General features: G+C 41.0%; 1 protein-coding gene and 2 long non-coding RNA genes across 4 annotated transcripts; 1 reads left to right on the plus strand and 2 right to left on the minus strand.

The window, feature by feature from the left end:
- Nucleotides 1-14,058: 14,058 nt before the first annotated feature.
- On the minus strand, nt 14,059-35,271 carry LOC129658885 (uncharacterized). 2 transcript variants are annotated; one of them, XR_008717558.1, is made up of 3 exons: nt 35,116-35,271; nt 29,835-29,910; nt 14,059-14,252 (listed from the first exon to the last, which is right to left on the minus strand). It is a non-coding gene; the product is annotated as an uncharacterized LOC129658885 (long non-coding RNA). The 2 variants fall into 2 exon arrangements; XR_008717559.1 differs by lacking the exon at nt 35,116-35,271 and adding an exon at nt 34,373-34,616.
- On the plus strand, nt 34,604-39,668 carry LOC129658892 (uncharacterized). The gene is made up of 3 exons (XR_008717565.1): nt 34,604-34,735; nt 38,585-38,691; nt 39,534-39,668. It is a non-coding gene; the product is annotated as an uncharacterized LOC129658892 (long non-coding RNA).
- On the minus strand, nt 38,367-121,408 carry SLC16A9 (solute carrier family 16 member 9). Its single transcript, XM_055589723.1, has 6 exons — nt 121,018-121,408; nt 84,846-85,078; nt 67,640-67,783; nt 47,892-47,987; nt 41,368-42,285; nt 38,367-40,442 (listed from the first exon to the last, which is right to left on the minus strand). The coding sequence occupies exons 2-6, from the start codon at nt 85,039-85,041 to the stop codon at nt 40,255-40,257; spliced, it is 1,542 nt and encodes a 513-aa protein (XP_055445698.1). The 5' UTR covers nt 85,042-85,078; nt 121,018-121,408; the 3' UTR covers nt 38,367-40,254.
- Nucleotides 121,409-121,896: the final 488 nt, after the last annotated feature.

Genomic DNA, 121,896 nt, shown 5'->3' on the forward strand with positions numbered 1-121,896 from the left:
CCTCCCACACTTTTGGTGGCAATGTAGATTGGTGCAGCCCCTGTGGAAAACAATATGGCGGTTTCTTAAAAAACTAAAAATAGAACTACCATATGATCCAGCAATCCCACTCCTGAGCATGTATCTGGAAAAAACACAATTCAAAAAGATACATGCATCCCAATGTTCATTGCAGCACTATATACAACAGCCAAGACATGGAAGCAACCTAAATGTCCACTGACAGAGGAATGGATAAAGAAGATGTAGCATACACAGACAGACAAACAATGCAGTATTGCTCAGTCATGGAAAAGAATGAAATAATACCATTTGCAGCAACATGGATGGACCTAGAAATTATCATACCAACTAAAGTAAGTCAGCAGAGAAAGACGAATACCATATAATATCACTTTTATGTGGAATTTTTAAAAAATGGTACAAATGAACTTATTTACAAAACAGAAACAGACTCACAGACTTATAAAACAAAGTATGGCTATCACAGGGGAAAGGTTGGGGAGGAATAAATGAGGAGATTGGGATTAACATATATACACTACTATATATAAAATAGATTATCAACAGGGACCTACTGTATAGCACAGGGAACTCTACTCAATACTCTGAAATACCTTCTGGGAAAAAACAAAACCAATATATGCATAAATAAACCACTTTGCCATACACCTGAAACTAACACAACATTGTAAATCAACTATCTATGTGTGCATGCTTAGTTGCTCAGTCATGTCTGACTCTTTGCAACCCCATGGACTGAAGCCCACCAGGCTCCTCTGTCCATGGGATTCTCCAGGCAAGAATACTGGACTGGGTAGCCATTCCCTTCTCCAGGGGATCTTCCTGACCCAGGGATCGAACCCAGTTATCCTGCACTGTGGATTCTTTACCATCTGAGCCACCAGGGAAGCCCCTTGGCGGCAGTGATCGTTCAGTGGTTAAAGCATTAGACTTGAAATCCAATGAAGTCTCCCCATGCAGGTTCGAACCCTGCTTGCTGGGGAAATGGCTGGCTTTGGGCTTCCCTGGTGTATGTGTTCACAAAGAGTGGGACACGACTGAGCAATGAACACTTTCACTTTCAAATCAACTATATTCCCATAAAAAATAATAAAAATTGATTGCTTCAATCTCATCACAGTTTATTCAAAGCAGAGGAAAGATGATACTTCACAGATTTTCTATCCTGTGTAAGGCACATGGAGCCTTATTTCACTGAATCCTCACAGCTTATTTATACAGGAGGAAACCAAAGTTCAAAGATGTTGCTCTGTCTGCTAAAGGTTATGCAAGCGTTTAAAACAGAGAAGATAGTCTTTTAGATTCCAAAGCACGTGCTTGGAATAATAAAGTCCTAATCATTCAGCAGCTTCAATTACTAATCATTATTCAAAATAAATGGATCAAAAAATAAATAAATGGATCAGGGGCAGGCTTTGAAAATATTTAAAAAGAAAGATGGCATAATATTCTTCAGTAGAATGGGAAAACTAAAAAATGTATAATTGGGGAATGGTTTACTAAGAACTGTAACTAATAAATAAGAACAGGTAAGAGCCAAAGTGAAATGAATATTTTGATTAGCTAATGATGATTCTTTTCAAATTGTGGTGTGGGGGTAGAAGGGAGAAGATGTTGGTAATAACTTTTTTATTTTTCAATTTTCTGTTGCTCACTTTGTTTTAGGTTATTAAATAAGTTGTTTTAAATCTGCTCTAGGGGCAAAGATTTAATACTAGCAAACCACAAAAAGAAATGCATTCATTCCGCTTCTGCTTTACTTCCATCTACTCCACCTAAAGCACTGTTGTCACGCTGGGAAAGGTGAAACTAACATTGTTAAAAGGAAATTGAAATCACAGATGGATCAGGTGGTTGTAGATGAGGACCTAGGTGTTCCAAATGAGTTTCAAGCAGACAAAGAACAGCGCAGGGATCCCAGAGAACTGCTGTTGGTAACCTCTGAGGAATCAGAGAAGAAAAAGTATAATTATAATCCCCTTTCTCACAAAATAAAGGAGTGGATTCTACGAGCTCCAGTGTTTGCGTTAAGTTGCTCAGTCGTGTCTGACTCTTTGAGACCACACAGACTGCAGCCCGCCAGGCTCCTCTGTCCATAGAATATTCCAGGCAAGAATACTGGAGTGGGTTACCATTTCCTTCCTTCAATCCCAGGGATTGAACCTGGGTCTCCTGTATTGCAGGTTGATTCTTTACTGTCTGAGCCACAAGGTTTAAGTGGCTTAAATACCCAAAGAGAAACAGAAGGCTTAATGCAGTCTACTAGTGCTGCCATGGCTGCGTGGCTGGCCAGGAGCTGACAGACGAAATCAAACCCGTTCCTTCGGGGTGGGTAGAGAGGAAGGGGAGTGGACGTTCACTCCATGTCTGCACAGAAAGCAAGGATTTGGAGCAAAGATCCATAAAACCGTTGCTGTTGAGCAGTTGAAACTCTCTGGGCATTGAATGATTATAAGCATTCAGCCCCAAGTCCTCATCTATAAGTACACAGTAGATGAAGCACTTGAAAACTTAATTTTTATACACACACACACATTTATATATGTATACATATATACATATATACAAATACACGGCAGCTTTTGCTAAACCTACTTTAAATATTGAGAATAAAGGTCTGACACTCCCAGTACACAAGTCTCCCCCAGCATTCTACATGGGAATATACTTGAAAGTACATCCCAGGGCCATTTGATGTAAAATACTCCTGAAAGGAAAATTTCAGTAAGAACAAATTTTGTATGAACAAAATTAACAGAAAGACATTGCTCTCGGGCTACATTTTGGGTTCACGTTTCCAACAAAAGGTCCCAAGTTCCAATGTGTCATTTGTGGTGGTGGGTACGAGACACTTATGATGTGTGAGATTAATTCTATCATGTTTCTGCTTAACACTGAAGAACTGTCAGCCCCATTTCAAGAGAACATTGGCACATGGAGTCTGACTCATGCTAAAAGAGTTGAAAATTATAACCTTTCAGTGGCACATTTGTCTTCATTTCCCAATTTATTTGCAGCATTTTCAGACTGCAAGGCATTTTTATAGTGTACATATATTACTGCAGTTACATAAAAGTCACATTTCATTCTAAAGCAAAGATGGATGACAGACAGGCTGTCATTCTCCATTCCCCCAGAGAAAACAGACTGTGGCGTATGAGCTTACCGATGTAATTTGAGATCACAGTTGCAGTGACATAAAGAACAGTTCAGGATACTAAACTGGGAATCAAGAGGCACAGTTGTATTCCTAAAATTCACGATGTAACTTCAAACATATTAACTTTTTATTATTCATCTTCCCTTTTGATAAAGTGAGAATGATATTCCACGTCTTCTCTCTCTCCTGGAGATGTTCTAATGCTGGAGGACATGAGGCCAGACACCAGGGAATCGGCAGAGATACTCAAGGTCTCTGCCTATTTCCTTCCTTTAACTTGTTCATCATAATAATAAATTATCTCCAGTGCACTTATGCCTCTTACTCCATGCCTGCATTACAGTATTTTCTCAATGATTTATGTGTTGCTTTATGTATTTTTTTAAACTTTACTGACGTATATTTGATTTACTTTTGTCTCTTTTTTGTTGTTGTTTTCTAATTTACTTGGCTTTTATAATGATTTTTATTAGTGAGCTGGTTTGTGTTTTTTTTTTTTAATTTAGAGGAGAAAAAATAATTCTAAGCCACAAGTATTTACAAACTGGGATTGTAGGGAAAGATAAATCCTGAAGTTAGCTGAAAGATTAATCCACTGAATTCTCTGATACTAGTGGGTAATACTATGTGCAAATTATTCCAAACTGGCAGGAATAAGTTTGTCAACAATGTGGTTGGTGACCCATACCCGGTGGATCCTCCTTGCTAACCATTTCCTTGCCTGTCTGCTCAGATTGCCACCGCCAACACCACAGCTCTTTGCCTGAGGGCTTTCTCTGACCACAGGAACCTTCTCTGCTCCTGCTGGGCCAACCAGGAATACCAGGGTATTGATGCTCCCCCAGGACAGTCTTCAACCAATGACTGACAGGAGCTGATGAACAGACACTCCAACTCAGGCCTCATTTTTAGACCAATCAGCTCTCAGATCCAGAGCCAACCAATTGAAGCCATTAAAGGCATTTGACCTGAAAAACCAGAGCAAGCACACAAGAAGAGTTCCCCTAATCCTATCCCAAAAGGACCTATAGCCATTTACCCACATAACTGTACACCGAGGAGAAGAGAGTGACCAGATCATTCAAAGACTGCTTGGTACTGGGTCTGAGTGAATCACCAAATGACCCCCTAGGAGGGAGGAGGCAGCGAAGAGGAAACTAGGTGACAAATGGAGAACTGGCTCAAGTCTGTCTCTCAGTGGATTGTCGTCTCCATTCCCAAGTGTGTAATTAAGATGATATCCTTATCCTAGATAAAACTCCCACATTAGTTTAGGTCTGTGAGTAAGAATGTGGATGGGCCAATGGTGATGGGAAGGCTTCTACCAGAAGAAACAGTAAAGGTTCCACCAAAATCTCTTTTCCTGAGCAGGTCAAGAAAAGAGTGTCTACATCATTAGAGCTCACTGTCTCTGATAATTATAAGTAGCTGGGGTTGTTGCTACATAATGGTGCATGAAAGAATAGGTCTAGAACCCAGAGAATTCATCAGAGTCCCTCTTGATATGTCCATGCTGCCCAGGAAGTGTAAACAAGCTGTTTTAACTACTGAAGCACTAAGACTCTAACCAGGGGCCCAGACTCTAGGAAATGAAGGTGTGGGTTCCCCAACTCTCTAAGCAACCTCCATGTTCTCAAGTGCTAGCTAAGGGAGATCTAGAGTACACGATGAAGGAAGGAGATGATAAATAGCAGTTATGTCCTTGAAACCAAGGGCAACAGCAGGGACCATAGCTTGTCCACTGACTCCTAGTGACCAGCCTCAAACTTGAAGAAACAGTATGAGATAAAGTTAAAATGAGACACCTGAGAGGCAAAGAACTGACTGTAGCAGAAACCATCAAGGCCTTGCTGCACCCCCTTGACATCATTTCTTTTTTTTAATTTATTTATTAGAATTGGAGGCTAATTACTTTACAATATTGTGGTGGGTTTTGCCATACATTGACGTGAATCAGCCATTTCTTTCACTCAACTGTCAGCACCCCGCCTGAGGGCTTTTTCTACTCTGCAGAGATGTGGGACGTGCCAGGGAATTAACCAACCCACCCTGGAGCACCCATCCTCCAATACCAAGGGGAACTGGCAGACAAATACTCATATCCCTCCTTCCTCCAGTGAGATAACTCTGAGTCTCAGCTTCTCCACCAGCTCACAGGCTTCTCCGAGGAATTAAACTCCTATTGCCTTGGGTGGTATCCTGTTGATAACACATCCTTTTTGGGCTACCCTTCCAGACGGTAAAGTGTCTGTCTACAGTGTGGGAGACCCGGGTTCAATCCCTGGTTTGAGAAGATCCCCTGGAGAAGGAAATGGCAATCCACTCCAGTACTATTGCCTGGAAAATCCCATGGACAGAGGAGCCTGGTAGGCTACAGTCCACGGGGTCGCAAAGAGTCTGACACAACTGAGCAACTTCACTTTCACTTTCACTTCCTTCTTCTTTCATTTGCCTAATCCTCCAAAGTGTTTGCTTTGATCATACTCCAAATAAACTTCAATTCTTATCTCAGATTTGTTTTTGAGGGGTACACACTTGTTAGGGATGTATATTCTGCTAAACAATTGCAAAGGAAGAGGTAGCTACTGGATAACATCCCTTCTGTAAATAAGCAAAGTAGATTCACTCCTCTCTCATGTGTAAATTCATTTGTTCATCTCCTCTTTAAGGGACCAAATACAGGTGGAGCTTTTTCCTTTAGATCTCCATGTTCTCCTCGATAAAGGACTGGTAGCAGCTATGGAACTTTGAAATTTTTCACTTTAGATGGAAATAATCTGAACATGAATGCATGCAGAAAGGAAAGGTTATGTCATAACCAGTAATTCATTTAGCACATTTGCATATCAGATCCTCTGTAATATGCCTTGCATACATTACTACTTCCTTTTCTTCTCACAGCAACTTTATGCAGTAGTGAAGATTGCTATCCCCACTTTCCTGGTGAGAAAAAGCAGGGAGAAACCACACAGCTTGGAAGATTCAAGTTTGGGCATGACTGCCTTTGGGCGTGTAATTCTATGCGTGCACTTTCCCCTATGCTACAGAGACTCCTTACAACAAAATAAAACAGCCTTTGTACATCTCCTAGGTTTGTAGCTTGGAGCACAGACCAACTAGTGCAATCCCCAAAACCAGGACTGCTACAAAGCCTGAGAAAGAATATCAGTTGTGAGAACAAGGAGGAAAATGTCTTAATAAATGTAGTTTGTACTTTCCAGAATCCACTCATTACCTGCACTGCTCAGCTCCTATAAAGCAAATAATCTAAATCTACCCAACATGCGTAAATTGCTGAAAGTATGGAAACACAGGTAACTCACAATAATGCCTTACTCAAAGTTTTCCTTTTAGCTGCAAATACACGTAACCCAAGAAAAAAGACGGGGATAAAAATAAAGTGTGATATCAAAACATATCCATAAGAGGAAAAATTGATTAAAAAATTGAAAAAAAACCTTCATCAAAAGCAAAGAAAAAAAAAAACTTCTGCTCTGTAAAATATCCTATGAAGAAGATGAAAAGATAAGCTATAAGCTGGAAGAAAATATTTGCAAACCACATATTTGACAAAGGACTTGTATCTAGAATACATGAAGAGCACTTAAAACTCAGTTAAAAAAAAAAAACAGAAATAAACATCTAGAAAATTGGCAAAAGACATGAACAGACATTTCACTGAAGAGGATAAACAGATGGCAAATAAGCACACGAAACAATGTTCAGTCCCATTAGCCACTGCTGCTGCTGCTGCTGCTGCTAAGTCGCTTCAGTCGTGTCCGACTCTGTGCGACCCCATAGATGGCAGCCCACCAGGCTCCCCCATCCCTGGGATTCTCCAGGCAAGAACACTGGAGTGGGTTGCCATTTCCTTCTCCAATGCATGAAAGTGAAAAGTGAAAGTGAAGTCGCTCAGTCATGTCCGACTCTTAGTGACCCCATGGACTGCAGCCTACCAGGCTCCTCCGTCCATGGGATTTTCCAGGCAAGAGTACTGGAGTGGGGTGCCATCGCCTTCTCCACCATTAGCCACTAGGGAAATGCAAATTAAAACCCCAATGAGCTATCATTACACACCTCCCAAAATAGCTAAAGTAAAAAATAGTGATAACCCCAAATGCTGACGAGAATGTGGATCACTCATACACTGCTGGTAGGAATGTAAAATAGTAGAGCCTCTCTGGAGAAGAGGAGGGTAATTTTTTACAAAAAGTAGCATGTGCTTACCATTTGATCCAGCAGTTATCCTTGGGCACTTACCATGTTATCCAGCAGTTATTACTAGGCATTTATCGCAGAGTAAAGAAAAGTTATATTCACACAAAAATGTGTACACAAATACCCAAAAAAACTTTACTCATAATATCACCAAAGTGGAAGCAATCCAAATGCTTTTCAATCAGAAAATAAACAAGTGGTGGTATATCCATATGATGGAATAATGAAAGTGAAAGTAAAGTCTCTCAGTCATGTCTGACTCTTCGCAACCCTATGGACTGCAGCCTACCAGGCTTCTCCATCCATGGGATTTTCCAGGCAAGAGTACTGGATTGGGGTGCCATTGCCTTTTCCACCAGATATGTTGAGGTACTTCTAAATGTTCCTGCCATTTCTAGTGCCTTAATACTCAGCAATAAAAAGGAATGACTACTGATACAGGTAAAAACCTGAAAGGATCTCAAGAGACTTATGACAGAACTGAAAAAAAAAAAAATCTCAAAAACTTATATACTGTAGGAGTCTATCTATATAGTATTCTCAAAATAATAAAATTTTAGAGATAAAGAACAGATTAGTGGTAACCTGAGTTATGGAGTAGGGCAGGAAGCAGAGTGGCTGTGGTCGTAAAAGAGTAGCACAAGGGCTCCTTGTGATGGACCTGTTCTCTATGCTGGATGTGGTGGCGGTCCCACCATTACACACATGTGATAAAACTGCATGGAACTGAATACACACACACACACACACGAGTACATGTAAAACTGTTGAAATCTGAATAAGGTCAATAGTGCATATCAATGTTCATTTCCTGGTTATGATATTGTACTATAAATTATGTAAGATGTTACCATGGGGAGAAGCTGAGTGATGGGTATATGGCCTCTCTGTGATATTTCCTATGAGTACATCAGTTCAGTTCAGTTCAGTTGCTCAGCTGTGTCTGACTCTTTGCAACCCCACGGACTGCAGCACGCCAGGCTTCTCTGTCCATCACCAACTCCCAGAGCTTGAACAAACTCATGTCCATCAAGTCGGTGATGCCAACCAACCATCTCATCATCTGTCGCCCCCTTCTCCTCCTGCCTTCAATCTTTCCCAGCATCAAGGTCTTCTCCAAGGAAGTCAGTTCTTTGCGTCAGGTGGCCACAGTATTGGAGCTTCAGCTTCAGCATCAGTCCTTCCAATGAATATTCAGGACTGATTTCCTTTACCAGTGACTGGTTTGATCTCCTTGCAGTCCAAAGGACTCTCAAGAGTCTTCTCCAACACCACAGTTCAAAAGCATCAATTCTTCGGCACTCAGCTTTCTTTATAGTCTAACTCTCACATCGATACATGGCTACGGGAAAAATCACAGCTTTGACTAGATGGACCTTTGTCAGCAAAAGTAAAGTCTCTGCTTTTTAATATGCTGTCTAGGTTGAGCATACTTTTTCTTCCAAGGAGAAAGCATCTTTTAGTTCATGGCTGCAGTCACCATCTGCAGTGATTTTGGAGCCCAAGAAAATAAAGTCTGTCACTGTTTCCCCACCTATTCACCATGAAGTGATGGGACCAGATGCCATGATCTTAGTTTTCTGAATGTTGAGTTTTAAGCCAGCTTTTTCACTTTCCTCTTTCACTTTGATCAAGACGCTCTTTAGTTCCTCTTCCCTTTCCACCATAAGGGTGGTGTCATCTGCATATCTTTACCAATTTGGAGCCAGTCTGTTGTTCCATGTCCAGTTCTAACTGTTGCTTCTTGACCTGCATACAGATTTCTCAGGAGGCAGGTATGGTTGTCTGGTATTCCCATCTCTTGAAGAATTTTCCACAGTTTGTTGTGAGCCACACAAAGGCTCTGGCATAATCAATAAAGTTTTTCTGGAATTCTCTTTTTTTTTCCTGGCATTCTCTCTACAAGTACACATGTATCTACAATTACCTCAAAATAAAAAGTTAAAATTTTTTAATACAGTGGAATTGGATTATGTAATATAGCAAATTTTATGTTTACTCATGTTGCTTAAAATGTAGTTTTACCTTCACAAAATGATGGATGAGAAGCTTATTTACATTTTGATGCCAAAGTTGATCATTTCTTTCTTTTATGTAAATAAAGCAATGAGACCCAGCAGTGAATTAAAACATATTTGGATCTCCAACAAGAACTTACAGTTTTTCATGTCCACATGAAAACTCTCGGTTCAAGAGTCCACAGAGAATAGTGCAAATGACCTTACACGGCAGTTAGGAGCCCTACAGGCTATGTCTGGTTTCACTTCTTTCTAGTCTAGGCTAGATTTCACCTCTAGTAATAAGACAACACAAACATAATTTCCTTCAAAACATCAGTATTTAGAATGCCCCTCCTTACTGAATATCCTTAAAGTTAAATATCTTATTTAACTTTACAGCAGGCAAGAAAAACTTTTCTCATATTTCTCCTACTGAATGCCATGATCCAACCTTTCTTTTTAACAAATAGATGGAGGACCTCAATCACACTTACGAAGCTTTAGACATCTGTTTAAACAGCAAAATGTCCCGATGCCAGAGCCTCTCAGATCTCCTAGCAGATTTCATCCCTCACACACAACGTTGACATCCTAGGAGAGCAGACTTTTCCCAGGAACTCCCTCCCTCTTCGGTCAAAATAAAACTTGAATTCATTCCCATTGACTGTATCATTAGAGGAACATTTGCTTGCTGGATGCGTTGCACTGATTTAACTCTACTTTCAACAAGAGCACAGCATGAATTATAAAGCGGAGGAAGCACATGCTGACATGGTCTCAGTGTTTTTCTTCATCTTGGGTTTTTATCTGGACAAAAAGGCTATGAGCTTTAAAAATGCCAAACCATGACTTTACCTTGCAATGAATGTTGCTGTGTTCACATTCTGAGCCATGGCTGGAGGGCACTAATTTCTTCTCTCTTGAACCCTGAGTCACAACGTTTGGAATCTTGGGGGACAACTTATAACATAGGGACCTCGATTCCCAGTACCTCTTGCTTATACCTTTAAAACGGGTAGGTTTTAAAGGAACTTTGGAAAAGGGGAAGGCTATCCCCAGTCAATACAGGCAATGAAAAGAGAATCTGGTAGAAATCCTTTTAAATTATTCTTTCAAGAGAAGGTTTTGATTAAAATAGTTTTTAGCAAATATTTTAGGGTAAGAAAAGCTTAGAAACTTACAAGGCAAGAGATGATTGATATAATATGATCTTTAAAATAAATTCTAAAGTTCGAAACAGGACAAAGATTTGCATGACCATATAAACAGGCAACATTTAAAATGACTATCACAAAGGGAATCAAACCTGTAAGTCACCATACAGGGTCTCTAAAGATCTAGAATTTTTTTTCCTTTTTTCTTTTTTTTTTTTTTTTTTGATAACGCCTGTAATGGGTCTAAAATTTTGAAGCAGATGGTACAGAAGAAAAAAAGAAAAGAACTTCAGATATCTTTGTCAAACAGTAAGTAGCAAATACTTACCATCATATTAAAAGGTTATTCATCCCTAAAAATAAATTAGCAGACAAATACATACACATGTTTCTATGCCACTCCCAAGTAATAATAAGTCAAGGCGAGTTTCAGATTTTTCCTACCTTGGCACCAGCTTCCTGAGGGCCTCAGTGCTAGGACTTCATGGGGCGAAAAGCAGACATGATGGTGTTACCTGGGGAGATTTGGGTATAGATATACACATCTGATAATTCTTGCCTAATCTCCCTCATCACTGCAGCCACCACTCCCCTTACCATTATGTCAAAATGACAATTTCAAAAATAAAAGCAGAGGAAGAATTGGGTGAAGAAATAAAAGAATTATTTCCTGGATTTCTTTTTCTGGAGCCCCCAGGTTAGAACTGTGCAGAAATGCCCATGGCTAAGCACCAATTAGGCATGCTGTAGGGTCCAGATCTCAAAGTGCTCTCTGTAACATGTTTCTCCCTTGTTACCCCCCAGCCTCTAGAGAAGTCTTCAGACTGTCCCAGCTATATCTTGCAGGTATTGTGAGAAAATAAACAGAAGGATCAGTTGTCCACAGTGGGCTGGAATTCTAAAAAGAAGATGGAGAGCATGGCAACAGCAGTGGGAGTTGGAAGAGATCCCAAGAGGAAAGTCAGGCTTTGGGAAGGGTTGGAGTCTTGTGCTCCTGACAGCCACCTCACAAAGGCATCCTCTTACAGAGCAGTCTTAAGGCTCTGGGTTCGTTTCCCCAGTCACTTGAGTGATAACGACATTCCCCATCTCCATGTCCATACCATTCCCATTCACCACATCAGGCATCACCCCATGCGTTACAGCCACCAAACCCGATTTGTCCAGAAGAGCACACAAAGCTGGATATAGATCAGGCCCTAAGTGTGCCCATCAGGACCAGGCAAACTATGACCCTCTGTCCAAATCTGGCCCATCATCTGTTTTTATCAATAAAGTTTAACTGGAAACCTGCCACGTTCATTTGTATTGTCTATGAGTGATCTCGTGCCACAAAACTGAATAGTTATAACAAACACCACGTGACTCTCAAAGCCTAAATGATATACTATCTGATTCTTCTCACAAGACCCCTGATAGAGGTAGTAAAAATAAGGAAATAGAAACGAATGCATCCTTCACATTGAATTTTTTTAAAACTCCTTTCCTATCCATAACCCTATTTGAATCTTTCAATATACTCTCTGGTTTTCCTACAAGAACTCTGAATGAGAAAGACTACCTTTTAATAAAAAGTAGCCAAATAAGCATAGGGCTCTAGCACAATGTGTGATAATAACTGATTTACTAAAATTTTCACACACTCTACTTGCTAGACAGGGCAAATGCCAATCATGTTGTTAATTCCTGACCTTCTCAGCTCTGGAGAGAAATTAACTGCAGACAATTTAATGAACAATTTCCCCCTGATCTGGGGGTGTGACAATGAGAACAAGGTAAGAGGACAGAGGGCCCTCAGACCTTCTCTGCTGGAGCGCCTATCAGCCCCGACCTTTGAGAAGAGACTCATGGAACAGCTACTTCAGTGGGCAATCACCCATGGAAAGAGCTGCAGCTCTTGTAGATATCAAATATCTTCAATGCAGTTTGAGCTTTTTTATATTTTTCATATTTTCTAAGATAAATATATATTACCTTTGCAATTAGAAAAAACTATTTAAAAATAAATTATACATAAGCACATTGTTTTCATATGCACTCTTTAGATTATGTGTATTTCATCCATAAAGCTAATCTTCTAAAGAAAAAACCATTAAAAAGTCACTGTGCTGCCATACACAGTGTTCTGAGGCCACCAAAGTATTTGTGTCTATTCCAGAACACTTGTTCACCTATAAGGTCTAATACAAGATCTCCCCAAACCTACTTGGTAGAGAATGTTTTTTTTTTTTAAGTTTTTTTTAGTAGTTTCAAATTTACCAAAAAAAAAAGACTGAAACAATAATAATACAGAGAGTTCTCACACACCCACCCCAGACCCAGCTTCCTGTATAAACACTTAACATTAGGGTAGTTAGGTTTGTTATAATTGATAAACCAATACCAAGACATTATTGTTGCTGTTGTTCAGTTGCTAAGTCATCTCCAACTCTTTGTGGCCCCATGGACTGCAGCATTCCAGGCTTCCCTGTCCTTCACTATCTTCCCGAGCGTGTTCAAATTCATGTTCACTGAGTCAGTGATGCCACCCAACCATCTAATCCTCTGTTGCCCTCTTCTCCTCTGCTCTCAATCCTTCCCAGCATCAGGGTCTTTTCCAATAAGTTGGCTCTTCACATCAGATGGCCAAAGCATTGGAGCTTCAACTTTACCATCATCCTTTGAATGAATATTCAAGGTTGATTTCCTTTAGGATATAGTATATTCAGACTTCCTTAGGTTTTTATCTAATGCTCTTTTTCTATTCCAGGATCACATTCAAGATACCAAATTACATTGTATTTCCTTAGGCTCCTCTAGGTTGTAACAATTTTTTTAGAATTTCCTTAGTTTTGATGACCTTGTCAGTTTTGAGGAGTAGTGGTCAGGTTATGTTGTAGGATGTCCCACTATCAGAATTTGTATAATGTTTTTCTCATGATTCAACTAGGGGTTTGGCTGAGGAGGATCTCAGAAGTAAAGTAACATTTTCATTACACTGTATCAAGGGTACAAAGTATCAGCATGACATATACTGATGTTGACTTGATCATCTGGATAAATTAGTAGTATTTGTTAGGTTTCTCCACTGTACAATTACTCTTTTCTTTCCCTCTCCCTTTCCATACTGTTCACTTTGTAAGGAAGTTACCATGCAGAGTCTGCAGTTAAAGAGGGGGATGCTAGACTTCGCCTCATTGAGGGGGGAGTATCTCCATAAATCAGGCTTCCCAGGTACCTGACGGTAAAGAACCCACGGGCCAATACAGGAGATGAGGGTTTGATCCCTGGGTCAGGAAGAGCCCCTGGAGAAGGAAATGGCTATCCACTCCAATATTACTGCCTGGGAAATTCCATGGACAGAGGAGCCTGGAGGGCTACAGTCCATGGGGTCACAAAAAAGTCAGACACTACTTAGCCACTAAACAACATCAACGACAATCTCTATAGATTATTTGGAATCCTTCTGCAGAGACTTGCCTCTTTGTCCTCATATCGTAATTTATTCAATCCTTCACTCAGATCAGTATGAATTTATGGATATTTATTGTAAATAAACAAGGGAATACACTTTAACAAAGCGATAAAATGCAATCTTCCCGAGGAAAATAGGAGTGAGAATTCAGGTCCTGCCTCTGATACTGAAACAATGGATGTTGCTTTTTGGAACAATCTGTTTCCATGACCAGCTTCATCCCTCTGGGGATGGTTCTCTCACTATGAAAAATAGAAAAGATCCAAATATTAATGCTGAGTCCAACCTTTCTCATTCCAGCCACACCTGACTTGTGGCTTCTGCCTGCAGGAGTCATTTAAGAAATACTTGCAAAATGAGCAGTCGACAGAAGAATGAGTCCCTAAATCTCTTAAGAGCACCATCTGAGTATCAGACAAGGCAGCAGAGAACATTTTCTGGCAGATACACTGTGGTTCGGACAGAGGCCCTGATTTTGCAGAGAACTCGTTCTCCTCTATTCTCTCACCTATAACCATCAGATTGTAGACTTTCCCAGCAAATGGAGGAAGGGGCAAAACTCTTGCCCCTGCCATTGAATTTTGCTGTTGAACTAAGAATCTCTTATTTCTCACGTGAAAATTCATATAAGCACATTTGGATTTTCAGTTCATTACCCAAAAGACAAGGATCTTTTGAACCAGAGGAGGGCATTCCCCCAAGAAACAAAGCACTAAGAGGGGGTCAGGACTGTGGGCAGGAGGGGCGCCTGCTTCACTGTACCCCTCACACCCACAAAGAAGAGATGATAAGTAAATATATGACAAACAAATTACTGGAAGAAAGAAACCGAGGCTCAGGCGTCAGGAAGCCTGTGTTCCCATCCTCTAACCAGTTGTCTGTCCTGGAGTAATCATTTCCTTAATCAGGATCTCAGTTTTTCTCAGGCAGGGATATAGAGAAGCAGTTCTTTCCAGCTGTTAAAAGCAAAAGCATTCAACATACCTTGCCCTGGATGTTCTTAAGCTTTAAAATATGTCCCAAGAACCCTACTGAGAAAATGCCTTTGCTGGGTGGAAGTAGCCAGATTGATTACAACTGCGTGACAGTCACAGAAAATATTTAGGGTGGCCACTTCCAGCAGTTTCAGTGATTGCTCCTAAAAGGAAAAGGGCAGTGAGAATAAAGAATACAGCTAGTTTTCATAGCTATTTTTCCAGATCAAGCCAGATTTCAGCAAAATCAAGAATTAAACAGGCAAGGCTTCTTCATCCTCTTATTTTAAAGGACTTATTATTTAAAATTTTTTTTTTTAATTTTGGTTTTGCCTTAAAGAATTTTAAAAATTCTTCTTTTAACAATTTTGTTTAATAATTTTTAAAAACAACTTGTTATTTACAGAAATATGACCTATGCATAGTGGAAAATAATAAAAAGCAAACAAGAAAAACTTAAAAACATCACATTTTTACCATGCAGAGATCACCCCTATTACACCTTAGGGCAAGTCATTTGGGGTCATTTTCTACATATATTTGTTGGCATGTTTTAGCTGACATGAGACTATACACTATTATCTATTTTTTCAATGAACGATCTTTATTATATCAGCTAAAATCCAGATAACATTCAAATTTTCTGAACTGACCCCAAAATTTCCTTTAGCCAGCTTTTTCAAACCAATATCTAATCCAGGATGATTCACTGCATCTTTTCCTTTTTCCCTTTCAGTCTCGTTTAACTTAGCTGACATGAAATAGATGGCCCCAAATATCCTGGGAAATGCCCCCCCTTCTGGATTTGGATCCGTCTTTGTTGCTGTCTTACAGTGTTGTTTAACTGTCCCTGTACAATACAGGCTCAGTCTGAAGGGTTGAATGGATTCAAGGTGCATCAGGAAGCTGGAAATATCTTGGCATGACATGAATGGCACCAAGTCTGATCCTCGATTAGCGTACTGACAGTCCGCCTCACACTGTGCCTTCCTCTGAGCATGTTTGTGCCTTCCTCTGAGCATGTCTCCCCCAAACCCATATGCTGAAACCCTAACCCCCAATGTGATGGTATGAGGAGGTGGGGCCTTCGGGAGGTGACTGGGTCGTGAGGGTGGAACCTCCATGTTGGGATTAATGTCCATATAAAGAGGGAGAGCCATCTCTCCCTCCCTAAAAGGATCCAACAAGACATCCACAAACCAGACAGACCCTGATCTCAGACTTCCAGTCTCCAGAACCACAAAAAATAAATTTTTCTTATTTATAAACCACCCGGTCTGTGGTCCTTAGATACAGCGGCCCAGACTGACTAAGGCAAACACCATGTCACTATGAGCTTCATCACCATCATCAGGCACCCACTTTCAGAGTCATTTTGTACCTCACTTATCTCATCTCGGTCCTAGTTATCAACATCAGTGAATTCTTAGCAGGTCCAAGTAAAGGCCTTTACATGTTCATAAATTCATTTAATGGGAAGAGGAAATTGAGGCACAGAAATCTCACCAGTAAACATTCTGCCCAAGTTACACAGCTAATGAAGAATAGAGTTTGGATTTGAATGGGTGACAACAGTTAAATGTGTCCCCTAAGGCTTTGGTGTTTGGAGCCTGGGGCCTCTGGATACCAACTCTATTTATTGCTCTTTAGTATGAGCATATCTCTGCAAAAAAAAAAAAAATCTGAGGACTTATTTTTGACAGAAATCTGTGGGATGAAGCAGTCAACCATTAAGAGTGGTAAGTTACTCAGGAAGAATCTGCCAGAGACTAATGATGTGACCACAGGCAATCAATTGTCTCTCTCTGAACCAGTAAGGAAATTGCAAACGGTCATACCTTTCTGCCAGAAGTAAATGATACAGGGATAAAGGAGTATGGCTGCCAGATAATAGGGAATAAGTGAGGTTATGGAGGTTAGGCTTCTGCCCCATCTTTCTGTTTTCTAGTACCATTTATTTTCAACCAGTCCTGGCCAAACCCACAAGTCTGAGTAAAATTCATCTGCAGGTCGAGTGAATGCAGTTTCCAGGGTGTATCATCAACGGCCAGGGCCTAACTCCTGACTTGGAGCAACTGAAAACATGAGCTCAACATTTTACAGTAACAGCAGCTGGAGATGCCAAGTTCCCTGGCTAAGCCAAGTCATCTGTGAAATGTGGACACAATTCAATTTAAATAATAGAACAGTAGCAGCCAGGATTTATGTTTCTGTGTGACTCTGCATAGTTCAGATTGGACCCACTACACTGTCTGATTTCTCAGCAGGCAGTTAGCCTGTAGGAGATGTTCCATATCCAATAACAAATCTCATTTCCTCTCAGACTCAAGGAGACAACAAAAGCCAGATGGCCCTTCAAGGCTGTTAATTATGCTCAAGGATCCCAAGATGGATGCGGCCTACTTCAGGACTTTTTCCTCTAAACCACAAGGTGGCGCTGAAACACAGGAAATGCTTCTGAAGCTTTGGGCGTCACCTGCTAGGTGCAGTGGGGAAAAAGGAAAGCAAACAACTCATCTGAGGTGGCTGAACTGAAAAGAAGGACACCAGCTCAGGAGGCCTAGCAAGGAAGGTCTCAGCATGCAGCAAATTCCCAGTTAGACTTCTAAATCCACAGGTGCCCAAGTTTCAGGCTGCAGGTAAATGGCATCTGAAAATGCAAAGCTTAAAGAGCAATTAAGCCATGCTCTGGTTTGTTAATGAAGCCAGCACTAAGCAATGGGGCAGGTAATTAATGTAATTGAGCTCCGAACTGAAAAAGCCACCAAGTCTCTTGTCATAAATTCTACACCTGTTAAGGGATGTGTGCGCATATAGGTGAGCTGAAAGATGGGGAAAAACCCTGGGAAGACCCTGCAGAAAATCATAGACAACTGGGAGGTCACCTCCCCCAAAATCCAGGAAGCGGAGAGAGAGAAAGAAAACAGCTTTCCCCACAGTCTTTCTAGACCTGTGCTGTCATACAGCACCCACGTGTGCCCACTGGGTACTTTCTGAACTGAGAAGGGCTGCAGTTTCCAAATATACACTAGATTTCAAAAAAAAAAAAAAAAAATTGCAAACTATCTCATTAAGCACACTGTGTATTAGTTACATTTTGAAATGATAGCATTTTGGATCCACTGAATGAAATCAAATATTAAAATTAATTTCCCATTTAGTTCCTAAAAAACTGTAAATTACATATGTGCTTCTCATTGTATTTCTACTGCATATTGCTGCTCTATAAGCAAGAGCTTCCCTAGTGGCTCAGATGGTAAAGAATCTGCCTGCAATGCAGGAGACCCAGGTTCAATATCTGGGCTGGGAAAATCCTCTGGAGAAGGAAATGGCAACTCACTCCAGTATTCTTGCCTGGAGAATTCCATGGACAGAGGAGCCTGGCAGGGTACAGTCCATGAGGTTGCAAAGGGTCAGATACCAGCAAGCAATTAACACTAGGAGTGAGGCACTCGTACAACCGTATTGTTTGTAAAATACTGAAATATCAGTGGAATGGTAACCCTGCCCTTGTCCCCCAATTCCTCCTTGAGTTCTCACTGCCTTGGCTGCTCAAGTCCCTCAGTCTTGCAGTGCCTGCCACCCAGCCAGCTCGTGATAAGCCCCTCATTTCCTTGTGTCCATCTCAGCAATCCCAGATCGACCCTGGATCCACAAGAGAGTTGACACTCCTGGGGGTGGTGCTAGCCCCCTGCAGACCAATGCCCCGTGTCCATCTGGCCTCCACCTAGTCATCCTGCCTTGGTCGTTGGTGAGAAATGCAGACTTCACAGTGACTCTGCCTGTCAAATATTTTGCATCTCACCCACACCTATAAAGCTTGCACTTAGCTCCATCGTGATTTTTCTCAATTTGCGCTCTGTTTATATGCTGATTTCCCTAAGTAGAACGTGAGCTCATGGGTGGCAGAGCAAATCTTAACCAGCCTTTTATTCCGTGTTCGCAGTACCGGGAGTAAATGCATAGATGTATGTCACACGTATGTTCTTTGCATATATGTTAGTGAAAGTAAGAAATGGGAAGACTCTTGAGCAGCATCAGGAGGCCACACGGTGGTCCTCAGATCAGTCTCCACATCCAGAAAGGAGGCTGACTTCTCCCTAAGAGATTTCAAGGTCAGTTTCCCCCTTGGGGTTATGCTACTTGGGAAAAACGAGGAGCGGGAAATCTCTGAAGGGTTTGCAAGGTGAAGAAAGAATCTACCAGTTTGTTGTGCTGAAAAATCCTCATGGAATAAGATGACAGAGTCACTTTTAGTCTGTACTTCAAGGTGTCAATCTGATTCTTCAAATCCCTGTTCAGTTTCTCACCTATAGTTGTCTCTCTGAAACCAAGTCCCTCTAAAACTGAGTTTGTGATTAATGTCTCTATCCAAAAGCTTATTCCCATTCTTATCCTCAATCCTGCGCTGAGCACCAATCAAGAGTTAGATGATTGAAACTGTTGGTTTCCGATAACATCATTAATGTACTGAAGTTGCTATTACAGACATCATCATTAACAAACTCAGGTCCCTTCTACAGGGCAAGACGAGCTAACAGGCCCACGAGTGATGGACCACCTAGCCAGAGAATCCTAAACCAGAGACATCCTGACTCCTGAAACCACGATTAAGAAATGTCACAGAAATGTCACAATGATTAATCCCAGCCTCCATATTCTTCTCCCTTAAAAAAAAAAAAAAAAAAAAAACTCCTCACTCCAAGACCAAGTGGAGTAGACCTGAGGCTCATCTCCCACCCCCTCACTCGGCACATGCGATAAACAATGTACTTTCCATCCCCACATCTGCTGTCAGCAGACTGGCTTTGCTGCATGTCAGCCAATGGACCCAAGTCCTGTTTGGTAATATCTCCAAGCTGTCACTGGACTCAAAATTTCCAGGACACAGGACAGTTAAGTTTTCACTTCTCAGACTGTAAATTTGAAATAATCCTTGCAGCAAAAGGTCTTAGAAATGAAGCCATGTTAACCTAGATCTTTGAAAGAAGAACAGAGATTCTGCCCTTGCTCCCCAGTGATGAATCCCTTGTCAGCTTGAAAAGACTGGATTACTGTGCCCCTGGGGGGGATAGAAGCACCTCTCAGAGACTCAGAGGCCCCACACCTGGCAAGCACAGTGAGGCTTTCAATACTATGGAGAGGAAGAACATCGTGCCTTCCAGATAGGACCCCAGCTGTGGCCAGCCTCACAGTTATTACCCTTTATCGAGTGCTCATGAGGCCCCAAGATCCCTGCTAAGGTATTTCCAAACCTTACCTCAATCATCATTCCAAAGACATGAGTACTTTCATTTATCCCTACTTTACTAACTGAGGTGTATCGAAATTCAAAGTCCATGTTCTTAATCACTACAAAATGCTACCCCTCATACATGGGAGGTATGGATTAGCCAAGAAGGGACTACACAAAACTATGCCTGGCAGAAAGGTAATTCTCAGCAGCATCTGTCTACACAAGTGATGTGGAGGGGATGAGACTCTGTGCTGAAGGAGGGGAAGGGTACCACCTTGCAGGTGTGGGGTCAAGTTAACACCTGATGACTCTTCTTTGAATTCATGTGGCTGACTGGGGGGCTGTTTGATGAGCATGATACCTGCCAATCAATTGTGAATGAGAAAGACAGTTATGATCACCAACTTGTGAAAGGTACAGAAGAAGGGAAGAAAAAGAAAGCTTATCAGGGTACATAGAATCCCAGGGACGGAGGAGCCTGGTGGGCTGCCGTCTATGGGGTCGCACAGAGTCAGACACGACTGGAGCGACTTAGCGGCAGCAGCACACACCACTTCAATCTAACCTTCACAGCACAGAGGCCCAGAGAGGCTGACTTTGGAATTGCTCACATAGAAAGAAGCAAAGAAAGGATCCAACTCAGGACACAATATCCCAAGTAACAGGTGGCTGCTCTAGAGACCTTTCTCAAACCGTATGATCCTGCACCCCTTCCCAATAAAGTCTTTCGCTTTGTCAGTATGTGTCTCCTCAGACAACTCATTTCCCAGCGTTAGACAAGAGCCCACTCTTAGGCCCTAGACGGGCCCCCTTTTGGCAACACCACCGCGTTACTATCGTCACCTACACTACCCTAGGCTGTAAACTCCTGGAGGCCAAAGACCTCTCCTCTGTGAACTCACACATGCAATAAATATAAAGCACCTAGTAACCATTATAACCATCCACAAAAGAAGGAAGCAACTCCAATCTCTTAACTCCCTACAAGAAGTTCAATACTTTAAACTTTTTCCAAATACAGTATTAAATACACGTGCACACACATAAAAGATTTTCAAATGGTCAGAAAAGAATGAAGGACAAGTCTCCTTCACATCCTAGTTGCACAGTAGCCCTAACCTTCAGAAATAGTCACTACATCTTATTCTAGATCATTCCAGAAATGTATGCATAAGAAGCATATCTTATGTATATACATGAATTATATGCATATATATTATGAATATATATATTCCTGCATATATGTATATATCTACATATTCCTCCCATTTATACAAATGGAAGATACTGTGCTACTTGGGATTCCCAGGTGTCTCAGCATTTAAGAATCCACCTGCCAATGCAGGAGACATGGGTTCAATCCCTGGGTTGGGAAGATCCCCTGGAGAAGGAAATGGAAATCCACTCCAGTATTCTTGCCTGGGATATCCTATGGACTGAGGAGCCTGGTAGGCTACAGTCCATGGGGTGGCAAAAATTGGACACAACTTGGCAACTACACAACTGTGCTACTTATTCTCCATCTGCCACTCCCAGTCTCAAGCCATTTTACGTCCTAACTGCCCCCAAGAGGTGGCCCCTGCATACTTCATGACCCAGTCTCCATTGCTGGCTGCTTTCCAGTTAAGTCTCCAATGACTGGCACAGAAGGAAGGAAGCTGGAGGATGGGAGAGAGAGAGGTTTGGGTATCGCTTCTTTCCCTGTTCTGGCCCCCTGTCCCTGATGGTAGCTGCACACCTCCACACCTAAAGCTCCAACATGCAACCCACACTCCAGGCTCCAGCATTCAGCCCCTTTAGCTCCAAGGATGTACCTTAATCTAGGTTTCCTGGAAATGGACTGACATGGAGAGGTACATGCGCATAGCTTAATGAGGAGCATCTTAGGAGACATAACTGTAAGGAAGGGAAGAAAGCAGGACTGGCCAGAAGAAGTTAACATGAAATACAGTTCAATGAGATCTCCAATGATGCTACAGGGAGCTCTGGAACTGTGGTGGTCCTTCAGAAATGTCCCAAATTGAGAAAAGGGGGTTGGGCTTTTGTAGGCCTGCATCAGACAGTCATTGGCCACAGCCATTCTTGGGAGAGAAACCTGAAAGAGGCTGTCCCTTGTGATGGCTGAAGGCAACCAAGTGAGCGGACAGCTGCGAGCCAACAGCAGTTGGTATTCCCAGCCCCTGGGAACAGGTGCATCAGCCCTAGAAAGGAGACCTGGGTGGAGAGACTCAGTTTCCATTATAAGGAGGCAGTGGCTTCTCCCACTGGTGCTGGTGTCTAAGTGCCTCTGCCCATACCTCTATACATAGTCCATTCATTACAGTCTCAACAACCAGCTGGGGAAATTTTTGTTTCCCCATGGGATCCTGACCAACACAACTACAATACATGAAACCCCTGCCTCTACTCACACACACAGACTCACACTTTCATTTAATATGCCTTGAAACACATTCCATCTCAGTCTATAATTATCAAATGGCTGCACTGTGATTCACTGCTTCAACAGAATATAACACAATTACCAACTTCTTAGACACTGAGGCTAATTCCAGCTTTGCTCTTGCAAACAATTCTGCAATGAGCTTTTGTACACACCAACAAGAAAAGGATAAATACCTCGTAGGGAAACTACTGGATCAAAGAGTATGTACCTTTTAATTGTGATAGATATTGCCTCCATGAATAGTTTACTTCATTATCTGTTGTCGTGAGTATATGAGAGTGGTCATATCAGTACCACATGTGTTCACTACTTTCAAGGCAGCTGGTTGGATCTGAGATCTCCCAAGTACATCTACCTCTTACCCTTCTCCTTCCTCACCTGCCCCACATGACTTTTTTGAACATATCCTTATTACTGGCCTGCAGGGAGAACCCAGTAAGACAAGCACGGATTTGCCAGCCATTTTTCCCAGCATCTTTTTGTCCTTCCTTCATGTAGACTGACCTAAGGCCACGTGTTGAGTGTGATGAGTGAGGGAATTTCCATCTGTTCTCTCTCCTCTCAGAGTTCAGATCCACTTAGTAATTCCATCCAGTGTCTAGAGCCAGAAAACCGGAAGTTCACCTGGAATAATGAAACCTGGCATGCGTAAAGGCACCATACTGTGTAATTAGTAATCAGTCCAGTGCCCCACATTCTACGCATTCTCACACACTCTATATGGGTTTGCTGCTTGACGATACTAGCAATCTCACAATGATGCCTCTTTAAATAACAACATCTTAAAGGAGGCATGATCCATGGCAGAAAAAATTCAGCTTCATCAATTCCACCACCTCAGCTCCAAATTTCCCCCTTTAATGCCCTCCTATCCAAGCATAACATATAGCTGCATTTCATTTGTTTTGACTGGGGACACTGATATGTAAATTACACTCTCTAAAATTAGTTCTGGAACATTCTTGGAAAATGGAAGAAAAGTTATCTAATTTCAGGAACATAAAATGAAGGGCCTCCTGTCATTTTATCTAATGCTTTATTTAATCTCTTGCTTTTAAAAGGAGCTACGTTTGATTTTAACAGAAGTGGAATCATCCAGCACAATCTAAGAGGCTTGTCAAAGCCCATCAAACGCTGAGACACAACCAGCGGAAAACAGACAATCTAACCTAGAAGAGCCCAAGAGAAGAGAGCAGAGCTTAGACCTGATGACTGTCAGAAACCAAGGCAGGGCAGGGAAGCCTCAGGATGTTCAAGGACCACAGTAAGAGCTACGTGCTGCCCTTCTTTCCCTTCCTCTTACCAGGAGCACATGACACAGGGAAGCAGATCTAGGTTCTGATCACTCCACCCAAGTACAATAGTGCTGATTTGGCCAGTGGAATCTGACTGAACAAAACAGTCAGAAAGGCCAGGTGCTACTCCCAGCTCTGTGCTCTAAAGCAACGCCTCAGTCACTGAAGTAGAGTCCTCGGTTTCCTCCTCTGTAAGATGCTGAGAGCATCATCTGCCTGGGTGACATCACATGGCTTTTATGAGGATCCAATGAGATACTGGATAGGAAAGCAGTCTATAAACCAGGCAGTGCTGTACAATCAAAGGGGGCTACTATTTTCTACCCTCATCCAGGGCACCTGCCATTCAGCAGGCCCAGTCAGAATGATTTGCCCCAGTTTACTTCACATTGTAGAGAGAACTTTCAGAGCAGAGAAGGCCAGCAGCCACTCGTTAGTCAGACAGACACTTCAAGCTGGTTCTCCAGAACTGTGGATGAGTTTGTAATGGTTTGTGTACAGCTCTCTCATGTTAACCCCAGAGGTGATTAACATGCATGATCAAAGTCAGGAATTTGTTTTTGGCCACAAAACAAAGCAAAACTAATTGGCCCTGTCTTGAAGGCTCACAGAGGGACAAAAACAGTAATTTGGGGCTAATTAACACCAGGCCCAAGTCACTTCAGGCTTCCTTGGTGGCTCAGTTGGGAAAGAATCTGCCTGCAATGCAGAAGACCCAAAGTTGGGAAGATTCCCTGAAGAAGGGAATGGCAACCCACTCTAGTGTTCCTGCCTGGAGAATTCCAGGGACAGAGGAGCCTGGTGGGCTATAGTCCATGGGATCACAAAGATTATTCATCATACATAAGAATAAATCTCCTTAAGAGTCATTTATACTCATGATCTTCCATCATCCATTCTCTTTTGAACCTGCTCTAATAAGACCCTTCTATACTGACTGCTTCTCCAAATGAGTTATCAAGACCACCAAAGGGACTGGGAATGTAAACTGGTGCAGCCACTATGGAAAACAGTACGGAGGTTCCTCAAAAAACTAAAAATAGAACTGCCATATGGTCCAGCAATCCCACTCCTGGGCATGTATCTGGACAAAATTACAATTTGAAAAGATACATACACCCCTATGTTTATTGCAGCACTATTTATAATAGCCAGGACATGGAAACGACCTAAACATCCATGAATGGAAAAGGAGATGTGGTACATACATACAATGGAATACTACTTGGTCATAAAAAAATAAGAAATAATGCCATTTGCAGCAACATAGATGGACCCAGAGATTATCATACGAAGTGAAACAAGTCAAAAACAGAAATACAAATACCATATGATATCACTTATATGTGGAATCTAAAATATGACATAAATGAACTTATCCACAAAACAGAAATACACTCACAGACATTCAGAACAGACTTGTGGTTGCCAAGGTAGAGGGAGGGGGAGAGGGTAGGTTGGGAGTTTGGGATTAGCAGATGCAAACTATCATATATAGGATGGGTAAACAACAAAGTCCTACTGAACAGCACAGGGAACTATATTCAATATCCTATGATAAACCATAATGGAAAAATGTGAAAAAGAATATATGCGTATAACTGAATCGCTCTGCTGTGTAGCAGACACTAACACAATGTCGCAAGTCAACTATACCTCAATAAAATAAATTTTTAAAAAAGACGACCAAAGGATCTCCACGCCAGTCAAGCAAACAATGCATCAGCATCATTTAACACAGTTGATCACACCCTCCTCCTTAAATCACATCCTAGTTTAGGGGACATTGTTCTCTCCTCCGTAAAACCTCCTGTTTTACAGAAATTGCTCCTTTTCAGCCTCCTTTGTTGGTTCCATCTTATCTTCCAAATTTTTAAATCATGGTATATCCAGACCCACTCCTTGCTCTATCTACACTCATCCCCTAAAAATCTCCTCGTGACTCATGGCTTTACTCCAAATGCACAAACATGACCCTAAACTTCGTGCCTTTCCATCCAACTGCCTGCTCAGCAGCTCCACATGAGTGCAGAGTAGCTTTCTCAAGCCTGACACGTCCAGAGCAGAATGCTTATTTCACAGCCTACATAATACCTCTGCAAACAGTAACTCCATCCTTTCGGCCTCTCTCTTCCTCTCTATCATACCTCATACCAAATCCATCAACAGATCTTCTTAGCTCTAACTTCAGAGTAAAACCAGAATCTGGTTCCCTCGCAACACCTCTCATCTGTTCCACGTCACTTCTCAACCAAATCACGACAACAGCTTCCTACCTCATCTCTTGGCTTCCCGCCCTTGACTCCCCACAGTCCATTCTCAACACAGGAACCAGGATGATCCTCTGAAAACACGATTCAGATTTATCCCTTCCTTTTCCCTACCTTCCTCTCCCCCTTTCTTTCCTTTCTCCCTCTCTATCCGTCATCACTAGAGTTGTTGCAACCTCATTGAGAGAAAAAGACAATATCCTTTTTTTAAGAGAAAAAAAGTGATTTTTATTAAAATTAAATCTTCGGCTCTTGGAACACACTGCTAAGAGATGAAAAGGCATGTCACAGACTAGAAGACAATATGAGAAGCCAACATCCTTACAATAGTCTATAAGGCCCTAGAACAAAGCCTGTAAGTTCCTTCACTTCTTTGATCTCATCTCCTCTTCAATTCAACTTCCCTGGAGGCTCAGACAGTAAAGCGTCTGTCTACAATGCGGGAGACCTGGGTTCGATCCCTGGGTCAGGAAGATCCCCTGGAGAAGAAAATGGCAGCCCACTCCAGTACTCTTGTCTGGAAAATCCCATGGACGGAGGAGCCTGGTAGGCTCCATGGAGTCACAAAGAGTCGGACATGACTGAGCGACTCCACTTTCTTTCTATACCTCTTCAATTCACCTATTCCACCCAGCAGTCCTAAGAAGAGTCCTGCCTAAGGGCCTCGGCACTTTGTTCCTTCACCCAGGCTGATTTCTCCCTAGATAGCCATACAGCTTGTTCTGCCTCGTGTCTCTACTCAAATGTCACCTCCTAGTGGAATCTTCCCTAACAACTGTATTTAAAACCACTCTCATCCCTTTCACTCTTTTTTCCACTGTATGTGTACAATATGGCATATGGCAGACACATAGTGGCCATTTAGTTTGTTTTATAACAAATAAGAGAATCCCTTGGACAGAGGAGCCTGGCAGGCTACAGTCCATAGGGTCGCAAAGAGTCAGACACGACTGAAGCAATTTAACACACACACATCTAAGCATTTGATTATTCTGAAGCTAGTATAGCAGGAGACTTCTTAGGAGACGATTTCAGATTTTTAAGTTGTATTCCATATTGTCTATCTAGATTTTAGATGGAGAGAGAATATCCTAAATCAGGTTCCTACACCATGGATTTGGTACATGTGAGAAAGTGATTTGAAAGTGCAGTCTCACGAAGTTTTATATGAGATCGTGGACTGAAAATCCTTGACCCCAAATTCTCATAGTGTCAGCACATTTTCCTCAATGTTTCCTCTTAAAAACTGTCATAAGATAGCTGAATAAAAACATAAATTATTTAACAAGTCAGACACTTAACTAGTTGTTCAAGGAAAAAATAATAAGCTTAATCCTAGCTCATTTATACCAACATATATTTTAGGTGGATCAAAGATTCATATATTAGAAGTAAATCTGCAAAACCACACAAGTGATTCCTTCCTTCTTTCTTGCTCATGATCATTTGCCTTAGGCTTTTCTCAAGTCCCAGGGTTCAATCTTCATTAAGTCATTTTGCCAATTTAAATTCCAATGCCAGTGATTACACTGGGAATGCGCATAGGACACAATTCAGACTTAAGACTTGCCACAGGGCTTCTTGAGAATGATTTTCATATTCTCAAAACCTGAAATCTGAGGAGGTACCTCCTTTCCCTATGTCTGTAATTGTTTGCATGTGATACCTGGAACAGTGGTGGCTCCCTGAGGCCAGAAGGTTCAGCCTACGAGGATAGACTATTGCGCTCAGGATTGCAAAACAAAAAGATGTAAAGACTGAGTCCCTGATGACATTGTTAGGCTACAAAATTAATGCTCTGACTTTCCTAGTGCCAGATCTTTATTTTGCTGTGCAAAATAAATATTCTTCATATATGCACAACCTTTAATTTGACATTCTACAGCCTATAGTCAAAAATATTCTGATACATTTTTAAAAACCATCTTGAAGTTGAGAAGGCCTTCCTAAGCATGACACAAAACTCATAAGGCATAAACAGAAATATTCATAATATTCACACCATGACACATAAACTTTATAATTACAAAAATAAGTAAATAAAAATCTAAAACATGCATATAGTTAATATCTAAAACATACAAATTCTTAGTTAAAATCAATTTAGGAATATCCAATAAAAAAATGTATCAAACACAAACATTTAAAAGCTTCAACATAGCAAAGGTGTCATGAACAAAGTAAGGAGACAAACATCAAACTGGGGAAAAATCACTTTCAGCTTACAGTACAAAGTGCAAATAGCCCTCAAATATAAAAAGTTTCAAAAAATAAAGAATAAAAAGGCCAGTAACTCTATAGGAAAACAGAGTTTACAAAGAAATTCAAATGTCTCCTACACATACGAAAAGATGTTCAACTTCACTCACAATAGGAAAAACACCCGTTATTAATAGTACTACGCAAACCTAGTAACTAGTTGTCACTTGTTTACACAGAAGGATTATCTCAAGGGACTAAAACACAGCAATCTGATTTCACATCCCGATTAGGTTACCCTAAGGACAAAAAGAGCTACAAAGCAATCTCAAAGTGTTTTCAGTAATCATTTAATTCACAATGATAGTTTTATCATTATTTTTAAAATAATATATACATGCTAAGATATAATAAATTCTATCATTAGAAAGTCAGAATTTTCACTACTCAGCCATAAAAAGGAATAAAACAATGTCATTTGAGCAACATGGATACAACTAGAGATTATCATACTAAGTGAAGTGAGAAAGATAAATATCATATGATATCACTTATATGTGAAATCTAAAACACAAATGAACCTAGCTATGAAGCAGAAGCAGAAACAGAATCATGGACACAGAGAACAGACTTGTGGTTAGCAAGGGGTAAGGAGTTGGGGGAGAGGTGCATTGGGCGGTTGGGATTAGCAGAGGTAAGCTTTTATCCACAGAATGGATAAACAAGGTCCTCCTGTATAGTACAGAAAACTATATTCAATATCCTATGCTAAACCATAATGGAAAAGAATATTTAAAAAAGAATGTAGATATGTATATAACTGAGTCACTTTGCTGAACAGTGGAAATTAAACATTGGAAATTAACTATAATTCAACAAAAAAATAAAATCAATGAAATCAGGCAAAAATATGTGATCCTCAATTTAAATAAGAGCTATTATTAACTCATGATGCTCTTTCTATTGAAAAATAAATATATTATTTTGTAGAAACAATTTTCAACCCACTATTGATGAACATTCCTACTGCCAAGACTGTGGTCTGAAAACCATCCCACAGGACTCCTTGGAAGAATGACTAATTCCAGATCTGGGGCAGAAAATGTGAAAGATCAGCCTAAAATATTGTGGCATGTCAAAAAGTAAAGAAACTAATAAAGACTACTGAATTTTTATCAGTGGGACTCAGGAGGCAACTTGATAAGAAAATTTGAGCATCAAAAAAGAAAATTCTGCAATTGCTGGACATCTACTACCCCCCAAATTTTAAATCTATGAGTTCATAATGCAGTCTTCCTTCAAGACAGGGCAGGGGAACTCACTGGGGACATTTAGAGGATTCCATAAAGCCAACCTATTTTTCTGCAACTGATAAATAAAGACAAGGAATCAAGTATGTCTTACCTTTCTTGTATCTGCTGCTCCTTGAGGAAGTCGATAATTTGACAAGGGGAATCATCTCTTTACAGAGGGATGTCAGCTAACAAATGAAGGAATGAAAGAACATTCACCACTTTGCAACCTCTAGTGAAATAATGAGCATAAGCAATGACCATAAAAAAGTACAAAAACCATTATATGAAGAAAATATTATGGGGAAATGTACAATGGATAATCATGCTGAACGCACAGCTCAATCTTAACACCAAAAAATTGAGGCAACCAGATATTTAGACGGAAGTACACACCACCAATGAATTTTTCTTCCCTGAAAAATCAACTCTCAATGTGACCAAGCCTCTAGATAGAACTCCCAGTTTCCAGGTATCAAGCTACAAAAGAATATATTAAATGAAACAAGGAGGGTGCAATCAACAAGATCAAGAATATGGGAAACTCTACAGGCCAAATAAATCTGATTTATTTACCAAATAATTGAAGAAAAATCTTAAGGTTCATAGCAACAAAATATATAAATTAAAGAAAAACCTTAAGCGAGACTGAAGATTTATATCAACCTAATATAATGTGATGAAAAAAAGTGAAAGTGTTAGTCACTCAGTTGTGCCCAACTCTTTGTGACCCCATGGACTGTCGCCTGCTAGGCTCCTCTGTCCATGGAATTCTCCAGTCAAGAATACTGGAGGGGGTTGCTATTCCCTTCTCCAGAGGATCTTCCCAACCCAGGGATCAAACCCAGGTCTCCTGCATTGCAGGCAGATTATTTACCATCTTCTTTAAAATTGTGAAATATGCTTTTAGATGATAGCATCTAGAATAGTACTGCCCAGTAAATATATAATATGAGCCATATGTGTAATCTTAAAATTTCTCACAGCCACATTAAAAACATAAAAAGAAACATATGCAATTAGTTTAATAATGTATTTAACCTAATATAGCCAAATATTATCTAATTATCAAATAATCATCAAATATATACTCAATATTTTATATTATTAACTGGTGCCTTAATTTCACACATCTCAAGAGCTGACTAGCTACGTTCGCCAGTGACTACCATATTGGACAACAAAAAAGGTTCTTACTAATCATGACATTCTTGCTACATATTAAATGCATGTTTATTTTCAAGGGGAGGGAGGGATGTCATGAATTTCTAGGTATAAAGAGTGAGGAAGGAGAGTTCTGTTCGGGACCTGTCTCTTTCTGGCCCATGGTGTTTTCTTCTGTGAGGTCAGAGGGGTGGGTCAGATCATTTCTGAATGTACCCTCACCTCCCTACCTTTGTCAATAGATAGGAGCTGGGCCTCTGCCTGAAGCACACGGCTTGATTTCCTTGATTCCTCGGTTTCTGCAACTGTGCTTGGTGATGGTGGCTCCCTCAGTAAAAGTTGTGTATTGCCCAAGTAGACTGTCCTTTGAGCAATGTGAATCAAACATCATGCCTCTAAGCAGACATTTGCACAGTGGCTCTGACCAGCAGCACTTGGCTGTAACCTGACTAAAGGTATTAACACATCAGAGGAGAGAACACTGATTGGTCAGCCATGGTGCTGTTGCCATGGAGGCAAATAGCATCTGTGCCCAACAAGCACTGTCCAGAGGCAGTGCTTAGAGAGGTGAAAGCAGAATCAGGCTGTCCTCTCATGATGCTGTTAAAAACACACCTGTCACTCAATGAGCCACCATGGCCCTGATCCCAGGAACCTCAAACACCTTCTGATTAGTACTTGGCTTCCCCCTGGACTTACCTACCGGGAAAGGGTGACGAGTAAGTGAACTGGAAAGTTCTCATACAAATTAATCAATTGGCATTTTGGCCCCGATATCCATTCTTTTGGGAATCGTAGCGACTCAGAGGTGACTTGACTAAAATGGGACAATGCTAAAGAGCCAGCCCACCTAGAGCTTCCCATAACACCTGAGGCTTCTGCTGCAACTAGCTCCAGGGCTCTGACAAGCTCAAAGAGGTTGGGAACCTTGTCTACCTTGCTCACAGTTACATCCTTAGTCTCTGGGAGAGTATCTGACACATAGTAGGTGCTCGGTTAATGTGGGTTGGGTGAATAAGAAATGAAGAATCTGAATCTGCCACAAGAAAGATGGGCCCTCAATGTACCAAGTTAAAAGGCATGTTTGTGCTGGGACTTCCCTGGTGGTCCAGTGGCTGACTCTGTGCTCCCAACACAGAGGGTCCAGGATCAATCCCTGGTCAAGGAACTAGACCCCACATGCCCCAACTAGGAGCTCACATGCTGCAAATGAAGATCACGTGTGCCAAAACTAAGACCCAGTGCAGCCAAATACATGAATTAGGAAAAAGTAAAAGCATCTTTGTGGCATCTTCATAGTTAAGCAGCAGGCTTTGCCTGCTAATACTTGATCTTTGCCAAAGTCCTAGGAACTTAAATAGGTCAAGATTTGGTTGTGAAGTATCTGCAACAATACTAGGTGCATACAGGCCCCCAAGAAGGATGTCTCCCTTCTCCCTCTGCTCTGACGACCCTGTAAGCAGGGCATTCTCTCACTATACTGGGATCACGAGTATCTTCAGTCAGGTTTCCTGGTGAAAAGCTGACTATGCAATGGAGTTTGTATGCAGGATGTTGACTGGCATGTAGAAAAGCACCTTCCAGAGAACAGGGAAAACAGGATTGGGCAGTAGAAAAAGTTGAGCTGTGATGCAATTGCAACAGAGGACTCAGTTCTTATAGAAAACCCTAGAGAGAGGCTAGCACTTCAGAGTTATCCCAATAGAGTCAACGAAGCCATTCATTAGTCATTGAGGCCAGGGTTACTGGAGTTCAGCTTCCCCTAAGTGAAAATGAAGTCACTCAGTCACGTCTGACTCTTTGTGACCCCATGGACTGTAGCCTATCAGGCTCCTCCATCCACGGGATTTTCCAGGCAAGAGTACTGGAGTGGATTGTCATTTCCTTCTCCAAGGGATCTTCCTGACCCAGTGAACCCGGGTCTCCTGCATTGTAGGCAGACGCTTTACTGTCTGAGCCACCAGGGAAGTCAGCTTCCCCTAAGGAGGGAGGTAATTCCTTCAGCTGAAGGCAGTGCCCAGAGCACGACTCAGCTGTGGGCCCTTAGCAACCAATCCTGGCCCCCAAGGCAATGAGTGCCAAGGTCCTGCAGAAACACTGAAGTGACACAGAAGAACAAACACAGATACCTTTTCTTCCCCTAGACACATATCAGAGAGAGAACTGACCTTAGAGCACAAGCACTGGTTAGAATATTGATACCACGGAATCTACTTTTCTTACAATTTATTTTTAATTGAAGGACAACTGCTTCACAATACTGTGTTGGCATGGGATCTACTTTGTGTTCTAAGAAATAATTGTGAACACAAGGCTACGTCTGTCTTGTTCCTCACCATTATCTCAATGTCTGCAAACTCAGCACGCTATGCTAAGTTGCTTCAGTAGTGTCCAACAGTTGTGCGACCCTATGGACTGTAGCCCGCCAGGTTCCTCTGTCGTTGGGATTCTCCAGGGAAGAATACTGGAGTGGACTGCCAGTCCTTTCTCCAGGGAATGTTCCCAGCTCAGGGATCGATCCACCGTCTCTTACGTCTAACCTGCATTGTCAGGCGGGTTCTTTACCACTAGCGCCACCTGGGAAGCCCTGCATATTCAGCACACAATGAGTGCTAAATAAAAATCTGTCGAATGGATACATAAATTAACAAGTTTTTAAAAGTGGCTTCTGCATTTATACTTAATTGGATATTAGTTGTTCCTATTAAACCATTAACTCCTCAGGGCAAAAAGCTTTCTTAATTATTCCTGTGTTCCTAGCATCTAGGGCAAAACCTCGGAGAAGGCAATGGCACCCCACTCCAGTCCTCTTGCCTGGAAAATCCCATGGACGGAGGAGGCTGGTGGGCTGTAGTCCATGGAGTCGCTACGAGTCGGACATGACTGAGTGACTTCACTTTCATGCATTGGAGAAGGAAATGGCACCCCACTCCAGTGTTCTTGCCTAGAGAATCCCAGGGACCAGGGAGCCTGCCCTCTATGGGGTTGCACAGAGTCAGACACGACTGAAGTGACTTAGCAGCAGCAGGGCAAAACCTAGTAGTAATACACTGTCCCCTACTACTATAAAAACGATGGTCCCACCATCACACACAAAACTGTTTTGAAGAACAATCGCTTGATAATATGCCCAGTGAGACAAGAATTCAATCTACTGTATATTGTGTATCTACTACTTTACCCTATACTTATTTTTATGATACTGAGGTTTCCTTTAAGAGAAAAGTGGGAGCAGGGATTAAAAATAATGTCTTTTTTAGAAATAATTACACACTGGACATTTTGCATCTATTATTTCTAAACGTCCCGACAGTACAGTTCACCAGTAACAAAAGCTGAGCTCAGAAAGCTTAATAAACCAAAGAGTACCCATCTAGAGAGGTGGTAACTGGAGGAGCTCGGAAGTAAAAGCCTGCTGTGCTGGACTCCAGATCCCTCATGCCAAGCTACTTTCTTATTACCACCTATCTCCAATGGCTAGCTTACCAGGACCCGGGGAGTTACCATTGCCATCAGCGTTTCAGCAGATGCCCTGGGAGGATGCGCCTACTCACAGACCAGTCCGAGCTCACTAGGCGCTGTCTCTGCTGTTACCCAGAGCCCACGCCCTTCCTGAAGATCCCCTGAAGGTGGGGTTAGGCAACTCCTCCTAAGGCAAAGTCAATGACCCACAGAGAAAATCTATCAATATCTTGAACTTCCTGAAGAAGCCCAGCTAAAAAGAATCTTCCTCTTGCCTACAAACAACGCTGAGGTCTTCAATCTTCAGGTCTTTCTGGAAAGACTGGGAGGCTCCAGGTCCTGAAACAAGATCTTCCTGAGAAATTTCATGGTGGGCTGCAGGCGGAGGTAATGAAGACGCTCCTCGTCTCTCTCAACCTCTCTTTCACGCACGCACGCACGCACCACACGCAAGCACATATTATATGCACGTGCACATGCGTGCCTGCGTGGGTACACACAAACACACACGCTTTCTCTCACATTTCTTAGGCACATCCCTACCTAGTCACATCAAAGCTGACTGCTCAGGTTCTTTGCTGCTTCTGTTTACCTTTCCTTGGTTCACACCGCTTCCCAGGGCTTTGAGAACAAGGCAAAGGCAGAGCACTTTTCCTCTTACTCCTCTCAGCTGGTGACTGCTAAAATGCCCCTCGGAAGTTACAGTTGTTTTCAGTCTTGGACAGTGAACGTTCCCATTTCATGGAACAAACCTGTACTCTACTTACAGTTCTGTCCAGGGACCTGAGCTCATCCTGGCTCTGTGTGTACCATGGCCCTCTCACTGGCTTCAAATGATTCCTCCACCTGGTTCTTATTCTCGCTTAACCTTTCCCAGGACTCTTCAAAACGGCAGCTTCCCAGCAGCCTTAGTGGCTATTTGCAAATGAGTTGCTGACCCTGTCCCATCCTTCCCTGGAGATTGATCTAACCAGTCCCACCTGGTCCCCTTAGGTGTTAGAGTTATCTGGACTTATCTTAGAAACTGCCTCTGAAAACTGTAGATGTTTGGGAATCCAGATCCAAAATAATAATTCGTCTTATCACATTGGGAATGATTCCCAGGAAGGAAAAAACAGGCATAGCTCTGTGGCTATGTAGTTTTGAGGTGACCTATGGCAATTCAACACCTAAACCGCAGTTCATTATTCGTTTTTGAAAACGTGCTGTTTACCAAAAGTTTTAGACTATCACTTAGAGAAAACTGACATTTTTAAAAGTACGTTTTTTTATTTTTGAAGGGAGACAAAAGTAAATAATTTTATGAAACAAGGAATGTATGTAGCAAAAAGCTACTAATGTGACTGAGACCTGCTAGGAACAGAATCCCAGAGGACCTGGCAAGGAATTACACTCCCTCAAGGGTAAATCTCAAAGGCATACTGGGCAGGCAGTGAGGTAAGGGCCCTGAGCTGAAGCCAATTAGCGCTCAATAAACAAACGGGAGCCTTTTGCTTTCTGCCCAGTTTCAGTCCCGCCTTCCAAGCAGCTTGGGTGATGAGTTCTTAAGGGAAAAAAAAAAAGTTCAAATTCCCAGTTTACAAAGTGGATTCTATGTGATTTGTGCAAGAACAGCGTGTGTTTTGTTCCGTTCTGTGTCAAAGCTTCTGAATGGCAAGTTCAGAAAAATGTGCTGAGTCATGAATCCCTAAGGATGAAAGATTTTGAGAAGAACATGCTTGGGGGAGGGCAAGAACCTGTGACAGTTGTACAAGTTGTAGATAACCGAAGGCTTATTCTCCTAAATGAGACCCTTCAATACAAACATTTATCCCACTCCTATGCCCGGGAATACTCGATACTTGCCCCAGTACTTAGAAGCCACACACTCAAGAGTAAGGACTGTAACAAAAATAATAATAGCTAATATTTATGAACATAGGCCAGTTATACATATAGGGGGATGGGCTTTCAGAGGTTAAATAATTTGCTCACCATCACCCAGCCACAGAAACTGGAGTCACAACCTTAATAAGTATGTACACCATCGTTCCAAATACTATCCATGTATGATTTATAGATCTCGGATCTTTAACTGATTGTGGTTAAACTCCTTACTCAAAGAGGCATCTTACTGACATTCTTCAGACACAATTGACGGTAGCACAAAAGGTCCCAAGATTCTTACTAACAAAAGAGGAATTGTACAGCACTGTTCATGTAAATTGTGTATTTTATGTGTTCAATATAATACTGTGTCCAAGTCAAAGAAAAAAGGAGCCATTCTTTTATTCAAAACAAAGTTCTTCATTTCCCGTAACATCCTGGGTTGAGATAATCCTATGATGATTGCTAGAAGTTGAGGCTATCTCAGGTCACAGGACTTTTCAGCCAGCACAAGAAAACTGCCATCCTGCTCGATCATGACCTCTGGAACTCCTGATTCTTGGGCTTGTTCCTCATGAGGCCTTTAAAAGTTGGTGGCTGAAACTTCTCCTCTGAAGACCTAGTCACCCTAGAGAAAATTAGATCATCAACTGGCTCCTAGGAGGCTCATGAGAGAGAGAGAGAAAGAGAGAGAGAGAGAGAGAGAGAGAGAGAGAGAGGCAGGAAGCAGAAAGGAGAATGAGGAGCTGTTCAAGTCAGGGAAGAGGGCCCCTAACAAACTTTCTTATTTCATACATTTCCCAAAATCAACCCTAGGCACTTGAAATGTCAGGAAATATCTTCCGAGTCACAAAAGAAAGATCATATTCCAATCAATAAAATTTTATTAAATGGTGTTTTTAAATACTTGGGAAATAGGCAAGTCATGAATAATTGTCTTCATAAACATGATTCATCTATTCACTACAGGACTGGCTTTACAGCAATCTTCCCAGCTAGGCCCTATTATCCTAGCCATGTTAGAAATCAAAGGGCTTACTAGAAATATTTCTCATTTTGCTTTTGAAAATGACTTCTGTACATCGTTTGTACCATGACAATTATGTTTTATACCATACAAAGAGGGTCAGAATCCCCATGTCACAGGGCTATTATGAGGGATGAATAACATAATGTGCTTGGAACATACCAAGAATTCCATTAAGAATTAGCAAGATCAATATTAAGAATTCCAAAAGGGAGTCCATTCCCCTTTCCTCAAAAGGATTCTGTAGAAATGACATTTTAGCTTTTTTGGAAACTAATGGTCAAAATAATTTTGTTGTTCAGTTGCTAAGTCATGTCCAACTCTTTGCAACCCCAGGGACTGCAGCACACCAGGCTTCCTTGTCCTATACTACTCCTGGAGTTTGCTCAAACTCACATCCACTGAGTCAGTGATGCCATCCAACCATCTCATCCTCTGTATCCCCTTCTCCTCCTGCCCTCAATCTTCCCCAGCATCAGGATCTTTTCCAATGAGTCAGCTCTTCCCATCAAGTGGCCAAAGTATTGGAGCTTCAGCTTCAGCATCAGTCCTTCCAATGAATATTCAGGGTTGATGTCCTTTAGGATTGACTAGTTTGATCTCCATGCAGTCCCAGGGACTCTCAAGAGTCTTCTCCAGAACCACAGTTCAAAAGCATCAATTCTTTAGCACTCACCCTTCTTTATGGTCCAACTCTCACATCTGTACATGACTACTGGAAAACTCATGCTTTGACTATATGGACCATTTCTGGCAAAGTGACCTCTCTGCTTTTTAATACACTGTCTAGGTTTGTCATGGCTTTTCTTCCAAGGAGCAAGCATCTTTTAATCTCATGGCTGCAGTCACTGTCCACAGTGATTTTGGAGCTCACGAAAATAAAGTCTGCCACTGTTTCAACTTTTCCCCCATCAATTAGCTGTGAAGTGATTTTGAAAATGCTAATGTCTAAATCACCAGATTCTGGATCTGAAGTGAAATCAGAGATTTCGTATTTTTACATTCAAATGTGACTGTAATTCAGTGCTGGGGGTATGGCGGCTAAGAAGAGGAAAAGCAACCACACTGATGAAAAACAAACAAAAAAAATTTTATTGTAACTTAAAATTTATTCCCAAGACAATGGATAATGCACACATTGGATGATATTAGTAGACACGGTAACGATGCATTTGGACAGGTATCAACATTGATGAATGTGGGGATGCCATAAAAATTTAAAAAAATAAAAAAAGGTTATAGGATTTCCTGAACATGATATTGGCAAAAAGAACTTTTATCACAAAAACATTTCAGTTAATTTTTTTTTTGAATGTTGCTTATTTTACTTACTACCCTGACAGTGACTGAAGAATGAGGTACAGAAAACTTTCCAGAAGTCGGAATATGGAGCAGAAGTCCAGGGCGCTTTGGAGCCCCACGACTGGGTTACTGAGTAGGATTCACTCAGGTATGAAGTTCCCCACAACTCCAGGTTTCCTGCCTAGAAAAGCACTATTTACTGACCTCACTGAGGTTTTGTGGGGATTCAAGCTTATAAAGTGCTTCAGGCGCCTTCGAAGAAAGGCAACATAGACGTATAAAATAACCTTACCTATTTCAAAAGAAATGAAAAGACAATTTTGGCACAATGGGCAGAGTGCCTCCTATTTAAAGACCCAAACTTGGCTATTTATTGAAAAAACCCTCACCTCAATGGTTTACTGGTTTTATTTTTTTAAGAGAAAAAAATGTTTCTCTATTGCCAGTCTTATAACAGTCATTCTCAATTCAGGCTGTGCTCTCAGAATCACTTGAAATGTTCATTAAAATATAGATGCTTAGCCCACAGCCTAGACGTACATAATTAAAATCTCTACCAGTGGTACTCAGACAACTACATTTTAAAAAGGATCTATAGAAGACTCTGATGCATAGCAAAGTTTAAAAAAACATTTCTTTAGAAAAAAGTCAATTTATTAAATGTTGATTTTCTTCCTAGAATATTTTTCTTACAATTGAATAAAGTTGGGTGAGGGTATCAATATCTTATTGCCCCTTTCCCTTTCCATAGAGTGCACAGACACAGAGCACAATGCTCACATGCATGCGCACACACACCACCCACACACTTTTTAGTTCTGCCCTTGAATTAAAATTGGATAGCAGTAAAATCTGATAGTTGCAAATAAATGCCTCACTGAGAAGATATGCAAAGACTGGCAGTTCATCCCCACTGTGCCCGAAGCAAATGGATGTTTCCCATTTGCCAGAATGGAATGCTTTAAATATGCATTTCCAATTTGGAAACAGGTAAAGTCAGCACTTCTTGGAAAACATCACTGAGTGGCTGCTGACAAAAGTGAGCGAGGTTCCAGCGACCAACCAGGAAGAAAGGCTATGGTGACCACCCCTTTGTTTGGAGACTGCCTGGATCTCAGCAAACACCTTAGGAACTGGAAGGACGTGTCCTTGGTGGGCACCAAACATGCGGGTGCTTCATCAAGGTAAACAGAATCATGGTAATGGGGGACGGTAATTTAAAAATCATGTTTTTAAAAAATGACCAGTTGGTGCCACGGCAATTCTTAACGCTGTTTTAGGAACCACTTTCATTTCCTGACTGGCTCGAAGTCTTCTATGTACTAGTGAGTCTAACAGAGAGAAGAGAGTGTTTTAGTCCATGGCGGCCTTCACACATAACTCATCACGCTGCTTGCATCAGTTTTAAAATAGCCAGAGTCTCCTCTGGCTGCCCTGCAAAGGAACTAATGGAGTCGGCAGAGAAATGATATTTCTTTACACAGAGAAAGCCTTCTGAGGCTGGCCAAAATGTTCACAATGTCCAGAACTCATGAATAGTAGCAAAACAGAGTAGTCCAACTTTTTGGAAAAAGGGGGGAAAAAAGAAAAAATATAGGAGATCGAGTCTACATATACAGTACATAAAGGATATGTAAAAAAAAATCATTCAGATCGGACACAGTGAAATTTCACTGTGTGAAAACAGTCTTTAGCGCCTTCCAATACTCCTCTAAACGTTAGAGGAATTAGAGGCAACTTTGTATAAAAAGGTTGTCGGAGCTGGCTTGGGGAGTTGCTTTTTGCATGTATCCCAGGAAGGCAAGGCTGCCAGCAGCAGAATAAAACCTCCCAGCAGGACGCAGAGACCACTAAAATAAAATGCAATGTCATAGGTCTGGGTCCAGTCATAAAACCAACCTGAAAAGAGAGTAAGAAAAAAGTGAGTTTGATAGACATAGTATATATAGGAATACTCTAATCTCATCAGTTTATATACAGTTTGTGGGACTGACATATACACACTACTATATATATAGAATAGATAACTAATAAGAACCTACTTAATAGCACAGGGAACTCTAGTCAATACTCTGTAATGACTTACATGGGAAAAGAATCTAAAAAAGAAGTAGATATATTTATATGTATAACCGACTCACTTTGCTGTACAGCAGAAACTAACACAACATTGTAAATCAACTATAACCTAATAAAAAAGTTAATTTAAAAATTTATATACAGTTTGGATTAGGATATAAATTACCCAGCTCTACTCCCAAAGTGGCCTAATGGGAGTTAGAGGAGAATTTCTTAAATAATTGGACAAGACTAAGCAGGCATTTTGGGTTTCTCCCAAATGAAGAATAAATACAAATTCCTGAGCAAGTGTATTGGCTTTTCCAACTATAGCAAAGTGATTCTGAATAAATCATGATCAAGAGGCATTCCAAGCAGATTTATTTTGTATAAATCTGTGCTATTATTACAAAAGCAATTCCTGTATTCAGAGACATTGCAAAGAAGAACAGTAAAATGGGCTTGCTACTGCCAAGTCGCTTCAGTCGTGTCCGACTCTGTGCGACCCCATAGACGGCAGCCCACCAGGCTCCCCCGTCCCTGGGATTCTACAGGCAAGAACACTGGAGTGGGTTGCCATTTCCTTCTCCAATACATGAAAGTGAAAAGTGAAAGTGAAGTTGCTCAGTCGTGTCCGACTCTTAGCGACCCCATGGACTGCAGCCTACCAGGCTCCTCCATCCATGGGATTTTCCAGGCAAGAGTACTGGAGTGGGGTGCCATCGCCTTCTCCAAAAATGGGCTTACTATAAGATAAATATCTTACCAACAATTGGCGGTCCAAGGCTATTTCCAAGTCCAGCAAAAAACATTAATATCCCATAGGCGTGGGCTAATTTTTCAATTCCCACTGTCTTCGTGGTCACATAAGGAAAGATGGACCAATTACCAGTAAGAAACCCTAGGATCCCAGAAAGTAGTGCCAACGTAACATAACTTTTGGCAAATGGAATTGCACACAAGGCCAGGCTCATGATTATTAAGGTAGCTACATAAAGATATAAGGTATTAATCCACTTGAAGTCAGCCAGTATCCCTAAAATGAGTTTACCAACTGCTGTCATAATGCCAATAATAGAAATAAGAGGCATAATAAACTCCTCTTCTTTCACATTTGAACTTCTTGCCACGTCTTCCATAAGTAACGAAGGTGGAAACCCTCCGATGTCAAAGAGAAAGATGGCAATGAAGAGTGCTGAAAATACTTTGTTTTTAAAAAGAGCCACAGTTTCTCCACAATAGTTTTTATATAACTGCCATTTCCTCTTGGCAAGCTGTTTGCAAAAATATGTCCGTTCTGCAACTTTCTTCTTGTACGTTTCAGTCTCTTTTGTGCGTGCCATTGTTGTTGGGTTTTTATGAAGCAGACTCTCTGATTTCCAGTCACCATTGGCTAAGGTGCTCTTGCATGTTTCCTCCCCACTGTAGCTCTTTTCAAGCATGTTTATGTTTTCTTCTGGGTCCTTTTCTTTTTCTTTGTAAATCAAGTACCTATCTGGTACATTTTCCAGAGCTGTTTTCTCAGGTAAAGGGAAATCAGAGGACTGGAGGGGTCTCATCAGACTGCCACAGGCTAATATATTTAAAGCTAAAGCACCCACAATCAGCAGGCATCCATCCAGTCCATAGAACTCAATCAACAGTCTCTGCAAAGCAGCATATATAAAAAGTCCAACACTTGAACCTAAAAAGGAAATGGGAACTGTTTAATCTTAACCTCTTATCATCGGGACTCTCAGAACAAACATTATTAGTACTACAGTTCAATTTCTTTTTCACACTGGCATTCATGAGTGTGCCTTCATATTAAAATCACAACAAGAAAACTGAAGATGATGACGATGATGACCTCAACAATAGTAACACTGATAGATCTATTTTTAAAATTAGCATTTGCAGTTCAGACACTGTGTTAAATACTTTACATGGCACAACAATGTTTCCTTACAGTAATCCTATTGGGTGCATGTGAGTGCTTGTGTTTGCTCAGTCATGTCTGACTCTCTGTGACTATAAACTGTAGCCCGCCAGGCTCGTCTGTCCATGGAAGTTTTCAGACAAGAATACTGGAGTGGGTTGTCATTTCCTTCTCCAGGGGCTCTTCCCACCCAGGGATCAAACCCACATCTCCTGTGTCTCCTGCACTGTCAGTTGGGTTCTTTACCTCTAGCGCCACCTGGGAAGCCCCTCCTATTGGGTATGTGCTATTATTATTCCCAGTGTACACTTGAAGTGACCTCGGGCTAGAAAGGTTGAGAAATTTGCCACAGATCAGAAAGCTACAAGTGGCATAATGGTAGGATTCACATTCAGTCTGACCCCAGGAACCTATGTTCTTAACAAATACCTTATACAACTACATTTTAAGTACTTACATGCTTTATATGTATTCCTTTTGGAAAAGAAAAGTTTTCATATTTTATTTTTTGAGATGAAGAATATATTAATATTTTAGTTGTAGGATATTTATAGTGGTTTGATAACTCCAGTGTGTTAGTCACTCAGTCTTGTCCGACTCTTTGCGAACCCATGGACTGTAGCCTGCCAGGCTCCTCTGTCTGTGGCATTCTTGAGGCAAGAATACTGGAGTGGGTTGCCATTTCCTTCTCCAGGGGAATCTTCCCAACCCAGGGATCGAACCTGTGTCTCCTGCATTGCAGACTAATTCTTTACCATCTGAGACACAAGGAAAGCTCAAATCCATTGCTAATCATCAGAATGAATGATTGATATTAATAAACTATGAGAAAGTAAAGTGAACTTCGATAGGATATTAAAATTACAAAGTATGCCTGCTTGTACATTTGTGCAACACTGTAAATACACCATTTTTTAGTAGATCACACGAACCACACTGGAATGGCAAATTACATCAGCCCAATTAATTTGAAGTATTCTTATGTGGTTCTGATTTCAAGTTGTTAATGAGTATTTTAACATTTAAATATCATTGAGAAATGTCAACTCAAAAAAAAAAATAGGAAAGAAAGTGATCTGTAATTAAAAAAAAATAGTCTAAAAAAGTTAATCATACTTTTTAAATGGTCTATACCAAATTATATCATAATCCCAACAGGATGCCAAGCTTGTTGTAAAAATTACAAATAACCAAATGACTCTTAGAATTATTAAAGAAAAAATGGTACGACAGTTGTCCCTTCCTAACATATTTAAAATTAACTCCTTCATCCCGAAAGAAAAAAACTTTGCTTACAAACATTAATCAATAGTTCACATTAGTGTAATGGCAGTTAATACAGTATCTTTTTGTGGCTACTTAGGAAATATCCCTGTGCTGACTATTAAGTAATAAAAGTAGACAAGTTGAATCCTTCCTTCTCTTTTTAAAAGTGGCACATACTTCAAAGGTTAAAAGCACTTCAGAAAACAAATGGAAAGAACTGAAAAGAGGACTATATTTCATGTACTTCCATAGTGCACTAGCATCCCTTTACTATTAATTCATATTTTCTCTAACACCATTTCTTTGTAGAAGTTCCAACAAAGTGTCATATAATTACTTTAAAATATTCTTGATGTTTTGAAAGTTAAATATTTTGATCTTGAGAAAGTAAACAATTCCCCATTGCTCACCAACTTTATCTATCAACATTATGAAATATTAAGGGAAACATATCAAATCACTTCAATAGGTGGTTTATCAAAAACCTATGATATGCTAAGTGTATGACAGGGCACCAAAATAAAATTCCACTGTGGACACTAGTGTTTTCAGCCCACATCCCATGAGAATGTAGTCATGGATTAGGAAGATACGGCAGGGAATACTCTGGTGGTCCAGTGGTTAGGACTCCACGCTCTCACTGCCAAGGGCCTGGGTTCAATCCTTCGTCGGGGAACTAAGATCTCACAAGCCATGTGGCACAGCCAAAAAACAAAATGCAGAAATTCTTTCAGGGCAATGAAGAGTAATTAGAGCTCTCTTGTGGAACTGTGTAAACTGTAAAACTATAATTTTTAACCTTTAAAAAGAAAATCCCAATTTTAGAATCATCAATGTAAAGGAAAAAGTGAAATAAAGCACTAATTATGCTTCCATGCATGTCTATAGTATGCTGCTGCTGCTGCTAAGTTGCTTCAGTCGTGTCCGACTCTGTGCAACCCCAGAGGCGGCAGCCCACCAGGTTCCCCCGTCCCTGGGATTCTCCAGGCAAGAACACTGGAGTGGGTTGCCTTCTCCAATGCATGAAAGTGAAAAGTGAAAGTGAAGTCGCTCAGTTCATATCCGACTTTTAGTGACCCCATGGACTGCAGCCTACCAGGCTCCTCCGCCCATGGGATTTTCCAGGCAAGAGTACTGGAGTGGGGTGCCATTGCCTTCTCCATAATGTCTATAGTATACATGATCACAAAGAGGCAAAATATGAATTTGATGTTCAGGGAACCTGAAATGGTAAGATATACGCGTACATCTTGATGAACTCTTCTTCAAGACCAGGGGTCAATAGACTTTTTCTATAAAAGGGCTAGAGAGGAAATAATTAACTCACAGTAGGCCATCCAAGCTCTGTCACAAATGCTCAACTCTGTCCTTGAAACATGAAAGCAGCCAGAGAAGAATCGTGAAGGAATGAGTATGACTGTGTTTCAATAAAGCTTTATTTATAGACACTGAAATTTTAATTTTACATAATTTTCATGTGCCATGAAATATTCTTTTGATTTTCTTTCAACCAATCAAAAGTGTAAAAACCATTCTTTATGCATGACCTGTCCAAAAAACACTTAATAGATCAGACTGGGTCCATGGGCATTAGTTTATCAGTCCCTGTTCACCAGGGAGTAAGACTATTCCCAAAACTTCCATTTTATGCCCATGTTTCTTTCTTTCATCTAGGTCACAATATTTAAACTAAATCACATTGATTCAGTTACTTTGATTTGGGGTTCTTTTTCAATTTTTAAAAATTTCTACTGTGAGTTTTATTTTTCTTGTCACCTCTTTCACTGATGGTAGCTACTATAGACTGAACGTTTGTGTCTCTCCAAAATTTGTAAGTTGAAATCTTAACCCCCAACATGATGGAATTAGTAGGGATGGCCTTTGGGAGGTGATTAGGTCAAAGAGTGGAGCTCCCATGAATGGAATGAATGAACTTAATAAGGAGAACCCCAGAGAGCTCCCTCTTCTGTAATATGAGCACAAAGGAAGAAGATGACAGTCTGCAACCTAGGAGAAGGCTCTCACCAGAGCCCAACCCAGCTAACCTTGACACCCTGATCTTAGACTGCCAGTCTCAGAACTCTGAGACATACATTTCTGTTGTTTATAAACCACTCAGTCTAAGATACTTGAGAGCAGCCTGAACAGACTAAGACAGTAGACTCATACTGCTCCCTGATTTCTGCCTCACCTGGCTTCCTATGTGTTGTAACTGAAAACTCCCTAATTCTGCCAAATCTGGATTGTCCACAGTCAGTCCATTTGGGTTCAGTGTGCTAAGGTCCAGGCCCTTATCCTCTTTAGACGGGATGGAAAGCAAGAGCAACTCTCTCAGCATACGATTTCTAACACCTTCATCCCAGATAAATCTGGATGTTAAGGGAAACCTAGGTGATAGTTTTAACAGCTACCACTTTTTTTTTTTAAACAGCTAACACTTTTACAGCCCTTGCCATGTGCCTTATGCATATGTTCCTTTAATATTCCTAATACCCCAGTGGGATGGTGTATGCTCAGGTCACTCAAAGTGGCTGTTCTCTTGCTGTCTGTACATCCCCTGCTTGACCAGTGCCTGCTTCACTTATACCTACTCATATGTCACTGGGTTGTTTCTTCAGTCATGAGCTGGGCAAATACAGGCTGTACTGGGTAGAGTCCAATAGATGGGAACTATTATTATCCTCATTTTATAGTTCAGAAAACTGAGGCTTAACAGTTAATTTCACAGAGCAGTTAGGTAACTTGTCTGTCATCAGGCAGCTACTGAGTGACAGAGGATTCAAAACCAGGTGATTTGGCTTCAGGGTCTGGGTTTGTCACTACATTACAAAACAAAAATACAGTATAGGTGGGACTTCCCTGGTGGTCCAGTGGTTAAGAGTCCAAACTCCCAATGCTGGGGGGCACAGGTTTGATCCCTAGTTAGGGAAGATCCCGCATGCAGCATGGCCAAAAAAAAATACAGTAGAGGTAAGACCTATTGTCCTTGAAGGTGCCATGCCTTTCTCACAGTCCTTCCCACACTTGTGGAAGATGCTGTCAGTTCTTTAAACTGCTATTGAACTGCTCTGGATTCTCTTTTTGTTTTTTCTCTTTCTTCTCTCAGTTCTACCTTAACCATGCCCTCAGACCCTGGTCCTCTATCCTCCTGGGCCATGATTCACATTTCTGACCTGGTAAAGCTTTCTAAAACCACCTCAGGTAAATATCCAGCTTAATTTAATCTGATCTGGAGTCACTCTGCTGCAATGGCCTCAGGAACAAAACATTGGTTTGGATCCTGTTGCCAGATACACTACTGAAGTAATTCAGCTTATCGGAAAGTGTGACCTCTCAGGAACAGCCACCCATTAGCAAGTAGCAATGTAAACGTACAAGTTTCAGTAAGCCTGGACACTTTATCTCCTAAATAAACCCATAAAATATTGACCACAGAAATTTTGATAAGTTCTCTAAATGGCTTAGGAAAAAAAAATACATCTGAAAAATAAAACACCACTCAAAAATATCAGAGACTTGAAGTCCAGAAGGTTTTATACTTACACTCTGCCCCCACCCCAGTGATTGTCTTTATTATTAAAGGAATAATAAGGATAAACAGTCTGTCGTTTGGATATGCACATAGACTAGTTGGATGTATTCACAAATCAGTACTTTAGAAAAACTAAGTTCGACAATAAATGGAGTCTGAGAGGTGTCAGCATTGGTCTTCTTGACAGTGGCCTAAAGGATCTCCATTTTCCTTTCATTTCTCCTGTCTTTCTCAGGGTTCAGGTGCTTTACTTAAGTGCCCTCTGCTTCTTTTAGCAAGGCTCTCACCAGCATGTGATTCTCAAATTATTGGACCCATAAGTTTCCTTTTCCTATGTTATACTGGACATCTAATGCCCCAGCTTTTTTCATATATGTATCTTTAGGGTGTTTTGAAAGCTACACCCATATTTACAGTGGAAAATAATTTCCTTCTAGGATTAGAGTAAAAAAAAAAGTTGTGCTCCTGAGTGGTAGCTGGGGGGTGCTTGGTTAAACCTATCTGTGCTTGGTAACTTTTAACTTTGATTACAAGGCTGAACAGTGGCAGTGCTGTACTTATATTGAAAATGTACCTGTTGAAATCAAGCCAAGGGCAAGGCCACGACGGCTGTCAAAATACTGGCACGTGATGGTCACCGTTGCAGTATATAATAAACCACATCCGAGACCTACACACAAGAAGACATTGCATAAATGAAGGCAGGCTATATTATTTCAATGCAAGAAACAAAGAGGGATAATTAAATAACTCTGAGAGAAACAAGCATTGTACATTAACGCATATATATGGAATCTAGAGAATTGGTACTGGTGAACCCATGTGCAGGGAGGGAAAAGAGATGGAGAGGTAAAGAACAGACCTGTGGACAAGGGGTGGGGAGGGTGGGACGAATGGATAGATTAGTACTGATGTATATACACTACCAATAGATAGCTAACGGGAAGCTGTTAGATAGCACAGGAGCTCAGCTCAGTGCTCTGCAATGATCTAGATGGGTGGGATGGGGGGTGGGAGGGAGGCTTAAGAGGAGGGGATATATAAGTAATTATATATATCTTAAGTGAGGGGGGATGTATACATACAGCTGATTTACACTGTTGTATAGCAAAAACTAACACAACATTGTAAAGCAATTATACTCCAATAAAAAAATGTATTTGTAAAATAAATAAATAACTCTAATAGGACATTCTGTTACTGATTGGCTAAAACTCTTCAAAGTATGTGTTCCTAGATCCCTCTGACGTTAACGGTGCAGCTCCGATGAACACATTTTGGCCAGCCTCGGTTTACACTCCCACCCACCCTTAAGGTCAGGGTCACAAAAAATCCAATTTCTAAAGCACAAAGGAGTAATGTAAATTTAATTTAAGACATTCTGGAGAGAGAGAGAAAATTGTTAAATCACACACCAAATAGCAAAATTTAACCAAAAGTCTCCATTAACTATCTCTGGCTCTCTTCCACATGTTTACCCTCAGCTCTTCCTCCTCTAAGTCCTCTAAACAATTTTATAAAATCCCCTTCATCATTCCAAGCTCTTTTGCTAGACTTCACAGCTTGACACATCCAGTCTACAAAACAAAGGCCTTCTGGGGCTCTCAGATATCCCATCACTGTAAAATGTGTATTTTTAAGTTTTAATCGTTTACAGATGTAAATGGTTTTATATAGGAATAAAATGTCTTTAGTTTAAAATCTCTTTGAAAAAAAGAGGAAGAAAATATAATAATATATTAACAACAGTTACATTTAAGCATTATGGTTGCTTGCTATACTATTCTTTATTTCTCTGTGAATTTGAAATTCTTTTATGGTTAGGAAAAAAATACCTTAAAACCCAATATCCCTTTCTTTAGACCCTAGGGCAACATTTAAGGCTCTTGTCTGTTAGCTTAATCTTTTTCTCCCTATTAAGGATCTAATAACCCCAGTTTTGGTTTCCATAAAGCATTCCTCTGACTTCTAACTTATAACATGTGCCCTCTTTCTGCAATATCATCCGTTCTTGAGGGTCACTCTATAAACAACATAAAAGCCATTGTCTAAAAACTAATTTTAACCATGACTCAATAGGTGGGTTATTAAAGTCAGTTTCATTACTTTCAATTGCCACCTGGACTATGATTAGAAAGAATACATGGGTTTAACAAATATGCTGCATAAACATTTTATGAAATTAGCACTTAAGACAACTCAAGACTTAGATGATCATCCATGACTGTATTAAAAAATACTCTTAAAGAAACAAGGTAGATTAAAATAATTACACTTTAAATATTATTAAATTTTTCAAATACAGCACCCTTTTGTATGATTTAAGGGAAGAGATACTATATCTCATAAACTAAAACATGACTTGGATTGACTTATATACTTATCATTATCACATATAATATATTTCAATAAAATAAGACCTGTTCCTGAACAATCAATTTTGTGAAACCAAAAAAAATGCCACCCTTAATTAAAATTGTAATTCAAAAAGCTTTGGAGAGGGAATGAATTTACTTTTGGGTAATTTGGTTGGCAGGGCTCCATAAAAGGGACATTTCTGTTTGCCAATGCCAGAAAAGTTAAAACAGTAACTTTTAAATGTTTTCCCTTAGACTAAAAAGAAAGAAATTTTAAAAAATTATTTCAAGGTCATGGGTTTCAGATAAGATCACCTCACTTTTTTTTAACATAGCAGAAATTTTAAATGCTTTTTCTCTAAACTTTTCAAAACACAGAAGGTGGCAGGACCCTTTCCCAGATCAGGATCAGGATGACCTTAAACCATCAGTTATTAAGGAGATAGCCCTCAAGGTCTTTCTCGGAGTGCATGAAGTCAGAACAATTTTCATAATGATACTAACATATTTTTGGCTTTTTTCCACTGTGTTCACATTTATGCTATTGTTACAAAAGAGATGGTGAGTAAAACTGGAAGAGCCTTAGTACAAATCAAGGTATTGGTACCCAGCTTCTTATCTTATATGCTTCATCATCACTCATTCACAGTAAAAACAAACAAAATTTTTTTAAATGCTTCATCTCCATTGCAACAATTGAGACAAGAAAAAGCACTTACTCAACTGTTTTAGTAGCCAGCTAAAGTAGCCAAATTTTCCACGTAACCCTGCATGTATTTGAAAGAATGTCTGACAGGAAAACTATGGTTACTCAGACTTATATGTTGGGCAGACATTTCCTTGAAAACAAGCAAGGAAAATAACTGAAAATAATGGTTACCAATGATAAAATTAGAATTTTCCAGTAAAAATTAGAATTTTTGGAAACTTGTATCCAACCCCATGATTTGACAGTTTCCCGAAACATAAATATTTTCTGATGAGCCTGTTAGGTACTTAGAATAGGAAACAGGAGTCCAGAATGGCGGTGGCTAAAAGACAAGGAAGAGAAAAGCCTGCGAAAATAGAACAAAGGAAGTGAGGACCGGAGTGAGGACCTCAGGTAGACCAAACAACACTCCTGGCTAGCCCAATTTACATAGGGCAGGCCCACGGGGAGAAAAAAACATATAAAAAGAGGAGCCAAAGGGCTGGGGGTCTCTCTCCTGTGCGCTGCGGAGCTCTTCTCTTTGCGTCTTTGGGTTGACATGTCCTCACGCCTCAAGGATGGATTTTCCTGCTATTATCTAAATAAAATAGAGCTGTAACACTGATTTGTCTAAGAGCTATAACACGGTCCATTCGAGACCTGAGAGCTATAACACAGTCTGTCCAAGACCCGAGAGCTGTGACATGTCGAGGGCTTTAATGTCCGTCACTCCAAATCTTTGTTGTGACGAGACAGAACCGAGGAACATACACTCACCTGACAAGCCTATTGGTGATACTAACAGAAGTGATTTTTTTAGCTGTTGTTTAATAAAATGTGTGAACATTTAAAAGTTCCTGCCTAACTCAGAGAACCAATATTTTTCACATATCCAATTCACAATGTTACAAAATCAGACTTGAATGCTGACCTAGTCAAAGTTACAGATTTAAATAAATTGATTTACTATTACAAAGCATGAAAAGTATACTGATGTGGTTTCAATTTCCATATTGCAATTAACCCTTGGAAAACTATCATATATCAAGTTTTTGAATAGGATCAAAAAAAAGTATCTACAGTGACATGAGGAGAGTATTATAAACCTCTCCCTTTTCCAATTACACCTTTGTGTGAGATTTTATTCACACACTTCAATCAAAAAAAAAAATATTACAACAGATTTGAGTACTGAACAGATCAGAGAATCCAGATACCTTCCATGAAACCAGATGTTAAAGAGATTTGCAAAAATGTAAAACAATGCCATTCTTCTCATTAAACTTTGTTTTGTTTTGGAAAACAGAATTGGTTTTTGTAATAAGTATGTTATTGATGCCCTTCCCAGGTAAAGAACATGACTTTTCCCAGGTAAAGAATTCCCAGTGGGTAAAAGAATCCACTTGCAATGCAGGAGACACAGGAGATGCGAGTTCAGTCCCTGGGTAGGAAAGATCCCCTGGAAGAGGGCATGGCAACCACTCCAGCATTCTTGCCTGGAGAATTCCATGGACAAGGGAACCTGGCAAGCTATAGTCCATAAGGTCACAAAGAGTCAGACATGACCAAAGCGACTGAACATAGCATAGCACACGTTATTTATGCTAAAATGTACTGGATTTGTTATTATTATCTTTAAATGAATTACTAAACAAATACTTTTAAATTTCTCAACTGCTAATACAGTAACAAAATAAGTCTGAAAGTGAAAGTGAAGTCACTCAGTCATGTCTGACTCTTTGTGACCCCACGGACTGTGGCCTACCAGGCTTCTCAGTCCATGGGATTTTCCAGGCAAGAGTACTGGAGTGGGTTGCCATTTCCTTCTCCAGGGGATCTTCCTGACCCAGGGATTGAACCCGGGTCTCCCCCATTGTAGGCAGATGCTTTTACCGTCTGAGCCAGGGAATTCCCTGGCTCAGGTAAAGAACATGACTTCTCCCAGGTAAAGAATTCCCAGTGGGTAAAGAATCCACTTGCAATGCAGGAGACACAGGAGATGTGGGTTCAGTCCCCAGGTAGGAAAGATGCCCTGGAAGAGGGCAAGGCAACCACTCCAGACAAAGTAAGTCTAAATAAGTATAATCCACATACTTAAAGGTTCCTTGGGTTTGGGTAGACTCCGGCAGTTGGTTATGGACAGGGAGGCCTGGTGTGCTGTGGTTCATGGGGTCTCAGAGTCGGACATGACTGAACGACTGAACTGAACTGAACTGGGGTTTTAAATAAAAGAGTGTAAAGAGTCTGAAGAATAGAAAATTTGGAAACCACTGCCTTAAAGCCTTCCTTGGGGAGTGAGGGATAAATTGGGAAATCAATATTGACATATATACACTACTATACTTAAAATAGACAACTTATAAGGATCTCCTATATAGCACAGGGAACACTACTCAGTATTCTGTAACAGCCTATATGGGAACAGAATCTAAAAAAGAGTGGATATATGTATATGTATAACTGATTCACTTTGCTGTATATCTGAAACTAACACAACATTATAAATCAACTATACTCTAATGAAAAGAATAAATGCATAAAGATAAAGCCTTTCTTGGTCTCAAATCATTTCTGATTAAACTGTGACCAGTGAAAAAATTTTGAGCATCGACCTCCAGTATAGCATAATAATTTTTTAAATGAAATATCTATACTACTAGCAATTCAAAGCATAATCATTAGTAAAATATAATTGCTGTCTTTTACTTATATAGGTGGAACTAAACATAAACATAGGTGGCAAGAATACACAGAAGAACGGTACAAAAAAGATATTCATGACCCAGATAACCACGATGGTGTGATCACTCACTAGAGCCAGACATCCTGGAAGGTGAAGTCAAGTGGGCCTTAGGAAGCATCACTACAAACAAAGCTAGGGGAGGTGATGGAATTCCAGTTGAGCTATTTCAGATCCTAAAAGATGACGCTATTAAAATCCTGCATTCAATATGCCAGCAAATTCGGAAAACTCAGCGGTGGCCACAGAACTGGAAAAGGTCAGTTTTCATTCCAAACCCAAAGAAAGGCAATGCCAAAGAATGTTCAAACTTTGCTCAATTGCACTCATCTTACACGCTAGCAAAATAATGCTCAAAATTCTCCAAGCAAGGTATCAACAGTCCATGAACCATGAACTTCTAGATGTTCAAGCTGGATTTTAAAAAGGCAGAGGAACCAGAGATCAAAATGCCAACATCTGTTGGATCATCAAAAAAGCAAGAAAGTTGTAGAAAAACACCTACTTCTGCTTTGTTGACTATGCCAAAGCCTTTGACTGAATGGATCATAAAAAACTGTGGAAAATTCTTCAAGAGATGGGAATACCAGACCATCTTACCTGCCTCCTGAGAAATCCGTCTGCAGGTCAAGAAACCACAGTTAGAACCAGACATGAAACAACACACTGGTTCCAAACTAGGAAAGGAGTACGTCAAAACTGTATATTGTCACCCTGCTTATTTAACTTCTGTGCAGAGTACATCACGCGAAATGGCAGGCTAGATGAAACACAAGCTGGAATCAAGACTGCCAGGAGAAATATCAATAACTTCAGATATGCAGATTACACCACCCTTATGACAGAAAGCAAAGAACTAAAGAGCCTCTTGATCAAAATGAAAGAGGAAAGTGGAAAAGTACGCTTAAAACTCAACATTCAGAAAACTAAGATCATGTCATCTGGTCCCATCACTTCATGGCAAATAGATGGGGAAACAATGGAAACAGTGAGAGACTTTATTTTGGGGGGCTCCAAAATCACTGCAGATGGTGACTGCAGCCATGAAATTAAAAGATGCTTGCTCCTTGGAAGAAAAGCTATGACCAACCTAGACAGCATATTATAAAGCAGATACATTGCTTTGCCAACAAAGGTCCATCTAGTCAAAGCTATGGTTTTTCCAGTAGTCACAGATGGACGTGAGCGTTGGACCATAAAGCAAGCTGAGCGCCAAAGAATTGGTACTTTTGACCTGTGGTGTTGAAGAAGACTCTTGAGAGTCCCTTGCACTGCAAGGAGATCCAAGTCAATCGTAAAGGAAATCAGTCCTGAATATTCACTGGAAGGACTGATGCTGAAGCTGAAGCTCCAATACTTTGGCCACCTGATGTGAAGAACTGACTCCTTGGAAAAGACCCTGATGCTGAGAAAGACTGAAGGCAGGAGGAGAAGGGGATGAAAGAGGATGAGATGGTTGGATGGCATCACCGACTCAATGGACATGAGTGTGAGCAAGCTCTAGGAGTTGGTGATGGACAGGGAAGCCTGATGTGCTGCAGTCCATGGGGTTGCAAAGAGTCGCACACAACTGAGTGACTGAACTGAACTGAAACATATTTACATGTTCTTACATTTCTTTTCCATACCTTTTGTTTATTTCACATATCTCTGGGTAGACCATAACCTCAGAGGCCTTTCTTCTTTCATCTCCTCCCCCAGACATCAAGTTCTTTATCACACCCACTGCCTAAATTATCAATCTCCCACTCCGTGGATTGCCACTGCCTCAATTCATCTCCTCCAGATCTTTTCTGTTCTGAACAAATGGCCTCCTCATTGCTGTCTCAGCCTCCAGTACTTTGTCCACCAATCTATCTTCTAATTATCATACAGTTCTCATCACATCACTCTCCTGCATTAAGACCCTTCATCATCAGGTCTCTGCTGCAAAGCAAGCTTTTTTTTCAATTTATTTTTTATATTTTTATTTTAGGTTTTTTATTTTAGAATTGGAATATCTCCAGGGGATCTTCTGGACCCAGGGATTGAACCAATGTCTCCTGCACCGCAGGCAGATTCTTTACTGTATAAGCCACCGGGGAAGCCTGTGTTAAGTTTCTGCTGTACAGCAAAGTGAATCAGCTATACATATATATATATATCCCCTCTTTTTTGGATTTCCTTCCCATTTTAGGTCACCACAAAGCAATGAGTAGAGTTTCCCGTGCTATAAAGTAGGTTCCCATTTGTTATCTATTTTATTCATAGTAATGTATATATGTCAATCCCAGTCTCCCAATTCACCCCACACCCCCTTTCCGCCTTGGTATTTCTATGCTTGTTCTTGTCTGTCTCTTTATTTCTATCATTTGAAGCGATGTGGATAGACCGCGATACTGTCACACAGACTAAAGTCAGAAAGGGAAATACAAATACCGCATATTATTGGATCTATATGGAATCTGAAAAAATTGGTATAGACGATCTTATTTATAAAGCAAACAAAGCTTTGACATATTTGCAAGTCCACTCACGATCTGTGTGTTCCTTAAACAAATATCCCGAAAAAGACCCCTATTATCCACTATATCTCATGCCCCTGAGCATTTGAGCTCCTGGAATGTCCTCCCACCATCCTCACTCCTCCAACTTGTGCCCACCTGATCACATCCCACCTGCCCTTGAAGACTTAGCTCAAGCACCAATTCCTGCATGAAGCCTTCTTCCATGCCCCCACCCCCCGACATACTATACCTGCACTGAATGTTGCGTTCATTTTATTACTGCACTTAATTTTACTATGTTACGAGTTACATATTTACAAATCTTGTCCCCCAACTAGACAATGAGCCAAGCCACTACCTGAGGGAAGGCTTTGTCTTTATCATTTGAGCCTTCTGGTTCCAGGTCTGAGCCTGGCACAGTGTTAAAGTTATTCTTCTTCTTTTTCCCATCAACCTCATTTGAATTCCCAATTTTAAGTTACATTGGCTAATTTCAACCATTTCTGTCTATTCTTACTCTGGCTGTCACTCTTTCTTGCATTTTTCTCTTCCTCTCTTTGTCTCATTTTCTCTATTCATATAACAAACATACACAAACTACATACATGCATGCTTGTGTGGGAATATATATATATATATTTTAAAGTATCTTATGTGTGGATGTGAGAGTTGGACTGTGAAGAAGAGTGAGTGCCAAAGAATTGATGCTTTTGAACTGTGGTGTTGGAGAGGACTCTTGAGAGTCCCTTGGACTGCAAGGAGATCCAACCAGTCCATTCTGAAGGAGATCAGCCCTGGGATTTCTTTGGAAGGAATGATGCTAAAGCTGAAACTCCAGTACTTTGGCCACCTCATGTGAAGAGTTGACTCATTGGAAAAGACTCTGATGCTGGGGGGGATTGGGGGCAGGAGGAGAAGGGGATGACAGAGGATGAGGTGGCCGGATGGCATCACTGACTCCTTGGACGTGAGTCTGAGTGAACTCTGGGAGTTGGTGATGGACAGGGAGGCCTGGCATGCTGCGATTCATGGGGTCGCAAAGAGTCGGACACGACTGAGCAACTGAACTGAACTGATGTCTGCTTTCCAACTAAATTGTGCTGATTTTTTTAAGTTAGGCCATAAAATACATCTTAGCTCAAAAAATATTAAAGATTATTTTATTTCACAATAATTCATGTAACAGGATAGAATCATTAGAAATATAGAATTAGAATTATATGGTTTGGAAAAAGGATTTACAACTTGTATGCATTATGGTGTGATGGTCTGAGCAAATCTTACTAAACAGCCGCATTTTCTCATTTTTCTTAAATTAAAAAAAAAATTTTTGTATTTATTTAGTTGTGCTGGGATCTTAGTTGCAGCACTTGGGATCTACATTTTTGACCAGGGATCAAACCTCATCTCCTTGCATTGGGAGCACTGAGTCTTAGCCACTGCACCACCAGGGAAGTCCCCTTCAGTTTTCTTAGTCCTTATCTACAACTAAAAAACACCCAGACCAATTAAACTGATAAGAGATATGTATATCAGAAGACTATATAACTGAATGGAATTTGCATTTATTTTAGGAGGACAAGCAACAAAATATTGGAAATTGTGCACACATTTTAAAAATTGTTTATGAATTATTTTAAACTATTCTTTCATTATACGCATATCTTTGTATATACCTAACTTAACGGACATCTATCGACCCCCTGTACTTACATATGAAAATTTCTCCCTGCAGTATTATTTTTACAAAAAGGAAATGGTTTAGTACTAGTTCATTTTAATACAGCAATCTTTAAAAGTGATGAGGGTCAAGTTACAGAATCCAGATTCTACATGTGAAACAAGGGTCAGGGGTAGCACCTAAGACTTTCTCAGCTTGGCCACTAGAAGTCTGATATCCTGGAAAACCCTTCATCCTGGGCAAACTAGAACAGCTGGTCACCGTGTGTAAGGACTTGTCTCTTGGTCATTTGGGAGAATGCCCCCTCTCCATGTTCTGAAACAAGCATCTGAGCACCTCTTAAAATAGCTGAGCCAGTAGGATTTATCATCTTGATCAAAGGTTAAGGTAGGCAATTGCATATAGAATTCCAGAAATATCTACTTTTAGAAATGAATTTGTGAGAATGGACCTTCAGATGCTAAAAAAGATAAATAAGTTTAGAGCATCCAAATGTAATTACTGGTTATGCTTCTAGCCTAAAACATCTGCATGGAAAAAGTTTAAAAGTTTAAGCAACTGGCTAGCTTTCTGATTGGCAGGGTTTTATACAGGCATGTGGTTTTGACACTGACTTGATTAAAGCACAAACTTTATATGCTTAACATGAGTACTCTGAACATAACATTAGCTGGTCAAAAGCACAGGTTTGGGATCAAGCAGGTATGGATTCAAATCTCAACTCTAACACTTAACTGGCTGTGTGACTTTCAGTTTCCTTATCTTTAAAACAATCTCATAGGATAGTTGCAAAGATTAAGAGACATTTAAAAAATGTAAAATATTTTCATATCTGTGCTTGGACTATAATAAAATATCCTGAAATAGACATTATACTGATATATTTTTTCAGTTTTCACCTGAGTATTATGGAATTACATAGCTATATAGCCTCAGACTAATTAGAAAATCAGACATCCTTATTATAACTGAACATCCATGAGAGACAAAAGGAGATCTTTAATGGCATAACCATTACAAACAAACCAAAAAAGGCTTATAAAAGTCTAACTGCTAAAGTGAATATCCAGAAAATGACCTTTACCTAATTTGACATCACTAGAGGAGAATGAGATTGTCTATGAATGTGGGCTATGCCCTCCTCAAGCTCAATGGACTATGAAGATATGACCAAGAAAATGAAGGAAGAGAAAATTGAATTTTTCCAAAATCGAGAAGGTATTATTAAGAAAACAGTAATCGGGTAGCCAAGTATCAGTATAATATAAAGAAAAGAGACTGTAAGAAATTGATTTTTTCAGCTGTGCTTTTCAGAAAAGCAAAGAAAATTAATTGGGAAGAAGCGTGAGCAATTCATTAATGGAATATTGCGGTCCCTGCTCCCACTCCTCCCCATCTCCCACTACACTTTCTTTTTTCTTTTTTTTTATGCAGGCCATTTTTAAAGTCTGTAATGAATTTCTTACAGTACTGCTTCTGTTTTATGTTTTTTGGCTGCACGGCCTGTGGGATCTTAGCTCCCCGACCACGGATGGAACCTGCATCCCCTGCAGTGGAAGCATAGAGTACCTCCAGGGAAGTCCCTGATTTTCCTGATTTTAGGAAAGTTATTGAGAAAACAGGAGCCTGAATTACTGGGTTTGTTGGCAGTGTGACATAGAGCCACTTGAAAACCAAGCAAGCTGTCATTTTATTCCAGCTACAAACACCAAACAAGATAATCTTCTATTTTCAAAACGGTATTTTTTTAAAATGGTAAAACAGAATTATGCTAACTAATACACATCAGTATTATTTTTGATGTTTTACATTATAAACATGCTGCTGCTGCTGCTGCTATTGCTGCTAAGTCGCTTCAGTCGTGTCCGACTCTGTGCGACCCCAGAGAGGGCAGCCCACCAGGCTTCTCCATCCTGGGGATTCTCCAGGCAAGAACGTTGGAGTGGGCTGCTATTTCCTTCTACATAACATTAATTTCTTCATATTATTTAATCTGTTATACAAATATTTCTGATTCAATAGAGCTTCTTCAGTTGCAAAACTCTACTGCTGTGGTCTTAAACTAAGAGGTCTTAGAAAGGTCTTTCCTTAGAAAGGAATATAAGGAAAACAGAACAAGTATGCATTAAACACCTCTGTGCCTCTCTACGCACCTTATTTCATGAATAGTCACAATATCTCTGAGAAGTCTTGTTAGTCTCATTTCTTAAGAAATACAAACGGAACCGCTCAGAGAGGTTAAATAATTTTCCAAGGTTACAAAACTGATAATGATGGTTATGCTAACCAATACTTATTTCATTTACTCATAGTTCAGTTCAGTTCAGTTCAGTCACTCAGTCGAGTCTGACTTTTTGCGACCCCATGAATCGCAGCACGGCAGGCCTCCCTGTCCGTCACCAACTCCTGGAGTTCACCCAAACTCATGTGCATCGAGTCAGTGATGCCATCCAGCCATCTCATCCTCTGTCGTCCCCTTCTCCTCCTGCCCCCAATCCCTCCCAGCATCAGGGTCTTTTCTAATGAGTCAACTTTTCACGTGAGGTGGCCACAGTATTGGAGTTTCAGCCTCAGCATCAGTCCTTCCAATGAACACCCAGGACTGGTCTCCTTTAGGATGGACTGGTTCAATCTCCTTGCAATCCAAGGGACTCTCAAGAGTCTTCTCCAACACCACAGTTCAAAGGCATCAATTCTTCGATGCTCAGCTTTCTTCACAGTCCAACTTTCACATCCATACATGACAACAGGAAAAACCATAGCCTTGACTAGTCGGACCTTTTTTGGCAAAGTAATGTCTCTGCTTTTCAATATGCTCTCTAGGTTGGTCATAACTTTCCTTCTAAGGAGTAAGCGCTTTTTAATTTCATGGCTGCAATCACCATCTGCCATGATTTTGGAGCCCCCAAAAATAAAGTCTGACACTGTTTCCACTGTTTCCCCATCTATTTCCCATGAAGTGATGGGACCAGATGCCATGATCTTAGTTTTCTGAATGTTGAGCTTTAAGCCAACTTTTTCACTCTCCACTTTCACTTTCATCAAGAGGCTTTTGAGTTCCTCTTCACTTTCTGCCATAAGGGTGGTGTCATCTGCATATCTGAGGTTGTTGATATTTCTCCCGACAATCTTGATTCCAGCTTGTGCTTCTTCCAGCCCAGCGTTTCTCATGACGTACTCTGCATATAAGTTAAATAAGCAGGGTTGACAACATACAGCCTTGACTACTCCTTTTCCTATTTGGAACCAGTCTGTTGTTCCATGTCCAGTTCTAACTGTTGCTTCCTGACCTGCATATAGGTTTCTCAAGAGGCAGGTCAGGTAGTCTGGTATTCCCATCTCTTTCAGAATTTTCCACACTTTCTTGTGATCCACACAGTCAAAGGATTTGGCATAGTCAATAAAGCAGAAATAGATGTTTCTCTGGAACTCTTTTGCTTTTTCCATGATCCAGCAGATGTTGGCAATTTGATCTCTGGTTCCTCTGCCTTTTCTAAAACCAGCTTGAACATCTGGAAGTTCACGGTTCATGTATTGCTGAAGCCTGGCTTGGAGAATTTTGAGCATTACTTTACTAGAGTGTGAGATGAGTGCAATTGTGCAGTAGTTTGAGCATTCTCAAATGAATGAAGCAGGGCAAAGGCTAAGAGAGTTTTGCCAAGAGAATGCACTGGTCATAGAAAACACCCTCTTCTAACAACACAAGAGAGGACTCTACACATGGACATCACCAGAGGGTCAACATCAAAATTAGATTGATTATATTCTTTGCAGCCAAAGATGGAGAAGCTCTATACAGTCAGCAAGAACAAGACGGGGAGCTGACTGTGGCTCAGATCATGAACTCCTTATTGCCAAATTCAGACTTCAATTGAAGAAAGTAGGGAAAACCACTAGACCATTCAGGTATGACCTAAATCAAATCCCTTATGATTATACAGTAGAAGTGAGAAATAGATTTAAGGGACTAGATCTGATAGAAAGAATACCTGATGAACTATGGACTGAGGTTCATGACATTGTACAGGAGACAGGGATCAGGACCATACCCATGGAAAAGAAATGCAAAAAAGCAAAATGGCTGTCAGAGGAGGCCATACAAATAGCTATGAAAAGAAGAGAAGTGAAAAGCAAAGGAGAAAAGGAAAGATATTCCCATTTGAATGCAGAGTTCCAAAGAATAGCAAGGAGAGATAAGAAAGCCTTCCTCAGCAATCAGTGCAAGGAAATAGAGGAAAACAGCAGAATGGGGAAGACTAGAGATCTCTTCAAGAAAATTAGAGATACCAAGGGAACATTTCATGCAAAAATGGGCTTGATAAAGGACAGAAATGGTATGGACCTAACAGAAGCACAAGATATTAAGAAGAGGTGTCAAGAATACACAGAAGAACTGTACAAAAAAGATCTTCACAACCCAGATAATCACGATGGTGTGATCACTGACCTAGAGCCAGACATCCTGGAATGTGAAGTCAAGTGGGCCTTAGAAAGCATCACTACGAACAAAGCTAGTGGAGGTGACGGAATTCCAGTCGAGCTATTTCAAATCCTGAAAGTGCTGCACTCAATATGCCAGCAAATTTGGAAAACTCATTGTTAGAGAAATTTAAAAAATAGTCTTGTTTAGGTTTCAGAGACAAAGCAGAGCAGGCCTCTGACCTTGCTTCTAACCTCCCTGGATACTGTCCTACCTGGGAGTGGCTGTGAGTGACTGCCTGCTGTGAGTGCAAGACTTGCAGCACCATAGATAAGATGGGGGAGAAATCTTGCTTGAACCCCTGGAGGGGGCCTGGCTAACCAAGCCCCAGGCTTACCTGCATTCCAAGTTTTACATAACAAAACAAACAGCATTTACAGGAAACCAGAGCTGCAGTTTGGTCACAGATTAAGGATATCAGTTTGCTACCATCCTGGGATTATAAGCAGGAACCCCAAACTGCAATCTTTGAAGTCTCACCCACGGAGTGGATGTGCTGCCTGGGACCCTTTCCCAATGGGACTCCAGATGTGCAGTGACACGGGACTTCTCAGTGCTGATTAACTCTGGATGTTGGTCAAAATTTAATTTGGTGATGTATCCTCTGCTCTATTTCTCTTTTCTTTTAATCTTAGTATATTGAAAGTAAGCTAGATAATTCTAATAAATATTTGTATTACTTATTTGTATATAACGAGTGGCTTATTTGTTAACAAATCCTTTGAACCTGAGACGAAAGTGAAAACTTTTGGCAAAATACTCATCCATCCACAAAACCTTCTAAGGTAGATACCATTGATATGTTCCATTCAAAAAATGAGAAAACAATATGCAACTTGTCTGTCGTCCATGCAGCTAGCAAGTGAGTAAGATAAGATTAACCCACATGGTCCAACCCCAGAGCCTGCTTTTTAGTGCTTGCTCCTGTGTATGCCATACTACCTTTCTCAAGAGACCATCTAGTTCATTCCAGATGAAGGAAAATGCTTAGAATACTGCACAGAATGGGTGCTCAATATATGTTATCATCAGACTTAATCTTTCTTGTTTTTTTCAAAAGAATTCATAATACACAGTCTCAACTTGTAAGTGTAGACTGTGTTATAATTTCCTGTCACTTCCTTTTCAACTGGATACTCTGCTTTCAATGGGAACAGATGAAAGTGTCATTGTTCATTAAATTCCCATTTCTTTATCCCACGAATATTCTATGAGCCCTATACTCTGAGCTTACTGACAAAATAAAACTACAAAGAAGTCAACCATGATAAGAACTGTTAATAATCTGCCAGCAAAGAGGTCCAATTATTACTACAGTGAGTGACTTTTTAATTATTGAAATTAAAACTTGAAAAAATTTTAATTATTTAAAATGATTGGAAATTACAAAATAATTATTGAAATGAAAATTCAACTGATTTTTTGCTGTTGAAATCCAACTCAACACTCTTATATATCTTATTTTTATTTTGCCTGATTTCACCTAGTCCTTACAAGACCTGTGTGATGCAGGTTTCTTAGTTTGCCTTCACAGATGAGGAGACAGTCACTATTGGAGATCAAGGGCTTTGCACAAACTCACAGAACCTGTATCTCCTGACCCAAAGCTCAGTGCTCTCTCCCTGAGCTTATAATTTTCTCCTAGCCACAGAGATTCAGAATCTGCTGCCAAATCAGAGTCATATACAATCTTCAGACATAGCTTGTTTTGCTCTTTTTTTAATCAGACTTGTGACTGTTTTTATGTTTTGGCCATGCTGCATGTAGGATCTTAGTTCCCTGGACAGGGATTGAACTCTGTCGTTCTGCAATGGAAGCGCAGAGTCTTAATCCCTGGAGTGCCAGAGAAGTCCCCATAGACCTGTTTTCTGCCCCAGGTTCCATTACGTGAAGGAGAGGCCAGGATTCCAGAAGGAAAGACATTGCAAAACACACTAAGACAAATATATAGATAATAACATCTTGGATCATTCCCCGAAGAGAACTACAATCACTTATTTAGATATCATACACTAGAGAAAGTGGGATGCCTTTGAGCAGGGTAGGACACAGGCAATGAACTGGCACTGTTAGCTAGGGGTCTGGGGCACTTACATGGCCTCCCCTTAGAGTGGGATCTCATGGGAGCCAGGGAATATGTGGGATCATGGCCCTGGTCTTGCTCACAGTGAGTCCACTGAGTCCATGGGCACATCATACAGTTATTTACCCAGTTCCTAATATTTAATTGGAGCACTAAGGTGCTTATAGGTTCAACAGCAGTGTGGGCACTTGAGGATGCTCAGTCATGTTCGACTCTGCAAGCCTATGAACTGCAGCCCGCCAAGCTCCTCTGTCATTGGAATTCTCCAGGCAAGAATACTGGAGTAGGTTGCCATTTCCTACTCCGGGGGAACTTCCTGACCCAGAGATTGAAACTGAGTCTCTCGTGTTTCCTGCATTGCCAGGCAGCCCTTTACCACTGGTGCCACGTGAGAAGCCCATGTACATGATATTTGGCATAACCTTCTTTCTACATTGCTCTTTGCCCAGGGGAGTAAAAGTTACCATAGTGGAGAAAGCCACGTGGAAGATCTGCAAGTCAACCACCAGCAGCAGCCAGCAGACTAAATCAAAAAGTGAAAGTGAAGTCACTCAGTCGTGTCTGACTCTTTGTGACCCATGGACTGTAGTTGGCCAGGATCCTCCGTCCATGGGACTTTCCAGGCAAGAATACTGGATTTGGTTGCCATTTTCTTCTCCAGGGGATCTTCCTGACTCAGGAATCAAACCCGGGTCTCCTGCATTACAGGCAGACTCTTTACTGTCTGCGCCACCAAGGAATCCCAGAGTAAATCAAGAAAAGTATCAAATCCTATCTAATGAATAGAAGATCATGGATTCACGGAGGAGAGGGAACAGGATTAGCTACTGAAAGGTTACACCACCATTAGCCAAATCAAAATCAGATGTACTGGTTGATAAAGCCCTTTCCATTGCCACAGAAAATTTGAAATTTAATTATAGGGGTTAGTTAATTTTGTCTCTGTCTTTCTATATACCCTTAGATATGCTTCCAACAATCAAATGCACATAAAATCTTGGACAACCTACACTCACATTTTTTATTTTTAAAAATTCATTTTTATCTATTGTAATACAAATACTATGGTATCACTCACTTTACGTCATTTTTTTTAAGTCAGTGACAACTTTGGATATGTACTCACAAAGGCTATACCTTAACTCTGAAATCATGTGAGACAGTAAAACCCCACGAAATTTTAAATGCTTAGTCCAAAATTTTGGAGACAATGCCCAAATCATACCAATAACATAATGATTTAATTTTCTATGTTAAAAGGGGTTTGTCCTACAAGGAGTAATCAAATGTCCATGCACAAATAGCAATATTTTTATTTTCATGATTTTAGAAAAGAATTCAAGATGACTATTCAATGAATATTTTCAAATTTTACACCAGAGATAATCATATTTGCATGTACAGGTTTAAACTGTAATAAACACTATAGTGACTAGGTAATATAAAATATCTCATATATAACCTGTTCCCAAAGAACTAACAAGTAACCTGCTTATTTAGATTATAATCTGAGTAGAATCTGAGTATGGAGTTAAATTCAAAATAAACTTTAAGAGTTCTAAAAGCATTAAAAACAATTGCAAACACATAACAGAGGTCAGGACCTGATGTCAGACGGAATGGATTTAACCCCAAGTCTCCCAGCTTTGCAGCTTTAGTTAGTAATCTCACTTCATTGAGCTTCACTTTCCCTGTCTGTAAAATGTGTTCATATGAAGACGGAATGAGAGCATATAAAGCACAGAGCTTAGCGTACAGCTGTTGGTGTTGTTGTTTGTCACTAAGTCATGTCTGACTCTCTGTGACCCCGTGGAGCCTGCCAGGTTCCTCTGTTCATGGGATTTCCCAGGCAAGAATACTGGAGTGGGTTGCCATTTCCTTCTCCAGGGCATCTTCCTGACCCAGGGATCTAACCCTGTCTCCTGCTTGGCAGGCAGATTCTTTACCACTGAGTCACCAGGGAAGCATATAAAGCACAGAGCTGAACACACAGTATGAACTCAAATATTAGAGGTTATTATTTCCATCATTTATTATTAGGGAAATATTCCTATGTGAAAAAGAAGAATATTGGTTGTCAACAAAATTAGGTTCTTTCAGGTTTGACTCAAACCAGCCATTTTGCTGGAATTTGTCTCTGAAGTCTTATATACCAAAATCCTTAACTATAGTCCCTGTGTGGGTCATGTCCAGCCCAGCTGTGCTCTTTCCTTTGCTGCCACGTTTAGTGATGAGATCTTCCCCCTGTTCCAGTCTATTCCCTTGCAGCCTGTCCTCCTATTAATTAGCTGTGTCAGCATTGGCAGGCACATCTTCCTCCACCCAAATACGCTGTGTTCTAAGAATTTTGGCACCACTTCTGAACCAATGTCATATAGATGGTACTATGGAACTCCTGTCTAGAAAATAGGCTCTCAACATACATTTATCAAATGTGTTGTAACTTTTCTGACAGTAAAGCAAAAACATGTTAATCAGGAATAACCCATTCTTTACATCAAATGTTTGAGGTTGGTTAGCCTTTTGCTGGAATTTCATTTGGAACATGTCAATCTTCCTATATAACTTATGTGCCTCTGATTATAACTCAAATATAACTCTTAACCATTTCATTACTTAAACAAATATTCAATTACATTTTACTAGATAATAAGAGTGGGCATAATATTTTTACAATCTAAAATATAATATTTAAGGAATTCCCTGGTGGTCCAGTGGTTGGGACTCTGCACTTTCACTGGTAAGAACCCAGGTTCCATCCCTGGTCAGGAGACTAAGAACATGCTGGCTGTGTGGCATGGCCAAAAATAAGAAATAAATGAATAATAAAATATTTCTACGTGACTAATACACATTTCTATTTGTTCAAACTGAATATGAAAAACTAGAACTTCTGCCTACACTGTATTTCAACTGTGATTCCCCTCCAATTTATATAACATTGGTGTATTGTTTTTAAAAAAATCTAATAGCTGAACATTTGGATTTACAGAGACGATACATTTGAAAGTGACTATCTGATTTACAAAATACATGTTTAATATTTAGAAGGAAAAGTAATTAAGTCTTTCAGACATTCAGAAGAAACTTGGAAAGCTGGTGTTTTTAAAAAATTCCCTGCCAACAGCTCCTAGGAATCATGAGTCTGGTGATGTTTAACACAGAATACAACAAGTACAATACATCACAAAAGTATTTCCCCCAAAACTGTCAGTGTTCTCAGGCCCTGAGTCCGGTACCCTTTCCTCTCCTATAACCAAGATCATCATCAACCACTCAGTTTTATCTGCTCATGCCTTATCTTTCACAAAAACAATCATTATTATGAGGTACTTGAAAATCTACTTTTTACTTCTGCTATGACCTTGTGATTGAGGCCCTGGTGACAGGTACTGCGGAACAGCAGGATGTTTAGAACTCAAACAGCTCAACACAGCCCTGTTCAACCAACCGATATGAAAGCGACCACTTCCCACATCAGTGAGAAGTGGCAGGTGTCAGTGACACCTAAGTTTCACTCTTCCCTCTCTCTTTTCCTTTGTTGTGCTAGAGAGACAAGTGCTAAAATTTAAAAAACCCTTCCCATGCCTTGCAAGAAAACATAATGTGCATTGTTAAAACACACTTATCCCTCGAAATACTGTAATTCACTGGGTGGGCATTTCATTAAAGCAACAATTTTTGGCGAAGTGGTGGTTGAAAGTGAATTATCCCTGAGCATTTTCACTCCTTACATTAACGTCATTCATTAAAACGACATTTAACTCTCAAAGCTTAGAAAAGCGTCATTGTGACCAGATTTCTTACCTACAACAATGCCATAGGAAAAAAACAGAAAGTAGATATTGGGGGCAAAACTGCTCAACATCAGGCCTCCTGCCACCAGGAAGCCACTGAAGATTGTCACGGCTCTCGCTCCAAAAGATGAGACACACACGCTGCAGACAGGACCTAAAATCATAAACGAAACCTTCACTTATTTAACAGCAACCTCCTCTCCACAATCCTATTATCCATCCCATGGGAAGTTTAAAATGATTCTTTCCATCATAAAACAACAAAATAACAATACGCCACTGCATATTCACTATGGGTTGGACACTCTGCTACTTCACATAAACAATCTTACTTCACTGCATTCCTGGGAGCTAGGTGTTTTTGTTATCCTCATTTTTTTTTTATAAGGAAATTAAACTTGCAGGACAGTAAGGTCACATAGTTAAGAAATTGGGGTTCTGGAGTCAGACTTGATTAAATTCTCAATGAGGGTAACAGCAGCAGCCACAGAGTAGCAATAAAGAAATAAAAACCCAGACTGTCTGACTCTTTGAGTCCACCAGTTTTATTATTATTTTTTTTGGTAGCATGCCATATGGCATGTGAGATCTTACTTCCCTGACCAGGGATCCAACCTGCGCCCCCTCACTGGGAGCACAGAGTCTTAACCACTGGACCATCAGGGAAGTCCCTTGAGCCCACCATCTTAACCATCACACTCTTCTGAGGATTTTGGTCTCCTAGACAGGCCATACATCTTTTCTATCCAAAGGTCCTATCCAGCACAAGACCAGTCATATAATTGATGACAAAAATAAACTTGATGATTCACTCAATGCAGTCAATAGCAACCCTATAGAGAGACGAAGTGAGGAGTGAGGTTACTCCCCTCCTAGAGAATGTTCTGGCAGGGGTTTGGGGGGTGGGGTGCGGTGGTAATGCTTCGACCTTACTCACCCAGGCATGAGTTTGTCAGTACCATGTCCTACATACCACATGCAACCTGGAATTTGGGGGAGGAAGTGCGCTGTTCACTGACAGGCAAGGGGACCATCACTTGGACCAGTCCTACACAGAGGTGGGCAATTGCTCACGTACTAAGATTTAAGTGATAGTGAAATCTGTTCTCACTAGTGCCGTACCTTCAAAGTATCTACAACTACGGAGCTTAGCGTTATTAGAAATAAAAGGACATGAAGGGTTACTTATAGCTCAATAGTCTCATGTACACTCAAGGAAACTGAAGCCCAGAAGGGTTGTCCATGGCCATGGTTCGAAGAAAGAGTCTAATATTGGACAGCAAAGAGAAACACCTTAACTGAATTCACAACAACCTTTCAAGGTACAATCTATTATCCCCAATTTTTAAAACACATACTCATCAGGATGGCTAAATATAAACAACAGTAAGTACTAGCAAGAATGTAGAGCAATTACAGCTCCCACAGTGCTGACATGATCTTCTGAAGCGGAACATAGCACCATACAACTCAGAAGTTCTACTTCCGGGTATGTGAGTGTGCGTGCTAAGCCACTTCAGTTGTGTCTGACTCTGTGACCCCATAGACTGTAGCCCACCAGGATTCTCTGTCCATGGAATTCTCCAGGCAAGAATACTGGAGTGGGTTGCCATGTCTTCCACCAGGGGATCTTCCCGACCCACGGATGGAACCCATGTGTCTAGTTTCCTGAATTGGCAGGCAAGTTCTTTACCACTAGCGCCACCTACCTACACCCAAAGTCATAAACATAAATGGTTATGGCAAAACTAGTCATACAGTAGCCGGAGAAGGCAATGGCACCCCACTCCAGTACTCTTGCCTGGAAAATCCCATGGACGGAGGAGCCTGGTAGGCTGCAGTCCATTGGGTCCCTAGGAGTTGGACATGACTCAGCGACTTCACTTTCACTTTTCACTTTTATGCACTGGAGAAGGAAATGGCAACCCACTCCAGTGTTCTTGCCTGGAGAATCCCAGGGACGGGGGAGCCTGGTGGGCTGCCATCCATGGGGTCGCACAGAGTCGGACACGACTGAAGCGACTTAGCAGCAGCAGCAGCAGTCATAGTAGCCAGTGCCTACAAATACAGATGTTCTTCAGTAGTAGAAGGTATGAGGAGATTCAAACAATGGACTATGATAAAGCCATGAGAATGAATGATCTACAGCTACACACAGCAACAGCAATGCAGGAGTAATCTCACAAATGAATGCAGAGTGGAAGACCCAACATGAAAAAAGTACACGTTCAATAATTTCAATTATTTTCAGCACTTTTTAAGATTTTTTTTGATGTGGATAATTTTTTAAGTCTTTATTGAATTTGTTACAATATTGTTCTGTTTTACGTTTTTTTGGTTTTTTGGTCACAAGGCACACGGTATCTTAGCTCGCCAACCAGGGATCGAATCTGCAGTCACTACATTAGAAGGCAAAGTCTTAACCACTGGACCTGCCAAGGAAGTCCCAGTACTTAGTCCTTCTCAGTACAAAAAGAGGCAAAACTAATCTAGTCAGAAGTCAGGACAGCAGTTATCTTTGGTAGGGGTTAGGGAGCTGTATCCAGAAGGGAACGCAGCCCAACTTCTAGGTGCTCTAACGTCCTGTTTCTGGATGTGAATGTGCTCATTACATGAGTGTGTCTGGTTTGTAAAAAAAAAATTACAGAGCTATATTCTCATGACATGCACACTTTTCTGTACATATCTTAAAAGTTCTTAAGAAAACACAAATGGAGAGATGGTGTCATCCATCCACAGCCTTGTAAGTGGTGGAACCAGGATCTGACGATCCGAGGCCCATGCTCACCAATACCAGGCCCATTCTTATTCAACACGTTATTAACTGGAGACATACATATAGTGTATTATGGCCACAGGGATTAGTTTCTGCAAAAATCCCCCAGTCAACAATGTGCTAAGCACATATTTAAGACCAGGTTATGATCACTGAGATATTACCAGCTTTTAAAGCCTACAGACATCCCATATTCCTCCCTGGTCATTTCAGGCCCTCTTCTGTGAACCAGTACAGAGAAGAAAACTGATATATTTACATGACAGAAGAGAATATTATATGCCAGTGTTTTAGGAGGAAAAGCCATTTGAAAGACCATACTTTTTATCTGACAGTTGAGCTATTGAGCTATGTGTATACCCAAAAAAGAAACACTTAGATACTTCAAAAATAGAAATGATTTTAAGAGTCAAATTTCATAAATGGATAAAGTCATGACCCTTTTCTGCTGTTTACCAAATTGTACTGACATTGAGAGTCAGTGTTTACAAATTCATCAGTCACATGGAATTGAAACAGAGATTGTAACTGGCATACTTGAAAAGTTTTAAGTTTCACCCTCGAAGTAGGTCTTTAAATTTATTCTCCTTAATGCATGTGAATTCTACAAGGAAACCCAGAGTTTGGGAAGCTGGGAGTGGGATGAAGGGTAATAAATTTCATAGCATGTACAGTCAAAATCACTACTTTATAAAATATGTGATATTATTATCAATTTTGTGATAAATTATTTTATCATGCTGTCTAATACATGATTCTTTGAAAAAAACTTAAGCTTAAGGAAGAAACAAGCAGAGATTCTTTAACAAATGAAAACAGCAAATTGAAACTGTTTTTAAAGAAATTCTCACCTCACACCTGACTGACTTTGTTAAAAAGATAACAAATAAGTGCTAGTTACAATGTGTAGAAAAGGGAACCCCCATGCACTGTTGGTGAGAATGTAAATTGGTGTAGCCACAATGCAAAACAATATGGAGATTCCTCAAAAACTTAAAAATAGAACTACCATAACATCCAGCAATTTCATTCCTGGGTCTTCATTCAAAGAAAACAAAAACACTAATTCAAAAAGATATATGCATCTCAATGTTAAGTGCAGCATTATTTACAATAGCCAAGATATGAAACCAACTTAAGTGCCCATCAATAGATAAATGGATGTGTGGTGTGTGTGTGTGTGTGTATATATATATATTTATATATATACTATGGAATGTTACTCAGCCATCAAAAAGAATGAAATCTTACTATTTGTGACAGTATGGATGGACCTAGAGAGTATTACACTAAGTGAAATAAGTCAGACAGAGAAAGATAAATACTGTATGATTTCACTTATATGTGTAACCTAAAAAAGTAAAATGAACAAACATATCTAAACAGAAACAGTCATGGATACAGAGAACAAACTGGTGGTTGCCAGAGGGGAGTGGTGTAGAGGGAGAGAAAACTAGATCAGGGAAATTAAGAGATGCAAACTTCCAGTTACAAAACAAAGGAGTCACAGGTATGAAATGCAGAGCGTGGGGAATACAGTCAATAATTATAGAGTGTCTTAGTATGGTAACAGAGTGTAATTACACTTATTATGGTGATCATTTAAAAACATGTGCTGTGCTGCGCTTAGTCGCTCAGTTGTGTCCTACTCCTTGCGACCTCATGCATTGTAGCCCACCAGGCTCCTCTGTCCATGGGGATTCTCCAGGCAAGAATACTGGAGTGGGTTGCCATGCCCTCCTCCAGGGGATCACCCCAACCCAGGAATCAAACCCAGGTCTCCTGCATTGCAGGTGGATTCTTCACCACCTGAGCCACCGGGGAAGCTCACTTAAAAACACATCGAAATAGCAAATCACTATGCTGTGTATTAGAACTAACATGGTGCTGTAAGTCAGTTCGACTTCAAAAACAAACAAGCCAACAAACAAGCTCATAGGAAAAGAAATCAAGTATGTGGTTACCAGAGGTAGAGGGTAGAGGGAAGAAGAACTGGAGGACAGTGGTCAAAAGGTCCAAACTTTCAGTTATAAGGTAAATAAGCACTAGGGTTGAAATGTACAACATGATAAATATAATTAACACTGTTGTATTTATATATGAAAGTTGCTAAGAGAGTGAATCCTCACAGTTCTCGTTGCAAGGAAAAATTTTTTTTCTACTTCTTTAAAGCTGTCCATATATAAAATGTTGGATGTTCACTAAACTAAAACATAATGATAGGAAAAAAAATGTTTTCTATCTCTTTAATGCTGTGCATATACGAAATGATGGATGTTCACTAAACTTAATGTGGTAATCATTTCATGATAAATGTAAGTTAAATCATGCTATACACCTTAAACTTATACGCACTTTATGTCAATTATTCCTGCATAAAACTAGAAGAAAAAAAATTCTCTACTTTCACACCATCAACTGCTGCTAACTGAAATGAAAAAAAATCTTGATGTCAGAGGTTAAAGACGAAGAATTTTAGAGCTGAAAGAGGCCTTGGAAAGGGTCCAAAGGTAAAATGATGAAACTGGAGCTTAAAAGGATCATGTGATTTGACCAAGAATCCATAGCTAATCAATGACAGAGCTAAGGCCAAAGTCAGCCCAACATTCTTCCCAACTGAGAAGTGTTTCCATTGGCACCTTAATGGTTTTCTAGAAATATGTTTAAAAAACACCTACATACTTTTGTATTAGCTCACAGTTTAAGTAGCTTAATGAATTTATGGAAGATGAAAACATGACATTTATGCTCATTTTGGTGCTTAAAGGTTTAGAACAAATTATTTTATTCTCATCCTCAGAACCAGGGTATTTCTAGACTTGATTTCAGATCAGATCAGATCAGATCAGTCGCTCAGTCTTGTCCAACGCTTTGCGACCCCATGAATCGCAGCACGCCAGGCCTCCCTATCCATCACCACTCCCGGAGTTCACTCAGACTCACGTCCATCGAGTCAGTGATGCCATCCAGCCATCTCATCCTCTGTCACCCCTTCTCCTCCTGCCCCCAATCCCTCCCAGCATCAGAGTCTTTTCCAATGAGTCAACTCTTCGCATGAGGTGGCCAAAGTACTGGAGTTTCAGCTTTAGCATCACTCCTTCCAAAGAAATCCCAGGGCTGATCTTCAGAATGGACTGGTTGGATCTCCTTGCAGTCCAAGGGACTCTCAAGAGTCTTCTCTAACACCACAGTTCAAAAGCATCAATTCTTCAGCACTCAGCCTTCTTCACAGTCCAACTCTCACATCCATACATGACCACAGGAAAAACCATAGCCTTGACTAGCCGGACCTTTGTTGGCAAAGTAATGTCTCTGCTTTTGAATATGCTCTCTAGGTTGGTCATAACTTTCCTTCCAAGGAGTAAGCATCTTTTAATTTCATGGCTGCAGTCACCATCTGCAGAGATTTTGGAGCCCAGAAAAATAAAGTCTGACACTGTTTCCATTGTTTCCCCATCTATTTCCCATGAAATGGTGGGACCGGATGCCATGATCTTCGTTTTCTGAATGTTGAGCTTTAAGCCAACTTTTTCAGTCTCCACTTTCACTTTCATCAAGAGGCTTTTGAGTTCCTCTTCACTTTCTGCCATAAGGGTGGTGTTATCTGCATATCTGAGGTTATTGATATTTCTCCCGGCAATCTTGATTCCAGCTTGTGTTTCTTCCAGTCCAGCGTTTCTCATGATGTACTCTGCATATAAGTTAAATAAACAGGGTGACAATATACAGCCTTGATGAACTCCTTTTCCTATTTGGAACCAGTCTGTTGTTCCATGTCCAGTTCTAACTGTTGCTTCCTGACCTGCATACAAATTTCTCAAGAGGCAGATCAGGTGGTCTGGCATTCCCATCTCTTTCAGAATTTTCCACAGTTTGTTGTGATCCACACAGTCAAAGGCTTTGGCATAGTCAATAAAGCAGAAACAGACACAGTAGCCCCAGGTTTCATCAATAACAATTAGGGCAAAGTACACTGGAAGTGACCAGTCAGTCACACCCACAAAACCTGACACATTTATGTGTTTAGCTCTTTACAGTAACAGGCAAGTTCTCCAAGATGATAAACCATAGATTATTTCTCAGCATTGGACTAGTTTCTATTCAAGAGACTAAATAAATTAAACGACTACTCTCAGGGGAGATTGATGAGGCTTTAGGTGTTTTACTTTGCAGAAGGAACCTTTCGAACACAAGTCAGTTAACTTGTAATGTGACCAGTGATTCCACTGCTTGGGATCTGTAAAATTTTAGAAAAAAGGGAGGGAGGAGCATCATCATTGGGTTGCTGATTTTTTTTACTTTGACAAATAAAAACATTTTTTAAATGTAATAACCATCTATTTTCATTGCTTCATCATTAAAGCAGAAGAAGGACTATTTCAATAAGGAAATAGTGAGAGGGATATATTTTCAGAGTAAAATGGAAGCTAGTACAATAGCGGGAAATACATACAATGTATCACTCTCTTCATATTCATTTTGTCTTCTGTGAAAAGTTTTCTTTTTTCTTTTTTTGGTTTTGTTTTTCTTTTTTGGCCATACTGTGCAGCATATGGGATCTTAGTTTCCCTACCAAGGATCAAACCCATGCCTCTTGCATTGGAAGCTCAGAGTCTTAACACTGGACCACTATGGAAGACCCCATGAAAATTTTTCTTGAGCTCCTAGTTTTATATGTATTGGGGTTTAGGAGCCATTATTACTACCTTCTGTTAATCTTGTTTGCTTAGATGAACTGAAAATGCTCAGTAGCAGGGCTGGCAGTCAGCACAGAAGAATGGTTTGAGGATAGCAGGTGACAGGTGGGGCGGTAAGAGGTATGCATGTATGCATGCCCAGTAGTTTAGTCGTGTCCAACTCTTTGCAACCCCGTGGACTGTAGCCCACCAGGCTCCTCTGTCCATGAGATTCTCCAGGCAAGAGTACTGGAGTGGGTTGCCATGCCTTCCTTGGTAAGACGTAGGCAGGGTCCTAAAAGATATTCCACTCTTTTGCATAGTGGCCTGGCAACATCTTTGGCATGATGCTGACACTTTCCCTCTAAAAAAGGTAAGAATTTGCTGTATGACAGAGGGAGCTCAAAACCAGGGCTCTGTGACTACCTAGAGGGGTGGCAGGTGGGGAAAAGGTTCAAAAGGAAGGGGACATATGTATGCCTATGGTTGATTCATGCTGATGTATGGCAGAAACCAACACAATATTGTAAAGCGATTATCCTCTAATTAAAAATAAAATTTTCAAAAGAGGTAAGAACTTACATATTAGGGAGTAGCCCTATAAACCAGAGTGAGCAATGAAGAATGAAAGGAGGATACAGATGAGTTTTAAGACAGCTGTGCTTAGTCGCTCAGTCATGTCCAACCCTTTGTGACCCCATGGATTGTAGCCTGCCAGGCTCCTCTGTCCATGGAATTCTCCAAGCAAGAATACTGGAGTGGGTTGCCATGCCCTCCTCCAGGGGATCTTCCCAACCCAGGAATCAAACCTAGGTCTCCTGCATTGTGGGCAGATTCTTTACCATCTAAGCCACCAGGGAAGCCCTGTTGCTGCTGCTGCTAAGTCATTTCAGTCGTGTCCAACTCTGTGCGACCCCATAGACGGCTTCACACCAGGCTCCCCCGTCCCTGGGATTCTTCAGGCAAGAACACTGGAGTGGGTTGCCATTTTCTTCTCCAATGCATGAAAGTGAAAAGTGAAGTCGTTCAGTCGTGTCTGACTCTAAGCGAACCCATGGACTGCAGCCTACCAGGCTTCTCCATCCATGGGATTTTCCAAGCAAGAGTACTGGAGAGGGGTGCCATTGACTTCTCTGAAGGGAAGCCTTACGACATCTTAAATACAAAATGAAACAAAAATATAAAACCATGTGTTCATAGCCATCTGAAGATCCGACTGGTTGATATTATTCTCAGTCAAGAGGGAAATGAAAATGAAAACTCCAGTGGAAAAAGTGTTTTGTTATGATCAAGGGTGAATTAGAAAATGAGAAGGATGAGTTGTTTTAAGGAAGTCAGAATGAACTACTAGTAAGGGATGAAATTGCTTCCTTTAGCCCTTCAGGGTGATGTGGGAAGAAACTGTTAAATTTTTGCTGGTGGTTGAGATTAGCAAGGAGGAAGAACACACTGATTAAAATTTTAAAATCTGCTATGAATAGTAACATAAATTTAAGGCTGCATGAAGCACACAAAAAAGTAAATATCTGACCATTACCATTCCCCCACTATTTACCAAGCATCTGTTAGAGAAGCACTGCTGCAAAACAGAAAAATAAGAAACTACACATGGAATGTTAAAGTTTCTAGTAGCTCCATGAGCAAAAGAAAAAGAGGTAAAATTGATGTCAATAATATAGTTTACCTAACTGACTGTATCGAAAGCATTATCACTTCAGCATTTCAATATCATTAGAGAAATTCTACACTCCTTTATTTTGTACTAAGTCTTTGAAATCCAGTATGTATTTGTGACACTTAAATCACATCTCATCTTGAAATAACCACATTGTAAGTACCCAACAGCCACATATGGCTGGTTACTGTTCTGGACCACACAGCCCTGGTGTGCAGTCTCATGGCACCTGGTCTCGTATCATGGGAGGAAAGGACACAGAGAAGAACACACACAGTTTCCAAGCAAGGCCAAAAGGCAAAACAAACGAAGGTCCAAACCTAAGGCCGTGGGTGATTAGTCCCAAAGGAAAGGTTCACATCATGTGTTTGGAAACTTAAGAAAAGGGAGATCATCATGGGCCAACGAACCGAGTCTTGAACTGGGCTGTGAAGTATGGTTATATTGACAAAAGGAATGAAAAACATCCTCAATGGAGGCAACAGAACCATAATACAGTTTTCCAGTTTATAAATTTTGTAAGAAAGCTTTGGGAAAGAAATTATCTCCTTTGAAAAAGAAATCAACTTCCATGAACTTCTCTCTCCCAAAAAGATTCAGAGAGTCCCCAGAGTGGTAGGATGGCCTGGCCTGCCACAGGGCATAGAAATATCTCACTCTATTCATATTAGAGTGAGAAATAAATTATAGGGACTTCCCTGGTGGTCCAGTGGTTAAGGTTCTGTGCTTCCAATGCAGGGGGTGCAGGTTTGATCCCTGGTTGGACAGTTAAGATCCCCAGGCCTCCAGGCTAAAAATCCAGAACATGAACAACAGAAGCAATATTATTCTTGCTTCAACAAACAACAGAAACAAATTCAATAAAGTCTTTTAAAATGATCCACATCAAAAAAAATCTTAAAAAAAAAGAATGAAATTATAGCAGGTTGAAATTTGACATATATATATATATGGCTTCCTTGGTGGCTCAGCAATAGAATCTGCCTACAACGTAGGAGATATGGATTCGATTCCTATGTCGGGAAGATCCCCTGGAGGAGGGCATGGCAATCCACTCCAGTATTCTTGCCAGGAAAATACCATGGACAAAGGAGCCTGGCGGGCTACAGTCCATGGGGTCACAAAGAGTGGAACACGACTGAAGCAACTGAGAACATACATTTTGTGTGTGTGTATGTGTGTGTATAATGAAATTATAACCAGGCTGTGTGCTCACAGTGCTGTAAAGGTTCCCTAACAGAGTAGACTGATTGGGTTCAGGACTCCCATCCCTCCACTTACAATGCAGGGAGCCCAACAATGCAGGTTCCTCCTTCCTCATTCTTGCTGAGACCAGAAATTTTAAGTTTATCTTCCTGAGGAAGAGAAAGGCACTACGGAGCCACACCCACTCAAATCCTTGCTGTCAAGTATACTGATCACCTTTGCTTGTGGGTTGGTTTGGCATATTACACACATTTGCTTTTTTCAAGTCAGCAAAACCTACATGATTCGCACCAATCAACCGTAGACCCACCTAGCATGCTGGGAGCAGGCCAATGTAACAGGAGGCAGAAATTCAGCTCTACACAAAGGAGTCTACAGTACTTGGGGGTAAAATTGTATGGATACACTCAAACTCAGCTCTGCCAACACTTGCAACTCAGGCAGCAAATCTGTTGGCTATACTGACTTATTATATTAACCCAGGGATAGATGTACTGACTCCTTAGCAATTTGAAGACCTTTAAAGGAACTAAGGGCAAAAAATGAGAGGGAAGGGACTATTCAATCTATTTGGAGTACAAAACTGCAGAACAAAAGATCTCTCTGCTCCATCAGCATCTCTGTTGTTGGAAAAATGGCCCCACCCTTCTCCTTGAATTTGAAGAATTACATCTAACCAAAGAGTGCTTTCTCTCAATTTAATAAAAGACTGAATAATATTCCACTGTATATATGTAGAGCAGAAATTAACACAGTATTGTAACACAAATATACTCCAATAAAAAGTAATAAAGGGGCTTCCTCCCCAGTGGTACAGTGGATAAGAATTAGCCTGCCAATGCAGCGGACACAGGGTTGATCCCTGGTCTGGGAACATTCCACACGCGGTGCAGCAATTAAGTCCACGTGCCACGACTACTGGAGCCCTTGAGCTCTAGAGCCCACGAACCACAACTATCGAAGCCTGCACTCCTAGAGCCTTTGCTCCACAGCAAGAGAAGTCACTGCAACGAGAAGCCCATGCATGGCAACTAGAGAGTAGCCCCCAATCTCTGCAACTAGAGAAAGTCTGTGTGCAGCAATGAAGATCCAGTGCAACAACAACAAAATATGTATATATAAGGCCATGATTGCCCTTTAGTTCAGTGACCTTCCATTCCTTCTGTATCCTTCAGATTCTGACCAGAGAAACTGAACCAGAAGTAGACGTACGTTAGGAGATTTATTGCAAGGAAGTGGCTTATGCGGTTGTGGGGCTTGGTGAGGCAAGTATGGTGTCCACAGGATAGGCATCAGTAAGGGCAGGTTGGAACTCTCTCCCACAGGATGAAACCACAGCCTGCAGGCAGAATTTCTTCTTCTGAAAAGCTCCCTTATGCTCATAAAGTCTTTCAACAAATTGAATCAGATCCATCTAGTTTATTCAGGATAATCTCTCTGACTTAGAGTCAACTGACTATGGACTTAGAGCACATCTATAAAACACCTTCACAGCCACACCTCCATGAGTGTTTCAACAACCACAGAATGTAGCCTAGCCAAGTTGACACCAACTGTCACACCTATTGGCTATACCTGCTGCTGCTAAGTCGCTTCAGTCGTGTCTGACTCTGTGCAACCCCAAAGACGGCAGCCCACCAGGCTCCCCCGTCTAACACAATGTTATATACCTAACACACCTGTGTCACACCTAACACAATCTCTCCTCCAGCCAAATTCACTCTACCAGACCACGTCACGTGCAGTGCAGACACCAGGGCTCTGCATACATGGCCTCTGCATGGACTGCCCTCTCCCTGCCCATCTGCCTTGCCCAGCCCATACAGACTGTCTTGTTCTTGCTATTCTTGGTATTTGTGGTGATGTCTCAAAGGATCACTACCCTTTTTCCCTGTCTCTTTCCTGAGATTATAAATGACTCATAGCAGAGAAGATGTCTTCTGCTGCCAAGAACCATCTCTGTTTTTCTACAAAGCAATCCTATGAAGTAGGTACTTTCATTATCTCCCATTTAAAGATGAAGAAACAGACTTAACAGGTCAGAAAAAACCCTTAGATAGTGTACTTCATCTTGGGCAGGTCACTAAACCCTAAGGACAATAACGCCTACTTCAGTGTATTGTACCTGGGTTCAATCCCTGGGTTGGGAAGATCCCCTGGAGAAGGGGAAGGCTACCCAGTCCAGTATTCTGGCCTAGAGAATTCCATGGACTGTATAGTCCATGGGTCGCAAAGAGTCAGACATGACTGAGCAACTTTCTCTCACACACACACACATATACCATGTATTGTTATGAGGATCAAGTAAGCGAAGGTGACTGCCAGACACACAAGGGGCACTTTTCAAACTACAGGGACAAACAGATGAAAAACAGAATTTGTGGGACTTCTCTGGTGGTTCAGTGGCTAAGCCGAGAAACATGAGTTGCCACCTCTTCTTAATATCTTCTGCTTCTGTTAGGTCCATACCATTTCTGTCCTTTATTGAGCCCATCTTTGCATGAAATGTTCCCTTGGTATCTCTAATTTTCTTGAAGAGATCTCTAGTCTTTCCCATTCTGTTGTTTTCTTCTATTTCTTTGCATTGATCGCTGAAGAAGGCTTTCTTATCTCTTCTTGCTATTCTTTGGAACTCTGTATTTAGATGCTTATATCTTTCCTTTTCTCCTTTGCTTTTCTTCTTTTCACAGCTATTTGTATGGCCTCCTCTGACAGCCATTTTGCTTTTTTGCATTTCTTTTTCTTGGGGATGGTCTTGATCCCTGTCTCCTGTACAATGTCAGGAACCTCTGTCCATAGTTCATCAGGCACTCTTTGAGATCTATTCCCTTAAATCTCTTTCTCACTTCCACTGTGTAGTCATAAGGGATTTGATTTAGGTCATACCTGAATGGTCTAGTGGTTTTCCCCACTTTCTTCAATTTAAGTCTGAATTTGGCAATAAGGAGTTCATGATCTGAGGCACAGTCAGCTCCCGGTCTTGTTTTTACTGACTGTATAGAGCTTCTCCACCTTTGGCTGCAAAGAATATAATCAATCTCATTTTGGTGTTGGCCATCTGGTGATGTCCGTGTGTAGATCTACTTGCTCAGCTATCATCTCCAGAGGTTGGATCACAAAATTGGTCACAGATGACACCTACCAGACCTTCTCTGGACAAAATTGGGTAAAGAAAACAACTCGTGTTTCTCGGCTATGATATAGTTTGCTGCAGAAGAATCATCTGGGGAACTAGGTAAAATGAAGATTTCTAGGACTTCCCTAGTGGTCTAGTGGCTAAGACTCTGCACTCCCAATGCAGGGAGCCCGGGCCTGATCCCTGGTCAGGGAACCAGATCCCACATGTAGCAACAAAGATCAGAGATCCAGTGTGCCACAGCTAATACCTGAGCAGCCAAATAAATAAATATATACATATATATTTTTTAAATGATAAAAAATGAAGATTCTTGAGACCATCCCCACCCTCACAGCACTGATGAGTAAGAAATGGGCTTTTTAAAGCTCAAGTAATTCATATATACTCCTAAACTGGAGAACAACTGTCAAAGATGTACTTATATAAATACATATATGCACACACACACACATATATATATGTACAAATTATATTAATTTTTTTTCAAAAAGTATGCAAACACCAGACTGGAGCCACTGGACACAATTTACTTGTCATGATTTAGACAGAATGGGCACAGTGACGCATTCAAGCAGAAACCTACAGTGTTTCTCTTTCTAAATAAGTCAACAGCAATCATATATTTGAAAAATATCAAAAAGTTCCAGAATGAAATTTAAGTATAGAGGGCTTAAGCCAGTGGTAGTTCCAACTTGAAAATCACTTTGGAAGCTTCTTGAAAAAAAATCATGTATGTGGGCCCCATTATAAACTGAATTAGAATACCTAAGGTCTAATCTAGGCATTTATATGCTGAAATTTTCTGCCAATGATTCTGATTATCTCCCTATTTTAGTATCACTGATAGGACTTCCCTGGTGGTCCACTGGTCTGGAATCCATCTGCCAAGACAAGGGACATGGGTACTATCCCTGTTCCGGGAAGATCTCACATTCCACGGGACAACTAAGCCTGTGCCCCACAACTGCTGAGCCCGAGCTCCGCAAAAAGAGAAGCTACTGCAATGAGAAGTCGGAAAGTCGTCTCCACTCTCCACCAACTAGAGAAAGCTCATGTGCAGCAGCGAAGACTCGGCACAGCCAAGAGTAAGTAAGTTAATACAGTTAAAAGAAAAAGAATCACTGATAAACATCGTGAGGTGTACTTTTCCAGTTTCCATGGTAGTACCGACCTGTTTGTTTCTGTGCGGGACAAAGTGGTAGACAAAGTAGAAGCTGCATGTGGCTCAAACACTGCTCAACACCTCTCGCTAACATTGTATTACCATAGCTCTCAGGATTTGTCCTCTAATTTATGCTATAAAGAGCCAAGAGAGGCCAACAACATGGATATTCAGTGGCCACTAACTAAAGTGCATACAGGCACGTGCAAATGCACACATACGCGCACACACCCACATACACACACACACACACACACCCGTAAGTCTTAGGTCTCCTGTCAGCATTTTCTTCTCACTGCTTCCTCATTCTGGAACCCTCTGGTCTCCATAGTCTATGCTTATCTTCAAAAGTTTTGATTAGCTGGTCTAAGTGTCTCCTCATCTAGCTGTAGACACTGAAGATAAGTGACTTGCATGTGGTCCCTCAGCTACAGGGTAGTGGAGCCAGGGCTCAGACTAACTCTGACTTCAGCCCAACATTCCCCTCAGTACTTGTTCACTCCCTGGACATTCAGTGGGATGCTCTCTCTCCAGCCCAACCAGCGGGACAGGACTTGGCTCTAAAAAAGGCCATGCACTTGGTCTGCGGCCCTGCTCTTGCTATCTGGAAATTCTTAACTTTTTTAACAGAAGGTCCTGAATTTTCATTTCGCACATGGGCTTGCAAATTACGTATCTGGTCCTGCCTATAAGTGAAGAGGACTGCTCGTGGCCCTGAGACAAACTAATCATTCACCGGGGAACCTGCAGAAAGTGGAGAGCCACAGTTCAGAATCTCAACGTCAGCTCTGACCACCCTACCCATCCCTAAGATGATCTTAGCTTCCCTGAACCCTCAAACCCTCAAGTCCTACCTGGACAAACTTCATGAAAAAGAGCTGTTCTCCAGATATGTGCTAATGGAGGTAGTATTTCAATTACCCTTTGACTCTTGCTGGAAGGCAAGTAATTGCATTCCTAGTTAACTTTGAATTTGCTAATAGAAATGATGACTAATTGGAAAACATTTAAAAATTCTCTTCTCACCAGATCATTCTCTAAAAATTATACTCTCAAACATATCAACCACCATTCACTTGTCCTCTGACAGCTTTACAAACAGCCCACGTTTTGAAAAATTCTTTCAAACAAATCTTGGCAAATGTTTGCTGTTTTTCTTAAGCTTATAATGACAGTGTTATTTTCATTTGTTTAGTTATGCTTAGTTATCTTATCTGACATGGCCAGATGATCCAGCATTGTTTTTCAAGTCTTGTTTTTAATTTAACAAGGTAATGAATCAGTTGGAAGCAACTGTTTATGTTTTATTTTGTTCTAAGAAGTCCCCTTTAGTGATCAGGAAAGACAACAAATTTAAAAGAAGGAATAGCCATTGCATTTTCTTTGGAAATCACTGTAGAGCTGCAAAAAGATCTTATAAATCACCACATGCGTTGTCCTTATTTTCCCATAAGAACAGATTGTGATTTGCTCAATGAATCATCATGTCAAGTTCAAAGCACAGAAAGAGACTCCAGGGCTACGTTTTAGCACGTCTGTTCTTAACCAGTTCCAAGTAAATCAGACTGACAATCACTAAATATACTGCGGAGTTCAAACTGCAACTCTAGAAATTGAAGTGCATATAACCCTTAAAAAAAAAAAAAAGCCCCTCCACTATGCTCTCTAAAGATGTTAAGAATCACTATTGTACCATACTTGATAGTGCTAATCAAGAATATTACTTCTGGATACATTACATAAAGGTCACACAAAATGCATCACATACATAACACTACATTTAAATCCTTAATGGCATCATCATTGTGAGATGGGACTACCCTTTGCCATGTCAAATTTTTCTTAAGAAGGTGACACAAACATAGGACATGCAATTTGATCACAGTATATCTGAATCAGAGAGGAGTAACTATGAATCACAGAAGAACTGTTGCCAGGACTAATGCAAAACATTTGGCCTTTTGGTCACCAGCATTCATCGGACAGACGTGGATCATTGTCCTCACGCCCTTGTATCTTTCTTACTTGTAGAAGTATTTGTGTCTTACTAGACTGAACCTCTTTAAGACAGAAATAAATGATGTGTTAGCCATTCATCCTTTCATATCCAGCATCAATGCCTAGTACACAGCAGCAAATACATGAATAAAGTTATGAATTCTTCAATATCTTATGGAATTTCTGTATTTTCACACGATTTAGTACTGTGAGGGCTTCCCTGGTAGCTCAGATGTTAAAGAATCTGTCTGCAATTCGAGAGACTTGGGTTTGGTCCCTGGGTCAGGAAGATCTCCTGGAAAAGGAAATGGCAACCCACTGTACTGTTCTGGCCTGGAAATTCCCATGGACAGAGGAGCCTGGTGGGCTACAGTCCATAGAGTCGCAAAAAGTCAGACATGACTGTCAGACACATTATAACAGTGAAGGAGAGGTTTATAATCTCAGTGAAAGCAGAAAAGTAGGTATTATACTTTAAAAAAAAATTGTAGCCTCCTATGCCTTGTACAGTGTTAATGAGCCAGGAAACAATTACTTAATTAAACGATTAATGAGTGAGGAGAAGCACAAAGTTATCCACTTACTCGCAAGCAAGCCAACTCCACTTGCAAGGGATCCAATCCAGGCCGTTTTTCCTTTTCCTTCACCAAAGGCATCCAGCCATTCTATGTACAAGACACCGACAGCTAACGGTGACCCATAACACAAAAACTGAGTAAAGAAGGAGACAACCACAATCACCCAGCCCCAGCCACCATCGGGTGACTTTTTAAATTCCATTGTAACGTGAAGTCAAGCAGGCGTCTCTCACTGGGTCCTATGCAAAAAAAAAAAAAAAAAAAGAAAAGAAAAAGAAAAAGCATATTTAGAGTATGGTAAGGCATGGTATTTTAGATTTAAAATAGCTCCTCCTAAATTAAAATATTAAAAAGTTCCCTAAAAATACACAAGGAAAAGGATAAGAGATCACTGACATATCAAGTTAACTTTAAAATTTTTATTTCTGATTTGAATAAGTACTATATCCACATGTTTCCAAAAAATGTTTTTTATATTATAAAAAGGATACATTAGGAGTTTGGAATAAACATATATGCACTACTGTATATAAAATAGATAACCAACAGGCACCTACTGTATAGCATGGAGAACTATAATCAATATTTTGTAATAACCTATAAGGGAAAGAATCTAAAAAGAATATATATGTGTGTGTGTATGTATATACATATGTAGTTGTATATACATACACACACACACATAATATATGTACAACTCAATCACAGTGCTGTATACCTATAACTAACATGACACTGTAAATCAACTACACTTCAAAATTTTTTAAAAAGGCATAGAGTGAAAAGTCTTCCCAACTTCATCCCCATTCACCAGGTTCCCACCCCAAGCCAACCACAGGAAATGACTGTTTTGGATTCTTGTTGCATGTTGAGTTCCCCATGAAGAAGACTCTTAGCAAGAGCAGGTTTATTAAAAGTGTTCTCAACGGAAGAGAAAAGACAGCAGCAAGAGAAGGCAAGCCACCACATAGAGTTAAGGGCTAAGGAGATTTCCAAAGCCGGCTGACCTCTCAGAGTTGCCCTGCGTGGGGCAAGAGGAGCTGGCCCTTCACAGCCCCATGTTGGTAACTCACCAATTGCAGGCCACCTGGGAAGGGGGCGTGACCTCGGGTGAGGTGACTCTATTCAAAAGGGGCAACCATTACCCCTGGGGGCTGTTACCTGAAGCCATCTGTCAGCAGCCCTTCAGTTTCGGGGGCAAGAAACCTTTCATTCCTAAAGGGGGTCTGGAGGGAGGGTAGGCAGCACGGCACAATGTTCACCAACTCAAGTATCCCTCCAGAGTTTCCTTTTTTTCAAAAGAACATATTTATTTATTTTTTTGCACTGGGTCTTCCTTGCGCAGGCTTCTCAGGGCAGGAGCTTCTCTCACTGCAGAGTACAGGCTCTAGACTTGGGTTGCAGTAATTATGGCTCCTGCTCCCGGGCTCTAGAGCACAGGCTTAGTGGTTACGGCACACGGGCTTAGTTGCTCCATGGCACATGGGATCTTCCCAGATCAGGGATGGAATCCGTGTCCCCCACATTGGCAGGTAGATTCTTAACCACTGGACTATCAGGGAAGTCCCCTTCAAGAGTTTCTTTATGGATATAACAAGCAAAAACAAGCAAATAGTCTTAGACATCCTCTTTTCAACAAAACATTCATTTGGTTCAAAATGGAAAAAAAAAGGACAGACGATATACAGTCTCCCTCTACCTAGTTCCTGTCTAATTTCCATACCCTTCAAAGGTAACCAACGCTTCTTGTTTCTCTTGTATCTTTCTAGAACTGAAGCAACTTAGCACACACTCACACAGAATTAACATAAATACATAGCCTTATAGCCCTGTCGCTAAGTCGTGTCCGACTCTTTGCAACCCCATGGATTGTTGCCTACCAGGCTCCTCTGTCCATGGGATTTTCCAGGCAATAGTACTGGAGTGGATTGCCATTTCCTTCTCCAGGGGATCTTCCCAACCCAGGGATCGAACCCAGGTCTAAGCTAACTCAAATATAGATTCCCTCTAATTTTTTTAAGACACACAAAAAATAGCATGTTATATATATATTGGTATGTGTCTTGCTTTTTCTCACTTGAAAAATACCTTGAAGATCTTTCACATCAATGCATAATAACCATCCTCACTCCTTTCTTTCGGCTACGTTGTGTTCCAGTAATTCTTAGTTCTTTAACCACTGCTCCCAAAGAAAAACAATGCTGTAATAAATAACCTCACATTCACATATATCTTTACACATATCTGAAAAGAATTGCTGCGTCAACTACAAATATAGATTTGTAATTGTAATTAGTATTAGCAAATTGACTTCAAGGGATTAAACCAATTTATCTGAGCCTCAGCAACTTTGGGTGTGCAGTGAAACTTCAGGATTTTTGTCAATTTGTTGGCTTTAACTTGCATTTCTCAGCATTCTCTGAATGATATGTGTTGTTTCATAGGTGAAAAGTCATTTGTAATTCGTATCTAATTCTTGGGTATATATGGGTGTTTCTGGATTTTTCTTTCTGTTCCAGTGATCTGTCTAGTCACCTATCGTTATCAAATTTGTTTAACTCTTAAGTCTTTCTTTTTCTCTGGGCCAATCCATGTGGCTTGCGGGATCTTAGTTTCCTGACCAGGGCTTGAACCCGCACCCACAGCAGTGACAGTGCAAAGAATTAACCACTTGACCACTAGAGAATTATTCCTTAAGCATTTTTAATATATTTCAAGTTTCAGTGCAAATACTTTCTTTCCTGTCTATCGCTGCACACCTTTTCAATATTTTCTTGGCTCTTGTTTGTTTGGGCTTCCCGGATAGCTCAGTTGGTAAAGAATCCACCTGCAATGCAGGAGACCCCAATTTGATTCCTGGGTCAGGAAGATCTGTTGGAGAAGAGATAGGCTACCCACTCCAGTATTCTTGGGCTTCCCTTGTGGCTCAGCTGGTAAAGAATCTGCCTGCAATGAGGGAGACCTGGGTTTGATCCCTGAGTTGGGAAGATCCCCTGGAGAATGGAAAGGCTACTCACTCCAGTATTCCGGCCTGGAGAATTCCATGCAACCCATGGGGTTGCAAAGAGCTGGACATGGCTGAGGGATTTTCACTTGTTTGTTTACTTTTTTATATGAACTTCTGAATCAGTTTGATTCTAACATCTGATAGTGCTTTCATTATGACTGAGTTAAATTATAAATTGATTTAAGGGGGAAAATTCCTTTTATGATGTTGAGTCTACTTTCCATTTCATATCTTTGCATTTGTTCAATCTATTTTGTGTTCTAGTGTTTATTAAAGTTTTCCTCAATGTTTCTTTTTATTTTTATATAGTTTATTCTTTTTGCTAACATTATAATTAGGTTTATTTCTTTACCTCTGTTTGTATGTATAAAAGCTATTACTATCTGTATGTTAATTTTGGATTCTACTACCTTACTATAAAATCTCTTGTTTGAATTAGATTCTTCAATGATTTTCTTGGGTATATACAACTGATAATATAATAGAGTCATATAGCCATCTACAAACCCCTTACTTTGGATTCTCATATGTCTAATCTTTTTTTTTTTTGCCTTTGTGTGAGACAAGGCATACAGAATAATGTTAAATAATCAGAGTATATATCTTTGTCTAGTTTCTAACTTTAATGGAAAAGCCTTTAAGTGCCATGGTATTGCTTCTGAAGCTCAGATAGATATATTCCACAAACTTAAGGACAAAAGTTTCTACTTTCAAGTGTTATTATAAAGAATGTGTATTATGTTTTTCTCAAATGCATTTCCAGTGCATATGGAGATGACTGTGATTTTTTTGTCTTTTTAATTTTAATAAAATCTCTATTTTCTACTATTGAATCATCCTTAAATTAGTAGACTAAAACTTCTCTGGTTCATGCTCTATTTTGATTATGTCAGTCTCTTTGGGGGAGGGTTAAAGTCATAAGTGAGATTTGTCTCTTTTGTTTTTAATTTTGACTGGGTTTTGGTATCAAAATTATATTTTAAAAGAATTTGAAAACATTCATTCTTTATAAATTCTGAAGTAGTCTATATGGTAATGGATTTGGAGGCCCAAGGCCTGAACTTCCTGCCCTCGACAGGGCCTCCCAGTCATCTTTACCTTCTGTCTCCCTTCACCATGCCAGCTTCACAGTCAGGCTCAAAAGAGTCTTCTTCATCCACAGATTTTGCCAAACCATTCTCTTGGCTGTAGTTTCATCAATAAATAGGTGAAGAGAGTAGGAATATCATTCTTCCATTCATGCGTATCCCTAATTATATGGTGAGGAATTTGGCTATCTTAAGAGAGACTTCCCTGGTGGCTCAGACAATAAAGCGTCTGCCTCCAATGCAGGAAACCTGGGTTCGATCCCTGAGTCAGGAAGATCCCCTGGAGAAGGAAATGGCAACCCACTCCAGTACTCTTGCCTGGAAAATCTTATGGACAGAGGAGCCTGGTAGGCTATAGTCCATGGGGTCCCGAAGAGTCGGACACGACTGAGCAACTTCACTTTCACTTTTTCAAGAGAGCCATAGCTATACCCATCAATTTACCTGTGACTTGGTGAATTTCTTCACTTTGACATTCAAAGTACTGGGCAAAAATCACATCACCGCCTGCCACAGCTTTTTGTACAAATTAACTTTCAATATTTCATAACTGAAAACCAAGAAATATTACAATTTGTGCACAAAACTGTAGAGTCTAAAATTTAGTCTTTCAGACCACATTGACTGTGTTAGCAGACAGAATACTTGCAAATATAAAAATCCTTTGAAGTATTCAGATATGCCCTTCCTAAGAAGTCTATTCTCTCCAGTACCTACTCTATTGTAAAAGTAAATAATAAATTCTGTTCCTTTTAGAGACAACATAGTGGTGCTCTGCAATTCCTATTTAGCTGCTGCTGCTGCTAAGTCGCTTCAGTCGTGTCCGACTCTGTGCGACCCCAGAGACGGCAGCCTGCCAGGCTCCGCCATCCCTGGGATTCTCCAGGCAAGAACACTGGAGTGGGTTGCCATTTCCTTCTCCAATGCATGAAAGTGAAAGGTGAAAGTGAAGTCGCTCAGTCGTGTCCGACTCTTAGCGACCCCATGGACTGCAGCCTACCAGGCTCCTCCGTCTATGGGATTTTCCAAGCAAGAGTACTGGAGTGGGGTGCCATTGCCTTCTCTGATTCCTATTTAGAGTACCTGTTAAAGAAAAGATAGTCTTAATTCCCTAAACCAGGTAATGTATGACTTCAATAACCAAATACTTAATGAGGCCAAAAGGTTGTATAAAAAACCAAATGCTGGGCTTCCCTGGCGGCTCAGTGGTAAATAATTGGTCTGCCAATGCTGGAGACACAGGTTTGATCCCTGATCCTGGAAGATTTCACGTGCCAAGGAGCAACTAAACCTGTGGGCCCAAAGTACTGAGCCTGTGCTCTTGAGCCTGAGAGCCACAGCTACCGAAGCCCACACACCCGAAAGTCCCTGCTCCAAAACAAGATAAGCCACTGCAATGAGAAGCCTGCACACTACAACTCAGAGGAGTCCTCGCTCGCTGCAACTAGAGAAAAGCCCACGCAGCCACGAAGACCCAGCACAAGCAAGCAAGCAATCGCTCAGTCGTGTCCGACTTTGCGATCCCATGGACTGTAGTCTACCAGGCTTCTCTGTCCATGGGATTTTCCAGGCAAGAGTACTGGACTGGGTTGCTATTTCCTTCTCCAGGGGATCTTCCTGACCCAGGGATCGAACGCAGGTCTCCTGCATTGCAGGCAGACGCTTTACCCTCTGAGCCACACAGTCATAAATAAATAAATAAATAATTTTTTTTAATGTATAAGAGATTGTCCTTCATTTAAATCTTCAAGGTACAGGTGTCCAGGAAAAGTACACATTTACAAAGGCAAAGCACCATGATCTTAAAAAAAGTCAGAGTTTTCTGGAGGGAAAGGGAAGGGGAGTGAAAAAGTAAGGAGTATCTCCCTTGCAAGTTTTCAAACTGAAGTAGACAGAAATGCCTTTATACACCAAATACCTGTGGCCATGCCTTGCTTTGCTTTGCCTTGCCTTGAGTGACATTTCACCACATAGGACAGGAGCCAGAGAAATTCTTCTCACAGTAAATGTTTGGGAGAGCAAATCTTTGAAATACAAAGCTCCCATATGTATCAACCGGGACTAGAATGACAAGTTTTTTAAAGAGTTGGCTAAGAGCTTCTGACCTTTCATTGTCTCAGAATTTGAGACACAGGTAGTCTGAACAGAACATGGTGAAAAATACCATTTAGTGGTTTCTTATTTTCTGTCAGGGCAACATCTTTCTCCTGTAATCTGCTATCCTTTAGATGTCTCTCATCTGCTTTTTCTGATTTTCTATATTCCATAAGGTGACTTCACAACTAGACTAGCCTTTCCTCCTTGTTGTAATGGTAGCCAATTTTCTTTGGAGTACTTGGGTCTTCCCTCATGGATAGATGGTTGGTGGGACTTTTCATCAAGAGGTGTTTGATCTTGACCTATAAAGTAGAACCTGAACCAAGCAAGGCCAGTAGGACCTCTTCCCCAGGATCCTGAACTTGAGTGCAATGTTCTAATAAAAGAAAAATATTTGGGATTTATTGATCCTAGTTGCAGTGCATTAAAGAAACCCTCTGTCAAATCCTACTACCTTGGCTCCCAAGGGATACCCAGGCCTGGTTCCTCCAGCCTTCCATTTCATTCTCAGAGCTAACCTAGTAAATTATTTTAAGTTAGCTGGCATTTGTTTCTTTTAACTGCAACAGAATAAACATCTTGTGAGTGTGCAGTAATTTCAAGTTGATTATTTTAACTATCCACACCCAGCTTGATCCTGTTTGGGTCAAAGGTTAAGCTTAGGTGTACAGTCTATGACCACAAAATAAGGAAATATAGATATGAGTTACCATTTTTTTCTGAAAATTTCATCTTACTAATTCTCCCTCTTCATAGCTTATGATCCAATATGATAAAATGTCTTTCCTGGTATTCTTGTTAATAAAGAGCTTAAATTAATTGAAATATTATATATTAACACATACATATGGAACCCAGAAAAATGGTATAGATGAACTTTATTTGCAAAACAGAAATAGATACATAGATGTACAGAACAAACATATGGACACCAAGAGAGGGAAAGGGGAGGTGGGACGAACTGGAAGATTGAGACTGTCATATATACACTATTTTTACTATGTATAAAATAGATTACTAATCAGAACCCATGGTATAGCTCAGGGAACTCTACTCAGTGCTTTCTGGGAGCAGCTAAATGAGAAGAAAATCCAAAAAGGAGGGGATCTATGTATATATATGGTGGATTCACTTCGCTGTAAAGCAACTATATTCCAATAAAAGGTAACCAAAAATTAATTAACTGAAATTTCCACTAAGCCTGTTTATCCTACTATTTACAGAAATGCTGTGTTATAAAAATGGGATCCTCGTTCCAGAAATTTTTTGATCACTTTCAATTTAAATTATATTGCAATAGATACCAAGGGACCTCAGAAGAAATATAAGGCATAGCCCTTGCCACCTAGGAGCTTATAACCCCATTAGGAAAGTAAGATGCATCCACAAGAGTATATGGTGAAGTGCCACAGGGGTTGGGTGGACAGTAAATGTTTAGGAGTCATAGAGAAATGCAGGCAATCAAGGCAGGAGCAGGAGTGGAAGGCCTCATGAAGCAGGTTGGTTCTTTTTTTTTTTTTTTTTTTTTTAATTTTTGGCCTTACCCAGCGGCATGGCCTCCCAGGTGACACTAGTGGTATAGAACCCACCTGCCGACCCAACCTGCAGGAGGTGCAAGAGATGTGGGTTTAATCCCTGGGCCAGGAAGATCCCCTGGAGTAGGAAATGGCAACCCATTTCAGTATTCTTGCCTGGAAAATTCCATGGGCAGAGGAGCCTGGGGGGCTACAGTCCATGGGGTCACAAAGAGTTGGACACAACTGAGCCGCAGCAGCATAGGGTGAAGCACGGCATGTGGGAATTTAGTTTCTGGACCAGGGATCAAACCCACACTCCCTGCATTGGACGGTGGAGTCTTAACTAGGGAAGTGGGAAAGCAGGTCAGTTCTAAAAAATAATGTAGAAACTCATTAAAGGGTGGCTCAGCAAGAGGATCAAGACAAATACGGGTCTGGAATCAGGAACAAGCTTAGCAGCTCTGGTGTAAAGCATAAAGAGTGGATCTTCAAAGGCTTACAGAGGAAAATATTAGAAAGATAGCAGTTTCCACTGAAATTTAAGAGCAAAGTATCCCAAGAAGCTTGAGTTTATAGCCCCAAGAAAGGATTCTTTTCACACTTTTTGTAATAAATCCTGGTATTAATAACCCATTATATAATCTAAATGGTGGATTTTTTTTCCCTAAAAAATATAGCAAGATCAAGACTTACCTGGTGACCCAGAGGCTAAGACTCCCCACTCCCAATGCAGGGAGCCCGGAGTTCACTCCCTGGTCAGGGAACTAGACCCTACATGCTGTAACTAATAGCTTGCATGCCACAACCAAGACTTAGTGCAGCCAAATTAAAAAAAAAAACAAAAGCAATAAGTACCAGAACATTTGGACTAGTGTTCCATGAGTATACTCAAAGTTTGGGATGCTTATTCATATAACTGTATGAAAATATGCTTCTATATACTACATGTATTGTTGTATATTCTAGTACACTCTTTGAGAGTTTGGAATCTTTTAACCTATGTTAACTTCAGACTCTGCATGACATCTTATAAAACTAAAAATCAGAAGCTATTTTGAAAGAGAATTTGAAGAGACTTGATAGGAAAATCAAAGATTTTACAGACAAGCAAAAGCTAGAAGAGTGCAGAACCACCAAATCAGCTTTACAACATATGTTCATAGAACTTCTCTAGGTGAAAAAGAAAAGGCCTCAACTAGAAACAAGAAAATCACAAAATGAAAAAGCTCACTGAAGGAAAATACACAGTAAAGGTAGGAAATTATCTACACATTACAACCTAGTGAAAGTGAAGTCGTGTCCAACTCTTTGCGACCCATGGACTGTAGTTGGCCAGGCTCCTCCGTCCATGGGATTTTCCAGGCAAGAATACTGGACTGGGTTGCCATTTCCTTCTCCAGCGGATCTTCCTGACTCAGGGATCAAATCCAGGTCTCCTGCATTACAGGCAGACTCTTTACCATCTGAGCCACCAGGGAATCCCAAGAGAGGTTAAAAGACCAAAGTAGTAAAAATCATCTATATTCACAAGAAACAGTTAAGGGATACACAAAAAATTAAAAGTAAAATATGATATCAAAGACAGCAATTATAAGGAGAGGAGAGTAAAAATGCAGGGTTTTTACAATGAATTTGAAACTAAGAGATCAGTAACTTAAAACTGGCACTTATAAATACAGACTTCTATATTAAAACCTTTATGATAACCACAAACCAAAAATCTGTAATAAATATACACACAGAAAAAGGAATCCAAACATAACACTAAAGATAGTCATCAACCTACTGAGTGGGAGAAGATATCTACAAATGATATGACAGATCAGGGATTGGTGTTCAACATATATAAACAGCTCATACCATTCAACATCAAAAAAAAACCACAAAACAAGCCAATTAAAAAACAGACAGAAGGACTAAATAAATATTTTTCCAAAGAGGAAATACAGACGGCCAACAGGCACATGAAGGGGTGCTCAATATTGCTAATCATCAGGGAAATGCAAATCAAAACCACAATTAAACATCACCTCACTTATGTCAGAATAGCTGTCATTAAAAAGAACACATAACAATGTCGACAAGGATGTGGAGGAAAGGAAACCTTGTACATTGCTGGTGGGAACATAAATTGGTGCAGTCACGGTGGAAAACAGTATTGAGGTTTCTCAAAAAAATAAAAATAAGATTAGCATGTGAGCCAGCATTTCTACTATTGGGTACATGTCCAAAAAAGACAAAAACACTAATTTGAAAAGATACATGCATCCCAATGTTCAGAGCAGCATTACTCACAATTGCCAAGGTGTGGAAGTAATCTAATTAAGATTCCATCAACAGATAATTGGATAAAGACGATGTATGTATACAATGAGATACTATCCAGCCACAAAAAACTGCCAAATTTTACCATTTGCAGTGACATGAATAGACTTGGAGGGTGTTATGTTTTAGTGAAATAAGTCAGACAGAGAAAGACAAATACTATATGATACCACTTACATGTGGAATCTAAAAAATACACCTAGTGAATACAACAAAAAGAAGCAGACTTATAGAGAACTATTAATAGTGGTTATCAGTGAGCAGGACTCTTGCCTGGAAAATCACATGGACGGAGGAGCCTGGTGGGCTGCAGTCCATGCGGTAGCTAAGAGTCGGCCACGACTGAGCGACTTCCCTTTCACTTTTCACTTTCATGCATTGGAGAAGGAAATGGCAGCCCACTCCTGTGTTCTTGCCTGGAGAATCCCAGGGACGGGGGAGCCTGGTGGGCTGCCACCTACAGGGTCGCACAGAGTTGGCCATGACTGAAGTGACTTAGCAGCAGCAGCAGCAGCAGTGAGGAGGAAGGGCAATAAAGGGATCGGGGGGAGGAGGTACAAACAAGTGGGTATAAGATAGGCTCGAGGATGTATTGTATACCACAGGGAATATAACCAATATTTTGTAATAACTGTAAATGGAAAGTATCCTTAAAAATTATATGAAATTTTTTTAATTTAAATAAAATGCCTGATGAAGTAAAAAATATTGGTCTTTAAAAATATATCTATCCCACATATTATTATAAACCTCCCTTGGACAAGAAAGAAGAACAATAAGTAAAATGAACCATAATAAAATCACACCATTCAACAAAATTAGATTATCATTAGCATAAAGGATAGCATGTACTCCTAAAGTTATCGTTTGTTCTGTTAAAGGAAAAGGAGAGTTATGTAAATTGCAAGACATTTCCTTCAGAAAATGAAAAGGACTGTTGATGAAAGTCTACTTTACACTCATGGAAAACTTTTAAGCTCTAACATCTTAGATGGCATTCAGTTCTGTTCAAGTGATGCCGAGTCTTTGTTATTTCCTCAACTCTACACTGGCTGAAAATTTCTCTTCTCCCGGATATAGGATGGGATGTCAGAATTGAGCATTTGACATTTATGAACACTTAATGTTGACACAGAAGCTTCCTGTCCCTGAAATGTATACAAATGTTCTACACTATTTTTTGTCAAATACAGAGTGATTTACAACTGTTTGGTCTTATTTTCAGTCATAGCTGCTCCAGTAATTTTTCTCTAGTAACTCCTTTTTGAATGTTACCATTAAATATCTCCTTAAGGATTCCTAGATACATTTTCTACTTGAACAAAAGTAGGCAAAAACAGCAAATTTTTATTTGAATCTCAATCACTACCAAATTACGTGGTGCTGAATTATTACTTTAATTGAGGGCCTACAATCATGGGCTGCATCCTGGGGGAAAACAGTTTATTCCAGGTTGATTTTCTCTTGATCTAGGCATCTATCCGTGAGGAGTGTCAAAAGTCTGAATTAGCCTGGGTTTCATGACCTTTCCTCAGTCACATTAATGCCACAGACATGTGGGCACCTCTAAAGGATGGGCAAGGAGGTAGATCACAGACAGCCTCCCGTGTTGCTGGTGGGGATGCAGAGGTAGTGGCCACTTTGGAAGTTTGAGGAGTGGAAATGGAAAATGACTGTTAAAGGGACAAGGTTTCTTTGGAGTGATGAAAATGTTTTACAATCATTTTTATTTATTCATTGGCTGAACCTTTTGGCATGTGGAACCTCCCTGACTGGGGATCAAACCCACATCCCCTACAGTGGGGCCTCAGAGTCTTAACCATTGAACCACCAGCGTAGTCCTACAATTATTTTTAAATGTTTTACAATCAGATTTTGGTATATTATGCACAACTCTTGAATAAGATCCACTCAACAGTACACAGTAGGTGGGTGAATTTTATCACATGTGAATCTTTATCTGTCAAAAGAAAACACATTCAAAAGCTCCTAGAGTATAACTGATTCATTTTGCTGCACAGCAGAAATTAACACAACATTGTAAAGCAACCATACTCCAATAAGAATTAAATTTTTAGAAGTTCCTAGAAATTGTGTTTTAGTTCTGACTCCAATACAGGTAACAAGTTTCATAAACTCAAGAGCAGACCTGCTCTGCCAGAGCTGTTCTAGCATTCGTATTGTTCTTTCCCCATTGTGCCTTTATCCCAAATGTACATCATTTATTGCCTGCTACCACAGTTTGGGAGAAAGGGATTCTGAGAACTGGGAATTCTAATAAAATCGTAGGTAAACAAATCAGTCTTTGGGTGCTGTGATAAAAAAAAGAAGGTAAGCAAATAATTCTTTGTGAATTACTGTGAATTATGCTTATTAAAATACAGACAAAGAAATATATACTGCTGCTGCTGCTGCTGCTAAGTCGCTTCAGTCGTGTCCGACTCTGTGAGACCCCATAGATGGCAGCCCACCAGGCTCCCCCGTCCTTGGAATTCTCCAGGCAAGAACACTGTACATACTAAAGTTCATTGTTGTTGTTCAGTCACTAAGTCATGTTCGACTCTTTGTGACCCTATGGACTGGAGTACATCAGGATACCCTGTCCTTCACTCTCTCTCAGAGTTTGCTCAAATTCATGTCCACAGAGTCAGTGAAGCTATCTAAACATCTCATCTTTCTCCTTTTGCCTTCAATCTTTCCCAACAACAGGGTCTTTTCCAATGTGTTGGCTGTTCCCATCAATTGGGCAAACTACTGGAGCTTCAGCTTCAATATCACTCCTTCCAATGAATATTCAGGGTTGATTTCCTTCAGGATTGCTTGGTTTGATCGCCTCGCTGTCCAAGGGACTCTCAAGAGTCTTCTCCAGCACCACAGTTATAAAGCATCCATTCCTCCATGCTCAGCCTTCTTTATGGCCCAACTTTCCATCCATACAAGACTACTGGAAAAACCATAGCTTTGACTAGATGGACTTTTGTCAGCAAAGTGATGACTTTGCTTTGTCACATGCTATCTAGCTTTGCCATAGTTTTCCTTCCAAAGAGCAAGTGTCTTTTAATTTCATGGCTGCAGTCATCATCCAAAGTGATTTTTGAACCAAGAAAAGAAAATCTGTCACTGCTTCCACTTTTTCCCCATCAATTTGCCATGAAGCGATGGGACTAGATGCCATCATCTTAATTTTTTGAATGTTGACTTTTAAGCCAGCTTTTTCAATCTCCTTTTTCACTTTCATCAAGAGGATCTTTAGTTCCTTTTCACTTTTAGACATCAGAGAGATATCATCTGCATATCTGATGTTGTTGATATTTCTCCTGGCAATCTTGATTCCAGCTTGGGATTCATTCTGCCTGGCATTTCGCATGATGTACTCTGCATATAAGTTAAATAAGCAGGGTGACAATATACAGCCTTGATGTATACTCCTTTCCCAGTTTTGAACCAGTCTGTTGTTCAATGTGGGGTTCTAACCATTGCTTCTTGACCTGAATACAGGTTTCTCAGGAGACAGGTAAGGTGGTCTGGTTTTACTTCAGTCTCTTTAAGAATAATAGCTGGAACATTCTCTGGCGTTTGCCCTGCTTTGCGACAGGAATGAAAACTGACCTTTTACAGTCCCGTGGCCACTGCTGAGTCTTCCAAATTTGCTGGCATATTGAGTGCAGCACTTCAACATATCATTTTTAAGGACTTGAAATAGCTCAGCTGGAATTCCAGCACTTCCACTAGCTTTGTTCATAGTAATGTTTCCTAAGACCCGCCTGTCTTCATTCACACTCCAGGATATCAGGCTGTAGGTGAGTGACCACACCCTCATGGTTATTTGGGTCATTAAGACCTTTTTTGTATAGTTCTTCAGTGTATTCCTGCCACTTAATCTCTTCAGCTTCTGTTAAGTCTTTACCATTTCTGTCCTTTATCATGACCATCCTCGCATGAAATGTTTCCTTGATATCACCAATTTTCTTGAAGAGATCTCTAGTCTTCCTATTCTATTATTTTCGTCTATTTCTTTGCATTGTTCCTTTAAGAAGGCCTTCTTATCCCTCCTTGCTAGTCTCTGGAACTCTGCATTCAGTTCGGTATATCTTTCCTCTTCCCCCTTGTCTTCCACTTCTCTTCTTCCCTCAGCTATTTGTAAAGCCTCCTTACACAACCACTTTGCTTTCTTGCATTTCTTTTTCCTTGGGATGGTTTTTGTCACTGCCTCCTAACTAGTTCTTCAGGCACTCTGTCTACAAGATCTAATCCCTTGAATCTATTTGCCACTTCCACTGTATAATCATAAGGGATCTGATTTAGGTCATACCTGAATGGCCCAGTGGCTTTCTCTCCTTCTTCAATTTAAGCCTGAATTTTGCTAAGGAGCTCAAGGTCAGAGTTACAGTCAGCTCTGGGTCTTGTGTTTTGCTGACTGTATAGAGTTTCTCCATCTTTGGCTGCAAAAATAGAATCAATCTGATTTTGGTATTGACCATCTGGTAATGTCCACGTGCAGAGTTGTTTCTTGTGCTGCTGGGAGAGAGTGTTTGCTATGACCAGTGTGTTCTCTTGACAAAACTCTGTTAGCCTTTGTCATGCTTCATTTTGTCCAAGGCCAAACTTGCCTTTTACTCCAGGTATCTCTTGACTTCCTACTTTTGCATTCTACTCCCCTATGATGAAATGGACATTTTGGTGTTAGTTCGTGAAAGTGTTGTAGGTCTTTATAGAAATGTTCAACTTCAGTTTCTTCAGCATTACTGGTTGGGGCATAGACTTGGATTACTATGCTGATGAATGGTTTGCCTTGGAAAGGAACCCAGATCATTCTGTTGTTTTTGAAATTGTACCCAAGCACTGCATTTCAGACTCTTTTGTTGACTATGAATGCTCCATATATATTTATATGTATATATATATATACATTTTATACATATATACGATATATACAGTATAAAACTGAACCACTTTTCTGTACAACTGAAACCAATACAACATTGTAAATCAACAATTTGTTGTAGTTCAGTTGTTCAGTCGTGTCCGACTCTTTGCAACCCCATGGACTGCAGCATGCCAGGCTCCCCTGTCCTTCATCATCTCTGCCCTGTCTCCATTTTTAAAAGTCCTATTATTTAAAAATTAAAAGATGAATAAGTAATGATGCCTGTACCTAGTTCTTGACTTCTATCATTTCACATCTACTTTCACTTTCCTACTTCTCAAGCACTTTGTTCTATGATGTGTTTCAGGGGTGAGAAGTGTAACATCTGCAGTTACAAGAGTGTCAAAACTATTATGACTGATTTTTGATAATTTATGAGTAGCATAAAGCTTTAAAATAATGTAAGTTTCTTCTGGGTCAAAAAAGTAAACTTCCTATGTATTGATTTATATATTTTCGAATAGAATAACCCTAACACCAATGTTAGTCCTTCAAAAGTAATAGTCATTGGATCAGTTTTGACACTTACCAATGACATTTCATAATCAGCACAGTTTATGATTTCTAAAGTAAAATAATTTGTTATATATCAATATTATTTTTTAAAAGAAAAAGAAACTACATATTGTCTTTGCAAATTAACTTTAAAACTCCTTGTAAAACCATATGAGTTATCTTTATTTTATACATATACATGCACATATATATTAGGACTTCCCTGATGGCTCAGCAATAAAGAATCTGCCTGCAGTGCAAAAGACGAAGGAGACATGGGTTCAATCCCTGGTAGAAAAATCCCCTAGAGGAGGAAATGGAAACTCACTCTAGTATTCTTGCCTGGAGAATCCCATGGACAGAGGAGTCTGGCGGGCTACAATCCATAGGGTTACAGAGTCAAACACAACTCAGAGACTGAGCCCACACATGCACATATATACATATGTATATATATTTCTATATCTACAATTCTATATGCGTTTTCCACAATATTAAATAGCTATAAAAGAGAATTTTAGTACAAAATTCTCCAAACAAGAATTTTAGTACAACTGTAAATCCAGGTGTTGCGACCTTAATCAGACTGTCTCAGTAGTCAAGGGAGGACTAAGACACTTCATGCATGCATGCTCAGTCGCTTCAGTTGTATCTGACTTTTTGTGACCCTATGGACTGTAGCCTACCAGGGCTCCTCTATCCATGAATTCTCCAAACAAGAATACAGGAGTGAGCTGCCATGGGGGATTTTCCCCAACCCAGGGATTGAACCCAGGTCTCGTGTGTCTCCTGCACTGGCAGGCAGGTTCTTCAACACAAGCACCACCTGGGAAGTCCAAGCTACTTTATACTCCTGGCATATGAGTGAAGGAAAAAAAAGCCTAAATGAAGATTTAAAAATCAAGGTATCTATTAAAAGTTTACTCTTTAAAAATCAGTGCTAGGGGACTTCCCTGATGGTCTAGTGATTCGGACTTCGTCTTCCAATGCAGGCGATCTGAGTTCAATTCCTAGTCAGGAGCTAAGATTCCACATGCCCTGTGGCCAAAAAACCAAAACATAAAGCAGAAGAATATTGTAACAAATTCAACAGACTTTAAAAATGGTCCTTATAAAAAAAATCCTAAAAGAAATCAATGCTATCAGCCAAAAAAGTAGAAACAACCTGAATATCCAACAACTGATAATAAATAAAATGTGGTATATCTACACAATGGAATTTTTTCTTTACTATAAATTGTATTTAGCTTTCGGTCTCCAAGTTAACTGAGGAGGTAGGTTGTTTTATTCTTTCATTTTTAAAAAAAATCATTTTATTGAAGTATCGTTGGTTTACAATGAAGTGTTTCTGTTGTACAATGAAGTGTTTTACAGTGAAGCATTTCTGTATATGTGTAATTCTTTTTCATACTCTTTGCCATTATTGTTATTACAGGGTATTGAATACAGTTCCCTATGCTATACAATGGGACCTTGTTGTTTACCATCCTGTGTATAATCGTTTGCATCAGATAGTCCCAAACTCCCAATCCATCCCTTCCCCACCCTTACCCTTGGCAACACAAGTTCTCCATTTCTGTGAGTCTATTTCCATACACAATGATATTATTCAGCAACGAATGAAGTATTACACATGCTACAACATGTATGAACCTTCAAAACACTGTATTAAGTGCTAAGGGAAAGCAGCCAATCACCAAAGACTCCATATTACATGGTTCCCATTTCTATGAACCTTCCAGAACAGGCAAGTCTACAGAAAGTGGGTGAGTCATTGCCTAGGACTAAAAGAGTTGGGAGAAAAAGAGAAATGACTGCTGACAGGTATAAGGTTTCTTTGGGGGGCTGATGAAAATATTTCAGAATTAATTACAGTGGCAGTTGTACATGTCTGTGAATACGCTGAAAACCATCAACTTGTGCACTTCAAATAGGTGAATCATAAGGTTTGTGAATTACGCTTTAATAAAGCTGTCAAAAAATTAATGCAAACCCCAACTGAATATATTTATCAAAATTCATCATACTGTATACTTAGACCTGTTGGATTTTATTGTGTATAAAGTATACCTCAGTAAAGTTGACTTTATAAAGAAAAATTATTAATGCCATAAACACACATATGGTTCCAATGACTGCTCTATGACCTGATTTGGAGATAAAATCAACAATATCTGTTTAAGGTCTTTCATAAACGTGAGGTTCCCTCCCCTCCTACACACCTCCCAACACACACACACAGATTTCTTTTTTCTGTGATGACCCCTCCAAGTCATGATTCTTTCATGTAACTTAACTAATGCAGACACGGTCACTTCCTAAGTCAGAGCATCAAGTTCACTCCTGATCACACCCAGATTTCTAACCTAGGAACAGGTTTAAACAAGGGCAATAAAATCAGGAGATTATGCTTTGCTTATTCTGTTTGCATTGTAGCTCCTCAAATAAAGCAGTAACAAAGCTCCAGTTCAAGTGCAGGAATGACTACACGTCATAAAAGAAGAATCTAAGCAATGAAAATAAAATGTAGGTTCAGGGCTTCTAAAGTAAACGTCAGTGATCCCTGGCTGCTTTGTGTACGTATAGAAGAATGTACAGAAAATGATAAGGAGCAAGTTAATACTTTCAGTTGTTTGATAGCTTCCTTTTTTTTCCTCTTGCTTTCACCATAAAGATGGGGTAGAGAGGAAGAGAGGTTTTGCCAGTATCTGGTTGCACAGCAGAAGGGACTCAGGAATGGTTAAGGTCATGAGCTTTATTCATTTCAGTTCAGTCGGTCAGTCGCGTTCAACTCTTCGCGACCCCATGGACTGCAGCACGCCAGGCTTCCCTGTCCACCACCAACTCCCGGAGCATGCTCAAACTCAAGTCCTTCAAATCGGTGATGTCATCCATGATGCCATACATGAGCTTTGTTATCACATGTATATCTGGTTCTGATCCAGTCTACACTACTCACCATATGTTTTTGAGCTAAGTACTTAATGTCTGTGAGCCTCAGTTTTCCCCATCTGTAAATGCTGAAGCTGAATCTCCAATACTTTGGCCCCCTGATTTGAAGAACTGACTCATTTGAAAAGACCCTGATGGTGGGAAAGAATGAAGGCGGGAGGAGAAGGGGACGACAGAGTATGGGATAGTTGGATGGCATCATTGACTCAATGGACATGAGTTTGGGTAAACTCTGGGAGTTGGTGATGGACAGGGAGGCCTGGCGTGCTGCAGTCCATGGGGTCACAAAGAGCTGGACACAACTGAGTGACTGAACTGAAAATGGTAAATAATGAGTTTAAAGTACAAAGTTCACTTATATGTGGAATGTTAAAAAAGAGTACAAATGAACTTATCCACAAAATGGAAATAGAGCTACAGATGTAGAAAATAAACTTAAGGTTACGGGGAGAAGAGGGGGAAGGGATGAATTGGGAGACTGGGATTGACATGTAGACAGTATTATATATAAAATAGATAAAAAATAAGGACCTATTGTATAGCACAGGGAACTCTACTCAATACTCTGTAATAGCCTATATGGGAACAGTATCTAAAAAAAGAGTAGCTATATGTGTAACTGATTCACCTTGCTGAACACCGGAAACTAACACAACATTGTACATCAACTATACTCCAATAAAAAAAATTTTAAGTTCAAATCTCAGTGCCTGGCACACAATAAAACATTTTACTAAGTATTAGCTATGATTTTATTCCTATAAAGGATTTCTGGGGACTTGATAGCCACTTTCTCAGAAGTAGTTCCTAGTTACTTACACCAGAATTCGAGATCAACTAGTTACTAAATCATTTCTCACTCTAGGGCTTCTAAGACTTTTTGATCTTTAGTTATTTCTTAATCTTTAGTTATTTCTTAATACTAAGGACCTTGAAACCAAGATCTGGATACTGGCAGGTTGCATTTGGAATGATTCAAAACCGTGTTTACTCCTGTTAAAACTTGATTTGGTTTCAAGTTTAGAAATTCCAGAATTTGCATTTTTAAAAAGTCACCCTATGGGGAACTCCCAGCATTCCAGTGGTTAGGACTCAGAGCTTTCAATGCCATGGCCCCAGATTCAGTTCCTGGACAGGGAACCAAGATCCTGCAAGCCTCGCAGTGCAGCCAAAATAAAAAACAAAAACAAAAAATCACTCAATGATTCTGATACAGGTTATCCACAGATACACCCTGAAAACTGCTGCCCAACCACAGTGATTCCCGGCCATGACTGCACTAAAATCATCTGCTGCTGCTGTTAAGTTGCTTCAGTCGTGTCCAACTCTGTGCGACCCCATAGACGGCAGCCCACCAGACTCTGCTGTCCCTGGGATTCTCCAGGTAAGAACACTGGAGTGGGCTGCGATTTCCTTCTCCAATGCATGAAAGTGAAAAGTGAAAGTGAAGTCGCTCAGTTGTATCCGACTCTTAGCGACCCCATGGACTGCAGCTATCTGGGAAGCTTTTAAATATCCCCGATGCCAGGTCCCACCACCAGCCTGCTCTGGGGTAGACCCTAACACTTCCAGCCACTCTAATGTGTAGCTAGGCTGAGCATCACTGTCCTAGAGGATAGAGCACCTTCTGATCAACCGTCCCATCTTCCACCCCAGTGGAAGAAAGACATAGGTGAGGAAGACAGAGAAGAAAATAAGCAGTTGGTGATAGTGAACTGAGCAAGTGGAAACTCTGCCTGGAGCCCACCACCCCAATGCAGCATCCAGCACTTGGCTGTCCTTTGACTCTACTCTGTCATTTACCCTGTCAAAGACAAAGCTTACTCAGCCCCACACCTAAATCTCTACTGATCATCAAGTCTACGTTGGTTTCAAACAGAAACAAAAGCAAAAATTCTTACAGCAGTGACAACCATGGCAAAAGTTAGTTTCTTGATTTTCTATAAATGCTTGCAGAAAAAATGCAGAGGAGGATCACTATCTATGATAAAAAATTTAAAAGATGATTACATCCATTTATCTGCTGTTTTAATGAAAAGAGGAGAACGTGGTGTAAGAAAGTATATCAAACAATGCAAAAAATAAATAAACACACCTACCATGCTAATGCACCTAAGTGACTTGAAAGTGATAGAAAAGTCAGCATCTCTCTCCAAAGAATCAGAAGTTTACCAAACAAGAGAGCAGAATAATTGGACCATCTCAGGACAGCATGACTTTCATTTTTCTAAAGCCCCCTGGAGTGTAAAAGAAGGGAAAAAAAGGAAAGGATGGTTGCAAGCTCCCTCTTCACTTGTGACATCTGGCGCTGTCCCCACTGGCAGTGGCAACGCTATTAACCCCACCCTTTGATGTGGCAAGTGCCCAAAACCTGTTGGCTGGTTTCTGGCCAGAGAAGGAGCAATTTCACCCTGACGGCTCCAGAGAGGGCAAACACACACACTGCCAGATAGAAGAGGGAAGAATCTTTTCCCATCTCTCCCACTGTCCCAGATGGCCAAATCTGGGTGCACTGCCTCTAGAGCATCACTTCACCACCCATAATGCCATCCTGCTGCTGCAGAGCAGTGCAGGTAAAGACCTGGGAGGAGCAGCTTCAAGAATCTCCAGGCAGGGGCTTCCCTGGTAGCTCAGTGGTAAAGAATCCACCTGCCAATGTAGGAGACACGGGTTCAATCCCTGATCCAAGGAGATCCCACGTGCCATGCAGCAACTAAGCCCATGCATCACAGCTATTGAGCCAGTGCTCTAGAGCCTGGGAGCTGTAACTACTGAGCCTTTGTGCCCCAAATGTTGAAGCCCATGTGCCTAGAGCCCACGATCTGCAACAAGAGAAGCCACAACAATGAGAAGCTCGAGCACCGCAACAAAGATCCAGTGCAGCCAAAAATAGATAAGTGTGTGTGTGTGTGTGTGTGTGTGTGTGTGCATGCTCAGCATGTACGACTCTTTGTGACCCCATGGACCAATACAAAAATAAAAATTAAAATAGATATATATGTATAATTGAAGCATTTTGCTGTACAACAGAAAGGAACACAACACTATATATCACCAATACTTCAATACAATAAACTTTTTTTAAAAAAAGGGAAGAGAGAAGTCTCAGTGAGGAAAGACCCCAGTGACAATGACTGTCTGCTCTTAGGTCCCAAAGAGCCATCAGATCACCCACAGCCCAAAGAAGACAAAACAAAGAGGCACTGAAGTCCAAGAGAGGCTTACTTTCATTCCTTTCTTTCATTTCCTTCCTTCTTTTTCCTATCAACTCAGGGAGCTATGTAACTTATGCACGCCTCTTTGCCACATGCTACTCCACAGTTACCAGGGTACTTGTTGGTAGAATGGAGGTGAAGATGTATCCTCAAAGATAACAGGACAAAATCAATTCCTTTGTCTCCCGAGCACCGCAGGAAGTCAAGTTCGCCTTGACAGTCTTCATACCCCAGTTTTCTACTCTTCCCCAGTTCAAAGATACCCCTTCCTGACTTCAAATGTACCAAAGATCTTGAGGACACCCTGGTTGTTCAGTGGTGAGGATTCCATACTTTCCCTGCCAAGGGTGAGGGTTCAGTCCCTAGTCAGGGAACTAACATCCCGAAAGCCGTGAGGTGTGACCATAAAGATACCTAAGATCTTGTTTTCTAAACTAGTTCTTAAGAAAAGGTAAATGACCCAGCAATCCCACTACTGGGCATACACACTGAGGAAACCAGAATTGAAAGAGACACGTGTACCCCAATGTTCATCGCAGCACTGTTTATAATAGCCAGGACATGGAAGCAACCTAGATGTCCATCAGCAGATGAATGGATAAGAAAGCTGTGGTACATATACACAATGGAGTATTGCTCAGCCATTAAAAAGAATATATTTGAATCAGTTCTAATGAGGTGGATGAAACTGGAGCCTATTATACAGAGTGAAGTAAGCCAGAAAGAAAAACACCAATACAGTATACTAACGCATATATATGGAATTTAGAAAGATGGTAACAATAACCCTGTATGCGAGACAGCAAAAGAGACACAGATGTATGGAACAGTCTTTTGGACTCTGTGGAAGAGGGAGAGGGTGGGATGATTTGGGAGAATGGCATTGAAACATGTATAATATCATATATGAAACGAATCACCAGTCCAGGTTCGATGCTGGATACAGGATGCTTGGGGCTGGTGCACTGGGACGACCCAGAGGGATGGTACAGGGAGGGAGGTGGGAGGGGGCTTCAGGATGGGGAACACGTGTACACCCGTGGCGAATTCATGTTGATGTATGGCAAAACAAATACAATATTGTAAAGTAATTAACCTCCAATTAAAATAAATAAATTTATATTAAAAAAAAAGAAAAGGTGATGACTCTGTGGGCATCAAAAAAGCAAACAAAGGACCCAATTTTAAGGTTGTATCTCCACACAAGCATGTTTCTAATCATTAAAGCATATACTTTTCAGGGGATTTCAAACCTGGCTGTGGCTCAGACAGTAAAGAATCTGCTTGCAATGCAGGAGACCCGGGTTTGATCCCTGGGTCAGGAGGATCCCCTGGAGAAGGGAATGGCTACCCACTCCAGTATTCTTGACTGGAGAATCTCAAGAACAGAGAGGCCTGGTGGGCTATAGTCTGTGGGGTCGCAAAGAGTCGGACACAACTGAACAACCAACACTTTTCATTTCAAACCTGGTTGTACCTGAGGGGCTTAAAAATGACCAATGTCTTAGACTTCTCTAGAAACATGAAAACAGGATCTCTGGGCTTGAGGCCAGATTGATAAAGGGCTCCAGGTGATCTCAATGTGAAGCTTCTAACAGAAAGGAGTGGACCACTGCACTAGCTTACATAATTGCTCCTCTTGCTGGACAAGCCTAAATTGAAAGACTTGACTGATTTTAGTTATTTAAACTGATCTAGATGGTGACTGCAGCCATGAAATTAAAAGATGCTTACTCCTTGGAAGAAAAGTTATGGCCAACCTAGATAGCATACTCAAAAGCAGAGACGTTACTTTGCCAACAAAGGTCTGTCTAGTTAAGTCTATGGTTTTTCCAGTAGTCATGTATGGATGTGAGAGTTGGACTGTGAAGAAAGCTGAGCACTGAAGAATTGATGCTTTTAAACTGTGGTGTTGGAGAAGACTCTTGAGAGTCCCTTGGACTGCAAGGAGATCCAACCTGTCCATTCTGAAGGAGATCAGCCCTGGGATTTCTTTGGAGGGAATGATGCTAAAGCTGAAACTCCAGTACTTTGGCCACGTCATGCGAAGACTTGACTCATTGGAAAAGACTTTGATGCTGGGAGGGATTGGGGACAGGAGGAGAAGGGGAAGATGGAGATGAGATAGCTGGATGGCATCACCGACTTGATGGACGTGAGTCTGAGTGAACTCTGGGAGATGGTGATGGAGAGGGAGGCCTGGTGTGCTGCGATTCATGGGGTCTCAAAGAATCGGACACGACTGAGTGACTGAACTGAACTGAACTGAACACTTCCTGTGTATCAGACACAGTGCCAGGATTTTCAGATGTTATCTTTTTAATCTAAGTAAGATAAATTAGAAAAGTATTAATAACCCTCCTTCTACCTCCAATGTCCACAGAATTTTTGCTAGATTCTACATAAGGCTCTCTCTCTCCATTTAACCCTAGGATTGATCACCTAATGGAGGTTCATAAATGGTTCGTAAGTTTGCATTCTTTTACTTTGGGAAGTTATCTTAAACTTTTTTTTAATGGCTACTCTTTAACATAACTGGACATGCTAGCATCCTTCAAGGGCCTATAGTGGACAAACTAATGTCTACATAATAATAATGATAGCTTGACCATTTCAAGGACCTTTGAGAATAATACACAGAATACTGTGGTCTTCAGATCTCCTTTGGCCCTAAGTCCTAAAAGTCTTTACCAAAGACATTTCTATTTATTTCATAAAAGTCTCTTAACATTCTTGCAGCACACACACACACAACTACTAAACACTACCAGCATCCATCATTATTCCTATGTTCCACAAGCCACTCTATGTGGCTTGTGCCTCTCTTCTCTTTTTTTTTTTTGCTAGTCTGCATTATAATTAGCCATTACTTGTCTTTCCCTTCACTACACTGAAAATTCCTTGGGGTCAAGACATACCATATGTTCTTATGTTCCTTCCACATCTCTGCATACAGTAGGCACTGAATAAATGTTTGCTGATGTTAATAGAAAAAGATATTAAGCTATAGTTCAGGGAGCAACATAAAGTAGCCAGCAGGCTAGAGGGGTGTGGTCCAAACTCTGTAGTACATCGTCGGTCATCCAATCAATCACACTGTGAGCAGCAATGTTTAAAAAACTGAAATTCAGACTAGAATAAAATCAGTTACAGTAGCAAATATAAGCCCTCCTGCACGCTGCTAAGGGCTGAGCACTACTTTGAGAGACTTGGCTTCAGTTTACATGTGCGCCTGTGTTTGCTGGCAGGGTCGGGCTGTAAAATAAATCTCACTATGAGTCACAGTCAAAAACACTGAAAGCCCCTAGTCCAGAAGGGTCCATGTTCAACCTGGGTACCTAGCTGAGGTTAGACCACAATTAATAGCACAGCATTAGCCATGTGAATTTAAGCAAGGTAAAAAACCTCAGTTTCTTCATCTATGAAATGAAAATAGGATAGGAAGAACTCCTTCATCATAGAATTTTATGAGGAACATACGAAATAATCTCTATGAAATACTAGGCGTTGATACTTGGCACAGAGCAAATGTTTAGCAATACTGCTCCTGTTGTGGCCTGTTCTAAGGTTTTCTTAGAAAAACTTGAATGAGTACCTCCCTCCCCTCCACCTTCTCATCTCCTAATCATTCCTCAACTCAATGTTTTCTGGCTTCTATGCATCCAGACAAGAAAAATGTCCTTACTGTGATGTTTAACTTTTAAGTGCAAAAGAAAATCAAAGATGATTATTCCTGCCCTCATGGAGATTCAAGCCAGGCATCAATGAACAGTGTGATCCAAAAATTATAAATAGGGTTTCCCAGGTGGCTCAGGGGTAAAGAAGCCCCTTGCCAATGCAGGAGACACAGGTTCAATTCCTGATCTGGGAAGATCTCACATGCCGTGGAGCAACTAATCCTGTGTGCCATAACTATCGAGCCTGTGCTCTAGAGCCTGGGAGCCGGAGCTACTGAAGCCCATGTGCCCTACAGTTTGTGCTCTGCAACGAGAGAAGCCACCACAAGGAGAAGCCCGAACACAACTAGGGAGCAGCCCCTGTTCTCTGCATAGTTGCAGAGAAAAGCCTGTGCAGCAACAAAGACTCAGCACAACCAAAAATATATAAATAAAATTTTTTAATTATAAAAAATTATAAATAAAAAATAAAAACTGGTTTTACAAATCTGTATTTTGTTCATATGACATTTGGTATTTAGATCTTTCAATACCCAGCTAGCTACCTGATTCTTTCTATTTTCTCTAAAGATTTGCAACAATTCAGCCCCAACTACCTCTGCAGGATTACCAAAACCTGGGCTCTTCACACCACTGTCACGATTCATCCCTTAAACCATGCTCCTCTCCTCTTGCACGCCTTAGACTCTTCACTCCCCACCAGCTGCTGGAAAAGCTGTAATCCTTTATGAAACTCCTGCTTCAAGTTGTTCAGTTGCTCAGGTGTGTCCAACTCTTTGCAACCCCATGGACTGCAGCACATCAGGCTTCCCTGTCTTTCACCATCTCCCAGAGTTTGCTCAAACTCATGTCCATTGAGTCAGTGATGCCACCCAACCATCTCATCCTCTGTCATCCCCTTCTCCTCCTGCCTTTAATCTTTCCCAGCATCACCGTCTTTTCCAATGAGTCAGCTCTTCACATCACGTGGCCAAAGTATTGGAGCTTCAGTTTCAGCATCAGTCCTTCCAATGAATATTCAGGACTGATTTCCTTTATTGACTGGTTGGATCTCCTTGCAGTCCAAGGGACTCTCAAGAGTCTTCTCCAACACCACAGTTCAAAAGCATCAATTCTTGACTTAGCCTAAATGTCTCCTCTTATTTGATGCCACCCAAACCCTTCAACAGTTAGTCATTCCTTCTCAAAGGTCTCACAATAATTTGGGCAATCTTGTTCTTACAACATTTATCACAATATATTATTATTCATTAGGTATGTAACCAACAAGATTATCCTGCATCCCTAGCACTAAGAATTGCACTTGGCACATAGTAAAGGCTCAATAGGTCTTTATGAAATGAATGAATAAATGAATGCATAGAAAGCCTACTGACCTAAATCTTCCATATATCAAAATGATTAACCATACAGCTTTCATTCAACAGAAAGAATTGAGTACATTTGGGAGGTATTTGTTTATTTCAAAGAAAATGAATGTATTTTGAAGAAAATGAATGTATCTGGAAGGTGTTGTGGACAGAAGGTGGATGTGGTTCCTTCCTCCAAAGGGCTTAGAGCCTGCCTCCATCATTAAACCTGAAAGGCTAGCCAAATACATGGGTAAACATAGAGTTGACTTTTCAAATTCAAAATTGTTACCAGTATAAGATCAGATGGTATGTCTTTAATGATCAGGCAATTACCTGATTCTTTCAGGTTTGTTTTAAATGATAAACATCCAGGGTTGGCTGACAAACTCCCATAGGTGCAAGGGAGGGTCAACTCACCACTGGAGAAGGGACAAGGACAAAGTGTGGCTCAGAACTGTCATTGACAGCCTTCCTCTGGTCCTCTCTGTCAGCTCAGTCCCAGTAAGCTCTGTGATTTCTCTGAAAACGCCAGGCTTCCTTTACTCAGATGCTTCCTTCCTGTTTCAATATCTGCTCTGAGCTTTTCAGGTAGAGGCTGGCCCACTTGTTTGTAAAACAGCTTATTAGCATAAAGCAAAGAACACATCTTAGCTCATCACATTCATGAAACTCTGCTTTAAAAATATTATATTATAGAATTGAACTGTACTGTTCCCCCAGGAATGAGTTATTCAAAAGAACTGGAGATTGGAATCACATGCAAGTCCACTACTTTTGTTCTCATTTTTATTTTTGGGGATCCATATAAATATGCTTTTTAAAAAACCCCTAAACTTCCATATTAACACATAAGAGCCAAACTCTTAACTTATTCACCTTGTTGCAATTGAAGAACATCCCCAGACTAAGAAGAGAGACAGACTACAGGGCAGACTCTTGCTCAGGTAAAGATGCCTGTTGGGAATTCCCTGGCGATCCAGTGGTTTGGACTTCAAGCTTCGAAGACCAGGGGTCTGGGTTCCATCCCTAATCAGGGAACTAAGATCCTGCAAGCTGAGTAGCATGGCAAAAAATAAATAAAGAAAAGAAAAAACTAAGCTTATAAATACACCTTGTCCAAGTGAAAACCAGGATCTATTTTCCAGCTGTCATTATCTTCTTACATTTGAGTGAGAAGAAAGAACAGGAAGGAAAATATTTAGAGAAACAGCTCTGGGTCCTGGAATTAAACCGAACTAACTGTCCCTGAAAGGGATAATTAACACAAGCAATTAACTGCCGGGGCCTCTGAATTATGTCAACAGCATGGCCATCGAAAAAGGGCATTCTTTGATCTTAAAGGCCTTATAAATCTATCATGGTCCAGCACTCACCAAAGAGATCTTCCAAAGTTATCATGCTTTAGATCCGGTGAGTACTGGACTATGTGTCAGTAAAGAAGAAGTGGGTTAGAGATCAGATGGACTGAGTGCAGGATCATGGAAGTCTGAAACCAGAAGAAAGCTTGGAAGTCATCTAGCAAATTAGTGGCAAAAAAGCCAAATCTGATCTCTAGAGGTGTTTTGTTTGGCCTGCCCAATTCTTATTTTCTTTTATTTTTAGCCATGTTGAATGAATTGCCAATGTTTTCCCATCAAAATCTGAATTTCCGGATTCTCTTGAAGATCTGGCAACACTGGGCTCTTGTTCTTACATAATAATTGGCTGGAACTGGGTAGCTCCAGCCCTCATGAATGGGCATGTTCTCCCCAGCTCCTTCCACTCCCTCCTCTCCCTTTCACAGGACCAAGGCTGACTTGTCTTGGAGTTTCACCTGTGCTCTCCCCACCTCCCACCCTGGTCTGCTGCTCTAAGAGGCCAGTCAGCCCGGGTGAACCTAGAGAACTTACTGCCCACAATCTTAACAATTCCTCAATTTCTTCCTCTGTTCAAGCTGGTTTTAGAAAAGGCAGAGGAACCAGAGATCAAATTGCCAACATCCGCTGGATCATGGAAAAAGCAAGAGAGTTCCAGAAAAACATCTATTTCTGCTTTATTGACTATGCCAAAGCCTTTTTTGACTGTGTGGATCACAATAAACTGTGGAAAATTCTGAAAGAGATGGGAATACCAGACCACCTGATCTGCCTCTTGAGAAACCTGTATGCAGGTCAGAAAGCAACAGTTAGAACTGGACATGGAACAACAGACTGGTTCCAAATAGGAAAAGGAGTACATCAAGGCTGTATATTGTCACCCTGCTTATTTAACTTATATGCAGAGTACATCATGAGAAACGCTGGGCTGGAAGAAGCACAAGCTGGATTCAAGATTGCTGGGGGAAATATCAATAACCTCAGATATGCAGATGACACCACCCTTATGGCAGAAAGTGAAGAGGAACTAAAAAGCCTCTTGATGAAGGTGAAAGAGGAGAGTAAAAAAGTTGGCTTAAAAGTCAACATTCGGAAAACGAAGATCATGGCATCTGGTCCCATCACTTCATGGCAAGTAGATGGGGAAACAGTGGAAACAGTGTCAGACTTTATTTTTTTTTTTTTCCAAAATCACTGCAGATGGTGACTGCAGCCATGAAATTAACAGATGCTTACTCCTTGGAAGAAAAGTTATGACCAACCTAGACAGCATATTAAAAAGTAGAGACATTACTTTGCCAACAAAGGTCCGTCTAGTCAAGGCTATGGTTTTTCCTGTGGTCATGTATGGATGTGAGAGTTGGACTGTGAAGAAGGCTGAAAGCCGAAGAATTGATGCTTTTGAACTGTGGTGTTGGAGAAGACTCTTGAGAGTCCCTTGGACTGCAAGGAGATCCAACCAGTCCATTCTGAAGATCAGCCCTGGGATTTCTTTGGAAGGAATGATGCTAAAGCTGAAACTCCAGTACTTTGGCCACCTCATGTGAAGAGTTGACTCATTGGAAAAGACTCTAATGCTGGGAGAGGTTGGTGGCAGGAGGAGAAGGGGACGACAGAGGATGAGATGGCTGGATGGCATCACTGACTCGATGGATGTGAGTCTGAGTGAACTCCGGGAGTTGGTGATGGACAGGGAGGCCTGGTGTGCTGTGATTCATGGGGTCACAAAGATTAGGACACGACTGAGCGACTGAACTGAACTGATGAGGAAACTGGGGCTTCCCTGATAGCTCAGCAGGTAAAGAATCCATCTGCAATGCAGGAGACCTGGGTTTGATCCCTGGGTTGGGGAGATCCTCTGGAGGAGGGCATGGCAACCCACTCCAGTATTCTTGCCTGGAGAATCCAGGAGCCAGGCTCCTCTGTCCATGGAATCGCAAAGACCTGGACACGACTGAGCAACTAAGGACAGCACAGCACGAGGAAACTGAGGTTTAGAGATATTTTGTTAGGGGAGAGACGCATCTCAAGACCCCTTACTGACCCATCCAGTGAAAAGCCACCTATTTCCAGTCCTGCTCTCAGGAACAGAAGAGTAAATAGCAGAGTTCATAAACCATTCAGAGTCTGAGAACAAACAAAAAGATAGATCTAGAGATTTAACAGAGTTAGTATAGGCAAAGTGAGGGCCAGAGACTTGGATGTGAGTTGGTACCATCATTTCATTTATCACAGGCATTTATCATGCTCCCTATGCTACCAGGCTTTTGTCTCAGCTTATCTTGATTCCATACAACCCATATCCCATAAAACTGGGTCCAAGTATTAAGAGTAGCAGTGAAGTTCTGGTGAAGAAAACTCTGATGACGCTGTCTCCAGTGGTGTGTCATTTTGCTTAGTACATGTTTTGTATAACTTGTACATGATTATGTAGAATCCAGTCTTTTGCCTGAATACATACTTTAGCATGTCACCTACAAACTAGTAGATTTCCTATACAATTTTCAGAGTAAAAACTCTGAAGACACATGGTAATATATACAGGATGCTGAAATACCAAAATATCTGGTGCATGTGGGGGATTTGCTGGGAAGAGTGAAAAGAATACATGAAACTGATGCTCTTCCAAGAAATCTGGAGCCAGACATCCTGGAATGTGAAGTCAAGGGGGCCTTAGAAAGCATCACTACAAACAAAGCTAGTGGAGGTGATGGAATTCCAGTGGAGCTATTTCAAATCCTGAAAGATGATGCTGTGAAAGTGCTGCACTCAATATGCCAGCAAATTTGGAAAACTCAGCAGTGGCCACAGGACTGGAAAAGGTCAGTTTTCATTCCGATCCCAAAGAAAGGCAATGCCAAAGAATGCTCAGACTACGGCACAATTGCACTCTTCTCACACGCTAGTAAAGTAATGCTCAAAATTCTCCAAGCCAGGCCTCAGCAATATGTGAACCGTGAACTTCCTGATGTTCAAGCTGGTTTTAGAAAAGGCAGAGGAACCAGAGATCAAATTGTCAACATCCGCTGGATCATGGAAAAAGCAAGAGAGTTCCAGAAAAACATCTATTTCTGCTTTATTGACTATGCCAAAGCCTTTGACTGTGTGGATCACAATAAACTGTGGAAAATTCTGAAAGAGATGGGAATACCAGACCACCTGACCTGCCTCTTGAGAAACCTGTATGCAGGTCAGGAAGCAACAGTTAGAACTGGACATGGAACAACAGACTGGTTCCAGATAGGAAAAGGAGTACGTCAAGGCTGTATATTGTCACCCTGTTTATTTATCTTATATGCAGAGTACATCATGAGAAACACTGGGCTGGATGAAGCACAAGCTGGAATCAAGATTGCCAGGAGAAATATCAATAACCTCAGATATGCAGATGACACCACCCTTATGGCAGAAAGTGAAGAGGAACTAAAAAGCCTTTTGATGAAAGTGAAAGAGGAGAGTGAAAAAGTTGGCTTAAAGCTCAATATTCAGAAAACGAAGATCATGGCATCCGGTCCCATCACTTCATGGCAAATAGATGGGAAACAGTGGAAACAGTGTCAGACTTTTTTTTTTTTTCCAAAATCACTGCAGATGGTGACTGCAGCCATGAAATTAAAAGATGCTTACTCCTTGGAAGGAAAGTTATGACCAACCTAGATAGCATATTGAAAAGCAGAGACATTACTTTGCAAACAAAGGTCCGTCTAGCCAAGGCTGTGGTTTTTTCCAGTGGTCATGTATGGATGTGAGAGTTGGACTATAAAGAAAGCTGAGCATCAAAGAATTGATGCTTTTGAACTGTGATGTTGGAGAAGACTCCTGAGAATCCCTTGGACTGCAAGGAGATCCAACCAATCCATTCTAAAGGAGATCAGCCCTGGGATTTCTTCTCCAGTACTTTGGCCACCTCATGCGAAGAGTTGACTCATTGGAAAAGACTGATGCTGGGAGGGATTGGGGGCAGGAGAAGGGGACGACAGAGGATGAGATGGCTGGATGGCATCACCAACTCGATGAACATGAGTTTGAGTGAACTCGGGGAGTTGGTGATAGACAGGGAGGCCTGGTGTGCTGAGATTCATGGGGTCGCAAAGAGTCGGACACGACTGAGCAACTGAACTGAACTGCGTCTTTGTATTTAAGGCTGTGAGATTCACTAAAGTTTTTCTCATCTCATACCCCATCTCTTCTCAAAGAGCTTAAGAGTTTCTTTTGAGTGGGTCATAAAAGCACAAGATCATATAATAGTTTGAAGATGAGGCTTCTTTGGTGGCTCAGAGGTGAAGAATCTGCCTGCTAATGCAGGAGACACAGGTTTGATCCCTGATCCTGGAAGATCTCACATGCTTTGGAGCAACTAAGCCCATGCGCCACAACTATTGAACCTGTACCCTAGAGCCTGGGAAGCAGAAACTACTGAAGCCCCTGTTGCCCATTTTTCTGCAATAAGTAAAAAAAAAAAAAAAAAAAGCCACGGCAATGAGAAGCCTGCACACTGCAACAAGAGAGTAGCCCCTGCTTGCTGCAACTAGAGAAAGCCCACATAGCAATGAAGACCCAGCACAGCCCAAAATAGACTGATTAATTTAAGAAACAAGTTTGAAGATGTGTTAAAACACTGAAATACGGGTCATCGCTGAACCTATAAAGTAAAAATAATCAGATAATGTACAGTACAGTGACTGTAACATACTGTGGTATATATTTGAAAGTCGCCAAAAGAGTAGATTTTAAAAGTTCTCATTGTGTTGTGTGTGTTAGTGTCCGACTCTTTTCAACCCCATGAATTGTAGACCACCAGGCTTCTCTGTCCATGGGATTCTCCAGGAGAAAATACTGGAGTGGATTGCCATTCCCTTCTCCAGAGGATCTTTCCAACCCAGGGATCGAACCCTGGTCTCCTGCTTTGCAGGCAGATTCTTTACCATCTGAGCTACAGGGAAATCCTCAAGTTCTCATCAGACACATGAAAAAATTAGAACTACGGTGGTGCATGTTAATTAAACTTACTGTGTCACCAATTTGCAGTATATATATATTTAGAATCATCATGTTGTACACCTAAAAGTAATATTTTATATGGCAATTATATAAATTAAAAAATAAAATTAAAACGATAGAAATGAGGATGCAAAGGAAAAACAGAGAAAAACTTCTACAGGTAGCAGGCCCAATTTCTAATTACTGTGAATAACAGTTAACATACATTATGCCCCTGCCCAAAGAATGGGCTATCAAGACAAACTTCCTGGGTTCAATACCTGGTTCTACCATTTACTTAGGTGAGTGACCTTATTAAAATTCTCAAGATCAAGAGATCAATGTGACTTCCCTGGTGGTCCAGTGGTTAAGACTCTGCACTTCCAATGCCAGGGCCTTCAGACTGATCCCTGGTCAGGGAACTAAGATACCACATGCTGTGCAATGAGGTCAAAAAGAAATTCTCAGAATAAGTTTAAAATTATGTCTCCCTAGATAAAAGAAGGTATGTAGCTCACTTATTATGTCATGTTTAATAAAGATTAATAACAATTATTATTACTGTCAATAATTGAAACAGTGAACAGAAAGTGACTATACTCTGCATATTGACCCAGGAAAGTGGGGGTATTTTCCTATTCAAAGTTTTAATCAAACTAAAAGTTGTTGTATCACAAGATTGCAAATTCAGGGGAAATAATTGTTGGATTTGATTAAAGCATTGAAATCTACTTGAAAACACATTACTCTTTCACATCTATAGAAAGTAAATGCTATTAAGATCTTGTTCATTTACTTATTAGGGGACGCTCACAAAACTGAACTTCAAGGAATAAACTACAGGGAAGGATGTTAACCCTGTTAGTATAAATACAATAATAATGTTCAATCACCCTTTAATTTCTTACCATGGCTTGTCATCCCCATAATCTAGCCCCGTTCTACCTCCCAGTCTTATCTAAAATTCCAGACTCCAGCCATTCCAAACTGCTCTGCTACCTTTGAACACACCAGACTTGCACATCTCCATGCAACATGCTTGTTCCAGCAGCCCTCCTTTGCATCAAGGAAATCCTCTTCCTTCTTCAAGTCTTAGCTCAGATGCCACACCCACCACACAACTTTTCTCATTTCTTAACCCTGAATGAACCTCTCTGCCATTCAATCATACACTATTGATGTCACTGCCATATGACTACATTTTTACTATCATGTATTATAGATATTTATAAACAGGCCTATCTTTCCCACCAGACTAAATGCTTTGAAGGCAGGGGTCATGTGTTCTTTCCTTGAACTCAGTTTTAAGTCACACTTCAAGCTCATTATCTGCAGGGAACACTCGAATGTCTACAAAGAACCTCCCAAAGAAAAGGCCAGCTAGCTCAAAATATATGCATTCTCTCCAACTTTAATTAAAATTAAAGTCATTAGGTGATACTTGCCTGTAAAGCAATAATTAAGCAAGCAAGACATTGTTTCTTTTGTACCTACCCACGGGCTTTCTATACCCAATTGCATTGTATGAAGTAAGTTCAAGTAATGACTCGCTCAAGAAAGACTAAAAAAATTGCAGGCTCAAAGTATCAGGTGAGAAAATAAAGCTTGAAAAGCTAACTACATCTAATTGTCATTCTCTTGCTCTAGTTTTATGACCAGAACCACACCCAAAGCACCAAGCTCTGCCTTGATACAGATTCAGACACCAATCAACGCACATATCACCACCATCTTTTCAGAGTCTCAGTCAGAAATTAGAGAAGGCTTCCCAGTGTCCTGATCTACCTCTGAGTATCTTTTGTCTTTTCCTATAGGCATCCCACAGAGAAAAAGGGTCCTTGTTACCCCCTCTTGCCCACACACAAAAGGGAAGAAACAGAGAAGTGTGTTCTTGGGCAGTCAGGGCTGCTACAAGTATGAGTTATTGCAAAATTGCAGGTTAAGCTATTTTATTATGTAATTTCCACTTCTAGGGCCTGAAAAGAAATACATTTCTTTCTAGCAATGACATGGATAACCCTGTTATGATCCACAAGGTATTTAAAAAGAAGGTGTAATCCTAGAAATGAATAATTGGTGCTTTCTCTTCAGAATCTTGTCGAGCTTCCTCGGTCCTCTGCCTGAACCAGCCAGAGCAATTTCTCATAGCTGAAACCAACTCAAATCTGCGAAACTGTTAGGACATACCAAATTAACAGATTTGCTGGAACAACTGAAAATCCTACTTGGCGGGGAAGGGGAGGAACTCACCTGCAACCTGAGCTACTATCCAGGTAATTCAAGATTAAAAAAAATACATCCAAACTAACTGTGACCCAAGACACTGATTCAAAAACACAAGATATTAAATAACTTACTGTGTAAGTAGTATGTCTATTTAGTGTAAATCCTACCTAACCTCCAGGATATATTGATTGCTTTGGGCTGGATTAGACATGGCAACCTAAGAAGCACTGATCTACTTCTGATGACCAAGTTTTTAAGCGTTTATTATTTCTCTCCGAACCCTCTAGGAGCTCCTGAAGCTAGAGGTGGTTACCTAGAGTGAGCCACAGATGCAGCGTGAAACACCAGGTCCTCGCAAGTTCCGGCTCTGTGTCCAGGCGGCCGAGGCACCCGTGCCTCCTGCGCTCGCCCGAGCTGACCCCGCGGTGCTGAAGCTGGCGCCGCGCCTGGAACCCTTGGGCGCCCCAGTGCGACCCTCCCGGGGTCATCTGCGTGCACCAGCTCCCAACCAGGGCACTTGGAGGCCTCGTGCCCCTTGGGAAACAGGGGCTCACCTGAGTCACTTCCCCCTCAACTCCCACCCTGCTCTGCCATTGGCAGCCCCGGCGTAGATCTCTAACCCGAGCTCAATCCGAGGGCACAGGACCTCCTTTCTCCCTCTCTCCCGTCCAACTCCGTGCACAATACCGCCCTCAGAGCGCTGGGGAAACTGGCCCGCTGCAGGGCAGCACCCTACCAAAGGGTTGGGAGTTGTCACGCGGTGGGCGCGAACACCCCGAAGAGGCTCTCAGCTCCCCCGCACACACTCCAAACAAGAAACCGGCTCCGAGCTGCTTGGCCCCAGATGACAGCGTCGCCCCCGCCGTCTCCGGCCGCTCGGAGACCGAAGAGTTTCTCCTAGCCTCTGGGAAGCAGACGGGGGACCGCCGACCCCCGGACCCTCCCCGCGAGCTCCAGCTTTTTACCTGGGTACCGGCCGCAGTGAGCGGCGTCTCCGGAGCGCAGCACAGGGCGCACTGCCCGGGCGGGTGGTGCGGGGAGAACCGCGGCCGCCGCTCTCCCCGGCAGCTCCGGGCCTGCCGGGAGGCTATTTATCCGGGGCCTCGGCCCCGGCCCCGGCCCCTGCCGGAGTATTGGGCAATTCGTCCCGCTACAGGCTGCCCCGGGAGCCGCCGCCCTCTGCCCCCGCCGAGCCCCGCGGCAGCGGCGGCGGCGGCCACATGGAGGGAGAGAGCCGGCCCCTCCAGTGGGCTCCACCTTCTCGCCCTCCTTCTCCTTGGGAAGTTATTTCTCGTGGTTTTCCCCCCGGTCTCTCTCTTTTGCGGGGCACCCTGGCCAGTCTGAACCGGTTGTGACTGAGCGGGTGGCTGGGGGAAGGAGGAGGAGGCAGAGGAGATGGAGGTGGAAAAGCGGGCGGTAGGGGCGCTGCTCTTGCTCTCGCGGCTCCCAGCCCGGCCAGTGCGGCCGGGCGGAGGGAGGGCAGTGTGGGGGCCGCCGCCCCGGCCCGGCCCGAAGCCACGGAAGCCGCGGGAGAGCTGGGCACCGCCGGCCAGGCGCCCTCTCGGTGCGCACATTCGCGCGTCCCCCGGCGCCGCTGCGCCCCCGCCGCCCACCGCGTGCTCGCGCCGGCCGGTCCAGGACCGTGCGCACTTGGAGCGAGCCCGAGTGTGGAGATGAGTGCGAGTGCCCCCCGGGTCTCCCAGGCTCCTGGGCCGCCGGGCGCCCTCCTAGCCGGAGCTGGCAGCGATCCCAGAGAAACGGGCACCAGAACTTTGAGGAGTCGGTGCTCCTGAGCAGTGAGGAGTGAGGATGCCAAGTGCTGTCCTTTGTGACAGTTCCAAGCA

The sequence above is a fragment of the Bubalus kerabau genome, chromosome 1 (genome assembly GCF_029407905.1).
Source record: "Bubalus kerabau isolate K-KA32 ecotype Philippines breed swamp buffalo chromosome 1, PCC_UOA_SB_1v2, whole genome shotgun sequence".
NCBI classification, from domain to species: domain Eukaryota; kingdom Metazoa; phylum Chordata; class Mammalia; order Artiodactyla; family Bovidae; genus Bubalus; species Bubalus kerabau.

Bases quoted from the DNA above. Each gene is read 5' to 3' on its own strand.
- SLC16A9 (XM_055589723.1), bottom strand. From the start codon at position 85,041: ATGGAATTTAAAAAGTCACCCGATGGTGGCTGGGGCTGGGTGATTGTG. The intron at 47,988-67,639 runs GTAAGAAATCTG...TCTTGTGTGTAG, and splicing joins TTCCTATGGCATTGTTGTAG to GTCTCGGATGTGGTTTATTA. The intron at 42,286-47,891 runs GTACATTTTCAA...TTTCCTTTTTAG, and splicing joins CCTTGGCTTGATTTCAACAG to GTTCAAGTGTTGGACTTTTT.